Source organism: Bufo bufo, chromosome 3 (genome assembly GCF_905171765.1).
Source record: "Bufo bufo chromosome 3, aBufBuf1.1, whole genome shotgun sequence".
In the NCBI taxonomy this organism is placed as follows: domain Eukaryota; kingdom Metazoa; phylum Chordata; class Amphibia; order Anura; family Bufonidae; genus Bufo; species Bufo bufo.
This window is the reverse complement of record NC_053391.1, coordinates 245,732,479-245,841,755: the sequence shown is the minus strand read 5'-3', so window position 1 is coordinate 245,841,755 and position 109,277 is coordinate 245,732,479. Positions and strand designations below refer to the sequence as shown.

The window sequence follows — 109,277 nt, the reverse complement described above, 5'->3', positions numbered from 1 at the left end:
GTATAGCTTGGAAGAAAGACGAGACAGAGGGGATATGATAGAAACTTTTAAATACATAAAGGGAATTAACAAGGTAGAAGAGGAGAGAATATTTAAAAGAAGAAAAACTGCTACAAGAGGACATAGTTTTAAATTAGAGGGGCAAAGGTTTAAAAGTAATATCAGGAAGTATTACTTTACCGAGAGAGTAGTGGATGCATGGAATAGCCTTCTTGCAGAAGTGGTAGCTGCAAATACAGTGAAGGAGTTTAAGCATGCATGGGATAGGCATAAGGCCATCCTTTATATAAGATAGGGCCAAGGGCTATTCATAGTATTCAGTATATTGGGCAGACTAGATGGGCCAAATGGTTCTTATCTGCCGACACATTCTATGTTTCTATGTAACAGACAGAAAGGCCAAAATACAAAGGGAAAGGTAACACTTAACTTCCAAGAAGCTATGGCAGCACCAGGAACTCAGCCGAGATCCAAACACCAGCTATCCACAGGTCCAACTCAAGCTAGAAACCGCACAGCAGTGTGGGAGAAACAACTATAAATAGGGAAAGTTACATGACCACAATAGCAAGACCTGGAGGTTAAGGGTGTGGCCAGTACCAGAAACAACATAGATGCCTATTGATTCACAAGGTAAACATGTGAAATCAAACCACATGTTGCCAGTCTCAAAAATCTCCTGCCACTCATTGTCGTGGGGACATCCGTATGTCCCCACGTTTGTGACACATACTTCTTCCATTTTCGGCTGATGGAGTGAACAGTGCTCCGTGAGATGTTCAGTGCTTGGGATATATTTTTATAACCTAACCCTGCTTTACATTTCTCCACAACTTTATCCCTGACCTGTCTGGTGTGTCCCTTGGTTTTCCTGATGCTATTTGATCACTAATGTTCTCTAACAAACCTCTGAGGCCGTTACAGAACAGTTGTAGTTATACTGAGAATAAATTACACACAGGTGGACTGTATTTACTAATTACCGTATTTTTCGCCCTATAAGATGCTCTTCCCCCCCCCCAAAAGTGGGGGGAAAATGGCAGTGCGTCTTATGGGGCGAATGCTGCCGTTTACACTGATACACCGCTGACGCATGCTGCACAACGCGGCCGGCGTGTGTATCAGCGAGGAGGGAGGAGGGGCTGGGGGTCGGCATCTAGTTTTGTAATGGCAACGGGGCCCGGTGCAGTCACTGTACAGTATTCTATTGCACCGGGCCCCGCTCACTGTACTAATCGTATCTACGGTAACTGCAGGCAATGTTTAACTATAGAATATATATGATCCAGCATCCTGTACTTACGACCGCAGGAGGCTGGGCGGGCGGCCACTGGCAGCGTAACCTCCTACGTCACGTGCCTGCTCCGCCCACTTTATGAATGAAGCAGGTGGCGTGGGCACGTGACGTAGTGAGTTACGCTGCCAGTGCCCGCCCTCCTGCCTGCTATGGTCGTAAGTACAGGCTGCTGGATCGAACATATTCTATAGTTAAACATTGCTTGCAGTTACCGTAGATACGATTAGTACAGTGAGCGGGGCCCGGTGCAATAGAATACAATGACTGCACTGGGCCCCCGCTGCCATTAAAAAACTAGTGTAGATGCCAGCCCCCAACCCCTGTATTGGGGGTCATTCACAGTGGCTGACACTGTTATGGGGGGGATCTGTGGATGACAAATAGCATAAGATGTTATTTATCTGTCATCCACAGATCCCCCCATAGCAGAGTCATCCACAGACGCCCCCATAACAATGTCAGCCACAGACCCCCATAACAGTGTCAGCCACAGACCCCCATAACAGTGTCAGCCACAGACCCCCATAACAGTTTCAGCCACAGACCCCCATAACAGTGCCATCCACAGACCCCCATAACAGTGCCATCCACAGACGCTCATAACAGTGTCAGCCACAGACCCCCATAACAGTGTCATCCACATATCCCCCATAATAGTGTCATTCACAGGCTACCATTAGTTCAAAGCCCACAAAAAGCACACCTTTTGGTTCCAAATATTTTTTTTCTTATTTTCCTCCTCAAAAACCTAGGTGTGTCTTATGGGCCAGTGCGTCTTATAGGGCGAAAAATACGGTAGGTGTCTTTTGATGGCAATTAGTCACACTGTATTTTATATAGGGGTATCAGAGTACGGGGGTTGAATACAAATGCATGCCACACTTTTAAAATTTTTATTTATTACAAATTTTGAAAACCATGTATCATTTTCTTTTCATTTCACACATACTTGCTACTTTGTGTTGGTCTATCTCATAAAATCCCTCTAAAATATATTTAAAGAGGGCCTTTCATGGGTTTGTAGTAAGTGAGAGAAATATCTGTACTTGCGGGGTACCCCCCGCTGTGCTGCCACCCTGCCTGTTTTTTACAATCGCGCTCCTGCGCCCCGTTATGGCCCCCCACAAATTTGGCGGTCAGTATGCTAATACTGAGCATCGGAGCAATGGGGAGGAGATGCAGTCTTTCTCTGTGGGCGTCTCCTTCTCCCCTGGCTGTAGCGCTGTCCAATCACAGCGCAGAGCGTCACAGACATGGAAAAAAGATACTAAGTAATGTATATGTAATTCTTAGATACTAATAGCACATTAGCAGTATTAAAATCACGCTTTTATGTTTAACATATTTTTAAAGAATATTTGATGTTATTTTTAATTTTCCATTTTCATATCTTTATTTAATGTATTTAGCGACCAAATCAGTGGGTTCATGTGCCACATTTTGCAGCCAAGAATAGGACATATTATACCTTTTGTGGAATGGACATACGGATGCGCAAAGTACATGCTAGACATCCACATGTTTTCCGTATCTGTATGTCCGTTCCACAAGAAACAATACACTGCCAGATACCCATTCACTATAATGGGATCTGGCAGAGATCCAGCCGCTTTCAGGCATATATAACAGCTTTTGGTCGGACAAAAAATGATGCGTGCAGTATTTTTTGTCCGGCTGAAACCCAGCATATATGCCGGATACAGTGATCAGAATGCTGGAATTCACAGTGCAGATGTGAACCCGGTCTAAGCAGCCAGAAAGGAATTCACTACAGTCTTTTTTCAGAAGACGTATAACGAAGTAGCAATATTCCTTTCCCATAAATCTATAGAGAGGTTTACATACATGGAGCACAGATTACCCACACTCTCTCCGGAATAATTTTATCAAATGCATATTCAGATTTTGCATTGAAAGGGAAAAAATGACTGTCTCTAACCCATTCCTCTTGCATGTGTAGAGGGACTCAACAGCGGCAGTCAACCATGCATGTTGTCCTCAAAAGATATATCTGATGTAGTGATATAATGGCCTCAGGATACAATATTTTCAACATACAATAGTCTTTTATGACCCATTGTAAATTTAAACTAGACTCAACTTACAATGCCTTAGACTCAGATCTAACCAATCAAGGTCACTTCTCTGGTAAGATAGATGTATTAGTTGCTAGTTCCTGACTTGTATATGTAAGAACTTGGTTTATCTGTCTTAGTTATCTACTTATTTGTCTTAAATCTTCTTTCTTTTATCTTGGATGACATTTTGGGGCTTTGGAACCGATTACTCAAGTTCCAATGGTTCCAACATACAATGGTTGTACTGGAACCAATTAACATTGTAACTTGAGGAACCACTGTATTAAAAACTTTTGTTGAATCCCTCACATAAGAGGGTAGTGTTTTCACACATGGTATGAGTGAGGTAATAGTCCAAAAAGTGGCATACATGCTCCAATCCAAACTGGGTATTATCAATTTCCTATTTTTAATTTTAGTGAATTTCATGATATGTAGCATAATGAAACAATTGCTATCCCTGCTACATATGTATAAATGGCATGTTCTCTTCTTCTCCAAGAGACAAATCAACCTAGTTTGTAGTGGTTCTTTCATCTCTTGCTGTGATTGTTGTATCCAGTGTATTAAATGGGTTTAAAGTGGCCACCAGCAACCTGTCCTAGATTGTGGGCAGGACTGGTCGCCTCCACTTGCAGAGCAGCATAGCTTGGTGAGGAAGCAGTGCCTCACTTCACTCATCATGGCTGAGCAGCCTGACAGGAAACTCACCAATATGTAGTATATGAGGGTGCTAGAGCATAGTGTGTAGTGAACCCCCCCCCTTATCTGCAAGTGGTAGCAACCAGTCCTGCTCTTATTTTAGGACAGGCTGCTGGCGGCCATTTTAAATAATTCCCAGAGAACCTCTTTAACTCTGCTAAATAACCCTATATTTTCAGAACTGTCTTTATCTTTGAACACATTTTAATTGTTTGCTGTATACACTAGAACACTATGTCACTCTTCACGTGACATTTTGTTCTCGTTATTTCAGATGTTGCTGTGTCACGGTAGCACGTCGACTATGTTAGCAGAGCCTATATAATGTTTATTTACTTTGCATACTGTTTAAGTACCTCACTGTGGGTTACAAGCAATTCATTTAAGTTACACCACTAGGAGGTGCCAGAGAGCAGAAGGCCGAGGCTGGTACACAATGTATGTAAATAGGGAATGAGGAAAGTGTCTGGCACAGTCTCAGGTCATGTGGGCAAGACATTGTTGAGCATTCACAGAAGAATAAGTGCTTCTTTGTGTTACTCTATAGACGTTCTCTCAACAGTATCTCTGCTTGATCTCAGCCCTCTCCTCTCTCCTCTAAAGAAGAGTATTTTTGCCTTTCGAAAGTATGAAACTTTCAAGAGTTTTATTTGATTCTTTTCTGTTTTTTATGTTTTTAAATTTTTCAAATATTAAGAGCAGTAATTGCAACGAAGAATCCAGAAACACAACTGCTGTACAGAGGATTAAGCATGCGGCTGCCAAACCTAGAGTCAGGAGAGGGTCACAGGGAGAAGGATCCAAAACTGATGCTAGGAATTTAGGATACCCAAGACTTATCTATTCACCAACCACTGGATTACCAGACATGAATCGGATGCAAAATGACTCCTCACAGTCACCTACCTGGGGACCGAAGCTGATAAACTCACTGTATCCTCTGAGTGAGAACTCAATCAGTGCTTATGGAGTGCTTCTCTTATCACTAGTGGTATTTGCTGTGGGCATTGTTGGCAACCTGTCTATCATGTGCATTGTGTGGCACAGCATGTCTATGAAGAGTGCCTGGGATTCCATCCTGGCTGGTGTTGCACTGTGGGACTTTCTGCTTCTTTTCTTCTGTCTGCCTGTAGTTGTCTTCCAGGAGATCACACATCGAAGACTTCTGGGGGTCTTCTCGTGTCGTATTGTACCATACATGGAGGTGAGAGATTTTCTTCTACATTTATGTATATGCAAAGAGAAAACCCAAAACAACAGAAGTAATATTGTATGCAGCAACCACAAACTTTTATTTCTGATAGTTGTAAATTTTTCAATTTCCCATCCTCTTAGCCATAATCACTTAGTGTCATTAAATGTTAAGTGCTGTGATCATAATGATAACAGGGATAACACATCCAAACAAATTTCAGACAAAATCTAGATGTTTATTGGTTGAAGCTGTTTGTTGTCCCTATAGATACTGCTTGTCATCTCAGACCCCCTGGATTATTAGTGCCTCCATGCCACCTTGATATTTTAAAACAATACCTACGGTACTTGGTCTCAGTCTGTTTTCTGAGACCACATGTAAAGGCGAGCTTTTCTGATCAGTTCACATGGTGCATGTTGTTGCTGTAAGGCTGTGCCTGTCGGTTGATGTGGCCCAGTGTCACAGGGTATAATCCTGGCAACAGGGGTGCTGTTGGGCTGCTGGGTCTCACTTCTTGCAGGTGCTGTGTTGTGACTTCTTCTGTACAGTTTGCCAGCTTGATATTTTGTATTCTTTTGTTTCACAATTACGGTACTTTGAAGTGATTGTTTGGTGTCAGTACCCATTCTTGAGATAAGGGTGTCCTGGACAGAAACTAAACGTTTTCCTAGTTTTATGTAGATAATGCTTTAGAGGTCTCCTTACAATAAGCCATGAAAATTAGATTGCATTGTGATTTTACTCATCATTCCCACCAATAAGATGCTTGATAAGATGCTCATCACTTATGAAGTTCCCCTTTTAATAGCGGCTATGCCTAGTATAGCAGCACAGTCACATTGATGAGATCCTCTCATTTTTTTAAATCTCTGGTTGCTGACTTCACTGTCCCAGTCACTTAAATGCAGTATACTGAGATGCAGTATACTGGCACAGCATGGTCACTACACAGTAGACAGAGCCTTCTGCTTCTGGCACCATCCACAATTATGTTTCCAGTGCAGACAGTTGTGAAATCAGATGATCGGTGGGGGTGCTGGATGTTTGAGTACCTGTCCTGAAGATAGGTCATCAATATTGAGAAACTGGAAAAGTCTTCTAATATGTAAGGGTCCATTCACACATCCGCAGTGTTTTGCGGATCCGCAAAACACCAGGCCGGCAACCTAATAGAAATGCTTATTCTTGTCCGCAGATGCGGACAAGAATAGGACATGTTCTATTTTTTTGTGGAGCCGCGGAACGGAAATGCGGATGCATCTGTTCTGTCCCCATTAAAAATAATAATTGCGGAACGGATCCAGACCCAAGGTGCGGATGTGTGAATGGACCCCAAAGGAAATGTTTATAAATGTATGATCTGTGGGATCAAACTGGTGAGATCCTCACAGGTCAAGAAAACCAAGGGATGCAGTAGTCTTAAAGGGGTATTCAGGCTGTGAGAAATTATCTCTTACCCGCAGGATAGGGGATAACTATTAGATTGGTGGGTGTCCTACTACTGGGATCCCCACCGATCACAAGAATGGGTACCCTGTACCCCTTGGGTCCCCCTGAAATGGAGTGGTAGGTTGAGCATGTCAACTTCTGTTCCATTCTTCTCTATGAGATGCTGCAAATAGCAGAGTACTGTACTTGACTGTTGCCAGGACTCCAGTAGAAATGAATAGTGATGAGCGGCAGGGGTCATATTCAAATTTGCGATATTTCGCGAATATTTCGTAGAATATTGGTAGAATATTCGCGAATTCGAATATTCGTTAGGAGTAGTGTTGATTGTGAATTTTCGTAATGCGAATTTTCATAATGAGAATTGATGAGATCGTGAAAACTCAGATCCGGTGGTGAACTTCAGATGAGAAAAAAATTACAACTATTAGACAAAGAAGATTATAGCACTATATTAGCTAAATTGCTCTATATTCGTATTTTTTTCGAATATTCGCTATATTGCTATATATTCGTTTTTTAGAATATTTGTAATATTCTAAAACAAGAATATATAGCAATATAGCAAATTATTATATTACAAAAATTTGCATTACGAAAATTCGCAATCAACACTACTAAAGTCAAAGATATTGCAGCCTTCTTATTGGCCCACAAGCTAGAAGCAGGGAGGGATCATGTGTACTGATTAAAAAAAATCTTTAATATTTGCTATATTTCTATATATATTGTTATTTTAGAATATTACGAATATTCTAAAAATTTTATATATAGCAATATAGCGAATATTCGAAAAAAAAAGAATATAGAGCAATTTAGCTAATATAGTGCTATAATCTTCTTTGTCTAATACCGTAGTTGTAATTTTTTTCTCATCTAAAGTTCAGATTGGGGAAAAAATGACAACTATTAAAAAATTTTTTATAGCACTATATTAGCTAAATAGTTCTACATTCGTTTTTTTGGAATATTCGCTATATTGCTATATATTCTTGTTTTAGAATATTATGAATATTCTAAAAAACAAATATATTTGTTTTTTAGAATATTCGTCTTTTTTTTTTTTATCTGTACAGTTGTTCCACTTAGGCATACTCCTCCCAGACAAGCGTCCACCTCACCATGGGAACGCCTGGGGGTTAGAATATACCATCGGATCTGAGTTTTCACGATCTCTTTGATTCTCATTACAAAAATTCGCATTACGAAAATTCGCAATCAACACTACTCCTAAAGTCAAAGATATTGCAGCCTTCTTATTGGCCCACAAGCTAGAAGTAGGGAGGGATCATGTGTACTGATTAAAAAAAAATCTTGAATATTCGAAATTACGAATATATATCACTATATTCTAAATATTCGCGAATTCTCGAAGTGCCGATATTCGCAATAAAAATTCGCAATTCGAATATTCGTGATCAACACTAGAAATGAATGGAGCAGCAGGTGTGACAATGCGCAGGCCCGATCTGCCGCTCCGTTCATGGATCTGTTATGCCCTATACTGTGGATAGGGGATGACATCTCATAACTGGAATACCCCTTTAAAAAGTCAGACATCATATAGTACATGGTAATTTCTTTCTATCAAAGATAGAATCAGCCCTGTACCTGACATGGGACTAGAGCCCCCATCGTTTATTTAGTTACTTGCTGGCTAGATTTTTTTCAAGCTGGCAGCACAGAGGATGAAGGCGGTGTGTCCTTTCCAAAGAGGCATTTCCTTTCTGTTGCAGCTCTCTCCTTTTAACTATCACAGCCTCCTTTTAACTATCACAGTAGATATGAATGGTGGCAGTTGATGGATGGATCCGAGCATGTGTGACCACCTCAGTAAGTGGGGCATTATAATGCATTAAAGAGAATATCTCACAACTGCATCGTTTTTCTAAGAGAAAGTAAATTACAAAAGTAACTTGTTTTTCATGCTGCATTATATTAAATTTACTATTAGCATTCAATGGTGGCACAATCCCTTTTAAATAAATCTCAGTGGTAATACCAGCCACAGTGCCTTAAAAGCAATGCGGCCCTTTTATCTTTTAAATGGACCCTGTAACTTTAAAAATGCAGTCCCAACTGTGGACAGCATGTTGTAGAGTACAAGGAGCTGAACAGATAATATGTGAATCACTAAGAAGGACTGCCCACTGGACTCCTAAGTCCCGAATTACCTGAGGTTTTCCTACATAACGCTCAGCTACTCTTGGTCTATAGCATGCTGCCTGTGCTGCATTTTCCTATAAAGGGAATCTGTCACCTCAGTTTTGGATTATTATCTACAGTAAAACATGAGTAGTATTTTTTTTATTTCCTACTACCCCCTGTTCCCCCGCTGTCAGCACTCAAAGCTGCACTGAAATGCACAATTTGAACTGCTGTGCTGTTCTAACATAATGCAGGGGACTCCTGTACGCATGCTCCGCAGTCCCGACAATGCAATGCGGGGGAATGGGAGGCAGTAGGCAACAAATTGTGATCTAGACCCTAACTTCAGTAGTACCGGTGTGTCACTGAAGTTAATGGTTCAAAATCAGGTTGACAGATTCCTTTTAAACCAGGGATATGTCATTTTCAGAACACCTTTAAGTCTGGTATTGTTTTGTATGAAGCCTACATTGTTGACTGCTAGAGAGCGCCGTGCTGTTCGCACATCTATGTAAGGGGTGATCGATACTTATCCCCCAGGTTAAAAATCTACTAAAAACAAACTTTCTGGCAAATGGTTAATTTTGTCTTTATCTTTTGGTGCAGGTTTCTTCCCTTGGGGTTACGACATTCTCTTTGTGTGCACTGTGTATAGATCGTTTCCAGTCAATAACTTCATCGCAGTTACCTCCAAGACCAGTGGAGCAGTGCCAATCCATCCTGGGAAAGGTATCAGTTATCTGGCTTGGATCCTTGACTCTTGCTCTCCCGGAGATATTTTTGTGGCAGCTGAACCAGGAGCGTTCTCCATTATCAGGGTTAATCAGTGATTCCTGTGTGATGCATCCTTCTCCTGATCTGCTCCCAGTTTTGCGCTCCTTAATTCTGACATACAAGCATGCCCGAATGTGGTGGTTCCTTGGCTGCTACTTCTGTCTACCCCTCCTTTTTACTATGACATCGCTACTGGTGACTCTGCGAATTGTTGGGAACACAAAGAACATGAAAAATAGCCAGTGTCAACGTCAGCTGAGCTGGATAGTGGCAGGTCTAGCTATTGTATACGGAGTGTGCATCCTCCCTGAAAATATCACAAATATCTTGGTGGCCTATACCAGTCTGGATCTGCCCGAGAATCTCTTGGCACTTATCACTCAGTTTTTCTTATTCTTGAAGTCTGCAGTAACACCTGTCCTCCTCCTATGTGTCTCCAAACCACTAGGACAGGCTTTCCTGGATTGTTGCTGTTGTTGCTGCGATGATGACGCTAAAGAAGGAGCTGCACCTAATGCGGATGAGAGCAGTGCCAAACTGGAACCCCTTAACCCCCCAAACAGCGCAAGTGATTCAGCACTACAGCTGGGCACCCCCTGCTAAATTAAAGGAAATGATATAGAGACTGGTAGTCCTCATAGCCTAACAAGAAGGGAATATGTAGTACATGGAAAGTAGAGGACAACTGAAGACAAAATAGTCAAAGCATGTTTCACCATACATGTATGGCAGATGTTGGGGAGGGGATAAAGGGGTTTGTCCAGTGGGGCAAAATTTGTTCTCAGAGTTAGGACACTTTCACATGGTCAGTATTTGGCTAGTATCATTATTATTGTTATTAGATTAATCTGAAGGGATAAAAAAGTGAAGTGCAAAGTTAGTGCTGGACACAATACAAGACAAACTAGGGGTTGCTAGAAAGCGGACCACTAAAAAATACCCCTTCGACTTCATTCACATCTGCATTTGAGGTTCTGGTAAAAGTCTGGAAATCTGTTTCATGCTTTTGAATGGGATTGTTTCTACAGCGAGCACTAGACAAAGCTCATTCAGATACATGGGCCAGTCACTGACATTTCTGCAACCAATCTGCTGCATGTGAATGTACCCTTATATACTCTCCGTTTACATTTAGCAAAGCCCTCTTGCCCAACGTTTTTAAACAGATTTAGAAATATATAAATATATTACATCACATTGTATACAGCTGCCTACGTACTGTGGCCGTATAACTGAGGCAATAAAGCCCATCATTATCAACTAATATGGTTAGTGAGAAATAGAATCCATGCTCACATTCAGCTCATGCCAAATTTGCAAATAAATTAAAAAGTGCCAAATTCTGGGCATATTGTATCTGATCTGGTGCTGTAGAAGGCATCTACCTAACATGAATACAAATCTACTAGAAATAAAGGTTTCTGAGACTCCTGCCATCAGATGACACTTGTCCCATACTGCTAATCCTTTGGAATGCAGCACCCTAGCAGTATAAAGGAAGCCTCTAACCTTTATTTACCATATATAACTAATGCTACAGTACTGTGGTGCACTACAGCTAAAGAACTTTGGGCAGTTTCAGTCTTCCAAGTCCACGCTCGCTTCTTCTCTCAGTCCCAATTTCTCCTAAGTCCATCCCCTCTGCCTGGAACATCACTGATCCCTTTCCGCTCTGTTAATGAGTGGCTGCATCCAAATGACACCCTCGTCAGTGGTGCGGTGCACGCGCAGTACATGCTGTGAAGCCGATTCCCACAGTATGTACTGTAACGTGCATGTAGATTACCAGTCTGCGCTTGTGTGAGATTTGGATGCACAGCACTACTTTAGCATTAGCTATATATGCTAAATATAGCTGACTATAGGTAAACTCCATTTAAAGGGATGTTGTACTTTTGGGTCCTTCGCAAGATTACACCTGTGAACAGGTCAAATATGGCCTAATTTACACATAATTCCATTAGTTCTGCATTTATGGGGTCATTAACTCCTCAATACAGAAAGTATTTTCTTAATGTGCTCTCGACACTTAATGCCCTGCGCAGTTCTGATGTAAATATCCACAAGGCAATGAGAGGGAAGCAATCAGCTAATGATCTATATCTCTTCCTAACTGTAAATTGGAATCTGAACCGCAATACATTCACAATGTCTGAACATGGATTGATGGAAGCTCAGCTATATAACCTTCTCGGTCCAACAAAACACAAAAGTTATGGCAGAACAAAAAAATGTATCAAACATGGCTGGCCCAAGACTAATAAGCCGATTTTCTATTTTATTTCATTATGTTTAACTTTATTTATTTAAAACTGGCCTATCACTTTTAGGTCTCATTCAGACGGCCGTAGGCTGTCCGCAAAGATGCTGATCCGTTTTTTTTTTTTTACGGATTAGATGCAAACCTATTCACTCTTAGGGCTCATGCCTACGACCGTTGCCCCGTTGTGGCCGTATTGTGACCCGCATACGGCGGCTCCGCAATACACAGGGCACCGGCCATGTGCATTCCACATCACGGATGCGGACCCATTTACTGAACGGAACAGAACCACGGAACGGAAGCACTATGGAGTGCTTCCGTGGGGTTCCGTTCTGTGCTTCCGATCCGCCAAAAAAGTAGTGCATGCACTACTTTTTCGCGGTACGGACAGTCGGATGCGGATCGCGGACCCTATTCAAGTGAATGGGTCCGCGATCCACATGCCGCTGCCCCACGGTTGTGCCCATATGGGCACTGATCGCTTACGCTCGTGGGCATGAGCCCTTATGGGTCCCTTTTTATTCCGTTCTATGGCTCCGCAAAACAAATAAAACATGTCCTATACTTGTCATTGAAAATCAGGACGTGGCCCCATTGAAGTCTAAGGGTCATCAAAAATGCGGAATGCTAATATTTTTTTTTGAGGACCAGTCCGCAAAAAAACGGTTCCAAATTTTTGCGGACAGCATACGGCCGTCTGAATGAGGCCTAAGGGTGTTTTTCTTCTGCTGGGTTCCTGTCTCGTGTTTGGCCAGAAACATGTACCACAAAAATAAAACTAAGTTATAACTAAATGTATGGAATCTGCTATGTGTATAAATGAACGTAATGTCCTAAGCCTTTTTTGCCGCTAAGTAAAACTACTAATTGAGAAAAAGCTGTAGCACTGGCACTGCTGATGTATCTCCAGTATATACCTAATATAACGAAGCCTGGGAACCGCATCTAGGAGCCATTTTTACATTTGTTCATCGCCTGATATAATACTTTAACCTTTCTCTTTGCTCCCAGACTAACTACATGACTATTTCAGATTACAAAAACATTTCCATGTATTAGAGCTAGATAAAAGGTTATTCTGTAGAATAAAGTCCTCCTGCTGGTCAAAGGCAGCCTCATCTTTTCTTCTTTATTGTGAGAGAGAAGGGTCTCTTTGTTTTCTTGGCTGTGTGGGAGTGAAAAGGGAGAGAAGCAGGGGGACGCTATGTCACTATGGAAACCAGACTCTAAACTAGTGAAAAACCCCTAAACTCATTCATTACTTCACTGTGAAGTCTGTTTGGACATGTGTCCATGAGACTGCTTTACCAAAACCAGTGCAAAGAAATTGTGAGTTTCCTGACTGGTTGTTACGGATAACTGCTTACACTTTTCCTATGTGCACGTCTTGATAAATTGCCCCCCCCCCCCCCCTCCATTGTTTCTACATTCAAAATGGTTTTCAGAATGAGCCGTATGTGGGCAACCCCCTATCTGTTAAAGGGGTTGTCCTACCATTACGTCATCTTCATTTTATGATCATGAACAATGAAGCATATTTGATATTTCTTTCATGCTGGTGAAACAACAATCGAGTGAAGAGATGAAATGTCTTATTATGGCGCCACCTTGTGTTCACAGTGTTTGTTGTGTGATCAGAACATGATTACACAGGGCAATGATCGGGAACGAACATTGCTTGTATCCAATCATCTTCCCATAGAAAAAAGGTTCTTGTACGTTTAGTTGTAAGAGGAATTCTGTGGATCAAAAAATCCACAATTAAATGTCCATCCCCTTTATTTTATAACAAAAAAACTATTTCTATAAAAATCCTACAAAAATAAAGTGAAAGAGGAAAAAATTGCTACATTAAGGCCAGGTTCACACAGAGCATATATCTTTTTAAATCAAATGCAGTAGTGGATCCTTAACCCCTTAAGGACCCTGGGATTTTCAATTTTTGCATTTTTGTTCACTCCCCGTCTTCCCATAATCCTAACTTTTTTTATTTTTCCATTCAGATAGCCTTGTGAGGGCTTATTTTTTGCGGGACAAGTTGTACTTTCTAATGGCACAATTTACGGTTGCATAACATGTAGTAGGAAGCGGGAAAAAATTCCAAATGGGGTAGAATTGGAAAAAAACTCAATTCTGATAAAGGTTATTTTTTTTACACTGTACACTATGCGGTAAAATTGACCTGTTATCTTCATTCTCCAGGTCAGTACAGTTACAATGATACCACACTTGTTTAATTTTTCTTGAATAATACTGAAAAAATAATTAAAACCTTTGAGGGAAAAAAAAATTGCAGTTATATGTACGGGGCTGTCTAAGGGCTCATTTTTTGCAGGACGATCTGTTCTTTTCAGTGATACCAATTTGAAGTGTGTGCGACTTTCTGACCACGTTTTATAAAACAATTATTGGGTAGTTGAAGTGACAAAAAATGGCAAATTGGCAGTTTTTATTTTTTTCCCGTTACGCCATTTGCTGTATGCCATTAATATTGTTATATTTTAATAGCATGGGCATTTTCGCACGCGGCGATGCCGATGAGGTTTATATTTTTTTTTCTTTAAGTATTTTTATTTTAAGGGGGGTGATTTGAACTTTTTTTTTTTTTTACAGTGGATATAAAAAGTCTACACACCCCTGTTAAAATGTCAGGTTTCTGTGCTGTCAAAAAATGAGACAAAGATAAATCATTTCAGAACTTTTTCCACCTTTAATGTCACCTATAAACTGTATCACTCAATTAAAAAACAAACTGAAATCTTTTAGGTGGAGGGAAGAAAACAAAAAACTAAAATACAGTGGTTGCATAAGTGTGCACACCCTCTTATAACTGGGGATGTAGCTGTGTTCAGAATTAAAGGGCTTCTGTCACCCCACTAAACTTTTTTTTTTGCCTACTTATAATCCCCACACTGCGATTTATGCCTACATAATCAAATTTATCATTTTGGTCCTGTAGATTTTGTTTAAAACATGCTTTTAAAATATGCAAATTACCTTGCTACCAGCAAGTAGCCGCATCCTCCGATCCCAAAGACGCCCCCTCCGCATTGTGATTGACAGGGCCAGGGAACGGAATCGTTCTCTGCTGGCCCTGCCTGTTAGCATTCAAAATCTGGCGCCTGCTCGCTCGGCCGCTCCATCCTCAATGCGCCTGCGCCGGGTGTAGATGTGACGTCATCGGCGCAGGCGCATTGAGGATGGAGCAAGCCGCCTCTCAGTGCGCCTGCGCAGATTGAAGACAGGTACGGCCGCGGCGCAGGCGCCAGATTTTGAATGCTAACAGGCAGGGCCAGCAGAGAACGATTCCATTCCCTGGCCCTGTCAATCACAATGCGGAGGGGGCGTCTTTAGGATCGGAGGATGCGGCTGCTACCAGCAAGTAGCCGCCCTACTTGCTGGTAGCAAGGTAATTTGCATATTTTAAAAGCATGTTTTAAACAAAATCTACAGGACCAAAATGATTAATTTGATTATGTAGGCATAAATCGCAGTGAGGGGATTATAAGTAAGCAAAAAAAAAAAAAAAGGTTTAGTGGGGTGACAGAAGCCCTTTAAGCAATCACATTCAAAATCATGTTAAATAGGAGTCAGCATACACCTGCCATCATTTAAAGTGCCTCTGATTAACCCCAAATAAAGTTCAGCTGCTCTAGTTGGTCTTTCCTGAAATGTTCCTAGTTGCATCCCACAGCAAAAGCCACGGTCCACAGAGAGCTTCCAAAGCATCAGAGGGATCTCATTGTTAAAAGGTATCAGTCGGGAGAAGGGTACAAAAAAATTTCCAAGGCATTAGATATAACATGGAACACAGTGAAAACAGTCATCATCAAGTGGAGAAAATATGGCACAACAGTGACATTACCAAGAACTGGACGTCCCTCAAAAATTGATGAAAAGACGAGAAGAAAAGTGGTCTGGGAGGCTACCAAGAGGCCTACAGCAACATTAAAGGAGCTGCGGGAATATCTGGCAAGTACTGGCTGTGTGGTACATGTGACAATCTCCCGTATTCTTCATATGTCTGGGCTATGGGGTAGAGAGGCAAGACGAAAGCCTTTTCTTACGAAGAAAAACATCCAAGCCAGGCAATATTGGCACAAAACCTTTAGGCTTCTGCTAGAAAACTGAACATGAAGAGGAACTTCATCTTTCAGCATGACAACGACCCAAAGCATTCATCCAAATCAACAAAGGAATGGTTTCACCAGAAGAGATTAAAGTTTTGGAATGGCCTAGCCAGAGCCCAGACCTGAATCTGATTGAAAATCTGTGGGGTGATCTGAAGAGGGCTGTGCACAGGAGATGCCCTCGCAATCTGACAGGTTTGGAGTGTTTTTGCAAAGAAGAGTGGGCAAATCTTGCCAAGTCAAAATGTGCCATGCTGATAGACTCATACCCCAAAAGACTGAGTGCTGTAATAAAACCAAAAAGGTGGTTCAACAAAGTATTAGTTTAAGGGTGTGCACACTTATGCAACCATATTATTTTATGTTTATATTTTTTCTTCCCTCTACCTAAAAGATTTCAGTTTGTTTTTCAATTGAGTTGTACAGTTTATAGGTCACATTAAAGGTGAAAATAGTTCTGAAATGATTTATCTTTGTCTCATTGTTTTACATCACAGAAACCTGACATTTTAACAGGGGTGTGTAGACTTTTTATATCCACTGTATATTTGTAAAAACTTTTTTTTAACTTTTTTTAAGTCACCTTGGGTGACAATAACTAGCAATCATTAGATTAGCTATTGTGTGTTTATTGATGTCTATATAGAGATCATTGAACACTTCATTTGCACTATACCAATACAATGCAGCCACCTAGTGGTCTGTATTGGTATAGTCATCTAATAGGCACTGAAGCCTGCTTGAGACTTCAGCCTATTAGCTCAAGGTAACAGGTTCCACGATCTCAGCTGGGGAACGCTGTTACCGGAGCGGAAGTGAGCGACTTCCGCTTCCGGAATGCGCCGATGCCGTGGTCACATTTGACCACGGCATCTGAAAGGGAAAATGTATGCGATCAGCCTTATGCCAGATCGCATACATGTGCCGCGGGTCTCTATTTAAAATAGCAGAAACCCTGCGGCTAAGACGCCCGCTGCACGTGCGAGCGAGCGCCATGTTTGAGGTACTTAAAGGGTTAAAGGGATTTCCAAATGTTTAGTATTGATGACCTATCCTCGGGATAGGACATCAATATGTTATCGGTGAGGGTCAGATGCCTGGAACCCCCACCGATCAGCTGTCCCGTAAGCAACACAGCCTACCAAGCATAGCGCCGTCTATTGGATAGTGAGTATACTTGGTATTGCAGATAAGCCCCTTGCACTTCAATGGGACTGAACCACGTGACTGATGAACATGACATCACTGGCCTACGAAGAGGTCTGTTTAAACAGCTGATGGTAGTCGGACCCCCATCGATTAAATACTGATAACATATCCTGCTGTCTGCAAAAGATGCGGACAGCAGGGAGCTTACCATGGCAGCCATGGATGGCTTCAGTAGCGTCCTGGCTGCCATGGTAACCGATCGGAGCCCCGCGATTTCTTTATTTGATTCAGATAATTTTTTATTAAAACGTTTTCAAAAAAGTTACAGAGGCAAGCAACCCCCATTTCAACCCCCCAACCCCACAATCCCCCCTATAGACTGTGATATGAATAAAGTCCATTCTTCATGTTTCTTGGGTGTCCATTTGGCGTATAGTCTCTTAGGGTCTCAGAGATGTAAGCATTATCCTGCAGCATGCGATTTCAGTTCGAAAGGAGCATTCCACTAGTAAAGTCTGATTTTCCACAGGTAGGAGAAAAAAAATCTGACTGGAACCGTTCAAGTAAAAGAGGAGGCAGTACAGAAAAAAGGTGCATCTTGCCGAATATAGACACATCTTAGCTTAATACAATACAATACAGCACCATACCCTGTCAGACCCGATCGACAAGTCTATCTACTCCCATTATTCTGTAATCTAACAGCAAGGCAGCCCTATAATACTAGAGTATAGTGATGAGCCCAGAGGTACCAGATCTTATCAAATTTCTTATTGTTGCCCCATTTCTGATATACAAAACTTTCTAATTTCACCAAGTTGTGTACACGGTCCACCAATTCGGCCACTTTCGGAGGATGCAGAGCAGTCCAATAATATGCAGTTTCCTAGCGGTGTACAAAATGCGCCTAACTGCAATTTTCAGTTCTGCCACTATTGGGAGTGTCTTAACTACACCGAGTATACACACTAGAGCAGACGGCTCAAGGTGGACCTCAAATATATTCACAATAAGTGCTATTACATCTAGCCAATATCGTCTTAGTCACGGGCAGTTCCACATGAGATGGATAAGATCTGCATTAGGTGTCCCACAGCGAGCACATAGATCGTCTACCCTATATCCCATTTTCTTTAGCAACCTCTGGGTCCTATAGACTCGATGCAGAAGAAATAGTTGGGATACTCAGTGGGCCTCACTGAGCGCTACTTTCGGGAATTTCTCTAATACTGCCTCCCAGTCCTCCTCAAATCTGGGATGTCTCTTCGCCATTTACCATAAAGAGTCAGTGGGGCTTGCTTCCACTTGGAGTCCATAAGACTCCAGTAATGAAGTGAAATTACACCACTAGTGGTGCCGTGAGTTGTACTAAGATCTATAATGGCGTGTTTTGCAGCTGGTACTATCTTCTCCTGTCGTTCCTGAGAGTTAATGGCATGTCTAAGTTGTAAATACACATAGAAATGAGTTTTAGAGATCACAAACTCTCGTTGCAATGGACTAAATTCTTTAAGCGTACCATCTTGGAACAGTTGGTGCACATTATTAAGACCGTACTGCCTCCATGCCCGTACTGCAGACACCTTATTCAATTCTCCATATATTAGCTTTGGCCAAATTGGGGTGAACTGAGTAAAACCACTAACTCCCGCAAGCCCTCTAGCTTTCCACCACACTTCATGGATTGTACGCAGCATTGGGTAAGTGACTCCTAATCTCAGGAAGGTACCATCCTCCAACGCCGATAGCAAACCTTTCCCTTTCAGTAGATGTTTCACCAACCAGCCTGCAGTATTCAGCTTATTCTCATCTCCCCACCCTCAAATATGTTGCATCTGAGCTGCCAAATAATAAATCTCAGGATCCGGGACTTTAAGTCCTCCCTGAGTCTTTGGCCTAGTTAGTGTAGAAAGTTTAATGCGAGGAATTCCCTTTTTCCAAATGAGATCTCTGAAGATCGCATTTACAGTGCGGAAAAAAGTTTGCGGTATCCAGGATGGGGCACTGTGAAGCAAATACAGGAGTTGCAGCCTAAGCGTCATCTTAATCAAATTAGTGCGCCCTACTAATGTAAGAGGAAGGCGGATCCAAGCATGGACCTTCTTCCGAAACCTATCCAGCAGCGGGGTCAAGGGAGCCCCGCGATTTCACTGCTGGGGCTGCCAGCCACTGCCACCATTGAAAATACTGAGGTGGAGGGGAGGGGACCCTGTGGTCACTGCACCACCAATGGATATAACACTGGGGCGGGGGATAGGGATGAGACCGCTGCACCACCAATGATTATAATAGTGGGGTGGGGGCAGTAGCGCAGTTTAGTATCGGAAAATAGAAAATCCTGGTATCGTATCGCTACGGGTGTAAAAGTATCGATTGGGTATTGAAAGTTCGATACCCGATGCAACTCATGAATAACGCAGACTCAAAACTGTATTTTTTGTGTTGTTTGGGCTAATAGGATATTGGAGCTGTCCCAGTAATATGCCAGGGCAGCATATTCAGAGGTGACAGATCCACTTAAAATTCTGAATACAATAATACAATAACTCCAGAGGGGTTTCAATGTTGACAAAGTTATTAATTTATTAGACGGCAAAAAATAAAATATACACAAGAAAGAGACTTCAAGAAACAAAAAGTCTTTGTAATTAGTAGACTGTGTACACAGCACCAGTGTCGGCACTGACTAGGATATGGCAAATAGTTCTGAATATCCATTATTAACAAACATTTGCTGTGGTCTTAGACATGAGCAGCACTTTAAACACTCCTACATGAAGAATGCAGCTTTTCTGTATTTCTACATGAGACAAGTACTTCATTAAAGATGCATTTTCTTATAACAGGCGCTGAGCCCCTTGACTAAAATCATCCAAAACCTTTTGAAATCTAATACTAAGTCTTCTTAGAAAATAAGTTCACACGGACAAAAAAGACTTAAAAAAGGTTTTATCCACCTTTTGTTTTGTTCCTTAAGATAGCTGATGAGTCTTCAGGTGACTATACCGGGTCAAGGAGAACACAGGCCTATGCCGGTACATTTTGTCATATATAAATAGTCTAGAAAATGGCCCGTTCTGTTCTTTTTTTTTTTTTCAAGTTTTTTTAACGTGGTTACATTTCTGTGGTGAACCAAGACATTACTGTAGACATACCAATCTGTGTACCTTACTTTTGCGTACAATTATATGATACTTCATACATACATATATATATATATTGACAAGGTGGTCTATATAAATTAATGTCGATACGTTATCAGTTAACCAGCAGATAACTACTGTAAGTCCTTACCTTTAAATAAAAACAAAATTAAATCAAATTATATACATGTACATGGGTATAGATATATACACACACTCCAACAACAAGAAAGGGGGATCACAGAGATGGCAGAATGAAATAGGAGGTGGACAATATCTTACAATGGATGAGGACAGTGTAAAAATACCATTAAAAGATAGACGAGAAGAAGGAAGAGGGAATACCCAAAGAGATAAGGAGGAGAAAGGGAATTCCAAGGACTTGGACTTCTTTTAAATCTTCTCAGTATTTGTAAGTCCTAGAAGGAACACATTCTCCAGGATATTTAAAAGTGGTGGTCAGGGATTTGGCGTTTTCAGCTCCTCCGGGACTTAGAGTGCTGGATAAGCCACTGTAGAGTGATGTCTGAAAGAAAGGTGCAGGAAAAACATTACCACACAAACAAGGATGTCATGTAGGAGATACACAACAGACCTGCATGTGGAGAAGGCAGAGTTAGCAGATAGACCTAGAGGATACATGCACGGCTGAGAGTGCATGTTTGAAATCAGCCGGTTTTCTTTTTGTTACCTACCAATGTTGTCCTTTTCTTTGCAGGAAATGGAGTAGCAGCAGATCTCCCGATCCTGGATGGCAGACAGGTTCCTAAATAAGAAAGAAAACGGAATGAATATAACAGACCTAGGCCTGTAACATAGTGCTTTTTCTGTCTCGTTACATTATTAATATGGCTGAGCATGTTCTTCAAGTTTAGCCAAGGCAGGAGAGAGGAGGTGAAGGGGAATAGAGAAAAGCATTATGTAGTAATGTTTAGAGGGGGAAATCAGCAGGTCGAGCGCAGATACACATGGCTAAGAGAAATTGCCCAATAGAATGAGAGATATGGATGATAGCAAGCAAGGCTTCATTCACTTGTAAAGGGGTATTCTAGGATTGTACTACTGATTGCTTATCCTGAAGATAGACCACCAATATCTGATTGGCTGGGGTGCAACACCCCGCTGATCAGCCGTTTTGCAGTAGTTCCTTTAAGTATTTGAAATCCCTATGAGTATTTTATGGGAAACATACCATATGCAATGATTTGCTTTTATGGCAGTCTGCTCAGTGGCCCACATTTACCCATGTCATTGCGCCTAGACCTGGCGCATCTAGTTTTACAAAAATCCACTTCAGCTATCTAACTAAAGGGGCGTGGCTTAGCAAGAAGGGGTGTGGTCTGAGATGTGACATTTTGTGCCAACCAACCGGTGGTTCAAAGTTAGAAGAAAGTGTCTGGCCATGAGTCACTGTGATAATCCTGGAGCATCTTTAGACTACCTGTCTAAATGTAAGCTTTCTACAGTTTAGATAGGGTTAATGAAAAAATAACACAATAACAATCACAACAGTCCATTCACCCCTGATAATAAGCAGAAGGTGTCATCTTGTGGCATCACAGTCCTCACGGATCCAGGAAATGGTGGCGGTAAAATTGCAGCTTATGTCAAGTATTGAGTGCAAGAGCAATACACAGTGCTTGATGGGAAAAAAAAGTTGAATCTACTGAATTTTCGTACAATAATCATCGTCTTCTAATAAATAATAGCGCCATATACTCACATCCTCTCGATTAATTCTTTCTCGTCAAGGGCACCAGCAATGTCTCTCTTATTGCCAAGGACAAGGACCTGAAACAGAAATACAAACACTGGCTCAAAATTTACCTCTGGGACTGACGTCCTTTAACACAATTGTGACTGAGCTTGCTCCACCAATCTTAGCCAGTTATCCACAGACATACACGACACTGTTCATGAAAAAAATGCAGAAAATCTTTTAAACGGACTGTCCTAGTTAAAAAAAAAAAAGAAAATAAAAACTTGCTGAATGGCAGGCAACATGGTAAAATAATAAAGAAAGTTATACACCGCCACTCCGGTCCACCCGGCCGGGCTTTTATTACATGACTGCAGCAGTGACGTGCCCATATACCGCACATGACCACTGCAGCCAATAAATGGCCTCAGAGGTCTCGTGCCATATATCGCTAAAGTAAGTGATCATGTGAAGTCTTGTGCAGCCAAGAGCAAGACATCATGGCTTCTGTGGCAGGCAGGATCACAGTGATGGCATTGGAGCAAGAGGCGTTTGAACTTGTTTTATTTGGTTTTTACTCAGATAAGCCCTTTAACACGCTTTTACATTATATAAGCCCTACTGGATTACATGTGGTAAATGTGGGTTTATAGACCCCCTATATCAAGTATCTGGGAAAGCTGGGTGAAAACAAATTAGAGCTCCCATAGACCAATATGCCTATTTATAGAGGACATATTTCCCATGCACACAAATGTATTTTTTGTCCATGCCCATTCCGTTTTTTGATTTTTTAATAGAACATGTCCTATTATTGTCCGCATTATGGCAAGAATAGCACTGGTCTATTAGGGGGCAGCCGTTCCGTTCCACAAAACAACAACGGTGTGCATGAGCTCTAACTAGGTAGATTTCAATGTACTACATTCAGGTTTAACATGCACTTTCTGGAAAAGCTGGGTGACATACATAACTTGACAAAGATGGGGTCAACTCATATTTTTTATCCTCCAGATTTCCTTGTGTAATGGCTAAACAGAGTTGGGCTGAAGACTTAGACTCCTGGGGTTTCTTCACCATCTTGGAGTGAGCAGCTAAGGATTTCCTTAGGATTCTAATGGGGGAAAAGTAAAATGGATTCCACAACACTCATATGCTGTGATCACCTATGACACTTGGCATTGATTGTGGCATCTCTGTGCACTTGGAGAAAATGGGCAAAGGTGGCTTGAAAATGAAAGAGAAGCACTCAACGTGGAACGTAAATGAGAGAGGGGCAAACTGTGAAAGATGCAGAAAAACAGGTCACGCAGCCATATTTCCTCCCAGGTTAACCTGTGTAACATGCCCAGCTCCTGGACCCAGCAGGAAAGACGACTGCACTTCTAAGGGCTCATGCACACGACCGTATGTATTTTTCGGGCCGCAAAAAATATGGCTGACGTCCGTGTGCATTCCGCTATTTTGCGAAACGGAACAGCTGGCCCCTAATAAAACAGTGCTATCCTTGTCCGTAATGTGGACAATAATAGAACAAGTTCTATTTTTTTGGCGGAGCGGAAGTACGGATATACGGAATGCACACGGAGTAACTTCCATTTTTTTTGTGGACCCATTGAAATTAATGGTTCCGCATACAATCCGCCCAAAAAAATTAAAAATTAAAAAAACAGACATGGAAAAAAAAAAATGTCCATGTGCATGAGCCCTAAGTGTGCTTCTTCTAGTAAAAAAAACTCATGAACTTCATGCATTCTTTACAACAGTTAGGCCTCTTGCACATGGCCGTATGGCTTTTTCAGTGTTTTGTGGTCCGTTTTAAACAGATCCGTTTTTCTGTTTCAGTAGTGTTTCCGTTTTTTGTGGCTCACAAACGGAAACGGAAGCATGGCATATACAGTAATTACATAGAAAAATTGGGCTGGACATAAAAAGAAACGGATACGGAAAACATACAGATGCATTCCGTATCCATTCCGGTTTTTTTACAGCCCCATTGACCTGAAAGGAGCCATGGAACGGGATTTGCAGGCAATAATAGGACATGTTCTATCTTTGAACGGAAAAACGGAATGTATACAGAGTACATTCAGTTTTTTTTTGCGGACCCATTGAAATGGTTCTGTATATGGACCGTTTAGAGAACGTAAAAAACGAAACGTAAACGAAAAAAATAACGTTTGTGTGAAAGAGGCCTTATTCTTGGCTTTGGTGTGGTTTTACTTGCGTTTTTTTTTGTCAGACATTTATCATATTAAGAAGTTTATGGGAAAGCATAATTTTTTTTAAAAAAAGCAAAGAACAAGGAAATGCAAGGAAACACACACTGGCCATTTGTTTTTTTCCCTAAAACTCTGGAAATTTTGGGAACAGCAGAGAGTAGTCTTGGCACCTGGACAGTCCTAATAATGACCAAATATTTCCACAAGTGTACCCCAAATAATTCTGCAGAAATAAAAAAATGTGTATTTTTATTTTGGCAAAATCAAGCGCTTCAATAAGGCCTCATTCACATGGCCGTATTTTTGGTTTGCGTCTGATTTTTTCCAAAATAAATTTTGATCATGGGGCCTGCGAAAAATGCAGGACGCACGCGGCCAGTGTTCACATTTTGCGGATCCACAGTTTGCAGACTGCAAAATGAATATGGTTGTGTGAATGATGCCATACTGTGTGCAAAAATTAAGCCATAAAGTAATATTGTCATAACACTGCTCACAAATCGCAAAATTGTACAAGCAATTTTGCGCTTTGCAAAGGGTGTTTGTGTAAAGTCTGTTCAGACCTCACAAATACCCCAGACCTGCCATGACTACATGCCTATTAGACATGAGCAGTGACTATTTCACATGAGCAGTGACAGCATTATGCAAGTACAATTCAGTACGGCAGGAAGTCACTGGAGCAGCGTTCAGTATGGGAAATACTGCGGTCACACCAATCATATTTCCTGCACTTAATACGCTCGGGTTAGACTGCCCTTACAGTGATAGACTGTAATGCACTGGTGTACAAGGTACATTATCAAAGTGATGTCCCCTAGTGGGATTAATCATGAACTATTAAAGCTTAATAAAGTGTACGAAAAAATAAATAAAACCTTTTTTCCATAAAAAATTGTTTTATTTTGTTAAAAAAATAATAACACGCACACATATGACACTGCAGTGTTTGCAACAACTTCTATAATGAAAATAACATTATGTAAATCCTTGTGAACAACATAAAAAAAGAATAAATGTTAATCAGGAAGTCCCATGTACCCCTATCGTTTATGCCAGAAATGTAGAAGAAAAAAAATTAAAAATAGCTAAGATTTTGGTGCAACTTTCACCACTTTTACAAAAACAGTGGCAAGAGAGGGCACACCATTACAACCAGAAATTTCATTTTCTGGCGCACAGACCCCAAAGGATGTGTCGACGTTATTAGGAGGCAGCCCTTCTTAATATTTTTGGCCCATTATAAACCAGCGAACTTTACTATTAAAGGGAACCTGTCACTATGAAAAACGAGATTTTTGTAAATCTTACCAGTAAAATCTCTTTCTCGCTCTTCATTGGGGGACACAGAAACCGTGGGTATAGCTATGTCCTCTAGGAGGCGTTGACACTAGGCAGAAGCTGTTAGCTCCTCCCCTGGCAGCTATACCCCCTCCAGCCTGGAGAGAGAGCTTCAGTTTGTGTACAAGCAGTATGAGAAGCAAGTAAACCAACGAAATAACGTGGAACACCAACAATGCCAAGAACCCAACTAGGTTCTAACCAGCAACTGCCGCAACTGTGGCCGAACAACAATACTGGGTGGGTGCTGTGTCCCCCAATAAAGAGCAAGAAAGATTTTACTGGTAAGTTTTACAAAAATCTTGTTTCTCGCCCATATTCATTGGGGGACACAGAAACCGTGGGACATCCAAAAGTCCACAGGGAGGGAAAAACTACAGACCCATAGAGCAAGCGCCCCTGCAGGCAACTAAGAAACTGCCGCCTGCTGCCCAAGGCAGCGCCCGCCGATGCATAAGTATGCACCTGGCAAAATTTTGTGAATGTGTGTAAGGAGGACTGTAGCCGCCTTGCACAACTGCGCGGCCGAACCTTGAATCCTCAGAGCCCAAGAGCGCCCACCGCTCTGGTGGAGTGAGCCGTGACACCGAAGGGCGGAACCCTGCCCCGGGTGCAGTATGCTTCAGCAATTGCAGACGTGCAATTGCCACCCTGGAGGCCGCCAATCCCTTGTGAGGACCCTCCTGGATGACAAAAAAGGGAGTCTGTACGCCGGAAGGAACTGGGGGCTGGCAACTAAATCTCCAGAGCCCTGACAACGTCCAAATGGTGTAACTCCCTTTCCCTAGGGTGTGAAGGGGAGGGACACAGTGATGGAAGGACAATATCTTCATTGAAATGGAAATCAGAGACCACCTTCGGAAGAAAGGAAGGAATGAGCCGGTGAACCGCTTATCCCTGTGAAGAACCAGGAAGGTTCTATGCAAGAGAGTGCCCCAATCCGGACACCCGTCTGATGGATGATAGCCACAAGAAAAAACTACCTTCCAGGACAGGAGTCAGAGTGACATATCCCGCAAGGGTTCAAGGGGAGAAAACCGGAGCGCTGAAAGGACTAAGTTCGGATCCCAAGGCGGTAAAGGAGGATGGTACGGAGTAACCGTATGTGCCATTCCCTGAAGGAAGATTATTATGGGCCCCGGGTGAGTCAGAGGACGCTGGAAAAGGATAGAAAGCGCCGAACCTGACCCATCAAGGAACCAAGGGCTAAACCAAAAATCCAGGACCGCAGGATCCACCTCTGCTAAAGGGAAGTGCTTCACGGAAACGGTAATTGGTCCACCGATGTCCGATATGTAATTGGATATGTAACCGATATGGAAAACGTCACAGCCCAACAGTCGGTCCGGAACAAGACTGGAAAGAAAAAAACACAGAACCAATACCCTGCATCAACGTACATGAGGGGAAGTAGTAACGTATGAGCTACCAAGGTTTGCGGAGTGGCCGTGAACCCTGACCCAGAGAAGGAAAAAACGGAAGGAAAAAAGGGGCAGGGCGAAGCCTGTTCCCCATCTGAGACTGGCACGACACAGAAGTAGCCACCGGATGATAGTGGCGGTGCCATACTCCGCCTAAGGAGGAGGCCATGCAGCGTACGCCACCAAATTCGGCGTTAGAAGAATCCGTCACCTGAGGAAGGAGCCGTGCAGGAGGAGTCAGAGTATGTAATGGCTACTCCAGGACCCTCGTACCGTAGGAGCCGCAGCGTGCCCCACCAGCACAAACTGAGGGGGAGGCTAGAGGAATCCGGTAGAAGCCATGGTACCATACTGCCCCAGGGAAGGATAGCTAACCTTAAACACTCCACCTGGGAAGGGCATTGAACAGGAACAACCGCCAAAGCCAGCGTCAGGGTAGAACCCCTACCTGAGGGAATGCCCCACTGCAGCGACTGCGAATGCTAGTACCAGCGTAAAATCCGCACCAGCAGAGGAGAACACGCTGCAAAAGCTAAACCAGAGTGCCAGCACAACCACTTCCCACATCAGGAATGGTGGATAGAGAATATACAGTCAGTGTAACACTCGACTTGCTGGAACGTAATCACAATATTATGTGCCATGGTGTACACACTACATATTGTTGAAGACACATATTGGAACAGTGGAGGACCATGGAGATGGGGGACGCTAGAACACATGAGTGACGCTGGGCAACCCCCTGAGGAGAGAGGTTGTGATAATCATGCCCCAAACCGGCACCGAAGGAAAAGGACACAACGGTACAGGGCACCAGCGTGTATCGATACTCGTTACGCTCCACTTGTAGAAGAAGCTAAGGCATCTATAGCCGTGGCGTAGTTGAAGTGCAGCATCCAAGATGTGTACTCATTCCCCACGGTAGTGGATCACTTGTGGAAGGGGCAATGTTGCAATTATCCCACCAGTGAAAGGGGGTAATGCTTACGGCAAGCACTGCACTCAGTGGTAGTGCAAGTACTCCACCATGAAGGGTGGCAACGCATTAATGCATCTAGCAGGAACTGAATCCAAGTAGAGAGAATACGTCTCTTACGGAAAGGTCAAGGCATATGGAGAGTCCCGTATCAATACCCCACCTATGTAAGGGGGTAAGACATACAGTAAACACTGAACCAGGGATAATGCCATAGCGCCACCTATAGAAGAGGCTAATGCATACAGTATGTACTGTCCCCAGTGGGAATGCAGTTCCGCCACCTACAAAAGGGGGAACGCCTACTGCCGGCACTGAAACAGTTCTAGTGCAGTTAGACCCTAATGGAAGGAGGTAATATCCAAGGGAAGTACTGCATCCAGTAGTAGTGCAAAGACTCCGGCTAAGGAAGGGGGAAATGCATACGACAAGTACTGCTGTCTACCTCGGACGCCATCTTGGAAGATCGCACCGGAATAACGGCAGAGACCGAACCACTGATACCCCCTTCGGACCGAACCTCTCCAGGGAGGGAGGGTGCGTCTGAGCGTGACCCTAGGGAGGAAGGGTGGGGTTGTCGAGGTGACCGAGGAAGAATATATCCTGCTCTGGTCCACTGTGTGCAGTCTTACCTCTCAGAATCTTGCCCATGGCAGTCGCAGGCTCAACCAAACAACCCCGGAGGGAGATTGGGAAATCCGGAGATCCACCATTGGAGTGCGCAGGCGGTGCTCATCAACCAAACGACCCCGGAGGGTGATCGGGAAGGTCCAGAGGTCCACCAGTGGATCGCGCAGGTAGTGCTTATCAACCAAACTACCTCGGATGGGGATTGGGAAGGTCCAGAGGTCCACCAGTGGATTGCGCAGGTAGTGCCATATCAACCCAACGACCCCGGAGGGTGATTGGGAAGGTCCGGAGGTCCACCATCGAATTACGCAGGTGGAGAATACCAATCAAGTGACCCCGGAGGGTGGATTGGGAACTGAGAGGCCCTTCTCTGTCCATGCTAGGACACGGGCGCAGTCTGACACAGACAGGGCGGTCCTGCGGCGATGAGGCCTGAGGGGGCAGGACCCGAATGGACTTTTTTTTTTTTTATAAAACTGGGATGCCCAGCCTCAGGTGACAAGAGGCAGGAAGGGGTTAAATTAGCAGCATTAAAACCCATTTCTTTGCAGATAGACATAATCCTGCGCCAGCCTCAAGAGATGGCTGGCCAGGAAGGGTTAACTGTCTTGAGAACCGGGGGCGGGGGCTCTGTGGGATACTGGGGAGGGGAAAGTAAGGCGGGAAGAATTTGCGCCAGACCGAAGTGTCCCCCCTCCCCCATACCCGGGTATGAAAGTTTGCGGCCTAGTAGGCCGCGAAGCCAGGGCCTAAGTTATGGACACAGCCGACCGGAATGCACCCCCGCTCTACAGTCAGGCCGGCCGGAGCACAGAGAGGCGTAAAGTGACATTAAAATGAACCCACATTGCACATCCCGGCCGTGGAGAACGCTGCGTGGGTCGGAGGAAGAAAGGAAAGGGTAGGCCCAAAGTGAACCTGGGGTCTAAATTTAACAGTGCCCGGACACAGTGCTGGCGTTACTCTCCCGGAGCAGCGCGCTTAGCGCCCGCTCCCTAGAAGGGCGGATTATGTCGCTGGGGAGCGGGAGCCTCCTCTGCTCCCCTCCTGTAGCGATGTAAAAAAACTCAGAGCACAGCGGTGCGCTCGGCCGCCCGCTGTGCCTAACAGTGCCTGCAGGAGATAGGGCCATTAACCCCTTATGTGCCTGTGTAGTGTCGGCACAGAGGGAGAGGGGAGGGAATCCACCAGAGGTCCATCGCTAGGATAAATGAAGCCCGGTGTCTGGCCCAGGGGGAGGGAGGGGAAGCAGGGAGCCCGGTGCTTTGCCAAATAGGGAGGGAGAGGGTTAACATACTCACCTAGTCCCGTGTACTCACCTATCTTCCTCCTCTTCTCTTCACCCTCCCTAAGTGGGCCCATAAGATTACCTTTTCCAGCAGGGTCACCTCCTCAGCAGCTGGCACCGGAGTGGCAGGAGTCTGGTATGGCAGGAGGGTCTTCTCTTTGGCAGACCTAGGTGACCCCTTGGCTGGCGGGATGCAGGGGAGCGAGGCTGCCCTGGTCCACCTTGTCTTCTTGTGGGGGAGTAGGCAGCATGGCGGACCAATGCTGGCGTGTTCCCCCCGGGAAAACAGGGAGGCGAGGCGACCACTGTTTCCCACCTGAAAAGAAGGAAAATAAAAAAATAAAATAAAATAATCTTCAGGTGCTACAGGTCTTTCCTCCTATTGACACTAGAATAAAACTGAAGCTCTCTCTCCAGGCTGGAGGGGGTAAAGCTGCCAGGGGAGGAGCTAACAGCTTCTGCCTCGTCTCAACACCTCCTAGAGGACATAGCTATACCCACGGTTCCTGTGTCCCCCAATGGGCGAGAAATGCAATGTATGCAACAGGCAGCAGGTTATAGAGCAGAAGGAGATGAGCAGAATGACCCTGTGTCAGAGATGTCATCACTTGACCAGGAAGCAGTGGGGGCCGGACTGTAGTGTTAGTACTTGGTACAGGAACTGCCTGTCGGATACGGAAATCTGTATGCAAACGGATATATATTTTTTCCGGATACGGTAGACTTATTCATTGAAATCCGTCTTTCTGGTATCATCCGGAATAACGGATCTGGTATTTAAAAGAACTGCGCATGCACAGACCAGAAAACCGGATCCGGCGATGCAGCAATTTCCGGAACACTTGGTACCGGATCAGGCATTAATACATTTAAATGGAAATTAATGCTGGATCCGGCAAGTGTTCCCAGAATTTTGGTTGGAAAAAATACCTCAGCAAGCTGCAGTATTTTTTCCGGTCAAATACCGTACAAGGGATGGAACGGAAGACATCATAATGCATACTGCTTTCCATTCAGATTGCATTGGGACAAAACGGAAGCGTTTTTTTCCGGTATTGAGACCCTTGACCGAATTTCAATACTGAAAAAGAATAACGCTGGTGTGAAAGTACCCATAGTTCATCAATATCAGATCGGTGGGGGTCCGACACCCAGCACCACCACCTTCCACCTGTTACCTGCAGCCTGAATCCCACTGTAGTGGTCATGCTGGGTTACTGCAGTTCAGCTCCTATGGCCTCTACACTTTGAACATAGCTGTGCTTACAGCGCCTTTCTCGATAGCAGTTCCAGCTGCTGGTAACATTTGGTCAGTGGGGGTGCTGGGTTGTCGGATCCCCACCAACTTGATATTGATTACCTATTCCGAGGATAGGTCATCTGTATTGTGAGACCAGAAAACCCCTTTAATATCCTAAAAGCTTCTTCTATAATCCCAGACTGAAACCTAGTCTTCACCTGCTTAGAAGAGTAATTACTGGGGAAGGAGCCATAACAAGTACAGTGCATGTCCTGCAGCTCAGACTGTGCAAACATAACTAGTGCCTGCTCAGGTTTCTCCACTACTTACTATACAGGATTCCCAGGGCATGTGCAGAGGGAGGATTGTAGTGCAGTGAGGTACAGGGACTCGGATCACATAGCAGTTATATACATTGCCCCCTGATCTCCCACAGCAAGAAAATAAATAGCACGTGTGCAGGGGATTATTGTACATTAGGGCTGCAGCTAAAGATTATTTGAATAATCGATTAGTTGTCGATAATTTAATCGATTAATCGGGAAAAAACACCAAAATTACAAAACAAAGAGGTTTATATGATTTTACTTGAAAAATTATGTTCAAAGGCCGTATTAAAACAAATTGTGGATGGCACTGTTATGGGGGATCTGTGGATGACACTATTATGGGGGATCTGTGGATGGCGCTGTTATGGGGTATCTGTGGATGGCGCTGTTATGGGGGGATCTGTGGATGGCACTGTTATGGGGATCTGTGGATGGCACTGTAATGGAGGGGATCTGTGTATGGCACTGTAATGGAGGGGATCTGTGGATGGCACTGTAATGGAGGGGATCTGTGGATGGCACTGTTATGGGGGATCTGTGGATGGCACTGTTATGGAGGGGATCTGTGGATGGCACTGTTATGGAGGGGATCTGTGGATGGCACTGTTATGGAGGGGATCTGTGGATGGCACTGTTATGGAGGGGGATCTGTGGATGGCACTGTTATGGGGGATCTGTGGATGGCACTGTTATGGGGGATCTGTGGATGGCACTGTTATGGGGGATCTGTGGATGGCACTGTTATGGGGGATCTGTGGATGGCACTGTTATGGGGGATCTGTGGATGGCACTGTTATGGGGGATCTGTGGATGGCACTGTTATGGGGGATCTGTGGATGGCACTGTTATGGAGGGAATCTGTGGATGGCACTGTTATGGAGGGGATCTGTGGATGGCACTGTTATGGAGGGGATCTGTGGATGGCACTGTTATGGAGGGGGATCTGTGGATGGCACTGTAATGGAGGGGATCTGTGGATGGCACAGGTTATGGAGGGGATCTGTGGATGGCACTGTTATGGAGGGGATCTGTGGATGGCACTGTTATGCAGGGGATCTGTGGATGGCACTTGTAACGGTCAGTTTCAGCAGACAAGGGGTTATAATCAGTTTAGGCGATATGCCCCTTTTCTGAAAGACAGGCACAGCTACTGCAGGATACACCAAACTCCCGAACTGGATACAAAGTAGCACTCCAAACTGGAACCTCACGAATAGCTGCTAGCAGACGAACAGGAATCAGCTTACACTCCTGGCAATCAGCCTCTAACAGCATACAGCGGATCCCCCCAATAACGAGACAGGGCTCCGTGTTGAGGGTCAAGCAGTGGTCTCAGGTGCTGGCACACCCAGCCTGGTTTTTATTACAGTCTTTTCAAATACAGGACCGCCCACAGGGAGGTATAAAACAACCAATCACATATCAGTTACATCCCACATATTCCCTCCCCTTATCCTGAGAGGAAACTCAATTACACATACAGTTAAAACATACTTTCTACCTAACTTTCATAACTCTAAAACCATACATCACATTCACATAAAAATTACCTATTCACAATCAATCCATTCAGGGGAACAACATATTACAAAATGGCATGAATCAGACCAGGGGTTGAAAAGTTAGTAAAAGTATCTTTTGGGCCCTGGCTGGCAGCATGGCAATCTGGCTCAAGCAGGTTTTACAGAGACAATACATCCCCACAATGCATCATGGTTTCCTCCTCTCTGCCCTGGAGACACCCGAGGCGTAATCCAATTATCTCTCAAGACAAAGAGAAATCACCAATACACACGTGGGGACAATGGAACAGACATCACTTACTCAAACATACAATGTCCCACCCTTTACAATACACATAGACATTTAACACATTCCCAGACAGCTCAAGTCTGAGTGCATATTATTAGGTGAATGACACTCAGACAACATGAATACAATAAAATGAGCTAACTGGGTACCCTCACATAACATACAATACAATTACACAGACAGATGGTTCTGTCACACATCTCAAAACCCCACATGTCCCCATATGGCTTGGATCTGAGTGCTCAGATGCCACAAACACAGTCAAATCGCCATGGGGTTTAAGTTTTGCATGGGCTGATGAGAGGGCCCATAATCCTGGGGCAAGAGGCTGATAAACAGGCCTGTCCAAAACCCAGTGGCGAGGTTGGTTTCGCCACAGCACTGTTATGGAGGGGATCTGTGGATGGCACTGTTATGGAGGGGGATCTGTGGATGGCACTGTTATGGAGGGGATCTGTGGATGGCACAGGTTATGGAGGGGATCTGTGGATGGCACTGTTATGGAGGGGATCTGTGGATGGCACTGTTATGGAGGGGATCTGTGGATGGCACTGTTATGGGGAGGGGGATCTGTGGATGGCACTGTTATGGGTAGGGGGATCTGTGCACTGTTATGGGGAGGGGGGATCTGTGGATGACACTGATATGGGGGGGATCTATAGATGACACTATATAGCATCTTTTGCTATGTGTCATCCACAGATCCCCCTCCCATAACAGTGCACAGATCCCCCTCCCCATAACAGTGCACAGATCCCCCTCCCCATAACAGTGCACAGATCCCCCTCCCCATAACAGTGCACAGATCCCCCTCCCCATAACAGTGCACAGATCCCCCTCCCCATAACAGTGCACAGATCCCCTTCCCCATAACAGTGCCATCCACAGATCCCCCTCCCCATAGCAGTGCCATACACAGATCTCCCTCCCCATAACAGCCCCGGCCCCGCTGCTCACAGCAGACTATTCTGGCAGTAACTTTTACTCAGCGCATCTTTATTACCTTACAATGAAGCTCAGGTAACAGGCAGAGCGGACGGCGGCGTAACGTCACTCACTCACGTGATGCACCTGCTCCGCCCACTTTATGAATGAAGGAGGCGGAGCAAGTGCGTCACATGAGTAAGTGACGTTACGCCGCCGTCCGCTCTGCCTGTTACAGGAGCTTCATTGTAAGGTAAAATAAAGATGTGCTGATTTAAAGTAAACCGCCACCCGCATAGCAACGAATCGGTGATTATTCGATAACTGAATTCGTCGACAACGAATCCCGTTATCGAATATTATCGATAAAGTCGATTAATCGTTGCAGCCCTATTGCACATGCTCTGAGCACATGGCTTTTACACTGCACTACTGCAATCTGACATAAACTGACTAAACAGAGGCGTTTTCAGGCTATGAGAAGCACCATCATGGGATCTCACAAGCGGTCCAAAACGGATCAGTTTTGCCCTAATGCATTCTGAATGGAAAAGGATCCACTCAGAATGCATCAGTTTGGGTCCGATCAGTCACCATTCCGCTTTGGGGACGGACACCAAAATGCTGCCTGCAGTGTTTTTCTGTCCGCTTGACGAAACTGAGCCAAACAGATCCGTCTTCGCACACAATATAAGTCAATGGGGACGGATCAGTTTTCTCCGACACAATCTGGCACAATAGAAAACTGATCCATCTCCTATTGACTTTCAATGGAGTTCAGGACGGATCTATCTTGGCTATGTTACAGATAATACAAACAGATCCGTTCATGACGGATGCATGCGGTTGTATTATTGTAACTGATCCGTTTTTGCAGATCCATTACGGATCCGCCCAAAACGTGAGTGTGAAAGTAGCCTAAGAAAAAATATTTTTTATTAGACCTCAGATCAGACCCCAAAGCTCAATCAGCCTCAGATCAGACCCCCATCAGCCTCAGACGGCGCTGTCACTCACTCACAGCTCCCTGGTCTCCCGTCGCACAGTGTCAGGTCATAGTGCGCACCTAATGTATGTGCACCAGGTCCTGATGCTGTACGCAGTCAGGACCCAGTGCAGAGTGGGGCAAGAAGAAGACCAGGGAGGGTGAGTAGAGCCAACGGAGCACTTCCCTCACTGCTCCTCCTGCATGCTGATGTGATTACAGTCTCTTTGTCTCACTCAGCTCCCGCTTAATCCTCGCCCCTCCCCTCTCCCTAGACTTCTATTGACATGTATAATCTGATACTTCTGTGAGCTGGTCCTCGGGAGATGGTTTCATCAGAAATTTCCGGGAAAAATGATGTACTGTATAGGAAGTGGGACATTTTTCTCTGTTTTCCTCTTTTTTAAAGTCGTTTGTACTATTGATTTATAGAAAGTCATCATGCTTACTACTCCCAGATCGATGATGAAAAGTAAATAAAGAAGTTGAGAAATAAAATTCTATTAACTTTAATATATACATATATATAGAAACCACCTAAAAATGCAAGATTTTTACACACGCACCCATTTTTGACGGTAGTGTCCCATTAAAATAAATGGTGCAATTCCCTCTTAAGTTTTTCAGTACAGGCAGAGAGACTCACAGCATGAACCATTCTTATTCATTTTCTATTCGAGACTCATTCATTCAAATGAATAGGTCCAGAAAAAAAAAACCGGATGTATCCAGACACCAAGAGACATCTTTGTTTGGTGGATGGAAATCGGAATGGCTGTCTGAATGTATTTTATAGCAATGAGGAGTCGTAACACTGCAACTTGAAAATTACCCTGTGGTCTAGAAATGATCAGAACTATCATCAGAAGTTACAGTAGGAGAGAGCTATGCCCGCATGATCTAACAGGGTTAGGGGACACTTACCGGAATACCTTGCAGCTGAGCCTTATCCAGTAAATTATGTAGCTCATTTTTTGAAGCCTCAATTTTGTCTTGATCTGCAGCATCCACCATGTATCTAAGGAAAGATACCAGACATCAGCACTTCTTTCCCAATACTGTGATTGATAACAGTCATGTACGGCACAGTACTAGCACTATGCGGTATACTCACACTGTTCATCCACTATCATAATACACTGAAACCCGTTTGAGATGACTACTCAAAATGGCAGATCAAATTGCCTTTTAAGGGGTGGTCCTCGCAACCAAAAGGACTAGTATACATAGGATATAATGAAGTGAGTGGTGGGGTCAGCAACCTACGACGCCACAGCTATTCTAAAAAATACAGCAACCAGAATTTTCCATTCACTTCTATGGGAGTTACAAGAGCAGCCGAGCAAGTGTGCATGCTGGGAGTTGTAGTTTCACAGCAGCTGGAGTGCTGAAGGTTGCTGACCCCTGGCCTACAGCTATGAGAGCAACAAAGCTACAGCGCCTATGCGGGATGACCCCAGGCTCAATTAACATTGTGGAAAACAGAGAAGCTTTTCCTTTAATGCTCCCATTGATTTCTTTAATGGTTTTCTGTTCTTCCTACCATTGATGTCAGTGAAAATAATGGACTGACATACAATATCCACATTCCTGCCACTATGAGGGAAGCATCATCCATCCCCAATATCTTCTCCCATAGGTTTGAACTGAAAACGTTATATACGGTAATAAAATCATAGCTGACTACTTCTGTGGTCTTAAGTGGCATCTTCTAAAAAGTTTCAAGGTCCTTCCTGCCCCCTACCTCTTTCCCACAGTGCTGGCTGGACTGATAAATGTAGGTTCACATATAGCATTGGGTCCTCTGGGGCAGTTAATATCTGCAGCAAAGCCAAACTGTAAGGCCCCTTTCACACGGGCGAGATTTCCGCGCGGGTGCAATGCGTGAGGTGAACGCATTGCACCCGCACTGAATCCTGACCCATTCATTTCTATGGGGCTGTGTACATGAGCGGTGATTTTCACGCATCACTTGTGCGTTGCGTGAAAATCGCAGCATGCTCCTCTTTGTGCGTATTTCACGTAACGCAGGCCCCATAGAAATGAATGGTGTTGTGTGAAAATCGCAGCAAGTGCGGATGCGGTGCGATTTTCACGCACGGTTGCTAGGTGACGATCGGGATGGGGACCCGATCATTATTATTTTCCCTTATGGTTATAAGGGAAAATAATAGCATTCTGAATACAGAATGCATAGTACAATAGGGCTGGAGGGGTTAAAAAAATAATAATAATAATAATTTGACTCACCTTAATCCACTTGTTCGCGCAGCCGGCATCTCTTCTGTCTTCTTTTCTGAGGAATAGGACCTCTGATGACGTCACTACGTTCATCACATGGTCCGTCACATGATCCATCACCATGGTGACGAACCATGTGATGAGCGCAGTGACGTCATCAAAGGTCCTATTCCTCACAAAAGAAGACAAAAGAGATGCCGGCTGCGCGAACAAGTGGATTAAGGTGAGTCAAATTATTATTATTATTTTTTTTCCCCCTCCAGCGCTATTTTACTATGCATTCTGTATTCAGAATGCTATTATTTTCCCTTATAACCATGTTATAAGGGGAAATAATACAATCTACACAACAACTAACCTAAACCTGAACTTCTGTGAAGAAGTTTGGGTCTGGGTACCACAGTCGGTTTTTTATCACGCGTGTGCAAAACACATTGCTCCCACGCGATAAAAACGGAACATCGGAACGCAATCGTAGTCAAAACTGACTGCAATTGCGTACCTACTCGCGCGGGTTTGCCGCAATGCACCGGGACGCATCCGGACCTAATCCGGACACGCTCGTCTGCAAGGGGCCTAACAGATTTTGCTGCAAATGAACCACAGGTCCATAGCAAAATCCACATGTCCAAACGCAGAGCAAAAACCACTTTTTTCCAAGTTAAAATAAAACTAATAAATAACAATAAAAAAACATACTCCCCTCCTTTGCTGCTTCAGTAGCAGCGCTCTTCTCTGTACACCCAGCCTCTGGGGATGACGTGTTGGCACATGTGACTGCTGCAACGGCTGGCAGATGTGGCGAAATGTGATTGCCAGAAGCCGGATGCACAGAGAGACCAGCAGAGGACCAGAGAAGCGCTGCTACAGGGGAGGCGAGTATAATGTTATGATCTGCTTTGGATTCGCCACTGCGAAATCCTGCGGAAATAATTCAGAAGTTTTACGCAGCAACTCAGCTAAAAGTGGCCATACCCTAAGGATCTGGTGAAGACTGTACACTGCTTTGTGGTCTGATTAATATCACATCTGAGTCATATAGTAAAGAGCTGATAACACAGCTTTCCTAACAAATAATCATCTTATTGGTTTATCCCCTAAAGAAACATAGTTCTCCGTTTCTGCTGCGTGGGACGATCTGCAGAGTTTCGCACATAACGATTAGATTTTAGGATTCATTCTCACGTAGTAAAGCAGTTTATGCTGCTGTATTAGAAAAGAAAGAAGAAATTGTGTTTCTCACAAAATTGCTGTTAAAAAAAAAGTGACTGCACAGCGTGAATGTACCCAGATTTTCCATGCTGCAGCAGCATACCGCCTAGAGGATGCCGCAGCATACCGCCTAGAGGCTGCAGCAGCATACCGCCTAGAGGCTGCAGCAGCATACCGCCTAGATGCTGCCGCGTGCACGTTTCCACTGCTTACAGTGAGATATGGATACCTCCTACCCACATTACGATACTTACACAATGGCACTTACACCTCGGCAATATCTTTCCCACATGCTTCGGAAACGTGGTTGACCTCCAATGTCCCAGAGCTAAACAGAAAATAAAGAGTTAAGTGCATGAATAATGTCATCTCCGAAACTGGTGACACCGGAGAAAGCGGCTGCCAAACACTTCTAGCAGTGGCTTCTCTCCTGAGAACAAAAGAATTGGGCGTGTCCCTCCCAATCCTTCTTTTCCCCCAACATCCGCCATCGGGGGTACCACTATTAACTGCCACCGCGATTTATCACAGCGCTGCCCTAACACTGGTCAGTAGGATTTCTATCTTTTTTTATGCTTTGCTACTTTTAAACTAATACAAGACATTGGAGAAAAATTGCTTTGTGCTGCTATTTTCTGACAATCATAAGTACGGTAGTTTTTTTTATATATTTCCATCTACATGGCTATGTGAGGACCCTTATCTGAGGGGAGAGCTTTAGATTGTATTGGCACCACTTTTGGTTACATACACTTTTTGATGACTTTTTTCAGGGGGCAAGGTGACCAACAAACAGTATTTGTTTTATTGCATTTCCCACACCAGCGTTCACTGAGCAGAATAAATATGTTTGACATTTGAATAGTTTGGTTACTTTTAGGCCTCATGCTGCACACGACCGTTGTTTTGGTCCGCATCCAATGCAGACCCATTCACTTCAATGGGGCCGCAAAAGATGCGGACAGCACTCCGTGTGCTTTCCACATCCGTTGCACCGTTCCGTGGTCCACCAAAAAATTATAACGGACAAGAATAGGCAGTTACATTAATAGCTGTCCGCGCAGTTCTGCAAATTGCGGAACGCACACAGACGCCATCCGTGTTTTGCGGATTCGCAATTTGTGGACCGCAAAACACACAACGGTCGTGTGCATTAGGCCTTAGTCTAACCACTGTGACCCCACTGTGGGCAGGTGCCACCTGTATAACACAGGTAGCACCTGAAGAGGGCTCAACTCCTGGACCCGCTCCATAAAACAATCTCGTTATTGTGATGTACAATTACGTCGAGTGTCAGGAAAGAGTTGGTGTGGGACTGACCACTGGGACCCTCACTGGAGTTCCCGGGTGATTGGGGAGGTGGTCACACGTGCACTGCGGCTCCATCTCTGGTGGTCCCAAACAGCTGAATGGTGTGGCAGTGCATGTGTGACCACCAACCCATCCACTCCGGCATCTCATGCTTGTTCTCAGACCCCCACCAATCGGGTACTTATCCCATATCCTAGGAAAAGGGGATAAGTTCCCACTGTCATTTGGACCCCCACTGATCCGATAAGTTCCCCAATTGTGTTTACATGGGACAAGGTGTCACAGGAGTGATCTTTATTTTGTAATACTTAAAACATAAAAAAAAATTCTGCCATTTGTGAAGTGCTATAGCGAAGTCTATGGGAAAAAGACCAGGAAATACACCATACCAGAGCACGCTGGTTAAAAAAGCCTCATAAACCCAAAACTAAAAATGCTTTACATTTGTGAACAAAAAAAAAAGTGCTTGTTAACTATACTAAGAAAAGCTCTGCAAAACGCTATGTGTGAATCTGCTTAAGGGCTCATGCCCACAAACGTAAGGGCTCTGTGCCCGTGCTGCGGACCGCAAATTGTAGTCCGCAATTAGGGGTGGGCGGTATAGGCGATATGCAATATAAATTTGGGCCACGATATGGATTTTCGCCATATCGCCTATATCGCCGGACCGCGATATGATCGCGCTCTCTGCGCGCACCATTTTCTCCTGAGCCGGCCGCGGCTGGCACAGTGGAGGGAGAAGGAGGGAGTCTCTCACTCACTGTGTGCGGCTGCCGCTTAACACCAATGAGGACAGAGGAGGAGGGGAGGGACTATGGCCACTGCGCCACCAATGAATGTGCCGGCCATATCCCACAGGGTCCCCCTCCTCCCCCCCATCATTGGTGGCAGTGGGCAGTTCCGATCGGAGTCCCAGCAGTGTAATGCTGGGTCTCCGATCGGTTACCATGGCAGCCAGGAGTCACGCTACTGCGATGGTATGTTAGTGAGCAGCATTATACTCACGTGCGCCGTGGCCGCCAGGCGCTCCTTCTTCTGTCTGTGCGGCGGATTGCTAATGCTTATAGCATTAGCAATGCGCCGCACAGACCTATGAGAAGGAGCGCCCGGCGGCCACGGCGCACGTGAGTATAATGCTGCTCACTAACATACCATGGCAGCCAGGACTTCAGTAGCGTCCTGGCTGCCATGGTAACTGATCGGAGCCCCAGCATTACAATCGGAACTGCCCACTGCCACCAATGATGTGGGGATGGGGGGGACCCTGTGGCCACTGCCACCAATGATTAATACTGGGGAGGGGTGGAGGGGTGTGGGTTTGAGTTGGCTGGGGGGGGGGCAGATCAGAGGCTGGGGGGGGCAGATCAGAGGCTGGGGGGGGCAGATCAGAGGCTGGGGGGGCAGATCAGAGGCTGGGGGGGGCAGATCAGAGGCTGGGGGGGGGCAGATCAGAGGCTGGGGGGGGGCAGATCAGAGGCTGGGGGGGGCAGATCAGAGGCTTGGGGGGGAACATGAGAGGCTGTCTGCCATGGTCAGCTCCCTGCTGATGTGTGCACAAAGCACAGGGAGAGTGTAAAGTCCTATTCACCCTAATAGAGCTCTATTAGGGTGAATATGACAAGGGTTCTAGCCCTTAAGGAGGCTAATAGGTATTAAATAAAACGTAAAAAAAAAAAAAGTTTAAACACCCCCCCCAATATAGAAAACAATATATCGCAATATATATTGCATACCGCACATGCTTAAAATTATATCGCAATATAGATTTTAGGCCATATCGCCCACCCCTATCCGCAATGCACGGGCACCGACCGTGGGGCAGCCGCATGCTTGAATAGGGTCCGCGATCCGCATCAGACGGTCCGCACTACTTTTTTGCAGTGTGGAGCCACGGCCAGAAACACCAGGGAAGCACTCCGTAGCGCTTCCGTGGGGTTCCGATCCGTGCTTCCGCACCGCATATCCAGGTTTGCGGACCCATTCAAGTGAATTGGTCCGCATCCGTGATGCAGGGTGCACACGGCCGGTGCCCCGTGTATTGTGGACCCGCCGTATGCGGGTCACAATACGGCCACGGCGGGGCAACGGCCGTGTGCATGAGCCCTAAATGGGTTTTTTCACGGACAACAGTTCGAGGACCCATTCAAGTCAATGGGTCCGTGAAAAAACACGGAGGCACACAAGATTGTCATCCGTGTCCGCGCGTCCGTGTCCGTTTTTTTCCTATCATTTGCAAGGCAAACTTGACTTAGATTTTTTTTCACTTTCCTTCATGTCTGGTGATCCTCCAAAAATCAAGGAAGACACACGGAAACAAAAACGGAAACGGATCCCCGTTTTGCGGACCGTGAAAAAATACTGTCGGGTGCATGAGGCCTAAGGACTGCAAATCTGACCAGTGTCACTTTAAGTGCTGATAACTTTAAAACGCTTTGACTTATCCAGGCCGTTCTGAGATAGTTTTTTCATCACATATTGTACTTCATGACACTGGCAAAATGAAGTAAAAAAAATTAATTTTTATTTATAAAACAAATACCAAATTTACCAAAAATTTGTAAAAAATTGCAAATTTCCAAGTTTCAATTTCTCTACTTCTATAATACATAGTAATTGTTATTACTTTACATTCCCCATATGTCTACTTCATGTTTGGATCATTTTGGGAATGATATTTAATTTTTTGGGGATGTTACAAGGCTTAGAAGTTTAGAAGCAAATCTTGAAATTTTTCTGAAATTTTCAAAAACCCAATTTTTAGGGACCAGTTCAGGTCTGAAGTCACTTTGCGAGGCTTACATAATAGAAACCACCCAAAAATGACCCCATTCTAGAAACTACCCCCTCAAGGTATTTAAAACTGATTTTACAAACTTTGTTAACCCTTTAGGTGTTCCACAAGAATTAATGGAAAATAGAAATACAATTTCAAAATTTCCATTTTAATAATTTTTTTCCAGTTACAAAGCAAGGGTTAACAGCCAAACCAAACTCAATATTTATGGCCCTGATTCTGTAGTTTACAGAAACACCCCATATGTGGCCGTAAACCGCTGTACGGGCACACGGCAGGGTGCAGAAGGAAAGGAATGCCATACGGTTTTTGGAAGGCAGGTTTTGCTGGACTGTTTTTTTTTTACACCATGTCCCATTTGAAGCCCCCCTGATGCACCCCTAGAGTAGAAACTTCATAAAAGTGACCCCATCTAAGAAACTACAACCCTCAAGGTATTCAAAACTGATTTTACAAACGTCGTTAACCCTTTAGGTGTTCCACAAGAATTAATGGAATATAGAGCTACAATTTCAAAATTTCACTTTTTTGGCAGATTTTCCATTTTAATAATTTTTTTCCAGTTACAAAGCAAGGGTTAACAGCCAAACCAAACTCAATATTTATGGCCCTGATTCTATAGTTTACAGAAATACCCCACGCTGTACGGGCACACGGCAGGGCGCAGAAGGAAAGGAATGCCATTCGGTTTTTGGAAGGCAGGTTTTGCTTGACTGTTTTTTTTTACACCATGTCCCATTTGAAGCCCCCCTAGAGTAGAAACTCCAAAAAAGTGACCCCATTTTAGAAACTACGGGATAGGGTGGCAGAATTGTTGGTACTAGTTTAGGGTACATATGATTTTTGGTTGCTCTATATTACACTTTTTGTGAGGCAAGGTAACAAGAAATTTGTTGAAATCTGTTTTGGCACAGTTTTTATTTTTTGTTATTTACAACATTCGTCTGACAGGTTAGATCATGTGGTATTTTTATAGACCAGGTTGTCACGGACGCTGCGATACCTCATATGTATACATTTTTTTTATTTATGTAAGTTTTACACAATGATTTCATTTTTGAAGCAAAAAAAAATCATGTTTTAGTGTCTTCATAGTCTGAGAGCCATAATTTTTTCAGTTTTTGGGCGATTACCTTGGGTAGGGTATGATTTTTGCGGGATGAGATGATGTTTTTTTGGGCACTATTTTGGGGTGCGTGTGACTTTTTGATCGCTTGCTATTACACTTTTTGTGATGTAAGGTGACAAAAAATGGTTTATTTAGCACAGTTTTTATTTTTTATGGTGTTCATCTCAGGGGTTAGGTCATGTGATATTTTTATAGAGTCGGTCGATACGGACGCGGCGATACCAAATATGTATACTTTTTTTTATTTCTGTAAGTTTTACACAATAACAGCTTTTTTAAAACAAAAAAAATGATGTTTTAGTGTCTCCATATTCTGAGCTATAGTTTTTTTTTTTTTGGGCGATTGTCTCAGGTAGGGGCTCATTTTTGGCGGGATGAGGTGACGGTTAGATTGGTACTATTTTGGTGGGCAAACGCCTTGTTGATCGCTTGCTGTTGTACTTTTTGTGATGTAAGGTGACAAAAAAATGGTTTAATTAGCACAGTTTTTATTTTTTACGGTGTTCATCTGAGGGGTTAGGTCATGTGATATGTTTATAGAGCCGGTCGATACGGACACGGCGATACCTAATATGTATACTCCCCCCCCTATTTTTTACCAATTTTTTTTAACTTTATTTGGGGAAAATTATGTTTTTGTTTATTTTTACTTGAAACTTTTATTTTTTGGGGGGGAAAACGTAATTTTTTAAACTTTTTTTTTCACTTTATTTTTTGTCCCACTTTGGGACTTGAGCTTTTGGGGGTCTAATCCCCTTTACAATGCATTCCAATACTTCTGTATTGGAATGTATTGGCTGTATGAGTAATACTGTGTGTATTACTCATACAGCTCCCGGCCTGTCACATGACCCCCCCCCCCCCTGGCGTTGTGACAGGATGCCCTCTGAATGATTTCAGCGGACATCCTGTTCCGATTAACCCCCGCCGCGCTGCAATGTAGTTTAAAAGTTAGGACGTACCGGTACGTCATGGGTCCTTAAGGACTCAGCAAACATGGAGTACCGGTACGTCCTAAGTCCTTAAGGGGTTAAAGGGAACCTGTCACCTGGATTTTGGGTATAGAGCTGAGGACATGGGCTGCTAGATGGCCGCTAGCACAACCGCAATATCCATTCCCCATAGCTCTGTGTGCTTTTATTGTGCAAAAAAAAGATTTTATAGATACAGTACAGACCAAAAGAGTTTTCTTTATTTTTATGACTATGAAGGCATCAAAACTATGAATTAACACATGTGGAGTTATATACATAACAAACAAGTGTGAAACAACTGAAAATATGTCATATTCTAGGTTCTTCAAAGTAGCCACCTTTTGCTTTGATTACTGCTTTGCACACTCTTGGCATTCTCTAGATGAGCTTCAAGAGGTAGTCCCCTGAAATGGTCTTCCAACAGTCTTGAAGGAGTTCCCAGAGATGCTTAGCACTTGTTGGAGTGTGCAAAGCAGTATTCAAAGCAAAAGGTGGCTACTTTGAAGAACCTAGAATATGACATATTTTCAGTTGTTTCACACTTGTTTGTTATGTATATAATTCCACATGTGTTAATTCATAGTTTTGATGCCTTCAGTGTGAATCTACAATTTTCATAGTCATGAAAATAAAGAAAACTCTTTGAATGAGAAGGTGTGTCCAAACTTTTGGTCTGTACTGTATGTAAATGAGGCTACTAACGTTTCCAGAGCCCAGCCACGCCCACTGTGAAGGAGCCCAGCACAGCCCCGCATCCTCCGAATCTCCTCCTTGCTCCCCGACGTCACAAAGATAGAGCGCCTGCGATGCGCATGCGCAATGTCGGCATAGTGTTCCTTCCCTGTGCTGGCATCCACCTCAGGGAACGAACTGCTTTGTGACGTCGGAGAGCAAGGAGGAGATTCGGAGGATGCGGGCGGTGCTGGGCTCCTTCACAGTGGGCGTGGCTGGGCTCAGAGTCAGAGAACGCTGGACTCATCTCTGACAGGACTCATCTAAGGTTAATTTACATATATAAAATCGTTTTTTTTACACAATAAAAGCACACAGAGCTTTGGGGACTGGATATTGCAGATGTGCTAGCGGCCATCTAGCAACCCATGTCCTCAGCTCTATACACAAAATCCCGGTGACAGGTTCCCTTTAAGCATAACACATGCAGTGGCATATGTAACTCCATGAGAAAAAAAAACGCCTGTCACACGTTATTTGGGAGTGACAGGCTGAATTATGTTCACTATGTTGCTGAATTAACACATACTAATAAAAGGGTTTTGCTGGGAGCCGGAGCCTGACCGATCAGATACTGATGGCCTATCCTTTAAAGGGGTTGTCTCACTTCAGCAAATATCATTTATCATGTACAGAAAGTTAATACAAGGCACTTACTAATGTATTGTGATTGTCCATATTGCTTCCTTTGCTGGCTGGATTCATTTTTCCATCACATTATATACTGCTCATTACCATGGTTACGACCACCCTGCAATCCAGCAGCGGTGGTCGTGCTTGCACTCTATAGGAAAAAGCGCCAGCCTATGTGCGCTCTCACAGTCCTGGCCACCAGAGAGGCCGGCACTTTTTCCTCTCGTTTGCAACCATGACCACCGCTGCTGGATTACAGGGTGGTCATAACCATGGAAACAAGCAGTGTATAATGTGGTGGAAAAATGAATCAAGCCAGCAAAGGAGGCAATATGGGCAATCACAATACATTAGTACGTGCCTTGTGTTAAGTTTCTCTAAATAATAAATGCTATTTGCTGAAGTGACACAACCCCTTTAATGAAGAAATATTAACTCAATCTTTTCCTCATTCTTTTCTTTTTTGTGTTCTTTTCCCTCCTTTGCTTTTAGCACAGCTTTACCAAGTCTGACAATTTTCAATGGGGTTGTCAGGCTGAAAATCCCTAGCAACCAGGCTCAGATTAATTACATTTTCAAAGCAACCTTATGGCACTAGGAGCAGGGGGCATATTTTTAGGTGGAGAACCTCTAGGGTTCAGAACCTAAATATGATATTTAATAGGATTCTTTTATAAAGGTTTTCTTAAATCTTACCAAATCCAAAATGACAATTTCTTGAAACTTAAAAATGATAATTTAGCACTATAGTGACAAAGGTGAGTTGAGCAATAGGCCTTACCTTGATGGTTACATTTCCCTTGGTGATTTTCCGCATATTAAAACCAACGGTTGGAATCATGTCTTCATTAAACTGCCCTGACTGGAAGAAACAGAGGACAGAAATCATCCTAAATCCTACAATTCAGGTACTTGGGGAGTAAGGTTGTGGCCTGCTGGGAAGTGGCTGTGTGCACATGAGCATCACCAAGACATGATGAGGAACAAACACTGACAAAATGCATAGCCCATGGCTCAACAGGCAAACTGACACTGGGACATTTCTTACCTGTCAGCCACTTACTTGGTTGAGAAGGTGGAAAATATGAGGAAGCCAGAGTTAGGGCTCATGCACACGACCGCTGGATGTTTTGCGATCAATAAAACGCGGATACCGAGTGTGTGCATTCTGCATTTTTTTGCGGCCCCATTGGAGAGAATGGTTCAGCATATGGGCCGTAAAAAAACGGAACGGACAAAAAATACGTTTGTGTGACAGCACTCACTGAACGCCGCTCTCTTAGGCTCCATTCACACGTCCGCAAATGGGTCTGCATTCGTTCCGCAAATTTGCGGAACGGGTGCGGACCCATTCATTTTCTACGGGGACGGAATGGATGCGGACAGCACACAGTGTGCTGTCAGCATCCGCATTTGTGGAGCGCGGTCCCAATCTTCGGGTCCGCAGCTCCACAAAAGATAGAACATGTCCTATTCTTGCGGACAAGAATAGGCATTTCTATAGGGGTGCCGGGCGGGTGTGTTGCGGATCCGCAACACACCACGGACGTGTGAATGGAGCCTAAGCGAGAATCCTGCTTCCCCCGTCCCCATAGGGTGAAGATCAGCCACTGATACAGGGGGTGCTGTCATTCATCTAGGGTGGGTGGACACATCTGGACTCTCACTCTCTAGAGGGGGTGCTGTCATTCATCTAGGGTGGGTGGACACATCTGGACTCTCGCTGTCTCTACAGGGGGCTCTGTCAATCATCGAGGGTGGGCGGACTGATCCGGACTCTGACTGCCTCTACAGGAGGCGCTGTAATTCTTCCAGGGTGGGAGGACTGATCTGGACTCTTGCTGTCTCTACAGGGGCGCTGTCATTCATCCAGGGTGGGAGGACTGATCCGGACTCTTGCTGTCTCTACAGGGGCGCTGTCATTCATCCAGGGTGGGAGGACTGATCCGGACTCTCGCTGTCTCTACAGGGGCGCTGTCATTCATTCAGGGTGGGCGGACTCATCTGGACTCTCACTGTCTCTACAGGGGGCGCTGTCATTCATCCAGGGTGGGCGGACTCATCTGGACTCTCACTGTCTCTACAGGGGGCGCTGTCATTCATCCAGGGTGGGCGGACTCATCTGGACTCTGTCTCTACAGGGGCGCTGTCATTCATTCAGGGTGGGAGGACTGATCCGGACTCTCGCTGTCTCTACAGGGGCGCTGTCATTCATCCAGGGTGGGAGGACTGATCCGGACTCTCGCTGTCTCTACAGGGGGCGCTGTCATTCATTCAGGGTGGGCGGACTCATCTGGACTCTCACTGTCTCTACAGGGGGCGCTGTCATTCATTCAGGGTGGGAGGACTGATCCGGACTCTCGCTGTCTCTACAGGGGGCGCTGTCATTCATTCAGGGTGGGAGGACTGATCCGGACTCTCGCTGTCTCTACAGGGGCGCTGTCATTCATTCAGGGTGGGCGGACTCATCTGGACTCTCACTGTCTCTACAGGGGCGCTGTCATTCTTCCAGGGTGAGCGGACTGATCCGGACTCTCGCTGTCTCTACAGGGGCGCTGTCATTCTTCCAGGGTGGGCGGACTGATCCGGACTCTTGCTGTCTCTACAGGGGCGCTGTCATTCATCCAGGGTGGGAGGACTGATCCGGACTCTCGCTGTCTCTACAGGGGGCGCTGTCATTCATCCAGGGTGGGCGGACTGATCCGGACTCTCGCTGTCTCTACAGGGGGCGCTGTCATTCATCCAGGGTGGGCGGACTGATCCGGACTTTCGCTGTCTCTACAGGGGGCGCTGTCATTCATCCAGGGTGGGCGGACTGATCCGGACTCTCGCTGTCTCTACAGGGGGCGCTGTCATTCATCCAGGGTGGGCGGACTCATCTGGACTCTCACTGTCTCTACAGGGGGCGCTGTCATTCATCCAGGGTGGGCGGACTGATCCGGACTCTCGCTGTCTCTACAGGGGGCGCTGTCATTCATCCAGGGTGGGCGGACTGATCCGGACTCTCGCTGTCTCTACAGGGGGCGCTGTCATTCATCCAGGGTGGGCGGACTGATCCGGACTCTCGCTGTCTCTACAGGGGGCGCTGTCATTCATTCAGGGTGGGAGGACTGATCCGGACTCTCGCTGTCTCTACAGGGGCGCTGTCATTCATCCAGGGTGGGCGGACTGACCGGACTCTCGCTGTCTTTACAGGGGCGCTGTCATTCATCCAGGGTGGGAGGACTGATCCGGACTCTCGCTGTCTCTACAGGGGCGCTGTCATTCATCCAGGGTGGACGGACTGATACGGACTCTGCCTGTCTCTACAGGAGGCTCAGTCATTCATCCAGGGTGGGCGGACTGATCCGGACTCTCGCTGTCTCTACAGGAGGCTCAGTCATTCATTCAGGGTGGGCGGACTGATCCGGACTCTCGCTGTCTCTACAGGGGGCGCTGTCATTCATCCAGGGTGGGCGGACTCATCTGGACTCTCGCTGTCTCTACAGGGGGCGCTGTCATTCATCCAGGGTGGGCGGACTGATCCGGACTCTCGCTGTCTCTACAGGGGCGCTGTCATTCATCCAGGGTGGGCGGACTGACCGGACTCTCGCTGTCTCTACAGGAGGCTCAGTCATTCATCCAGGGTGGGCGGACTGATCCGGACTCTCGCTGTCTCTACAGGGGCGCTGTCATTCATCCAGGGTGGGCGGACTGATCCGGACTCTCGCTGTCTCTACAGGGGCGCTGTCATTCATCTAGGGTGGGCGAACTCATCTGGACTCTCATTGTCTTTACAGGGGCGCTGTCATTCATCTAGGGTGGGCGGACTAATCTGGACTCTCACTGTCTCTACAGGGGGCGCTGTCATTCATCCCGGGTGGGCGGACTGACCGGACTCTGACTGTCTCTACAGGGGGCGCTGTCATTCATCCAGGGTGGGCGGACTGATCCGAACTGTCGCTGTCTCTACAGGGGCGCTGTCATTCATCTAGGGTGGGAAGACTCATCTGGACTCTCACTGTCTCTACAGGGGGCGCTGTCATTCATCCAGGGTGGGCGGACTGACCGGACTCTCGCTGTCTCTACAGGAGGCTCAGTCATTCATCCAGGGTGGGCGGACTGATCCGGACTCTCGCTGTCTCTACAGGGGCGCTGTCATTCATCCAGGGTGGGCGGACTGATCCGGACTCTCGCTGTCTCTACAGGGGCGCTGTCATTCATCTAGGGTGGGCGAACTCATCTGGACTCTCATTGTCTTTACAGGGGCGCTGTCATTCATCTAGGGTGGGCGGACTAATCTGGACTCTCACTGTCTCTACAGGGGGCGCTGTCATTCATCCCGGGTGGGCGGACTGACCGGACTCTGACTGTCTCTACAGGGGGCGCTGTCATTCATCCAGGGTGGGCGGACTGATCCGAACTGTCGCTGTCTCTACAGGGGCGCTGTCATTCATCTAGGGTGGGAAGACTCATCTGGACTCTCACTGTCTCTACAGGGGGCGCTGTCATTCATCCAGGGTGGGCGGACTGACCGGACTCTCGCTGTCTCTACAGGAGGCTCAGTCATTCATCCAGGGTGGGCGGACTGATCCGGACTCTCGCTGTCTCTACAGGGGCGCTGTCATTCATCCAGGGTGGGCGGACTGATCATGACTCTCGCTGTCTCTACAGGGGCGCTGTCATTCATCTAGGGTGGGCGAACTCATCTGGACTCTCATTGTCTCTACAGGGGCGCTGTCATTCATCTAGGGTGGGAAGACTCATCTGGACTCTCACTGTCTCTACAGGAGGCTCAGTCATTCATTCAGGGTGGGCGGACTCATCTGGACTCTCACTGTCTCTACAGGGGGCGCTGTCATTCATCCAGGGTGGGCGGACTGATCTGGACTCTGTCTCTCCTAAGAGTCCTGCTAGGATTTCCTCTGTCCACTACTCAGAACAGATTATATAACCTACATATCACAGAGCTCAGCCTCTCTCCCTTTATCATACTCTACTCTCGGATTGGGCGGAAGAAATCACCTGACAGGTTCTTTGGTGCCTCTTGTCGGAAAAGAGAGGTCACCTAACATTTAGTATAATGGAGTCATGCCAGGGGATTGCCTTTTTCTTCAGTGATGGGGACCTCCTGTGGTCATCCAGTGGCCGCTATGGACCCACAATGTTGGTGTTATTAGGACATATAGGCCTCATTCACTGAGCACATCGATAGGTTATGCCATCAATGTCAGAGAGATGAGGGTCCCACCTCTGTGACCAGCTCCTATCTCCAGAACAGGGCCATCGGACACATACGAGGTGTCTTCTGGTCCTATAGCAATGAATGGAGAGCCAGCTACCCCTCCATTCACCACTATGGGTCTTCTGAGGAAAGCAGAGCCAGCGATTGGCTATTTTCGGAAGTCCATAGCAGTGAATGGAGGGTGGCTGCACATGCACGGCTTGCTTCACTTCAGGGTCCTGTTCTGGAGACAGGAGTGCCCGTCATTTAGGGTCCATTCACACAACCGTATTTCTCGGTCCACATCCGTTCCGCAATTTTGCAAAACGGGTGCGGACCCATTCATTTAAAAAAAGATAGAGGATGTCCTATTCTTGTCCGCAACAAGACAAGAATAGGCATTTCTCTCATATAGGGCCAGCCATGTGCGGACAGCAAAACACTTAGGGATGGGTGAAGGGACCCTTATCCTATGGATGTCCCCATACAATGGAAAGAGATGAGGTGTCCCATCTCAGGGGCCCTGATATATAATATGTGTATAATCCACCTCCACTGAGGCCTGTCCCTCCCTGAGCAGGCCCTACACATCCCCTCTATGTATCACAGGGGTGAAGTCAGCACCCGGAGCTATGGCCTAGCACACATCCGTGTGGTACACAACAAAATGGCTGCAGATGCAGCGGGCCGTTCTCTAGGTGTCACCCGTAGGACCCATCACTATGCCATCCCTGTGCCCAGCTCTCACCGCAATCACGTTGACAAAGGTGGTCTTCCCCGAGTACTGCAGCCCCACCAGGGTGAGCTCCATCTCCTCCTTCCAGAATAGAGCCTTGAACCAGTCCAACAGCTTGTTAAATAGGGCCAACATGATTGTACCCGTGCTGGGAGGGCAGGATCCAGACCCGGCCGGAGGCAAGCTGGCTTCCGTGTTCAGATGGGCAGAGGACGGCTGGGTGCTGCCGATGCCCAGAGTGTGTGCGGCGCTCGGGCGCTGATCCTGTATGGGTGGGGCGAGCAGCGGTACCCATCCCTCATCACAGACAAAAGGGGGATGAGAGAGCCGCTGCTCCGCCCCCCGTCCTGACATCATGTCGCGATATGGGCACTGAGGGCAGCTCCCATGCAATGTCACTAGTGAGGCACGGAGATGACCCTGTATCCTGCCAGTGACCAGGCTGGAGACATGAGGCTTCTGTCCAATGAAGAGCATTCCAGGAAGTGGCTGGCACCAGGGAGCAATAGCTTGGAATCAGCAGGTGCCAGGGCATATAGGTGAATGCAGACTCTACCCAGCCTGGCACCAGGAAGCAATAGCTTGGAATCAGCTCTTGTCAGGGCATATAGGTGAATGCAGACTGGCACCAGGGAGCAATAGCTTGGAATCAGCTGGTGCCAGGGCATATAGGTGAATGCAGACACTACCCAGACTGGCACCAGGGAGCAATATCTTGGAATCAGCTGGTGCCACGGCATATAGGTGAATGCAGACTCTACCCAGCCTGGCACCAGAGAGCAATAGCTTGGAATCAGCAGGTGTCAGGGCATATAGGTGAATGCAGACTCTACCCAGACTGGCACCAGGGAGCAATAGCTTGGAATCAGCAGGTGCCAGGGCATATAGGTGAATGCAGACTCTACCCAGACTGACAGCCTGGCACCAGGGAGCAATAGCTTGGAATCAGCTGGTGTCAGGGCATATAGGTGAATGCAGACTCTACCCAGACTGGCACCAGGGAGCAATAGCTTGGAATCAGCTGGTGCCAGGGCATATAGGTGAATGCAGACTCTACCCAGCCTGACAGCCTGGCACCAGGGAGCAATAGCTTGGAATCAGCAGGTGTCAGGGCATATAGGTGAATGCAGACTCTACCAGACTGACAGCCTGGCACCAGGGAGCAATAGCTTGGAATCAGCAGGTGCCAGGGCATATAGGTGAATGCAGACTCTACCCAGACTGACAGCCTGGCACCAGGGAGCAATAGCTTGGAATCAGCAGGTGCCAGGGCATATAGGTGAATGCAGACTCTACCCAGACTGGCACCAGGGAGCAATAGCTTTGAATCAGCATGTGTCAGGGCATATAGGTGAATGCAGACTCTACCTAGACTGGCACCAGGGAGCAATAGCTTGGAATCAGCTGGTGCCAGGGCATATAGGTGAATGCAGACTCTACCCAGACTGGCACCAGGGAGCAATAGCTTGGAATCAGCTGGTGCCAGGGCATATAGGTGAATGCAGACTCTACCCAGCCTGACAGCCTGGCACCAGGGAGCAATAGCTTGGAATCAGCAGGTGTCAGGGCATATAGGTGAATGCAGACTCTACCCAGACTGACAGCCTGGCACCAGGGAGCAATAGCTTGGAATCAGCAGGTGCCAGGGCATATAGGTGAATGCAGACTCTACCCAGACTGACAGCCTGGCACCAGGGAGCAATAGCTTGGAATCAGCAGGTGCCAGGGCATATAGGTGAATGCAGACTCTACCCAGACTGGCACCAGGGAGCAATAGCTTTGAATCAGCATGTGTCAGGGCATATAGGTGAATGCAGACTCTACCTAGACTGGCACCAGGGAGCAATAGCTTGGAATCAGCTGGTGCCAGGGCATATAGGTGAATGCAGACTCTACCCAGCCTGGCACCAGGGAGCAATAGCTTGGAATCAGCAGGTGCCAGGGCATATAGGTGAATGCAGACTCTACCCAGACTGACAGCCTGGCACCAGGGAGCAATAGCTTGGAATCAGCTGGTGCCAGGGCATATAGGTGAATGCAGACTCTACCCAGACTGGCATCCTGGCACCAGGGAGCAATAGCTTGGAATCAGCTGGTGTCAGGGCATATAGGTGAATGCAGACTCTACCCAGCCTGGCACCAGAGAGCAATAGCTTGGAATCAGCAGGTGTCAGGGCATATAGGTGAATCCAGACTCTACCCAGACTGGCACCAGGGAGCAATAGCTTGGAATCAGCAGGTGTCAGGGCATATAGGTGAATCCAGACTTTACCCAGACTGGCACCAGGGAGCAATAGCGTGGAATCAGCAGGTGTCAGGGCATATCAGTGAATGCAGACTCTACCCAGACTGACAGACTGGCACCAGGGAGCAATAGCTTGGAATCAGCAGGTGTCAGGGCATATAGGTAAATGCAGACTCTACCCAGACTGGCACCAGGGAGCAATAGCTTGGAATCAGCTGGTGTCAGGGCATATCGGTGAATGCAGACTCTACCCAGACTGGCACCAGGAAGCCATAGCTTGGAATCAGCTGGTGTCAGGGCATATCGGTGAATGCAGACTCTACCCAGACTGACACCAGGAAGCCATAGCTTGGAATCAGCTGGTGTCAGGGCATATAGGTAAATGCAGACTCTACCCAGACTGGCACCAGGGAGCAATAGCTTGGAATCAGATGGTGTCAGGGCATATCGGTGAATGCAGACTCTACCCAGACTGGCACCAGGAAGCCATAGCTTGGAATCAGCTGGTGTCAGGGCATATCGGTGAATGCAGACTCTACCCAGACTGGCACCAGGGATCAATAGCTTGGAATCAGCAGGTGTCAGGGCATATCGGTGAATGCAGACTCTACCCAGACTGACAGACTGGCACCAGGGAGCAATAGCTTGGAATCAGCTGGTGTCAGGGCATATCGGTGAATGCAGACTCTACCCAGACTGGCACCAAGGAGCAATTGTGGGTTTGGTGAGGTCACCACTATGTCAATGAGGGTGTGTACGCATATGGGTTTTTAGTGGTGGTTTTCAGCACTTTCCCATGTTTTTTACACCTTTTCCTTATTTGATACACTTATGAGGTAAAAACGCTAGCTCTAGCTGAAGGTCTAAGGCAGACAAATATTTCCTTGTGACTACCGTTATTAACCCTTTCAGGGCACAGTCATTTTCACCTTAGGCTAGTTTCACACCAGCGGCAAGGAACTCCGGCAGGCTGTTCCGGCGTGTGAAAATAGCCTGTTGGATCCGTGCTGCCGCTAGTGCACGCGTGCCGCCGGACTACCGCTCCGGCCTCATTGACTATAATGGGGGCGGGCCGGAGTTCCGGCGGCAGCACGGCAAACATGCAGAGAGGCGGCCGGAATAAAACTACGACAGGCAGCACGGATCTGACAGGCTGTTGGCCTGCCGGAGTTCCTTGCCGCTAATGTGAAAGTACCCTAAAAGGAGTTCTCTGGGAATTAAGAAAATAAAATGACTGAAAATACTTAGGGTGGGTTCACACTAGCGTTAGGGATTCCGTTATGGCTTTCCGTTAAAACGGAATCCATAAGACGGAAGGACGGATCCGTTCTTCTGCCTATAGACTTGTATTATGACGGAATGGAAAACGGAAGCCTTTAAAGGGAACCTGTCACCGGGATTTTGTGTATAGAGCTGAGGACATGGGTTGCTAGATGGCCGCTAGCTCATCTGCAATACCCAGTCCCCATAGCTCTGTGTGCTTTTATTGTGTATAAAAAAACGATTTGATACATATGCAAATTAACCTGAGATGAGTCAGAGCTTGACAATATGACTCTTCTCTGGTCACACAAGTAAGATATGACTCTTAATGTTAATTTGCATAAAAGGCGGGAAGTACAAAAATGCATAATACTTATTGAATTCGTCTGCAAATGAAATTTAAAGTGTAATTTTTATGTTTAGGGTAACACAATGAACATTTAGAAACGCTCAGTGAGGGTAGCATAGTAGAGGTGACAGGTTCCCTTTAAAAGGCATTCCGTTTGCTCTCCGTCCTAATAGAAGTCTATGGAAATCAAAACGGATCCATCTGGGTCCCATTATGCAAGACGGAAAACAAAGTCCACAGGATTCTGTTTTCCGTCTTGCATAACGGAACCCAGACAGATACATTATGCTTTCCTATAGACTTCTATTAGGACGGAAAGCAAGCGGAATGCCTTTTAAAGGCTTCCGTTTTGCATTCTGTCTGGACATTGTTATTTTCCGTTCTAACCATGTTATAATGGAAAGCCATAACGGAATCCCTAACACTAGTGTGAACCCACCCTTAAATACAACCTTATGATAAATATATTCCCAAATACCTTTCATTAGTTATAATGGCTTGTTTGGTCTAGGGAACAATCATCAGGGAAAATAACATGGCCGTCTTCCTATTAGTGCACACAAAGCCTGTCCTAATCACACAGCAGGACAAGTTACTTCAGAACACTGAGGTAAAGAGCTGCCTCATCCTGCTCTCGACAAAGGTTATTTGCACCGTGGTCTGCCACTTCTTCCCCTTTTCTGCCGCTCACACCAGGTATAAAAAAGGGGGCGTGGTGTAGGCGGGGAAAAGGGCAGGCCCTTCTCATTTCTCATTTTCTATGCCTGTTTTAGGGGTAGAAAATGGTCTAAATCTACGCTAGTAAGGATGCTGGCATAGATTTAGACATGTGTAAAGTCCGCCTAAGTTCTATAAAGGCCGGCGCCTCAATGTAACTTAGGCGGATAAACTGCCAGCGCAGGAGGGACCAAGACCAGCGTCTAAATCGCTGGTCTTTATAAATGCCCCTTATATTTATAATAAAGTAATATTTAATTATTTTCATTTTTTTAATTCCTGGAGAACCCCATTAGGCTCCATTCACACGTCCGCAAGTGTTGTCCGCACCCTTTCCACAATTGTGCGGAACGGGTGCGGACCCATTCATTCTCTATGGGGCCGGAAGAGATGCGGAGAGCACACTATGTGCTCTCGGCATCCGCATTTCCGGAGTGCGCCCCCGATCTTCCGGTCCGCAGCTCTGCAAGAAAATAGAGCATGTCCTATTCTTGTCCGCAATTGCGGAGTAAAATAGCCCTGTGTGCCTGTCCTGTGAGAGGCAATCCCTATGCTAAGTCTACCTGTGTGTGGTACTTCTGGAAACACTCCCCTAAGCATAGGGCAGGGTGGTCAGGGTAGTCAGGACAGAAATAGCGGGTGTCACGCCTTATTCCACTCCTGCTACAGACACGACATCTTTTTCGGGGTGACGGTTGGGTTGAGGTACCAGCAACGACATTGGGGAAATGTCGCTCATGTAGACGGCTCACTACACTGGTGGATGGGGCCACGGAACCTCCTGGATACAGGAGGTTCGCGATGATCTCTTCCTGAAATTTGAGGAAGGATCCTGTTCTCCCAGCCTTACAGTAGAGAACAAAACTATTGTACATCGCCAATTGAATCAAATATACAGACACCTTCTTATACCAGCGTCTGGTGCGTCGGGAAACTAAATAGGGAGCCAACATCTGGTCATTGAAGTCCACCCCTCCCATGAGCGCATTATAGTCGTGGACTGAGAGGGGCCTTTCAATGACACGGGTTGCCCGTTCAATTTGTATTGTCGTGTCTGCGTGAATGGAGGAGAGCATGTAAACGTCACGCTTGTCTCTCCATTTCACCGCGAGCAGTTCTTCGTTACACAAGGCAGCCCTCTCCCCCCTTGCAAGACAGGTGGTAACGAGCCGTTGGGGGAAGCCCCGGCGACTAGGTCGCACGGTGCCACAGCAGCCAATCTGTTTTAGGAACAAATGCCTGAAGAGGGGCACACTTGTGTAAAAATTGTCCACATAAAGATGGTAGCCCTTGCCAAATAAGGATGACACCAAGTCCCAGACTGTCTTCCCACTGCTCCCCAGGTAGTCAGGGCAACCGACCGGCTCCAGGGTCTGATCTTTTCCCTCAAAGATCCGAAATTTGTGGGTATAGCCTGTGGCCCTTTCACAGAGCTTATACAATTTGACCCCATACCGGGCGCGCTTGCTTGGGATGTATTGTTTGAAGCCAAGGCGCCCGGTAAAATGTATAAGGGACTCGTCTACGCAGATGTTTTGCTCAGGGGTATACAAATCTGCAAATTTGTTGTTGAAGTGGTCTATGAGGGGCCGAATTTTGTGGAGCCGGTCAAAAGCTGGGTAGCATCTGGGACGGGAGGTGGTGTTGTCGCTAAAGTGCAGGAAACGCAGGATGGCCTCAAATCGTGCCCTGGACATAGCAGCAGAGAACATGGGCATGTGATGTATTGGGTTCATGGACCAATATGACCGCAATTCATGCTTTTTGGTTAGACCCATGTTGAGGAGAAGGCCCAGAAATTTTTTTAATTCGGAAACTTGGACTGGTTTCCACCGGAAAGGCTGGGCATAATAGCTTCCCGGGTTGGCGGCTATAAATTGAGTGGCATACCGATTTGTTTCTGCTACGACTATGTCCAAGAGCTCCGCAGTCAAGAACAGCTCAAAAAATCCCAGTGCCGAACCGATCTGAGCTGTCTCAACCCGAACTCCAGACTGCGCGGTGAAAGGGGGAACTACAGGTGCGGCTGAAGTTGGGGATTGCCAATCAGGGTTTGCCAGCACCTCAGGGACTCTAGGGGCTCTACGGGTCTGTCTGTGCGGTGGCTGCGACGGGGGAACTATTGCACGTGCCACCGTACCAGCTTCAACTGCCCTTCTGGTGCTAGCCACTTCACCATGTTGTACGGCAGTGCTGATACTAGGTCCAGGGAGGGCTGCGCTGCTGGTGTATGCCTCACCACGTGATCCGACAGCGCCAGCCCCACTCTGCTGCCCTTGAAGCGGATCCTGCACAACCTGTGGTCTAGCAACACGGGGCCGGGTACGCCTGGTGGTATCAGGGACCTCAACCTCCTCGTCCGAACTTTGGGTCAGACTCCCACTGCTTTCTATAGGTTCATATTCTGACCCGCTAGATTCGTCAGATGAGGGTTCCCATTCCTCATCCGACTGGGTCAGAAGCCTGTAGGCCTCTTCAGAAGAATACCCCCTGTTTGACATTTGGACTACTAAATTTAGGGGTATTCCCTGAGACTACCCAAGAAAAAAAGCAAGCCTGTCTTACAAAGGGGAGGCTAGCGAAGTACCGGAGGCCGCTGCGATTGATAAAAAATATCAAAACTGATTTTTTTTTCACCGCAGCGCTTGTAAAGTGATTGTGCAGTGATCAAAAAAATATATATTTTTTGTCACTGCGGCGGGGCGGGCGTGGATGAACGCACGTGTGGGCGACCAATCAGGCCTGATCGGGCAAACACTGCGTTTTGGGTGGAGGGCGAACTAAGGTGACACTAATACTATTATAGATCTGACTGTGATCAGTTTTGATCACTTACAGATACAATATATATAAAAGTACAAATGCTGATTAGCGATACGCTAATCAGCGAATCAGTGACTGCAGTGCGGTGGGCTGGGCGCTAACTGGCGCTAACTACCTAACCAAGGGGCCTAAACTATCCTAAAACCTAACAGTCAATACTAGTGGGGAAAAAAAGTGACAGTTTACACTGATCACTTTTTTCCCTTTCACTAGTGATTGACAGGGACGATCAAGGGGTGATCAAGGGGTTAATTGGGGTGATGGGGGGTGATCTGGGGGCTAAGTGTGGTGTTGGTGTGTACTTACTGTAATGCAGAGAAGCCATTTAACACCTTATATTTATAAATATAAGGTGTTAGATGTCTTGTGATTCGATTTTTTTAAAATCAGCAACCTGCCAGCAACGATTATTGGCTGGCAGGTTGCTGATTAAATACTCCTCGAACTTTTGCCGGCCCGCGATGCGCATGCGCGGGCCGGCTTTGAGCGAAGTCTCGCGAGATGACGCGTATATGCGTGACTCTGCCTGCAGCTGCCGCCTCCGGAACGTGATCCTGCGTTAGGCGGTCCGGAGGCGGTTAAGGACCTGCTCCGTACATGTACGGCGTGGTGATCAGACGGGTGCAGGGGCTGATAGCCGGACCCCTGCTGCATGCATCGTCATCGGTGAAAACACCGATGCCAGCGCATTAACCCTTGGTGTGCCACGGTCCACGCTGACCGCGGCACGTGCGCTGTCCATGCGGGGATCGGAGCTGCCATCGGGTCCCCACGCTGCTGTGACAGGGACCCGATGGCAGGGAAGGCAGCCCGATGCCTTACTTAGGCATTGCGGCTGCCTTCCAGGAGAGCCTGTGAGATTCAGCCCCCTGGATCTCACAGGAAGCAGGCTGTAAGTGTATTACACTGGAAATACACTTACAGTCAATGCTTTACAATACAGAAGTATTGCAAAGGGGAACAGACCCCCAAAAGTTGAAGTCCCAGAGTGGGACAAAAAAAATGTGAAAAAATAAAGTTTTACAAAAAAATTAAAAGTTTCAAGTAAAAAAAAAATGCGTCCTTTTCCCAAAATAAAAGTAAAACATTTTTTGTTAAAAATAGGGAAAAAAAAGAAAAGTAGACATATTAGGTATCTCCGTGTTCTTATCGACCGGCTCAATAAAAATATCACATGACCTAACCCCTCAGATGAACACGGTCAAAAAATAAAATAAAAACTGTGCTAAAAAAAACATTTTTTTGTCACCTTACATCACTAAAAGTGCAACACCAAGCAATCAAAAAGGCGTATGCCCCCCAAAATAGTACCGTCACCTCATCCTGCCAAAAATGATTTCCTACCTAAGACAATCGCCTAAAAAAAAAAAAAAACTATGGCTCTTAGAATATTGAGACACTTAGGCTCAATTCACACCTGAGCGTTTTACAGCGCGTTCCTACGCGCTGTAAAACGCTCAACAAGGAGAAACCAATGCTTCCCTATGGGAATGGTTCTCACCTGGGCGTTTTACAGCGCGTACGATCGCGCTGTAAAACGCCCGACGCTCACACAAGTACAGGAGCGTTTTTTTGGGCGCTTGTCGCGCGTTCCCGTACATAGACTTTCGGGAACGCGCGACACTGTGTGCACACTTGTCTCTGTATGCGCGCTTGTAAACGTCCGTACAATCGCGCATACAGAGCGCTCCTTTCAGAACGCTCAGGTGTGAATTGAGCCTTAGGGTACTTTCACACTTGCGGCAGACTGATCCGGCAAGCAGTTCCGCCGCCGGAATTGCGCGCCGGATCCAACAAAACGCACATCGCCGCACATTTCTAACGCAACGGATCCGTCGTTCCGTCGACGACAATAAAAGCCGGATCCGTCGTTCAGTTTCATTCCGTCGACACTTTTTGACGGATCTGTGCGCCGTCGTAAAAGCGGATCCGTCTATTCCGTTTACTTCCGTTTTTAAACGGAAAGACGGATCCGGTATTCAAATTTTGGAGATAAAAGATGCAATCTCTTAAAGCAAATACTACAAGTGGCTATAAAAGAAAACCGAAGGTCACTTACCACTCAGAAGTTCCTTCTAAAGATTGCAAAGATGATGCCGGACCATATTCGTTTTGGATTTCAGGCTCTAATTCTGGTTTCACGCTGGAGAAGACGTCTTCGAGCCAGACGGCATAGAAAGCTTCGCTATTGGGTGTATCCAATAACCTCTGCAAGAGTAAGAAGGGGAGTTTTTGAAACTCTGTTTCCTGAATTGAGGGATTATCCTGAAAAATTCTTTAACTACTTACGGATGACGGTAGAAAGTTTTGATGATCTTTTACAACGTGTGTCACCTCACATTGAAAGACAAGACACCACTTTCCGTTGCTGTGTTTCCCCAGCAGAACGCCTATTGTTGACCATAAGGTAAAGTACATACTTATTACATATTGTACCAATATTCGGTCTAAATTTATTAAAGCTGCTGTTTGTTAGTGTGAAGCCATAATTTTTTGATCCTAAATTTGCTAAATTCTGGGATCACTGTACAAAGTGCCTAATTTTGGCCCCAATTGATGCTCATCATTATTATTTTTCATTGTACATCTTGAATGTAAAAGTTTTAAGCAATATACTCGTCATTAACGATGTAGAATGAACTGTGATGAATATTGTTAACCATGGAGAAAAAGCATTTATCGTAGAATTTTAATAAAAATGATATCGGCCACAGAAAAAATCTTGACCAAACTAATATATGTAGGGGTACCATACAATTGCGTCAGATTGATCTACCTTGTATATTATGTTGTTTGAAAATCTTTTTAATACCCACATTTTTATTTTATTTTTAGGTTTCTGGCAAGTGGAGAAAGTTTCAGCTCACTCCATTTTCAATTTCGCCTTGGGATATCAACTGTCTCCATAATTGTCAAGGAGACATGCCGTGTTTTGTGGGAACAACTGCATGATGAATTTATACCACATCCAACTAGACAGCATAGGACAGAAATTGCTGAAAGATTTTTGGACGTTTGTCAGTTTCCCAACTGCATAGGTGCGGTAGACTGGAAACATTCGGATCATCAAGCCCCAAGGAACCAGATCAGAGTTTTTCAATTACCAGAAATATTTTTCAATAATCCTAATGGCCATCGCAGATGCTCAATATCGTTTTGTTGCCGTTGACGTAGGGGCCTATGGACGCACCGATTCTATGGTATTTAAAAATTCTAATATGGGCCGTAGTCTATATAACAGACAATTCAATTTTACTCTCCCTCAACCACTGCCAAGTACTGATGGCCCACCCATGCCGTTTGTATTGGTTGGTGATGAGGCCTTCCAAATGTGTGGAAATCTGATTAAACCGTATTCAAGCCGCGGATTAGATTTAAAAAAACGCACATACAACTACTTGACCAGGGCTCGAAGAATGGTTGAATGCACATTTGGAATTTTGGTCTCAAAATGGAGGATTTTTACTAAACCAATTCAGATGAAGGTTGAATCGGTCGATGAGGTTGTAAAGTGTGCTGTGGTGTTACACAACTTGCTACTTAAAAAAGAACCGCTCAATTTGGAACAGGTACCGGAGGACAGCGAGATCTCAAGCATTCAAAGTTGTCGACACCGGTCAACTGTAGCGGTTGCACGGATGAGAGACTCTTTTGCTGATTATTTCTGCTCTGAAGCAGGAAGGGTGGACTGGCAGGACCGATTTGTATAAACATTTTGTGATTCATTTTCAAATAACCGTTAATTTCTGTTTGTTTGCCCGTTCAGTGTGTTGTATTTGATTTCAATTGTATTTTTGGTTCAATAAATATTGTTTTTATGTAATTGAGATTTTATTCTAATATATTGATGTGCCCACCCTTGAGGGTGCTGGTAGATTTAATTAGGCCTGTTATGGAGACTGAGGTTAAATCTGCCCACGCTAGAGGAGCGACACATAATGTGTCGCTCCACTGGCGCCAGTAGATTTATTCAGGCCTGTTATGGAGACTGAGGTTAAATCTGCCCACGCTAGAGGAGCGAATAGTTGTGTCGCTCTGCCAGTGCTGGGAGATTATGTCTGGCCTATTATACACCTAGCTTTCACACAATCTCCCAACGCTGGAGGAGCGACAATTAGTTGTGTCGCTCCGCCAGTGCTCGGAGATTTAAATTTTATTAAATAAAAATATCTATCTTTTAAAAAATAAATTAAACAGTCATTTGATTTTTTAAATAACAAAAAGATTTATTATAAATAACAATAAAAGAAATAATTACTAATTAAGGAAGGTATGGTGGGGGGTGGAGGGAAGTGATTGGTTTGGGTCCACTCTGTCCTGTTGTTCTTCTGCCACTGTGGACAACAAAGTGCGTGTTGGTGCAAGTGGCACAGAGGGAGTATGAAGAGTGGATTGGGCAGGAGAAGGAGTTTCCCGAGCAACATTAGAGGGAGTGGTGAAAGAGGTAGGAGCATAGTAAGAAGGAGGAGAAGAAAAGTGTTGAGAAAAGAGCTCGGGGGTTTGGGATGGGGGTGGGAATGCTGAGCCTGTAAAGATGGATAGGTGTGGGATGGGGGATAGGTGAAGGATGGGGGATAGGTGTAGGATGGGGGATAGGGCAGGGGTGGGGGAATGGTTGTGGGGCGGTGTGCCAGTTGCCACAAAACGTTGTCCATCTGTCTTCTGGCCTCATACTGCTGGTCGGGTGATAATCGTTCCAGCGCAGGTAACAACGATACAATATAGTGATGCATCGGACTCATTTGTGTAGTCAACACCGCCCCCTCCTGAAGACGACGCAAATGATCCTCCACAGATGCAACCCTATTTGTGATCCCCACCAAGGACTCATACATGAGCCTTGTGAGGTCTTCGTAGTCAGCCTGGCGGCTCCTACCTGACCTCTGGCGAATCATGAGGGCCTCAAAAAGTGGAGCCCTCGTTGACATTGTTGCGTCGCCAGAGGGCACAGGTAGGGGAACAGGTTGGGAAACATGGTGATCCTGACCAGCAGTAGGAGCAGGACGAGAGGGACCCGCGGTGGCTTGCTCTTCAGGGACCGCCTCCTGAGGAACTTCGGGCTCCAGAGTGCTGCTGGCTGTTCTGTGAAGCAAAGAAAAAATAATAATTAGCATTTTTTTTGAATGGGAGAAACTGTGGAATAGAGGTGAGCAAAGAGCCTTCAGAAGCTACACAATTTTTTTGAAACATACTGTACATAGATAGAGGCCATTAATTAAATGAATTTTCAAGGCAGTGTCAATGTACAGTATAGCCTTTTTTTTTTGGAAAGCAACTTCAAATGAAAAATCGGAAGCACACATCGATCCTCTCTACTCCATGAAATACAATGTGTATGTCCAAGACAAAGTGCCAAATGCCTGGGCCATACACCTAGTTGGAAAAGTAATTTTTTATAGAAACCATATATCTTACCTTCGCATCTCTAGGGTTCTTCGTAGGAACCCCAAGGCGGCAGAATAGCGGTATTCACACCTCGAGGTTCCTCCCGACCCACTCGGGCGCCGATGTTCCTCATTAAAGGCCTTCTTGTAGCAGTCCCTGATTGAGCGCCACCGAACCATGATCTTATCCCCTATAAAGAAATAAATAAAAAAAAGGATATTTAGTATAAAAATCTGTGGTTTAATCAAAGTTGAAACAGCCACAAGAATTTTTTTTTTAAAAAAATTTAAATTTAAGTGGCGGTGATAAAAATAATAAACTGTAAACCACTTTTGATAAAAATTTTCAGCTCTCTACAAATTAAATACTTTTTACTTACGGCATTGGCCCTGTTGCCTTTCTCTGAGGTCATCCCAGTTGGGCAGAATGGCCGCACATATCTCGTTCCAGAGGAGCAGTGTTAGATGATGGTCTGCATGGCGGCGGTCGGTGTGGTCCCACAACGGTGTACGCTCCTCCACCATATGGATGAGGAGGTCATTGTCGATATAAAATCGTTCAACGTCCTCCTCATGCCTTCTGGTGGAGATTTGGGAACCCTAAAAGAAAAAAGAAAAAATTGAAAAGAAATGAACTTTTATGGCACATGACCGTTGTGTGCATCCGTGGCACATTGTTCCGTTTTCCGTGATTTTCTGCGGACCCATTGACTTTCAATGGGTCCGTTGAAAACTCGGAAAATGCACCGTTGTTCATCCGCGGTCGTGATCCGTGTTTCCTGTCAGTCAAAAAAATAGGACCTGTCCTATTTTTTTGACGGACAACAGTTCACGGACCCATTCAAGTCAATGTGTCCGTGAAAAAACACGGATGCACACAAGATTGGCATCCGCGTCCGTGGTCCGTGGCCGTAGGCTACTTTCACACAGACGGATCCGCAGATCCATCTGCATAAAAGCTTTTTCAGAGCTGAGTTTTCACTTTGTGAAAACTCAGATCTGGGGACGCTTCAAGTTAGAATATACTATGAACTGTGTACATGACTGCCCCCTGCTGCCAATGATGGGGGGGGGGGATTTTAATTAGGGAGGGGGAAGAGGGGAGGCCGCACTGGCCACCAATGATGGGGGGGTGATTTTAATTAGGGAGGGGGGGGAGAGGGGAGGCCGATCTCTTACAGGGGGCTGTGATCCGCACAATTAACCCCTCAGGTGCTTCAAGTTAGAATATACTAAGAACTTTGTACATGACTGCCCCCTGCTGCCTGGCAGCACCCGATCTCTTACAGGGGGCTGTGATCCGCACAATTAACCCCATTAGGTGCCGCACCTGAGGGGTTAATTGTGCATATCATAGCCCCCTGTAAGAGATCGGGTGCTGCCAGGCAGGAGGGGGCAGACCCCCCTCTCCTGTATTTAACTCATTGGTGGCCAGTGCGGCCTCCCCTCTCCCCCCCTCCCTAATTAAAATCACCCCCCCCATCATTGGTGGCCAGTGCGGCCTCCCCTCTTCCCCCCCCTAATTAAAATCCCCCCCCCCATCATTGGTGGCCAGTGCGGCCTACCCTCTCTCCCCCCCCCTAATTAAAATCACCTTCCCCCATCATTGGTGGCAGCGGAGAGTTCCGATCGAAATCCCAGTTTAATCGCTGGGGCTCCGATCGGTAACCATGGCAACCAGGACGCTACTGCAGTCCTGGTTGCCATAGTTACTTAATTTTTTGAAGCATTATACTTACCTGCGATGTCTGTGTCCGGCTGGGCGCTCCTCCTACTGGTAAGTGACAGGTCTGTGCTATAGGCAATGCGCCGCACAGACCTTTCACTTACCAGTAGGAGGAGCGCCCGGCCGGTCACAGACAGCGAAGGTAAGTATAATGCTTCTAAAATTGCTAAGTAACCATGGCAACCAGGACTGCAGTAGTGTCCTGGTTGCCATGGTTACCGATCGGAGCCCCAGCGATTAAACTGGGACTCCGATCGGAACTCTCCGCTGCAACCAATGATGGGGGAAGGTGATTTTAATTAGGGGGGGGGGAGAGAGGGTAGGCCGCACTGGCCACCAATGAATATAATACTGGGGAGGAGGGAGGGAGGGGGGCCCCATTGGCCACTAATGATGGGGGGGGGGATTTTAATTAGGGGGGGAAGAGGGGAGGCCGCACTGGCCACCAATGATGGGGGAAGGTGATTTTAATTGGGGGGGGGGAGAGGGGAGGCCGCACTGGCCACCAATGAGTTAAATACAGGGGAGGGGGGTCTGCGGCACCTAATGGGGTTAATTGTGCGGATCACAGCCCCCTGTAAGAGATCGGGTGCTGCCAGGCAGCAGGGTGCAGTCATGTACAAAGTTCTTAGTATATTCTAACTTGAAGCGTCCCCATCACTATGGGAACGCATCTGTGTTAGAATATACTGTCTAACTCATATACTGTCTAACTCAAATCCGATGGTAATGGAGACGCTTCATATATATATATATATATATATATATATATACACACACACACACACACACACACACACACACACATTAAAAATAAAAACAACAATGCAAAAAACTTTGAAAAGTATCAAAAAGATTTTAACCAACTGTTTCTCCTCCACCCCCAACTTCCTCCTCCCCTGTTCCTCTGGGTCTGGGTTGACCGGGACAACTCTCCTCCATAGAGTCTGACTGATTAAACAAAAAAATATATATTTTTGAATAACAACACAATATACAGTTTGGAATGCTAAGGATCTTTACATACCACATCCTGGTGGCGTTGTCATCGGGGAGGAGAGCTCCCGGCCTCGCTTGAAGACGAAGATATGCCTATAAATAAAAAAATTATTGAATATTTGAACTTTAAATAAAATAACAGACCGACGAAAAAAATACTTACTGGTCATTTTATTTTTAATAATTTGCTGCCTGGCTGGGTTTGGTTAGGAGTGAGTGGCTAGCTGGCTAGCTGGCTGGCTGGCTGAATTTTTTTTTTGCTGATCTAAAAAAAAATTATAATATTTTTACAGGTGGTCATATTGTTGAATGAAAACATACTCATGCACTGTGTGGTTATATTACCTGCAACCCCTATGGTACAGTAAGAAAAAAAACACATATACTCACCTTCTCTGGCTTGCACCCGACTCCCTCGCAGGCAGGATCCAGACAGGATGGCGTGAAACTTGCTCCTCCTCTATCCGACGCAGTCGCAGACAGGATATCCGGATCAGTCGTTGCGTCGTTCGCCCGAACATTTTAAGCCGGAATTAAGGACAGATCCGGCGTTACGGCAAATGCTACGGCTTTTGAGACAGAGAAGAAAATTATGCATGCTACGGTTTTTCATTTAGACGGAAACGTCGAAAAGACTGAAGCGGAGCAATCCTGATGCATCCTGAAGGACAGACTCTCCATTCAGAATGCATGGGGATAAAACTGATCAGTTCTTTTCCGGATTTGAGCCCCTAGGACGGAACTCAACGCCGGAAAAGAAAAACGCAAGTGTGAAAGTACCCTAAAACATAAATTTTTTTGTTTAAAAAATGCTGTTATTGTGTAAAGCCTAAGTAAATCAAAAAAGTATACATATTAGGTATTGCCGCGTCCGTAACAACCTATTCTAAAAAATACTGCATGACCTAACCCCTCAGATGAACACCGTAAAAAAATAAAAATAAAAATGGTGTAAAAAAAGCAATTTTTTGTCACCTTATATCACAAAAAGTGTAATAGCAAGCGATCAAAAAGTCATATGCACCCCCAAAATAGTGGCAATCAAACCGTCATCTCATCCCACAAAAATAATATCCTACCTAAGACAATAGCCCAAAAACTGAAAAAACTGTGGCTCTAATATGGAGACACTAAAACATGATTTTTTTTTACGACAGGACTTTGTTTTCCGTCTTGCATAACGGGACCCAGATGGATCCGTTACGCTTTCCCATAGATTTCTATTAGGACGGAAAGCAAATGGAATGCCTTTTAAAGGCTTCCATTTTGCATTCTGTCTGGACATTGTTATTTTCCGTTATAACGGAAAGCCATAACGGAATCCCTAATGCTAGTGTAAACCCACCCTAAGTTGTTTGTACTTTAAATAAAGCTTGTTCAAAGACTGCAGAGCAGCCAATCAACAAGCGATTAAGCTGTGGGCACTTGGAAGCCATCACAGTCATGACTAGTATTGGCATGTCTGTGATTGGCCAGCGCACATGCATGCATAAATGCTGGATCACATGCACCGCAATTCTGCTCTGACTAGTGTAGGGACAGGATGCTGCTGCAGGCAGGGAGAGTGTTAGGCCTCTTTTACACGGGCGTGTCCGGATTAAGGTCCAGATGCGTCCCGGTGCATTGCGGTAAACCGGCGCGAGTAGGTACCCAATTGCGGTCAGTTCTGACTACGATTGCGTTCCGATGTTCAGTTTTTATCGCGCGGGTGCAATGTGTTTTGCACGCGCGTGATAAAAAAACGGACTGTGGTACCCAGACCCGAACTTCTTCACAGAAGTTCAGGTTTGGGTTAGGTGTTGTGTAGATTGTATTATTTCCCCTTATAACATGGTTATAAGGGAAAATAACAGCATTCTGAATACAGAATGTATAGTACAATAGTGCTGGAGGGGTTAAAAAAATATAATAATTTAACTCACCTTAATCCACTTGTTCGCGCAGCCGGCATCTCTTCTGTCTTTTTCTGTGAGCAATAGGACCTTTCATAACGTCACTACGTTCATTACATGGTCCATCACATGATCCATCACCATGGTGATGGATCATGTGATGAGCGTAGTGACGTCATCAAAGGTCCTATTGCTCACAGATAAAGACAGAAGAGATGCCGGCTGCGCGAACAAGTGGATTAAGGTGAGTTAAATTATTATTATAATTTTTTTAACCACTCCAGCCCTATTGTACTAAGCATTCTGTATTCAGAATGCTATTATTTTCCCTTATAACCATGTTATAAGGGGAAATAATAATGACCGGTCCCCATCCAGATCGTCTCTTAGCAACTGTGCGCGAAAAATCGCACCGCATCCGCACTTGCTTGCGGATGCTTGCGATTTTCACGCAACCCCATTCATTTCTATGGGGCCTGCGTTACGTGAAAAACGCACAAAGAGGAGCATGCTGCGATTTTCACGCAACGCACAAGTGATGCGTGAAAATCACCGCTCGTGTGCACAGCCCCATAGAAATGAATGGGTCAGGATTCAGTGCGGGTGCAATGCGTTCAACTCACGCATCGCATCCGCGCGGAATACTCGCCCATGTGAAAGGGGCCTTAGGCTTTTATTAGTTTTAAAAAGTGTGCTGGTTACCTGTAGTCATTATTGATGGGTGCAATACAGTTTCTTTGCACCAGTCAGACAGAAAAACCAAACTAAGGGTACTTTCATACTAGCGTTGTTAGAATCCGTCAGGCAGTTCCGGCAACAGAACAGCTGTGTACAACAGTCGTGTACAAATGGAAAGCTTTTTTTTCCGGACCCGTTAAACGGATCCGGTGATTTACAGAGTTCGTCTCATCCGGAATAACGGATCCGGTATTTAAAATTTTTCAAAGATCAAAAGCCCGGAGCATGCGCAGACCGGAAAACCGGATCCGGGTATGTGGCAATTTCAGGAACACATTAATACAGCTCTATGGAAATTTATTCCGGATCCAGCAAGTGCGATATTGTTCTGGGATTTTGTCCAGAATAAATACTGCAGCATGCTGCGGTATTTTGTCCGGTCAAATACCGTACAAGGGACGGAACGGAAGACATCCTGATGCATACTGAACGGATTGGTTTTAGAGATGAGCGAATCGAAGCTGACAAAGTGGAGTTCGTTACAAATTTCAGGAAAAATTTGATTCGCACCGAATGCGAATTTCCTCGCGCTTCGTAGTAGCAAATCACATTTTTCATAAAATGTCTGCTGCACATGTGAGGACATGGAGAAAGGACGTCTGGGAAGGCGGGATGACCCATACTGACATGCTTGCAGCCAATCAGCAGCCAGTCAGCCCTGTGATGTCACAGCCCTATAAATACATGCAGGAAAAGATTATTCAAGGTGTAGGGAAAGGATAGGTAGGAATCATTCCACAGCATTTCTGTTGAACAGGGTTCATTCGGGGAGGTGACAGCATGGGTAAGGAACATTCCTATTAGACCTTGCAGCACTGACTGGGCACCCAAATTGCCATTATACAGCACTGTAATGCCATCAAACCGTTCTTATTAGGGTGCAAGTGCTGTTTGATACAGGCATTAACAGGGGTTATTACAAGGAAATATTTCTACATCTTATTTGCCCTTGTGCGGTGCACTTATCTGGACTAAAGGCTGTTGTAGGTTGTTTTAGCGGAAAAAGAAAAAATACATTTGCCGCTCTGCGGTGCAGTAATATGTAGTAAAGGATTTTCGGGGGTGTTTTAGCGGAAAAAGAAAAAATATATTTGCCAATCAGCGGTGTAGTTATTTCTTGTAAAGCCTTTTGTGACGTGTATTAGCGCAAAAACAAAAAATACATTTACCGCTCTGTGGTGCAGTAATCTGTAGTAAAGGCTTTTGTGTGGTGTTTTAGTACAAAAAGAAAAAATACATTTACCGCTCTGCGGTGCACTTATCTTTACTAAAGTCTTTGGTGGGGTGTTTTAGCGCAAAAAGAAAAAATACATTTGCCGTTCTGCGGTGCAGTTATTTCTTGTAAAGCCTTTTGTGACGTGTATTAGTGCAAAAAGAAAAAATACAATTACTGCTCTGCGGTGCAGTAATCTGTAGTAAAAGCTTTGGTGGGGTGTTTTAGCGGAAAAAGAAAAATTATATTTGCTGCTCAGCGATGTAGTTATTTCTTGCAAAGCATTTTGTGATGTGTATTAACGCAAAAAGAAAAAAAACATTTACCGTTTTGCGGTGCACTTATCTGTACTAAAGTCTTTGGGGTGTTTTAGCGCAAAAGAAAAATACATTTACCGCTATGCTGTGCAGTAATCTGTAGTAAAGGCTTTTGTGTGGTGTTTTAGTGGAAAAAGAAAAAATATTTGCCGCTCAGTGGTGTAGTTATTTCTTGTAAAGCCTTTTGTGACGTATATTAGCACAAAAAAAAACATTTACCGCTCTACTGTGCACTTATCTGTAGTAAAGTCTTTGGTGGGGTGTTTTAGCGCAAAAAGAAAAAATACATTTGCCGTTCTGCGGTGCAGTTATTTGTTGTAAAGCCTTTTGTGATGTGTATTAGCACAAAAGGAAAAAATACATTTACCGCTCTTCGGTGCAGTAATCTGTAGTAAATGCTTTTGTGTGGTGTTTTATCAAAAAAAGCAAAACTATATTTGCCGCTCAGATGTGCAGTTATTTCTTGTAAAGCCTTTTGTGACGTGTATGAGCGCAAAAAGAAAAAATTTATTTGCCGCTCAGCTGTGCAGTTATCTGTAGTAAAGGCTTTTGTTTGGTTTTTTAGAGCAAAAAGAAAAAATAAATTTGCCGTTCTGCGGTGCAGTTCTCTTGTAAAGCCTTTTGTGATATGTATGTCACGGTAGGTGAGGGTAGGGAAGCAAACCAAACACAACAAAATTAAACAAAACAGCAGGCTAGGCCCCACAGCTAGGGAACAGGAAAAGGTCACCTCCTGACAATCCCTGAACCTTTCCATGACTGCTACCAACATGAACAAATCTCGATGGTAGAAGTGTTCATGCACACCAACCTAAGCCCTGCTGCAACTGACACAAACCCTCAGGTAGGGAGCAGGCGAAAAGACAACCGGTTCCTTGCACAAGATGAAGGAACCAGCGTCTACCTAAGGCCTAGCCAGTACAAACAACAGAAAGGAAGGAAAGAGAACTTAACTGAAAACTAACTGGGAGCAAGAGATCCACCAAACACCAGCAGAGATCTCCAGGAGAAACTATAAACCACCAGGGCTATAGTGAGAGGCAGGTATAAATAGCATCACTAACTAACTAATGAGCAGAACCTGTGAGGGGTGGGATCCTGCCCAAAGCCACAGCTAAGCAATCTGTCAGATAGATTCACATGCAGCAAGTCTGACAGATCTTCTCAGATCACTCACAGGGCAGGGCATGACAGTGTATTAGCGCAAAAAGAAAAAATACATTTACCGCTCTGCGGTGCACTTATCTGTAGTAAAGGCTTTGGTGGGGTGTTTTAGAGGAAAAAGAAAAAATATATTTGCCACTCAGCTGTGTAGTTATTTCTTGTAAAGCCTTTTGTGATGTGTATTAGCACTAAAATACAGGTGAAACTCGAAAAATTAGAATATTGTGCAAAGTTCATTTATTTCAGTAATGCAACTTAAAAGGTGAAACTAACATATGTGATAGACTCATTACATGCAAAGCAAGATATTTCAAGCCTTGATTTGTTATAATTTGGATGATTATGGCTTACAGCTTATGAAACCCCAAAGTCACAATTTTGATGTACCTTTACTCAGGGGGTATGGATTAATTAGCTTACTAGAGTGTCAAACTTTGAGCATAGAATATTGAACCTTTTCACAAAATTCAAATTTTAAGCTGCATTAACCACCTCAGCCCCCATAGCTTAAACACCCTTAATGACCAGGCCACTTTTTACACTTCTGCACTACACTACTTTCACAGTTTATTGCTCGGTCATGCAACTTACCACCCAAATGAATTTTGCCTCCTTTTCTTCTCACTAATAGAGCTTTCATTTGGTAGTATTTCATTGCTGCTGACATTTTTACTTTTTTTGTTATTAATCGAAATTTAACGACATCCATATATACATTTTCTCAAAATTTATTTTTCTACATGTCTTTGATAAAAAAAAATGTTTGGGTAAAAAAAAAAAAATGGTTTGGGTAAAAGTTATAGCGTTTACAAACTATGGTACAAAAATGTGAATTTCCGCTTTTTGAAGCAGCTCTGACTTTCTGAGCACCTGTCATGTTTCCTGAGGTACTACAATGGCCAGACAGTACAAACACCCCACAAATGACCCCATTGCGGAAAGTAGACACCCTAAGGTATTCGCTGATGGGCATAGTGAGTTCATAGAACTTTTTATTTTTTGTCACAAGTTAGCGGAAAATGATGATTTTTTTTTTGATTTTTTTTTCTTACAAAGTCTCATATTCCACTAACTTGTGACAAAAAATATAAACTTCCATGAACTCACTATGCCCATCACGAAATACCTTGGGGTGTCTTCTTTCCAAAATGGGGTCACTTGTGGGGTAGTTATACTGCCCTGGCATTTTAGGGGCCCAAATGCGTGCAAAGTAGTTTGAAATCAAAATCTGTAAAAAATGCCCGGTGAAATCCAAAAGGTGCTCTTTGGAATGTGGGCCCCTTTGCCCACCTAGGCTGCAAAAAAGTGTCACACATGTGGTATTGCCGTACTCAGGAGAAGTTGGGCAATGTGTTTTGGGGTGTCATTTTACATATACCCATGCTGGGTGAGAGAAATATCTTGGCAAAAGACAACTTTTCCCATTTTTTTTATACAAAGTTGGCATTTGACCAAGATATTTATCTCACCCAGCATGGATATATGTAAAATGACACCCCAAAACACATTGCCCAACTTCTCCTGAGTACGGCGATACCACATGTGTGACACTTTTTTGCAGCCTAGGTGGGCAAAGGGGCCCACATTCCAAAGAGCACCTTTAGGATTTCACCGGCCATTTTTTACAGATTCTGATTTCAAACTACTTAACACACATTTGGGCCCCTAGAATGCCAGGGCAGTATAACTACCCCACAAGTGACCCCATTTTGGAAAGAAGACACCCCAAGGTATTCCGTGAGGGGCATGGCGAGTTCCTAGAATTTTTTATTTTTTGTCACAAGTTAGCGGAAAGTTAGCGGAAAATGATGATTTTTTTTTTTCTTACAAAGTCTCATATTCCACTAACTTGTGACAAAAAATATAAACTTCCATGAACTCACTATGCCCATCACGAAATACCTGGGGGTGTCTTCTTTCGTGATGCGTGAGAAGTAGTTTGAAATCAAAATCTGTATAAAATGGCCGGTGAAATCCGAAAGGTGCTCTTTGGAATGTGGGCCCCTTTGCCCACCTAGGCTGCAAAAAAGTGTCACATATCTGGTATTGCCGTACTTAGGAGAAGTTGGGCAATGTGTTTTGGGGTGTCATTTTACATATACCCATGCTGGGTGAGATAAATATCTCGGTCAAATGCCAACTTTGTATAACAAAATGGGAAAAGTTGTCTTTTGCCAAGATATTTCTCTCACCCAGCATGGGTATATGTAAAAAGACACCCCAAAACACATTGCCCAACTTCTCCTGAGTACGGTGATACCAGATGTGTGACACTTTTTTGCAGCCTAGGTGGGCAAAGGGGCCCACATTCCAAAGAGCGCCTTTCGGATTTCACTCGCCATTTTTTACAGATTTTGATTTTAAACCACTTCACGCATTTGGGCCCCTAAAATGCCAGGGCAGTATAACTACCCCACAAGTGACCCCATTTTGGAAAGAAGACACCCCAAGGTATTTCGTGATGGGCATAGTGAGTTCATGGAAGTTTTTATTTTTTGTCACAAGTTAGTGGAATATGAGACTTTGTAAGAAAAAAAAAATCATTTTCCGCCAGCTTGTGACAAAAAATAAAAAATTCTAGGAACTCGCCATGCCCCTCACGGAATACCTTGGGGTGTCTTCTTTCCAAAATGGGGTCACTTGTGGGGTAGTTATACTGCCCTGGCATTCTAGGGGCCCTAAAGCGTGAGAAGAAGTCCGGAATATAAATGTCTAAAAATTTTTACGCATTTGGATTCCGTGAGGGGTATGGTGAGTTCATGTGAGATTTTATTTTTTGACACAAGTTAGTGGAATATGAGACTTTGTAAGAATTTTTTTTTTAATTTCCGCTAACTTGGGCCAAAAAAATTTCTGAATGGAGCCTTACAGGGGGGTGATCAATGACAGGGGGGTGATCAGGGAGTCTATATGGGGTGATCACCCCCCTATAAGGCTCCATTCAGATGTCCATATGTGTTTTGCGGATCCGATCCGTGTATCTGTGGATCCGTAAAAAACATACGGACATCTGAATGCAGCCTTACAGGGGGGTGATCAATGACAGGGGGGTGATCAGGGAGTCTATATGGGGTGATCACCCCCCTGTCATTGATTACCCCCCTATAAGGCTCCATTCAGATGTCCGTATGTGTTTTGCGGATCCGATCCATGTATCCGTGGATCCGTAAAAAACATACGGACATCTGAATGCAGCCTTACAGGGGGGTGATCAATGACAGGGGGGTGATCAATGACAGGGGGGTGATCAGGGAGTCTATATGGGGTGATCACCCCCCTGTCATTGATCACCCCCCTATAAGCCTCCATTCAGATTTCCGTATGTGTTTTGCGGATCCGATCCATGTATCCGTGGATCCGTAAAAAACAAACTGACGTCTGAATGGAGCCTTACAGGGGAGTGAACAATGACAGGGGGGTGATCAATGACAGGGGGGTGATCAGGGAGTCTATATTGGGTGATCAGGGGTTAATAAGGGGTTAATAAGTGACAGGGGGGGTGTAGTGTAGTGGTGTTTGGTGCTACATATTACTGAGCTACCTGTGTCCTCTGGTGGTGTAATGACCGACGACACGCACAGGGAGGAAAACAGGGAAAGCCCTGCCCAAGGGAGAGGGAAAGGTGGTGACCCCTAACTCACCTTGCGGCTGGCACCTGACTGCCCTGACGTCCCTAGACGGGTTCCTCACCCGTGCGGCGATCACGTGCCTAAACCCTGGCTTTCCCTAATATGAGCCCTGGATAGTGAACAGGCCGGTGGGATCGCTAGTCCACACCACTATCACTAAGAGGGAAACACCAGGGAGAGGACAGACAAAACATACAAACACATACACCCAGGTGGGCGACCACAATAAACCAAAAAGGTCCAACAGGGATCTGGAGGGTAGCTTACTGGACCAACTACCAGCGAACGCAGCAACACAGCTCCAGAAGGTCAGAATAGATGTCCAGGCAGGAAGCTCTATCTCTGGCAACCAGAGAAGTGTGAGAGAGAAATATAAGGAGGTCTGGGAGTGCTGGACAAGGAACAGCTGAGGAGAAGGAGCTACGGATCCCTGAGTGAGCCAAAAGGGTTTGCTAAGCAAACCCAGAAAGCTACCATAAGGAAAACAGCCCTATCTTAAATAGAGCGTGCAGCCAACCGCTGCGACTTCCTGACCCCGGGTATAACGGAGTCAGGCGTGGTCCTCGACACCCTCGTGACAGGTGGTCGATCCAAACAAAAGGGACCACCAGAGGACCAGGTAGCAGGTATATTAGACGCTGTTATCAAAACAGCGTCTAATATACCTGTTAGGGGTTAAAAAAATCCCATCTCCAGCCTGCCAGCGAACGATCGCCGCTGGCAGGCTGGAGATCCACTCGCTTACCTTCCGATCCTGTGAACGCGCGCGCCTGTGTGCGCGCGTTCACAGGAAATCTTGCGTCTCGCGAGATGACGCATATATGCGTGACTTTGCGCAGGGCTGCCGCCTCCGGAACGCGATCCTACGTTAAGCGGTCCGGAGGCGGTTAATGCAATTCCTTTTACTTTGCATTACTGAAATAAATGGACTTTTGCACGATATTCCAATTTTTCGAGTTTCACCTGTAAAAAATACATTTACCGCTCTGCGGTCCACTTATCTGTAGTAAAGGCTTTTGTGGGGTGTTTTAGCTGAAAAAGAAAAATTATATTTGCCGCTCAGCGGTGTAGTTATTTCTTGTAAAGCCTTTTGTGACGTGTATTAGTGCAAAAAGCAAAAATACAATTACCGTTCTGCGGTGCAGTAATCTATAGTAAAGGCTTTTGTTTGGTGTTTTAGCGGAAAAAGAAAAAAAATTTTTGCAGCTCAGTGGTGTAGTTATTTCTTGTAAAGCCTTTTGTGACGTGTATTAGCACAAAAAGAAAAAATACATTTACCGCTCTGTGGTGCACTTATCTGTAGTAAAGGCTTTGATGGGGTGTTTTAGCGCAAAAAATAAATAAAAAATGTACCGCTCTGCGGTGCACCTATCTGTAGTAAAGTCTTTGGTGGGTTGTTTTAGAGCAAAAGGAAAAAATACATTTGCCGTTCTGCGGTGCAGTTATTTGTTGTAAAGCCTTTTGTGACGTGTATTAGTGCAAAAAGCAAAAATACAATTACCGTTCTGCGGTGCAGTAATCTATAGTAAAGGCTTTTGTTTGGTGTTTTAGCGGAAAAAGAAAAAATATTTTTGCCGCTCAGTGGTGTAGTTATTTCTTGTAAAGCCTTTTGTGACGTGTATTAGCACAAAAAGAAAAAATACATTTACCGCTCTGTGGTGCACTTATCTGTAGTAAAGGCTTTGATGGGGTGTTTTAGCGGAAAAAGAAAAAATATATTTGCCACTCAGCGGTGTAGTTATTTCTTGTAAAGCCTTTTGTGACGTGTATTAGCGCAAAAAGAAAAAAATCTTTTACCGCTCTGCAGGTCACTTATCTATAGTAAAGGCATTTGTGTGGTGTTTTAGCGGAAAAAAGAAAAAATATATTTTACGCTCAGCAGGGTAGTTATTTCTTGTTAAGCCTCGATCACTTCAAGAGGCCTGAGCTCCCAGTCTCAGCTAGTGTCGTGACCAGCAACCCAGCGGTTCTTGAGTGGTTGACTCGATCTTTGACTTCATCGCAAGTGACATCAGACACCCCCAGCCAAGAGTCAGTGGGTTCGTCAGACGCAACCCATAGTTGGCATGGCCCTGGAGCAGGCTCTGCGCCCTCACCTGTCCTCAACCTGCCTCTGTCTGTTCCCAGAGCCACAGAAGTATTGTATGCTTTGGGTTCAGGTCCACTATACAGCGAGGACGAGGTACTAGAGGACAGTCAGCAGCTACTGCCCAGCCGAGATCTGGAGGAGACGTCTGCCGCTTCCTCCGCTAGGCGGGTAAGGAGAGTGATGAGGAGAGTGGTGTGGGAGCTGGTGTTGCGAGCGGCAGGCTCCTGACCCAAAGACCGTTGAGGAGGACATCAGTGACATGCAGACAGTACTCGATGATTATGATGTATCTGGGAGCCGGGTGACGAAGGGGCTTCATCATCATCGAGAGAAGAGGGTGGTAGCTTGCCCGTGAGCTAGCGTGGGCAGGAGTCAGCAGGGTGGCAGCAGTTGCAGGTTGGGAGCCAAAGATGCAAGGGTTAGACCACCCGCTTCGCGGGAGCCTACCTGCCCAGGAAGTAGCGGTGCAGGGGTTCAAGGAGGCAGCGTCGGTAGCATTCAGTCAGTGCGTAGTGTTGGTGATAAAATCACCTACTTGGCGGTGTAGCAGTTTTTTTTTAAACCGCCAGAGGAGGTGTGGTTGCATCACCCAGTGGCACGCATCCGGTTTCAGGCAGTCAAGGCTCCACCACCTCAGCCGAAGGAAGCTGTCTGTCATTCCCATCATCTGCTAGTCCCGATGCTCCTGCTCCTCCTACTCCTCGTCATTCATTCAGTCAGCAATCGATCACTGAAGCGATTGTCGAGAGACAACAGTATGCGTGCACTCATCCAACGGCGCAGAAGCTCAACGTGCTCCTGTCCAAGTTGCTGGTGCTGCAGTTCCTCCCTTTCCAAGTGATGGACTCTGCACCTTTCAGAGAACTGATGGCTTGTTGGTCCAGCGACAATGTTCGCCTCTGCCTCCTCATCCTCCACTGTGTCCTCAGCCTCCACTGCAGGAACAATTCACAGTGCCCCTCCAGCATACCACATGTGCAGGGCACGGCGGTGTCACGCTTTTTTTTACCTCATTTACCTTGGCGAACAGAGTCACACAGGGGAGGAACTGCTTGTGTCCTTCAAGAAATCGAATCCTGGCTTTTTCCCCAACAACTCAAAATCGGAACCATGGTGACCAACAATGGGAAGAACATTGTGTCGCGCTGCGTCAAGGAGGGCTGAGCCATGCGCCCTGCATGGCACACGTGTTTAATATGGTTGTCAAGCGTTTCCTGAAGTCTTCCACCCAATCTGAAAGACATCTAACCAATCGGCAAGACATCCTAAAAATGGCCAGGAAACTTTGCATGCATTTCAGCCACTTGTACACCGCGAAGCACACCCTCTTTGTGCTGCAGTGGCAGAACGGCATCCCCCAACATAAGCTGATATAGGCAACGTTTCCACCTGTTGGAATTCCACCCTCCATATATTGGACGAACAGAAAAAGGCCATCAACGATTTCCTGATGATCCAAGCAGACAGGAGTACTAAGCCATTGGGCTTCTATATTCAGGAGCGCAGACCCCACACATTGCCACCCACCTCCACACTATGTCATTGTGCCACTCTGTGGCCTCCTCATGCTGCTAACAAATAAAAAACAAAGTGTAGCAGCACAGCGGAAAAGCGATAAATACCGTCCCTTGATGTGGTGGTGCCAGCTGTGTTGGGAGTCAGTCCTGAACTCCCCCAGTTATAGATGCATTTGTACAGAAAACCGCAGCACTCTCCAGCCTTGAATTTCCAAAGGTTTATTCACCAGCAAAAGTGCGACGTTTCGACCTGTGTGGTAATCCACAATTACATATTCAAAAGGTGTGTATCACACCCCTCTGTGCCATTCAACCATCCGGATTTATAAAACTCCTTTTTCCAAATGTGATTTATGATATAAAAAACATAAACAATTACTTACTGCAGTGTTCGATGGGAACCTGGGGTACATTTCACTGAGTAGACCGTCCATTTGGCATAAGTCCGGCGGTAAATCATATGCTCCGCTCGGCATTCCTCTATGTCCAATGCGCATGCGCGCTACCATCTATGGGATACGGTGTTTACTTGCGCCTGCATGGAGCACACTCTGCGGGAACCATGGAGACCGGATGCCAAAGAACCCCGCATCACCACATGCATAGTGCGCCTGCGCGCCCAACACATGCAGCGGCCGGATCTGACGTTGCGGGAGCGAGGAGTCTGACGTCAGATCCGGCCGCTGCATGTGTTGGGTGCGCAGGCGCACTATGCATGTGGTGATGCGGGGTTCTTTGGAGTCCGGTCTCCATGGTTCCCGCAGAGCGTGCTCCACGCAGGCGCAAGTAAACACCGTATCCCGTAGATGGTAGTGCGCATGCGCATTGGACATAGAGGAACGCAGAGCGGAGCATATGATTTACCGCCAGACTTATGCTAAATGGACAGTCTACTCAGTGAAATGTACCCCAGGTTTGGAAAAAAGAGTTTTATAAATCCGGATGGTGGGATGGCACAGAGGGGTGTGATACACACCTTTTGAATATGTAATTGTGGATTACCATACTTAATTGAATCATGTGACCTATCTAGGAAGGTATATGTACTTGACTTTGTTCATATTGTTAGTTGCTTGAAAAAGACCACACAGGTCAAAACGTCACACTTTTGCTGGTGAATAAATCTTTGGAAATTCAAGGCTGAAGAGTGCTGCGGTTTTCTGTACGAATGCTCCTCATTCTGCTGCCACCTCCACACTCTGCCATTGGGCCACTCTGTGGTCTCCTCATGCTGCCTCCACCTCCAGACTCTGTCATTGTACCACTTTGTGGCCTCCTCATGCTGCTATCGCCTCCAGACTGTGTCATTGTGCCAGTCTGTGGCTTCATGATGCTGCCGCCACCTTCCGACTCTGTCATTGGGCCACTCTGTGGTCTCCTCATGCTGCCGCCAACTCCAGACTCTGTCATTAGGCCACTCTGTGGCTTCCTCATGCTGCCGCCACCTACAGACTCTGTCATTGGGGCACTCTGTGGTCACCTCATGCTGCCGCCACCTCCAGACTCTGTCATTGGGCCACTCTGTGGTCACCTCATGCTGCCGCCACCTTCCGACTCTGTCATTGGGCCACTCTGTGGCCTCCTTCTGATGCTGCCGTCACCTTCCGACTCTGTCATTGGGCCACTCTGTGGCCTCCTTCTGATGCTGCCGCCGCCTTCAGACTTTGTCATTGGGCAACTCTGTGGTCTCCTCATGCTGCCGCCTCCTCCAGAGTCTGTCATTGTGCCACTCTGTGGACTCCTCATGCTGCCGCCACCTTCAGACTCTGTTATTGTGCCAGTCTGTGGCTTCATGATGCTGCCGCCACCTTCCGACTCTGTCATTGGGCCACTCTGTGGTCTCCTCATGCTGCCGCCAACTCCAGACTCTGTCATTAGGCCACTCTGTGGCCTCCTCATGCTGCCGCCACCTCCAGACTGTGTCATTGTGCCAGTCTGTGGCTTCATGATGCTGCCGCCACCTTCAGACTCTGTCATTGGGCCACTCTGTGGCCTCCTTCTGATGCGGCCGCCAGCTTCAGACTCTGTCATTGGGCCACTCTGTGGCCTCCTCATGCTGCCGCCACATCCAGACTCTGTCATTGGGACACACTGTGGTCACCTCATGCTGCCACCACCTCCAGACTCTGTCATTATACCACTCTGTGGCCTCCTCATGCTGCTATCGCCTACAGACTGTGTCATTGTGCCAGTCTGTGGCTTCATGATGCTGCCGCCACCTTCCGACTCTGTCATTGGGCCACTCTGTGGTCTCCTCATGCTGCCAACTCCAGACTCTGTCATTAGGCCACTCTGTGGCCTCCTCATGCTGCCGCCACCTCCAGACTCTGTCATTGGGGCACTCTGTGGTCACCTCATGCTGCCGCCACCTCCAGACTCTGTCATTGGGCCACTCTGTGGTCACCTCATGCTGCCGCCACCTTCCGACTCTGTCATTGGGCCACTCTGTGGCCTCCTTCTGATGCTGCCGCCACCTTCCGACTCTGTCATTGGGCCACTCTGTGGCCTCCTTCTGATGCTGCCGCCACCTTCAGACTTTGTCATTGGGCAACTCTGTGGTCTCCTCATGCTGCCGCCTCCTCCAGAGTCTGTCATTGTGCCACTCTGTGGCCTCCTCATGCTGCCGCCACCTTCAGACTCTGTCATTGTACCACTTTGTGGCCTCCTCATGCTGCTATCGCCTCCAGACTCTGTCATTGTGCCAGTCTGTGGCTTCATGATGCTGCCGCCACCTACCGACTCTGTCATTGGGCCACTCTGTGGTCTCCTCATGCTGCCGCCAACTCCAGACTCTGTCATTGGGACACTCTGTGGTCACCTCATGCTGCCACCACCTTCAGACTCTGTCATTGGGCCACTCTGTGGCCTCCTTCTGATGCGGCCGCCAGCTTCAGACTCTGTCATTGGGCCACTCTGTGGCCTCCTCATGCTGCCGCCTCCTCCAGAGTCTGTCATTGTGCCACTCTGTGGCCTCCTCATGCTGCCGCCACCTTCAGACTCTGTCATTGTACCACTTTGTGGCCTCCTCATGCTGCTATCGCCTCCAGACTCTGTCATTGTGCCAGTCTGTGGCTTCATGATGCTGCCGCCACCTTCCGACTCTGTCATTGGGCCACTCTGTGGTCTCCTCATGCTGCCGCCAACTCCAGACTCTGTCATTGGGACACTCTGTGGTCACCTCATGCTGCCACCACCTTCAGACTCTGTCATTGGGCCACTCTGTGGCCTCCTTCTGATGCGGCCGCCACATCCAGACTCTGTCATTGGGACACACTGTGGTCACCTCATGCTGCCACCACCTCCAGACTCTGTCATTATACCACTCTGTGGCCTCCTCATGCTGCTATCGCCTCCAGACTCTGTCATTGTGCCAGTCTGTGGCTTCATGATGCTGCCGCCACCTTCAGACTCTGTCATTGTACCACTTTGTGGCCTCCTCATGCTGCTATCGCCTCCAGACTGTGTCATTGTGCCAGTCTGTGGCTTCATGATGCTGCCGCCACCTTCCGACTCTGTCATTGGGCCACTCTGTGGTCTCCTCATGCTGCCGCCAACTCCAGACTCTGTCATTAGGCCACTCTGTGGCCTCCTCATGCTGCCACCACCTCCAGACTCTGTCATTGGGGCACTCTGTGGTCACCTCATGCTGCCGCCACCTCCAGACTCTGTCATTGGGGCACTCTGTGGTCACCTCATGCTGCCGCCACCTTCCGACTCTGTCATTGGGCCACTCTGTGGCCTCCTTCTGATGCTGCCGCCACCTTCCGACTCTGTCATTGGGCCACTCTGTGGCCTCCTTCTGATGCTGCCGCCACCTTCAGACTTTGTCATTGGGCAACTCTGTGGTCTCCTCATGCTGCCGCCTCCTCCAGAGTCTGTGATTGTGCCACTCTGTGGCCTCCTCATGCTGCCGCCACCTTCAGACTCTGTCATTGTACCACTTTGTGGCCTCCTCATGCTGCTATCGCCTCCAGACTGTGTCATTGTGCCAGTCTGTGGCTTCATGATGCTGCCGCCACCTCCAGACTCTGTCATTGGGCCACTCTGTGGTCACCTCATGCTGCCGCCTCCTCCAGAGTCTGTCATTGTGCCACTCTGTGGCCACCTGATGCTGCCACCACCTTCAGACTCTGTCATTCGGCCACTCTGTGGTCTCCTCATGCTGCCGCCACCTCCAGAGTCTGTCATTGTGCCACTCTGTGGCCACCTGATGCTGCCACCACATTCAGACTCTGTCATTGGGCCACTCTGTGGTCTCCTCATGCTGCCGCCACCTTCAGACTCTGTTATTGTGCCACTCTGTGGCTTCCTGATGCTGCCGTTACCTTCAGACTTTGTCATTGGGCCACTCTGTGGTCTCCTCATGCTGCCGCCTCCTCCAGACTCTGTAATTGGGCCACTTTGTGGACTCCTGATGCTGCCACCACCTCCAGACTCTGTAATTGTGCCACTCTGTGGGTCTTCATGATGCTGCCACCACCTTCCGACTCTCTCATTGGGCCACTCTGTGGTCTCCTCATGCTTCCGCTACCTCCAGACTCTGTCATTGTGCCACTCTGTGGCTTCCTGATGCTGCCGCCACCTTCAGACTTTGTCATTGGGCCACCCTGTGGTCTCCTCCTGATGCTGCCGCCACCTTCAGACTTTGTCATTGGGCCAATCAGTATTATTTCACTACCAAAGCAGACTCCATATGCGTGCAGTGGTGTACCTACCAGGGAAGCAGGGGAAGCAGCTGCTTCGGGGCCCGGGCTGACAAGGGGCCCGGAGCAGTAGTAAACAGTCAGACTGGCCACACACCCCTCTACACTCACTTCACTGCTGCTTTAGAATGTCCTCGGAGCAGAGCAGGGAGCTAAGCCCCGCCCATCAGCACGGACCATTAATAGAGGAGCCTGGCTGCTTAAAGGGTTTCTGTCACCCCACAAAACTCATATTTTTTTTTTTGGATAGTTATATTCCTTATAGCGCGATATAGGAGAATATAATAGTCTTACTTACTTTCATGCGGCCGATTCTTTAGAAAACGAAGTTTTATAATATGTAAATCCGGTCTCTACCAGCAAGTAGGGCGTCTACTTGCTGGTAGCCGCAGCAGAAAACCGCCCCCTCGCCGTGTTGATTGACAGGGCCAGCTGTGATCTCCTCCTCCGGCCGGCCCTGTCAGTATTTCAAAAATCGCGCGCCTCTGTTCATTCGGCGCAGGCGCTCTGAGATGAGGAGGCTCGTCTCCTCAGAACTCCCTCAGTGCGCCTGCGCCGATGACGTCTTCTCTTTCGGTGATGTCATCGGCGCAGGCGCACTGAGGGAGTTCTGAGGAGACGAGCCTCCTCATCTCAGAGCGCCTGCGCCGAATGAACAGAGGCGCGCGATTTTTGAAATACTGACAGGGCCGGCCGGAGGAGGAGATCACGGCTGGCCCTGTCAATCAACACGGCGAGGGGGCGGTTTTCTGCTGCGGCTACCAGCAAGTAGACGCCCTACTTGCTGGTAGAGCCCTGATTTACATATTATAAAACTTCGTTTTCTAAAGAATCGGCCGCATGAAAGTAAGTAAGACTATTATATTCTCCTATATCGCGCTATAAGGAATATAACTATCCAAAAAAAAAATGAGTTTTGTGGGGTGACAGAAACCCTTTAATAGTGCAGCCAGGGCTCAGTACAGTGTGCTACAGGGAGATCCTGTCTCCCCTCCCTCTCCTAACTATTAGTACAGCCCAGCTTCTGCTACAGAGACTGCTCTGTAGTCTGCAGTAACAGGAGGGAGAGGGGAGACAGGAAGTGCTGCAGAAAGAAGATGCTGTGCCTGTCACTATCAGGAGACCATACAGTCCAGGCTTATCCCTGCCAACCCTAGCTGTCCTGCATCTCATGTAGCCCCCCCCCCCCCCCCAGCTGCATTCATCTGCTGTCCTTTGACCCCCCAGCTGCATTCATCTGCTGTCCTTTGCCCCCCAGCTGCATTCATTTGCTGTCCTTTGCCCCCCCAGCTGTATTCATCTGCTGCCCTTTGCCCCCCCAGCTGCATTCAACTGCTGTCCTTTGCCCACCCAGCTGCATTCATCTGCTGTCCTTTGCCCCCCCAGCTGCATTCATCTGCTGTCCTTTCAGAATCCCCCCCCCCCCAGTCCTGTCCAGTGGGCCCCCTACTTATCTGATACCCTGCCCTCTAGGCCCCCTATCCATCTGATGTCACACTCCTCTCGGCGCCTATGTGCAGCTTGGGGACACCAGTATGAGGCCAGAATGGGGACTGGAATATCGAGGAGCAGGCGAGTATGGCTTTTTAAACAACTGTACAATGCACCGCTAGTTCACATCACATTTTTGTCCCACATTTAAGGCTGGGTTCACATCACGTTTTTCCCATCCGTTTAAGGTATACAAAAAAAAACGTATTCAGATGCCTCATACTGATGCCATGACAGTGACATTTGTTCACCATAGAGTTTCATTGTAAAAAAAAAAAAAAAAAAAAAAAAGATCCATTTTTTTTTACCGGATTGTGCAGGATACAAGAAGGTGGAGTACTGCATTTTTTGTATCGTGTCATAGTCCAGTAAAAACACATGTATGTTAAAGAATCAAATGCCACTGTATGACGCCTGCCTGCCCGTTTAAAAATTTGCTGTGGGGCTCAGTCATTTCTAGCTACTCCACTGGTTACCAGGGGCTCAGACCATGGGGACAGACTACAGTCAGTGTCAGCCCTGCAGCAATACATAGAATGGGCGCCTATCCTACAGCAGGGGTCATACTGTGCTGTACATACAGTGCAGTGTGATGTCATGTTCACCTCTTACGTAGTGTTCCGTTCCATGATTCCGTTTCGCACCCTTCCGCATCTCCGGATTTGCGGACCCATTGAAGTGAATAATTAAATATTTTTTAACCCCTCAAGCCACATGCTACTTAGCATTCTGTATTAAGAATGCTATTATTTTCCCTTATAACCATGTTATAAGGGAAAATAATAACGTTCGGGTCCCTATCATCTCCTAGCAACCATCCATGAAAATCGCATTGCATCCGCAAGCATTGCGGATGCAATGCGATTTTCATGGATGGTTGCTAGGAGATGATAGGGACCCGAACGTTATTATTTTCCCTTATAACATGGTTATAAGGGAAAATAATAGCATTCTTAATACAGAATGCTAAGTAACATGTGGCTTGAGGGGTTAAAAAATATTTAATTATTCACTTCAATGGGTCCGCAAATCCGGAGATGCGGAAGGGTGCGAAACGGAATCATGCGATTTTCAAGCAGCCCCATTCACTTCTGTGGGACCTGAGCTACGTGAAAAACGCAGAATATAGAGCTTGCTGTGATTTTTACGCAACGCACAAGTGATGCGTGAAAATCACTGATCATGTACACAGCCCTATTGAAGTGAATGGGTCCGGATTCAGTGCGGGTGCAATGCGTTCACATCACGCATTGCACCCGCGCGGAAAACTCGCCCGTGTCAAAGGGGCCTAAGACTTTGACATGGCCCCCACAACAATATGATAGAATGACACTACATGACAGATAGGGTGTGTGTGTGTGTGTATATCATATATACACTGCTCAAAAAAATAAAGGGAACACTTAAACAACACAATGTAACTCCAAGTCAATCACACTTCTGTGAAATAAAACTGTCCACTTAGGAAGCAACACTGAGTGACGATCAATTTCACATGCTGTTGTGCAAATGGGATAGACAACAGGTGGAAATTATAGGCAATTAGCAAGACACCGCCAATAAAGGAGTGGTTCTGCACCACTTCTCAGTTCCTATGCTTCCTGGCTGATGTTTTGGTCACTTTTGAATGCTGGCGGTGCTTTCACTCTAGTGGTAGCATGAGACGGAGTCTACAACCCACACAAGTGGCTCAGGTAGTGCAGCTTATCCAGGATGGCACATCAATGCGAGCTGTGGGAAGAAGGTTTGCTGTGTCTGTCAGCGTAGTGTCCAGAGCATGGAGGCACTACCAGGAGACGGACCAGTACATCAGGAGACGTGGAGGAGGCCGTAGGAGGGCAACAACCCAGCAGCAGGACCGCTACCTCTGCCTTTGTGCAAGGAGGAACAGGAGGAGCACTGCCAGAACCCTGCAAAATGACCTTCAGCAGGCCACAAATGTGCATGTGTCTGCTCAAACGGTCAGAAACAGACTCTATGAGGGCCCGACGTCCACAGGTGGGGGTTGTGCTTACAGCCCAACACCGTGCAGGACGTTTGGCATTTGCCAGAGAACACCAAGATTGGCAAATTCGCCACTGGCGCCCTGTGCTCTTCACAGATGAAAGCAGGTTCACACTGAGCACATGTGACAGACGTGACAGAGTCTGGAGACGCCGTGGAGAACGTTCTGCTGCCTGCAACATCCTCCAGCATGACCGGTTTGGCATTGGGTCAGTAATGGTGTGGGGTGGCATTTCTTTGGAGGGCCGCACAGCCCTCCTTGTGCTCGCCAGAGGTAGCCTGACTGGCATTAGGTACCGAGATGAGATCCTCAGACCCCTTGTGAGACCATATGCTGGTGCGGTTGGCCCTGGGTTCCTCCTAATGCAAGACAATGCTAGACCTCATGTGGCTGGAGTGTGTCAGCAGTTCCTGCAAGACGAAGGCATTGATGCTATGGACTGGCCCACCCGTTCCCCAGACCTGAATCCAATTGAGCACATCTGGGACATCATGTCTCGCTCTATCCACCAGAGACTGTCCAGGAGTTGGCAGATGCTTTAGTCCAGGTCTGGGAGGAGATCCCTCAGGAGACCGTCCGCCACCTCATCAGGAGCATGCACAGGCATTGTAGGGAGGTCATACAGGCACATGGAGGCCACACACACTACTAAGCCTCATTTTGACTTGTTTTAAGGACATTACATCAAAGTTGGATCAGCCTGTAGTGTGTTTTTCCACTTTAATTTTGAGTGTGACTCCAAATCCAGACCTCCATGGGTTGAAAAATTTGATTTCCTTTTTCATTTTTGTGTGATTTTGTTGTCAGCACATTCAACTATGTAAAGAACAAAGTATTTCAGAAGAATATTTAATTAACTCAGATCTAGGAAGTGTTATTTTTGTGTTCCTTTTATTTTTTTGAGCAGTGTATAATAGGAAAAGGATGGCGTGGCAGCCTGGTCTGGTCTAGATCGTGACTAGCCAAAGGAGCGGGGTTTACACAGGGGGGGCCCATACAAAAATTTGCTGTGGGGCCCAGTCACCTCTAGTTACGCCCCTGTAAACGTAACTGAACAGAATGGAATGTTCCAAAATGTATTTCTTTCCGTTTGGTTGTGTTCCCATACTGGAGAGCAAAGCGCAGCATGCTGCAGTTTTCTTTCCCTCATGGGATGCTGAGCAAGACGGATCCGTCATGACCGACAATGCAAGTTAATGGGGACGGATCAGTTTTCTCTGACACAATAGAAAACTGATCCGTCCTCCAAATGACTTTCAGTGGAGTTCATGACGGACCCGTTAAAGATGTTAAAGATAATACAACTGGATCCATTCATAACGGATTCAGATGGTTGTATTATGAGTAATGGAAGCGTTTTTGCTGAACCCTGCCAGATCAGGCAAAAACGCTAGTGTGAAAGTACCCTAACTTGGGTCAGTGTGTCCTACCTTTTTTTTTGGTTTAAAATACACTGTATTTGCCACCGTCAAAGGATATATAACAGTTAAAAAGCCAGTTAATTGGGTCAGTGGGACCTACCTACACTCACCTAAAGAATTATTAGGAACACCATACTAATACGGTGTTGGACCCCCTTTTGCCTTCAGAACCGCCTTAATTCTACGTGGCATTGATTCAACAAGGTGCTGATAGCATTCTTTAGAAATGTTGGCCCATATTGATAGGATAGCATCTTGCAGTTGATGGAGATTTGAGGGATGCACATACAGGGCACGAAGCTCCCGTTCAACCACATCCCAAAGATGCTCTATTGGGTTGAGATCTGGTGACTGTGGGGGCCATTTTAGTACAGTGAACTCATTGTCATGTTCAAGAAACCAATTTGAAAGGATTCGAGCTTTGTGACATGGTGCATTATCCTGCTGGAAGTAGCCATCAGAGGATGGATACATGTTCTCATTCTGTTTACGCCAAATTCGGACTATACCATTTGAATGTCTCAACAGAAATCGAGACTCATCAGACCAGGCAACATTTTTCCAGTCTTCAACAGTCCTATTTTGGTGAGCTCGTGCAAATTGTAGCCTCTTTTTCCTATTTGTAGTGGAGATGAGTGGTACCCGATGGGGTCTTCTGCTGTTGTAGCCCATCCGCCTCAAGGTTGTGCGTGTTGTGGCTTCACAAATGCTTTGCTGCATACCTCGGTTGTAACGAGTGGTTATTTCAGTCAACGTTGCTCTTTTATCAGCTTGAATCAGTCGGCCCATTCTCCTCTGACCTCTAGCATCCACAAGGCAATTTTGCCCACAGGACTGCCGCATACTGGATGTTTTTCCCTTTTCACACCATTCTTTGTAAACCCTAGAAATGGTTGTGCGCGAAAATCCCAGTAACTGAGCAGATTGTGAAATACTCAGACCGGCCCGTCTGGCACCCACAACCATGTCACGCTCCAAATTGCTTAAAGGGCTTCTGTCACCCCACTAAAGTCATATTTTTTTTTTGGGCTAGTTAAATTACTTATATTGCGATATATGAAAATATAATGGTCTTACTTACTTTGATTCAGCAGTTTCTTCTAAAAACAAAGTTTTATAATATGTAAATTAGGTCTCTACCAGCAAGTAGGGCGGCTACTTGCTGGTAGCAGCTGCAGAAAACCGCCCCCTAGTCGTGTTGATTGACAGGGCCAGCCGGGATCTCCTCCTCCGGCCAGCCCTGTCGGCATTTCAAAAATCGCGCGCCTGTGTTCATTCGGCGCAGGCGCTCTGAGATGAGAAGGCTCGCCTCCTCAGCACTCCCTCAGTGCGCCTGCGCCGATGACGTCTTCTATTTCGGTGATGTCATCGGCGCAGGCGCACTGAGGGAGTTCTGAGGAGGCGAGCCTCCTCATCTCAGAGCGCCTGCGCCGAATGAACACAGGCGCGCGATTTTTGAAATGCCGACAGGGCTGGCCGGAGGAGGAGATCCTGGCTGGCCCTGTCAATCAACACGACGAGGGGGCGGTTTTCTGCAGCTGCTACCAGCAAGTAGCCGCCCTACTTGCTGGTAGAAACCTAATTTACATATTATAAAACTTCGTTTTTAGAAGAAACTGCTGAATCAAAGTAAGTAAGACCATTATATTTTCATATATCGCAATATAAGTAATTTAACTAGCCCAAAAAAAATAATGACTTTAGTGGGGTGACAGAAGCCCTTTAAAGGGGTATTCCCATCTTGCTTTTTCAATCTTACCAGCAGTAGATGTCCTGTTAACTTCCTGGTTTGGCTCAGGCAGTTGAGTGAAGGCCGGCCACGCCTCCTCATGACTCACCCTGAGAGTTCAGTCATTGCGTGCTCGTTCATGTGGATGAGTCATCCTTCTGGCAGCCTGCAGAGTATGTAAAGCCCATCCCCCTGCTTATGGGGGGGGAGGGGGGCATCTGTGAATGGCACTTATGGGGTGGGGGCATCTGTGGAGGGCACTTATGGGGTGGGGGGGCATCTGTGGATTGCCGCCTTGACTCCTTCTGAGCACGCCGTCCTCGGTTGCTATGACGCCGTGCGCTCCCTCCTGCTGCCGGAAAACAGTAATACACTGCTATGATCTAAGAGTGTATCACTGTATTCCGGCGGCAGGAGGGAGCGCACGGCGTCATAGCAACCGAGGACGCCGTGTGCTCCAGCGCCCAGAAGGAGTCGGCCCGGGACTAATAGGGGAGCATATCAATCACTAAACTCTGCCACTGTGGTCTTCCAGGGCCCTCCTTCCTCCTCTAGCATCTGCAGGACAGTAGCGTGGCAGGCAGACCGTTTCTCTCCCCGGCACTATCTACAGCATGCAGGGTCAGACACGGCTGTTTTACAAGTGATCTCTTTGGGCATGTGTGCGGGTTCTCGAGCGGCCGGCATGGGAGAAGGTAGGACATTGTGCGCAGGCGCGGCACATACAAGCCCCGCAAGTATGTGGCCGTAACCAGAGGATACAGGTAGACAACACAGGCGCAGATGAAGGGATTTTTCAAGAGAACGGTGCAAGTTAGGAAATATAAGTTATTTAGAAGATTATTCAAGGACACTTGGGGAAACTGATTAACAGCAATTAATGAAATGGGAATACCCCTTTAAATCACCTTTCTTTCCCATTCTGACATTCAGTTTGGAGTTCAGGAGATTGTCTTGACCAGGAGCACACCCCTAAATGCATTGAAGCAACTGCCATGTGATTGGTTGACTAGATAATTGCATTAATGAGAAATAGAACAGGTGTTCCTAATAATTCTTTAGGTGAGTGTATATTTTGGGTTGAAAAAACACTGTACTTGCCACCTTCAAACGTATATATAACAGTTATCCAGCCGGTTAATTGGGTCGGTGTGACCTACTTATTTTTTTTGGTTTAAAATACACTGTACTTGCCACCGTCAAAGGGAATATATAATAGTTATTCAGCCGGTTAATTGGGTCGGTGTGACCTACCTGCCATATTCTTCGCCCCATAAGACACATTTTTTCCTCCCAAAAGTGGGGGGGAAATGCACCTGCGTCTTATGGGGCGAATACTAATGAGCCGCTTCTATTATGGAACCGCTCATTAGTACCGGAGAACCGGGAAGCGGTGAAGGCTTTGTACTCACCGCTTCCTGGTCCTCGGCTGTCGCCGTGCAGGGCTGCGGAAAAGGGTGAGGCGCTCTGTGACGTCATGCTGTGCGCAGCCTTCACAGCACAGCCGACAGCAGGAGGATGCAGATCGCGCTGGAGGAGAGGAGCGGTGGCGTCCAGGAGCAGGTGAGGTAAGTATTTTTTATTTTATTTTATATTTATGAGGCTGATGAACACTTCTGGGGGCTGGTGAGCTGATGGAAAGGCTGCTGGGGGCTAATGAGAAGCTACTGGGGCTGATGAGAGGCTACTGGGGGCTAGTGAGAGGCTACTGGGGGCTGCTATAAGTTTACTTGGAGCTGCTTTAAGACTACTAGGGGCTGCTATGAGGCTAATGGGGCTGCTATGAGGCTACTGGAGGCTGCTATAAGGCTACTTTGGCCTGCTATAAGGCTACTTTGGCCTGCTATAAGGCTACTTTGGCCTGCTATAAGGCTAATTTGGGCTGCTATGAGGCTATAGGGGGCAGCTATAAGGCTACTGGGGGCTGCTATGAGGCTACTGGGGGCTGATATGAGGCTCCTGGGGGCTGACATGAGGCTCCTGGGGGCTGATATGAGGCTCCTGGGGGCTCATATGAGGCTACTGGTGTCACAGCCTCGGTGTTGTGCGCCGTGACACTTTAGCCGTGCATGCTGGGTTGCCAGGGGCAACGCGTTGTTGTCGCAGCATGTATGTGCTTTGCTCCCCTTCTCCTGGTTCCTCCCCTGTTTGGTGTCTTTGGGGTTAACTATCTGGCTAGGTGTGGCCACTGTGTTCATATTGCCTGTGGCTTCCAGGCTGGAGTCTGTTGTCCTCCATCCTTGGTGTGTGCTGGAGTTGCTCCTGTCCTGGATATGTCATCGATCCAGTTTGCGGGCCACCTAGTTGGACATCGATGTCACCATGATGTCTTCCCTTTGTTCCCTCTGTTATGTACCCTTCCTTACATGTTTGGTGTGGGTTTATGTTTTGGGTGTGTTGTAATGTCTAGTTTGGTGCTCCATGTCTGGTATGTTTGGTGTTGTTATCCAGCATGGTTGCTAGACATTTCCCCTGTCTGTTGTACCTCCGGAAGGGGGTGTCAGAGTTCCCCGGAGGGGGAATCACAAGTCAGCGTGCAGCTCTGCTGGGGCCGCCATGCATCCTGTCTGCATGGGGATCCGTTCTTCGTTGTTGCCGCGGCAGGTAAGTGTGAGTTGTTTCAGGGCTCTTACCTGCCGATGCAGTAGCTGTGCACTGCCTGGCTTTCCCTGCATCTAGGCCGGGTGAGACTCCTGTTCATCCATGTCTGGGATGAACAGGTCGTCTCAGCCCTTTCCCTATTTTGAGGGATTATGAGGGTGACTCAGGGTCCTAGGTTTCTTGGATATGAGCCGTCCTACCATCCAGGTCTGCTCATACAGTAAGGAGTTAGGGCGAAGATTAGGGAGGAGGTGACCTGCTCCCTTATCCCGGCCCCAGGCCTAGTTGTATTCTTATATACCCACCTTATTGTATGGTGGGGAGTTTCCCCCACTCCCCACCGTGACAACTGGGGGGCTGATATGAGGCTACTGGGGACTGATGAGAGGCATGGGGCTCTGATTGGGGGTCATTCATATTGGGGTCTGAGCTGAGGTCTGATTAAGGGTCTGATATGAGGTCTTATTAACATTGGGGATCTTATTGGGGCTGTTAGCTGAGGTCTGATTACCATTGGGGGTCTGATTGGTGGACTGACCTGAGGTATAATGAAAAATATTTTTTTCTTATTGTCCCCCTCTAAAACCTAGGTGCGTCTTATGGGCCAGTGCGTCTTATAGGGCGAAAAATACGGTATATTTTGGGATGAAAAACACTGTAATTGCCACCGTCAAAGGGATATATAGCAGTTTTTCAGGCAGCTAATTGGGTCGGTGTGACCTACCTTTTTATTTTTTTTTAAATACACTGTACTTGCCACCGTCAAAGGGAATATACACTCACCTAAAGAATTATTTGGAACACCTGTTCTATTTCTCATTAATGCAATTATCTAGTCAACCAATCACATGGCAGTTGCTTCAATGCATTTAGGGGTGGTCAAGACAATCTCCTGAACTCCAAACTGAATGTCAAAATGGGAAAGAAAGGCGATTTAAGCAATTTTGAGCGTGGCATGGTTGTTGGTGCCAGATGGGCCGGTCTGAGTATTTCACAATCTGCTCAGTTACTGGGATTTTCACGCACAACCATTTCTAGAGTTTACAAAGAATGATGTGAAAAGGGAAAAACATCCAGTATGCGGCAGTCCTGTGGGCAAAAATGCCTTGTGGATGCTAGAGGTCAGAGGAGAATGGGCCGACTGATTCAAGCTGATAGAAGAGCAACGTTGACTGAAATAACCACTCGTTACAACCGAGGTATGCAGCAAAGCATTTGTGAAGCCACAACACGCACAACCTTGTGGTGGATGGGCTACAACAGCAGAAGACCCCACCGGGTACCACTCATCTCCACTACAAATAGGAAAAAGAGGCTACAATTTGCACAAGCTCACCAAAATTGGACTGTTGAAGACTGGAAAAATGTTGCCTGGTCTGATGAGTCTCGATTTCTGTTGAGACATTCAAATGGTAGAGTCCGAATTTGGCGTAAACAGAATGAGAACATGTATCCATCCTCATGGCTACTTCCAGCAGGATAATGCACCATGTCACAAAGCTCAAATCCTTTCAAATTGGTTTCTTGAACATGACAATGAGTTCACTGTACTAAAATGGCCCCCACAGTCACCAGATCTCAACCCAATAGAGCATCTTTGGGATGTGGTGGAACGGGAGCTTCGTGCCCTGGATGTGCATCCCTCAAATCTCCATCAACTGCAAGATGCTATCCTATCAATATGGGCCAACATTTCTAAAGAATGCTATCAGCACCTTGTTGAATCAATGCCACGTAGAATTAAGGCAGTTCTGAAGGCAAAAGGGGGTCCAACACCGTATTAGTATGGTGTTCCTAATAATTCTTTAGGTGAGTGTATAATAGTTATTCAGTCGGTTAATTGGATTGGTGTGTCCTACGTATTGCTTTTTTTCCAAACACCTCTTTTGCTTCCGTGACACAGAAACACAATTGTTCGTCTGTCAGGCAATTTTGTGGGTTACTGTAACAGCGTAACAAAATGAGGAGAGCATCAACTAGGGACTGTGGTCATGGTGTTGCTGGTGTTGGTGGTAATGCAGGGAGAGGACGTTGTCGATCTGTGCCAGCTACGCGCCCAAACGAAACACCTTCCTCTGGTGCACAAAGTTGACAGGACGTTATGCGACATTTTGTAGGCCCTAATACCGCTCTAAGAATGGTGAGGCCAGAACAAGTAGAGGCGGTAGTAGATTGCATGGCTGAGAGTGCCTCCAGTTCCTTCACATTGTCTTCCACCCGGTCCACTACTGAAAGCGCAGTTGTCAGCACCGGCGGCCCACGGGCATCCATCTTCCACCTCAACCTCTTGCACAGCCAAGCAGTCTGAACTCCAAGTCATGCAGCAGTCATTTATGCTTTTTATTGACTCTGCTGGCAGGGTTTTCATGGGCCACCCACCTAGCCCTGTCCCAGAATTGACAGAGATTGAGTGTACTGATGCCTAACCACTTATGTTTGAGGATGAGGACATGGGAGAACCACCCCAGCATGTCTTTGAGGATAAAACAAGGGTGTCAACTGCTGGGGTTTTCTGCAGTGTGCAGACCAGTCAGGAGGGCAGGGGTGAGGAGTGGGTGGAAAATGATGGGGAAGATGATGAGATCCTAGACCTCACATGGCATCCAGGTCATGCCAGTGATGTGTGCAGTTCAGAGGAAGAGAGGTGAGGCACGCATCGCCAGCCGTATAGCAAAAGAGGGAGCAGGGTGCAAAAGCAGAGCGGCCATCCCCAAGCCAGTATGCCTGCTACTGCCCAACGCGCCAAGAGACATAGCACACCAAAGACGGCGCAGAGGAGTTCCCTGGCATGGCAGTTCTTCAGGCAGTCTGCTGACGACAGGACACGGGTGGTTTGCACGCTGTGCAGTCAGAGCCTGAACCAAGGCATAAATGTTCTCAACCTGAGCACCACCTGCATGATCCGGCATATAACTGCAAATCACGAGGTGCTGTGGAGTAGACACTTCAAGAACCACAAAAGATCAGAGGCTCCTCCTGCTCCCTCTTCTGCTGCGGTCTCAGCCTCTTCCTCCCCCTCGGGAGCAACAGGGGCAACTGCCACTCCGCAAACAGAGGATGTGGAGCCACACCACTGTCACCCAGCATGTCCACACTGTCCCATTTAGGCGTTCAGCTGTCCATCCCACAAACACTGAAAAGAAAGAGGAAATACCCCCCTTCCAACCCGCGAGCCCTGGCCCTGAATGCCAGTATTTCAAAACTGCTCGCCTTTGAAATGCTGCCATTCCATCTGGTAGAGACGGACAGTTTTAAAAATTTAATGACGGCAGCTGTCCAGTGGTACGTGGTTCCCAGCCAAATACTCAGGTGTCCGCTGCACGTACTGACTGATAGGTCTGCCCTGTTTAACTTCTGGGTCTCCAAATTGGACACATGGACTGAGCTTGCCCTTTATGCCTTGGAGGTGCTGGCCTGCACTGCAGCAAGTGTATTGTCCAAACGCGTGTTTAGCACGGCAGGGGGAGGGGGGGTTGGATGTGAACACGGACAAACGCATCTGCCTGTCCATATGTGGAGGACATACAAGAACCAAACTGTCACGCCGTGGCCCTTAGCAACCGGACACAGAATTGACGGACACATGGAAAAAAAAAAACATAAAGAGTATTGGCTTCCTCCCCAGCCTCCACCGCTTTTTCCACCTACACCACCATTTACACAGCCTCCTCAGCGTCCTATTCTATTTGGACCTCCGTCTCTTGGTTCAAGATTGTAATTTTTTATTTTTAGGTATTTTATGTCATTTTAAGACATTTCCCTATCCACTTTTGTTTGCAGGTTGTGAGGCAATGACAAGCCTCATATATGAAGGAAGGTATGTATCTCCCAGAATGGTGCAGGAAACCTATTAAGAAGATATATATTGTGGTTTGCTGTGGTGCACCTAAGACGTGCTACCAAGGTACTCGGTCTTGGTGGAGTGGAACCCAGAAGCTAGGGTGTCCAATAAGATAGATAGTGGACACTGTTGTTACCTAGTATAGCTGGTAACAGCTAATTCGGGCCTGGCTTTTACTGGGACTAAGCAAAGAGCTGGGTGGGTACTTACTCCCCACGATCCACTCCGGGGTTTATACGTGTCCCATGTCCACGATTGTGTTTAAAAGTCAGTAGCATGAGGCAGGGTGTGTCTGTTGTGTGAGAGGTTGCAGATCACACCCTGCAAGGCGTGTGTGAAGCAACATTGGTCTGTGGACGCTTCTAAAGGAGCCTCGAGACTGCTTGACTTTATTGTGGATGACATGAACTGATTACTTGTCCCGGCTGCCATCCGGCTGAACTGAACTGTAAGTTGGCTGGAACAAGCAATAAAGTGTATTGAAGTGACTCTGCTGTGTCCCTTCCTGTCTTTAAAACTGGTCATAGGAGCCCACGGCATTACATATGGTGGAGGATGCGGGCTGACCAGTAAGGCAAACACAGTGTTCACATGTCTTGGATTAAACCAGCAAAGTTCCAATATAAGCCTGCAACCAAGATGGAGGAAATACTGAAGCAGCTGGTGCTGGCCAATACGCAGCAACAACAGGACAATGTTCAGCAACAGCAGGTCTATGCACAACTGCAAGAGACCAACAGCCTGTTGCTACAGCAGATTGCGGCACTGAGGGAGACGCCACCAGCGGTGACCCAGCTCCAGCCAGCGGCCCGGGATGAATTCCGGTGAGCTTTGAGGAAAATGACTCCAGAAGACGACGTGAAGGCCTTCCTCACGTTTTTTTAAAGAACCACAGAGAGGGAGAATCTGCTGTCCGACCAGTTGGCTGAAGTGGTGACTCCGTTTCTGGTGGGGGATGCACAGAAGGCCTTCTTTGACATCAGCCATGAGGACACCCAGAACTATGGGAAGCTTAAAGGTGAGGTCCTGGCCCGCATGGGGGTCAATACATATGTGCGGGCCCAGCGAGTGTACCAGTGGGCATTTGTAGAATCTCGGCCTGCTAGGTCACAGGCTCATGATTTGTTGCACCTCGTGAAGAAATGGCTCCAGCCTGAGACTTTGGGCCCAGATGATAGAGCGGGTGGTGGTGGATAGGTTTGTGCATACTCTGCCAGTGGCCATTCAGCATTGAGTGGGTCAGACAAGATTACTATACATAGGTGTGTAAAGTATATATACTATAGAGGACGCCAAGGTTGGGTCCTCAGTGACAGATATGTATCACCATTATTTGGGTTGTGGTGCCTTTAAGAAAGCACTACCTGGGATCCGGTACCTACAGGGTTAACTCACTCTCCTGATAAGAGGAAAAGGAAGTGAGTGATGTGGTGGTGTGGAGTGTGAGGTGGACACACTGCTGTGGCTGGCTGTGAACAGAGCTGGAAACTGAGGACATGTGGAAAGTTTGGCAGGAAAGCCGACTGAAATCTGCCACGGACTAAAAAGAACCCAGGGTAAAAATACCTTTATTTTTGAACGGACTGTTCTACTGATTATGTTGTGCTGAACCTGTTCAGCATGTCGGATCCGTCCTGCCGCTATTTCGCCGTGCCGCCGGACCGCCGCTCTGTCCCCATTGACTATAATGGGGACGGGGGCGGAGCTCCTGCGCAGCACGGCGAAAGCCGCCGGACTAAAAAGTCCTGCATGTCTGACTTTTTAGTCCGGCGGCTTTCGCCGTGCACCGCCGTGCTGCGCCGGAGCTCCGCCCCCGTTCCCATTATAGTCAATGGGGACAGAGCGGTGGTCCGGCGGCAGGACTGATCCGACATGGTGAACAGCATGTCGGATCCGTCCTGCTGCAAGTGTGAAAGTACCCTAAGCAGACTTTAAGGCCTCTTTCACACTTGCGTTGTCCGGATCCGTCGTGTACTCCATTTGCCGGAATGCACCTGGTTTATTGGAGCGATCTTCCCCCATATTACAATTGGTGTCGGATGCGGGCAAGGCGGCAGCTCTGTGCAGAGTCACGCATATACGCGTCATCTTGCGGGACACGAGATTTCGCTCAAAGCCGGCCGGCGCATCGCGGGCCGGCAAAAGTTAGAGGGGAGTCGCGTCATCAGCTTGCCAGCCAATGATCGTGGCTGGCAAGCTGATGATTTTTAAAAAATCGAATCAGAAGCCAGTTAACACATTATATTTGTAAATATGATTTGTTAAATGGCTTGTCTGCTCCTCTGCTGGTCCTTTTCGTCAGTTGGTTCCAGCAGAGGAGCAGACATCACAGTGAGTAGCACCAAACACTTCACTTAGCCCCAGATCACCCCATCACCCCAATTAACCCCTTGATCGCCCCTGTCAATCACCTAGTGAAAGGAAAAAAGTGATCAGTGTAAACGGTCACTTTTTTTTTCACTGTTATTGACTGTTAGGTTTTAGGATAGTTTAGGTCCCTTGGTTAGGTACTTTAGCGATTGTTTAGCACCCAGCCCACCGCACCACAGTCACTTATTCGCTGATTAGCGTATCGCTAATCAGCTTTTGTACTTTTATAGTATCTGTAAGTGATCAAAACTGATCACAGTCAGATCTATAATAGTATTAGTGTCACCTTAGTTCACCCTCCAGCCAAAACACAGTGTTTGCCCGATCAGGCCTGATCGGTCGCCCACACGTGCGTTCATCCACGCCCGCCCCGCCGCAGTGACAAAAAAATTATTTTTTTTTGATCACTGCACAATCACTTTACAAGCGCTGCGGCGATAAAAAAAATCTGTTTTGATATTTTTTATCAATCGCAGCGGCCTCCGGTACTTCGCTAGCCTCCCCTTTTGTAAGACAGGCTTGCTTTTTTTCTTGGGTAGTCTCAGGGAATACCCCTAAATTTAGTAGTCCAAATGTCAAACAGGGGGTATTCTTCTGAAGAGGCCTACAGGATTCTGATCCAGTCGGATGAGGAATGGGAACCCTCATCTGACGAATCTAGCGGGTCAGAATATGAACCTATAGAAAGCAGTGGCAGTCTGACCCAAAGTTCGGACGAGGAGGTTGAGGTCCCTGATAGCACCAGGCGTACCCGGCCCCGTGTCGCTAGACCATAGGTTGCGCAGGATCCGCTTCAAGAGCAGCAGAGTGGGGCTGGCGCTGTCTGATTACATGGTGAGGCATACACCAGCATCGCAGCTCTCCCTGGACCTAGTACCAGCACTGCCGTACAACATGGTGAAGTGGTGAGCACCAGAAGGGCAGTTGAAGCTGGTACGGTGGCACGTGCAGTAGTCACCCCGTCGCAGCCACCGCAAATACAGGCCCGTAGAGCCCCTAGAGTCCCTGAGGTGCTGGCAAACCCTGATTGGTAGTCCCCAACTTCAGCCGCACCTGTAGTTCCCCCTTTCACCGCCCAGTCTGGAGTTCGGGTTGAGACAGCTCAGATCGGTTCTGCCCTGGGATTTTTTGAGCTGTTCTTGACTGCGGAGCTCTTGGACTTAGTCGTGGCAGAAACAAATCGGTATGCCACTCAATTTATAGCCGCCAACCCGGGAAGCTATTATGCCCAGCCTTTCCGGTGGAAACCAGTCCAAGTTTCCGAATTAAAAAAATTTCTGGGCCTTCTCCTGAACATGGGTCTAACCAAAAAGCATGAATTGCGGTCATATTGGTCCACGAACCCGATTCATCACATGCCCATGTTCTCTGCTGCTATGTCCAGGGCACGTTTTGAGACCATCCTGCGTTTCCTGCACTTTAGCGACAACAGCACCTCCCGTCCCAGATGCCACCCAGCTTTTGACCGGCTCCACAAAATTCGGCCCCTCATAGACCACTTCAACCAGAAATTTGCAGATTTGTATACCCCTGAGCAAAACATCTGCGTAGACGAGTCCCTTATACATTTTACCGGGCGCCTTGGCTTAAACAATACATCCCAAGCAAGCGCGCCCGGTATGGGGTCAAATTGTATAAGCTCTGTGAAAGGGCCACAGGCTATACCCACAAATTTCGGATCTATGAGGGAAAAGATCAGACCCTGGAGCCGGTCGGTTGCCCTGACTACCTGGGGAGCAGTGGGAAGACAGTCTGGGACTTGGTGTCACCCTTATTTGGCAAGGGGTACCATCTTTATGTGGACAATTTTTACACAAGTGTGCCCCTCTTCAGGCATTTGTTCCTAGAACAGATTGGCTGCTGTGGCACCGTGCGACCTAGTCGCTGGGGCTTCCCCCAACGGCTCGTTACCACCCGTCTTGCAAGGGGGGAGAGGTCTGCCTTGTGTAACCAAGAACTGCTCGCGGTGAAATGGAGAGACAAGCGTGACGTTTACATGCTCTCCTCCATTCACGCAGACACGACAATACAAATTGAATGGGCAACCAGTGTCATTGAAAAGCCCCTCTCAGTCCAGGACTATAATGCGCTCATGGGAGGGGTGGACTTCAATGACCAGATGTTGGCTCCCTATTTAGTTTCCCGACGCACCAGACGCTGGTATAAGAAGGTGTCTGTATATTTGATTCAATTGGCGATGTACAATAGTTTTGTTCTCTACAGTAAGGCTGGGAGAACAGGATCCTTCCTCAAATTTCAGGAAGAGATCATTGCGAACCTCCTGTATCCAGGAGGTTCCGTGGCCCCATCCACCAGTGTAGTGAGCCGTCTACACGAGCGACATTTCCCCAGTGTCGTTGCTGGTACCTCAACCCAACCGTCACCCCGAAAAAGATGTTGTGTCTATAGCAGGAGTGGAATAAGGCGTGACACCCGCTATTTCTGTCCTGACTGCCCTGACCACCCTGCCCTATGTTTTGGAGAGTGTTTCCGGAAGTACCACACACAGGTACACTTGGCATAGGGATTGCATCTCACAGGACAGGCACACAGGGCTATTAGGGCCCTTACACTCACAGCTGCTGCAAACCTCTCCTTTCACCTGGGATAAAGTGCATAATTTACTTCGCCACATCTTTGGGCGATTTGCGCTTTGCACATTGTCCCATGGGGAAGGAGAGGTTTGTCCTATATAGGTAAAAAAAAAAGAATAAAAAAAAATCACCGGTAAGCAAAAAAGTAAACGTTCAGTTCAAAAGTTATTATAAAGTTAATACATTTATTGCATTGCGGCCTGTTTTTTTCTTCTTTTTTTTTTTTTTACCTTCCAGGTGGACCAACCGATCGACTAGCTGCAGCACTGATGTGCATTCTGACAGAAGCATTGCGCTGCTGTCAGATTACACAAAAGTCAGTGTATGCGGCACTGCAAGACGAGATTTCTCCTGTGCAGTAAAAGATACGTTTGCTGAGGCATATGAGCTGAGGAGGCGGCGGTGTTCATATACTTTGGCAAACACTTTGTATATATATATAAAAAAAAAAAAATCCCGGCAATGATTTATTCATCCACATCGATTGATGTGAATGCAGAAATCAGGTTTGCCAGGGCATACGAGCTAAGTGGGTATGGATGTTGGGCGGCACTCCTATGTCCTGGCAGACGCCTTTCCCCTCCTTTTTTTTTTTTTGGCAGAGATTTTTTCAACCACATTGATCGATGCGAATGAAGAAATCTGTGCCGTTCATTTTTTCTTTCAGCCCAGAGGCTGAACGGAAAAAAAAAATCTCATTACCCGTATGCTCAATATAAGGAGAATAGCAGAAACTCCTATTGCTGGCCATACATGTAATGATTGCGGAGACCCTCAAATGCCAGGGCAGTATAAACACCCCACAAATGACCCCATTTTGGAAAGAAGACACCCCAAGGTATTCCGTGAGGGGCATATTGAGTCCATGAAAGATTGAAATTTTTGTCCCAAGTTAGCGGAAAGGGAGACTTTGTGAGAAACAAAAAAAAATAAAAATCAATTTCCGCTAACTTGTGGCAAAAAAAATAAAATTCTATGAACTCGCCATGCCCCTCATTGAATACCTTGGGGTGTCTTCTTTCCAAAATGGGGTCACCTGTGGGGTATTTATACTGCCCTGGCATTTTAGGGGCCCTAAAGAGTGAGAAGAAGTCTGGGATCCAAATGTCAAAAAATGCCCTCCTAAAAGGAATGTGGGCCCCTTTGCGCATCTAGGCTGCAAAAAAGTGTTACACATCTGGTATCGCCGTACTCAGGAGAAGTTGGGGAATGTGTTTTGGGGTGTCATTTTACATATACCCATGCTGGGTGAGAGAAATATCTTGGTCAAATGCCAACTTTGTATAAAAAAATATGGGAAAAGTTGTCTTTTGCCGAGATATTTATCTCACCCAGCATGGGTATATGTAAAATGACACCCCAAAACACATTGCCCAACTTCTCCTGAGTACGGCAATACCACATGTGTGACACTTTTTTGCAGCCTAGGTGGGCAAAGGGGCCCACATTCCAAAGAGCACCTTTCGGATTTCACCGGCCATTTTTTACAGATTTAGATTTCAAACTACTTACCACACATTAGGGCCCCTAGAATGCCAGGGCAGTATAACTACCCCACAAGTAACCCCATTTTGGAAAGAAGACACCACAAGGTATTTCGTGATGGGCATAGTGAGTTCATGGAAGTTTTTATTTTTTTGTCCCAAGTTAGTGGAATATGAGACTTTGTAATAAAAAATAAAATAAAAAAAATCATCATTTTCCGCTAACTTGTGACAAAAAAATTAAAAGTTCTATGAACTCACTATGCCCATCAGCGAATACCTTAGGGTGTCTACTTTCCATTTGTGGGGTGTTTGTACTGTCTGGCCATTGTAGAACCTCAGGAAACATGACAGGTGTTCAGAAAGTCAGAGCTGCTTCAAAAAGCGGAAATTCACATTTTTGTACCATAGTTTGAAACGCTATAACTTTTACCCAAACCATTTTTTTTTTTACCCAAACATTTTTTTTTTTTATCAAAGACGTGTAGAACAATAAATTTAGAGAAAAATTTATATATGGATGTCGTTTTTTTTGCAAAATTTTACAAGCTAAAAAATCATTAAATTTCGATTAATAACAAAAAAACTAAAAATGTCAGCAGCAATGAAATACCACCAAATGAAAGCTCTATTTGTGAGAAGAAAAGGAGGTAAAATTCATTTGGGTGGTAAGTTGCATGACCGAGCAATAAACTGTGAAAGTAGTGTAGTGCAGAAGTGTAGAAAAGTGGCCTGGTCATTAAGGGTGTTTAAGCTAGGGGGGCTGAAGTGGTTAAAGAGACAGTACCCTGTTTTGCATGTCTTGGGTGAAATCTCTGCAAGTTGCAGGAAAAGACATGGAGGAGGTTATGAAAGCCCTGCTGCAAGCCACTGCATCTCAGCAGAAAGCTTTGGTGGCTCAGCAGCAGGCCACAGTAGAGGCAACCTGCCGCCATTAAGGAAGCAATGGCGGCGCAGCAAGAGACTAACCGTGTGCTGATTGCTCCACTTACGGCACATCAGGAAGCTACACATCTGTTGATGATGTCGAGGCCTTCCTGTTGACTTTCGAGAGAGTAGCAGAGAGAGATGGGTGGCCTCAGGACCAATGGGCCAGCATCATCGCGCCCTTTGTTACGGGTGACCCCAACAGGCCTAGTTTGACCTGCCAGTCGAACTCGCTAAAAACTATGAGCAGCTAAAGGCAGAGATCCTGGCTTGACTGTGGATAACTACTGCTGTTCGGGCCCAAAGAGTGCACCGCTGGGGTTACCAGGCTGGCCGTCCACCAAGAGCCCAAATGCATGACCTGGTGCAACTAGTAAAAAAGTGGCTGCAGCCTGAGAAATTGACTGGCCCGCAAATTGTGGAACGGGTGGCCATGGACCGGTACCTGCGATTGCTGCCGCATGACCTGCAGCGCGGGGTAAGCCATGGTGACCGGGAACCCATGTCAAGAACAGTACGACCAGTTACCGCACCCAGGAGGGGAGCCATCCCGGATTCTGGACCAGAGGTCCCTACAACAGTGCCCTCTGAACCGCAGGGGGTAACTACTGTAAGAAAGATGGGGGACAGACAGTGTTGGCGTTGTCGAGCCTATGGTCATACCCGGACCCAATGCCCTCTTCAGGACGAGCCCATGGAATGTGGGACAGGACGGAGAGTCTCCCTATACGCACAGCGAGCATGCATCACACATCTTGACCTAACTGCTGATCAGTTTGAGTGTGAAATATGGGTGAACTATCTCCCGGCCAAAGCCCTGTCGGACTCCGGCAGCATGGTGACGCTTGTCCACGGCAGAATGATCGGGAGACTCGGCTCCGTAAGTAAGACTTCGTGTTTGTATTCATGGGGACACTAAGGAATACCCCTTAATACCAGTGACTATTGCCCATGGCTGTACTTCCGTGACCCAGGAAGTTGGGATAGTGAACAGCCTGATCCATGATGTTATTGTGGTGCGAGACTGTCCGATATTTCTAGACCTGTGGAAACAGGCGCAAAGTGGGTTCCCTGAACAGTCAAAGAGACTAGAGACTTTGACCTCTGATGGGTCAAATCAGGAGAGTAGTGGTCCCGAACTGCCCAGGACACTTCTCCCCAATGTGGACATGCCTAGTGGCAGTAAGAATGGTAACATTTATGATGGGGGTAATGTTCAGGATATGCATGATTTAGGGTCCAGAGCTGAGCTGACCACGGAGGGGGGGGGGGGGGGAGGGCAAGGGAGGCTCCCTGTTGCAAGTGTGATGTTGGGGGAGGATGAGGAGGAACTCTCTCCACCACCGACCCCAGTCGAGGAAGACGGGGGGGAGGCCTCACCCGAACCAACGTACACAGACCTGAATGTACCCAAGGGTGCGTTTGGCTCCGCCCAGTTACAGGATCCTTCCTTAACACATGCTAGAGAGCAGGTGGTGGTTATAAACTGAGTCTCACAGGTTCCCGAGGCAGAACTCAGGTTCCCTCATTTTGAGCTAAACGGAGACTTGCTGTACCGAGTGGCGGAAATCCGAGGGGAAATTATTGAACAGCTACTGGTGCCCCACTCGTATCGGAAATAGCTCCTCAATTTGGCGCATAATGATGCATAAGGCGGACACCTGGGTGCAGAGAAGATAGAGGCCAGGATAACAGACAGGTTCTACTGGCCTGGGGTAAAGGCAGAGGTGAAGAGGTATTGTGTGTCCTGCCCCACATGCCAGCTAACAGCCCCAGTGTTACACTATCGGAACCCCCTGGTACCTTTGCCCATAAGCGGTATCTGAAGAAGTAAAAAGAATGCTTGCTTGAGCTGGATATCATTGACGAATCGCAGAGTGAATGGTCAAGTCCGATTGTGTTGGCACCGAAGCCCAACGGCACACTGCGATTCTGCAATGACTTCAGAAAACTAAATGAGGTTTCAAAGTTTGATGCCTACCCGATGCCCCGAGTAGACAAATTAATTGATTAGGGCCTGCCCGATATATCACTACGCTGGATCTCACAAAAGGGTACTGGCAAATTCCTCTCACCCGGGAAGCCAGAGAAAAGAAGGCATTCTCCACTCCGGAGGGCCACTGGCAATACAAAAGGATGCCCTTCGGCTTACACTCTGCCCCTGCCACTTTTCAAAGAGCTATGGACAAGATATTGCGGCCCCATGGACGGTACACATCAGTATACCTGGATGACATTGTCATTTTCAGTACCGATTGGGAATCCCATCTCCCTCGGGTCCAGACAGTCCAAGACTCTTTGAAAGGGGCAGGGTTTACAGTGAACCCGGAAAAGTCCTCCATTGGGATGGAGGAAGCAAAATACCTGGGATACACCGTAGGCAGAGGGCTAGTAAAGCCACAGATGAGCAAGGTAGAAGCCATACAGAACTGGCCTCCACCTCTTACCAATTAGCAGGTTCGGGCGTTCTTAGGGATAGTGGTGAGCTACTACAGGAGATTTGTCCCTAACTTTACCACTATTTCAGCCCCTTTGACGGACTTAACAAAAGGAAAGAAATCCGTCATGATCAAATGGAGTAGGGAGGATGAGGAGGCTTTTCAGAAACTTAAAAGGGCCCTATGTGAGTCTCCGGTGCTCTCCTGATAAAAGGAAAAGGAAGTGAGTGAGGTGGTGGTGTGGAGTGTGTGGTGGACACACTGCTGTGGCTGGCTGTGAACAGAGCTGGAAACTGGAGGACATGTGGAAAGTTTGGCAGGAAAGCCGACTGAAATCTACCACGGACTAAAAAGAACCCAGGGTAATACTACCTTTATTTTTGAACGGACTGTTCTACTGATTATGTTGTGCTGAATTAAGCAGGCTTTAAGTTTGGTTTGTTTTCCACTTGGCTGCTTGAAGCTGTAGCTATTTTCGTTTTGGAAAATAAACATCTGTTTTCTTTAACCCTGGGCTGGCATCCACCTGGTTTATTGGATCTTCCCCCATATTACAATACATATATTCCCCAAGCTGAGGGTATACATTGATTGTTCCTCTCTTGCCAATAGGTATCTAAGGAAACTCAAAAAAGAGTTTCAAATGCATCTCTTGCTTTAAGAAACTCCCTGAGCAATATACAAAACAATCATGCAACAAATGCATTTCAAGTATTGTGAGAGAGGAACAACCGTCTATGATGGAGGAATTAAGGACTATAATACATGATGAAGTTAAATGCCCTCTGCCTTATTAAAATAATCCAGCCCGGGTCCTCTTCCCCTTAAAAGACAAAAAATGGTGACCCTTTCCTCTTCTGATTCAGAGGATGTAATCGATGAGGCAGCGCCTTCTAGGCAATGGGAATTTGATGATGATCCCCTTTCGGAAGGAGAGATTATTGAGGATGCAAAAAAATTATATTTTTCCTCTGAAGAAATGGGTGATCTCTTAAAAGCGGTTAGAGGCACTATGGGCATTGAGGAGGTCCAAAAACCGCACTCTATACAGGATGAAATGGTTGGAGGTTTAGGAACCAAGCATTACAAAGTGTTTCCTATAAACGAAAATATTAAAGAGATGGTCCTTGATGAGTGGTCTGACCCAGAAAAACGTCTCGGTATATCAAGAAAGTTTAAAATCGACTTTTGTTTGATCCCTCTAAATCCCAGATGTTCGACAAAAAAAAACTCCCCTCCTTTTGAAGACTGTTCCCAGTTGCAATATCCAATAGAAAGGAAGGCAGATAGTCTCCTGGGAAGCTGCCATGTATACTGTTAAAACTAACATAGCTGCAACATCTGTGGCAAGATCGATGTATTTGTGGCTCAATGAACTTGAAAGCTATTTAAAAAACAAAACAACACGGGAAGAAATAATAGATTAGTTACCCTTTCTCAGATCAGCC

The 109,277-nt window shown here is 46.5% G+C and overlaps 2 protein-coding genes across 2 annotated transcripts; one reads left to right on the top strand and one right to left on the bottom strand.

Annotated features, from left to right (window-relative positions):
- Nucleotides 1–4,643: 4,643 nt before the first annotated feature.
- Nucleotides 4,644–11,211, top strand: GPR37L1 (G protein-coupled receptor 37 like 1). Its single transcript, XM_040421865.1, has 2 exons — nt 4,644–5,281; nt 9,476–11,211. Exons 1-2 carry the CDS (start codon nt 4,706–4,708, stop codon nt 10,244–10,246), a joined length of 1,347 nt encoding a protein of 448 aa, XP_040277799.1. The 5' UTR covers nt 4,644–4,705; the 3' UTR covers nt 10,247–11,211.
- An 8,544-nt stretch (nt 11,212–19,755) lies between these two features.
- LOC120995077 (ADP-ribosylation factor-like protein 8A) lies at nt 19,756–52,442 on the bottom strand. The gene is made up of 7 exons (XM_040424066.1): nt 52,173–52,442; nt 47,003–47,083; nt 38,903–38,976; nt 36,120–36,213; nt 22,052–22,119; nt 21,024–21,094; nt 19,756–20,854 (listed from the first exon to the last, which is right to left on the bottom strand). The coding sequence occupies exons 1-7, from the start codon at nt 52,293–52,295 to the stop codon at nt 20,805–20,807; spliced, it is 561 nt and encodes a 186-aa protein (XP_040280000.1). The 5' UTR covers nt 52,296–52,442; the 3' UTR covers nt 19,756–20,804.
- Between the last annotated feature and the right edge of the window lie 56,835 nt (nt 52,443–109,277).

Coding starts and splice junctions, on each gene's coding strand:
- GPR37L1 (XM_040421865.1), top strand. CDS start 4,706: ATGAAACTTTCAAGAGTTTTATTTGATTCTTTTCTGTTTTTTATGTTT. Junction 5,282..9,475: donor GTATTGTACCATACATGGAG/GTGAGAGATTTT, acceptor CTTTTGGTGCAG/GTTTCTTCCCTTGGGGTTAC.
- LOC120995077 (XM_040424066.1), bottom strand. CDS start 52,295: ATGTTGGCCCTATTTAACAAGCTGTTGGACTGGTTCAAGGCTCTATTC. Junction 22,120..36,119: donor CTCAGCTGCAAGGTATTCCG/GTAAGTGTCCCC, acceptor TTTCTGTTTCAG/GTCCTTGTCCTTGGCAATAA. Junction 20,855..21,023: donor CAAAGAAAAGGACAACATTG/GTAGGTAACAAA, acceptor CCTTTCTTTCAG/ACATCACTCTACAGTGGCTT.